General features: G+C 48.0%; 11 protein-coding genes across 16 annotated transcripts; 3 read left to right on the top strand and 8 right to left on the bottom strand.

Moving 5' to 3' along the window:
• Positions 1-4,368: 4,368 nt before the first annotated feature.
• Positions 4,369-25,512, bottom strand: scp2a (sterol carrier protein 2a). Of its 2 annotated transcripts, none has more exons than XM_079751166.1 (16): positions 25,379-25,512; positions 24,637-24,694; positions 24,440-24,511; positions 23,860-23,991; positions 23,671-23,735; positions 22,926-23,052; positions 22,722-22,785; positions 22,442-22,528; positions 21,224-21,374; positions 19,816-19,963; positions 18,668-18,775; positions 12,130-12,286; positions 7,905-8,001; positions 6,510-6,639; positions 5,315-5,394; positions 4,369-4,896 (listed from the first exon to the last, which is right to left on the bottom strand). In XM_079751166.1, exons 1-16 carry the CDS (start codon positions 25,481-25,483, stop codon positions 4,801-4,803), a joined length of 1,677 nt encoding a protein of 558 aa, XP_079607292.1. In that variant the 5' UTR covers positions 25,484-25,512; the 3' UTR covers positions 4,369-4,800. The 2 variants fall into 2 exon arrangements, with proteins under 2 accessions (XP_079607292.1, XP_079607293.1); XM_079751167.1 differs by having other exon boundaries at positions 7,905-7,974.
• A 285-nt stretch (positions 25,513-25,797) lies between these two features.
• On the bottom strand, positions 25,798-29,283 carry czib (CXXC motif containing zinc binding protein). The gene is made up of 7 exons (XM_079751182.1): positions 29,124-29,283; positions 28,785-28,841; positions 28,358-28,439; positions 27,255-27,286; positions 26,863-26,940; positions 26,526-26,591; positions 25,798-26,134 (listed from the first exon to the last, which is right to left on the bottom strand). The coding sequence occupies exons 1-7, from the start codon at positions 29,238-29,240 to the stop codon at positions 26,057-26,059; spliced, it is 510 nt and encodes a 169-aa protein (XP_079607308.1). The 5' UTR covers positions 29,241-29,283; the 3' UTR covers positions 25,798-26,056.
• A 260-nt stretch (positions 29,284-29,543) lies between these two features.
• On the bottom strand, positions 29,544-35,792 carry uck2b (uridine-cytidine kinase 2b). Its single transcript, XM_079751184.1, has 7 exons — positions 35,682-35,792; positions 33,437-33,596; positions 32,316-32,412; positions 31,945-32,087; positions 31,711-31,808; positions 31,546-31,594; positions 29,544-31,007 (listed from the first exon to the last, which is right to left on the bottom strand). Exons 1-7 carry the CDS (start codon positions 35,784-35,786, stop codon positions 30,871-30,873), a joined length of 789 nt encoding a protein of 262 aa, XP_079607310.1. The 5' UTR covers positions 35,787-35,792; the 3' UTR covers positions 29,544-30,870.
• A 274-nt stretch (positions 35,793-36,066) lies between these two features.
• Positions 36,067-44,510, top strand: aldh9a1b (aldehyde dehydrogenase 9 family, member A1b). Its single transcript, XM_079751170.1, has 12 exons — positions 36,067-36,168; positions 36,354-36,541; positions 36,806-36,951; positions 37,312-37,441; positions 38,660-38,794; positions 39,189-39,385; positions 40,330-40,470; positions 41,088-41,276; positions 41,594-41,681; positions 42,053-42,194; positions 43,396-43,508; positions 43,890-44,510. The coding sequence occupies exons 2-12, from the start codon at positions 36,373-36,375 to the stop codon at positions 43,982-43,984; spliced, it is 1,545 nt and encodes a 514-aa protein (XP_079607296.1). The 5' UTR covers positions 36,067-36,168; positions 36,354-36,372; the 3' UTR covers positions 43,985-44,510.
• Positions 44,511-44,769: 259 nt separating this feature from the next.
• zte38 (zebrafish testis-expressed 38) lies at positions 44,770-47,947 on the bottom strand (the record flags this gene model as incomplete). Its single annotated transcript, XM_079750513.1, has 11 exons — positions 44,770-44,846; positions 44,939-44,975; positions 45,234-45,478; positions 46,350-46,498; positions 46,772-46,839; positions 46,961-46,987; positions 47,130-47,150; positions 47,241-47,277; positions 47,402-47,465; positions 47,552-47,696; positions 47,897-47,947. 11 exons carry the CDS (start codon positions 47,945-47,947, stop codon positions 44,770-44,772), a joined length of 921 nt encoding a protein of 306 aa, XP_079606639.1.
• A 443-nt stretch (positions 47,948-48,390) lies between these two features.
• Positions 48,391-53,016, bottom strand: prdx1 (peroxiredoxin 1). The gene is made up of 6 exons (XM_079751180.1): positions 52,973-53,016; positions 52,372-52,488; positions 52,002-52,155; positions 51,372-51,494; positions 50,762-50,892; positions 48,391-49,038 (listed from the first exon to the last, which is right to left on the bottom strand). The coding sequence occupies exons 2-6, from the start codon at positions 52,475-52,477 to the stop codon at positions 48,956-48,958; spliced, it is 597 nt and encodes a 198-aa protein (XP_079607306.1). The 5' UTR covers positions 52,478-52,488; positions 52,973-53,016; the 3' UTR covers positions 48,391-48,955.
• Positions 53,017-55,089: 2,073 nt separating this feature from the next.
• Positions 55,090-60,150, top strand: LOC307086115 (histone-binding protein N1/N2-like). 2 transcript variants are annotated; one of them, XM_079751172.1, is made up of 14 exons: positions 55,090-55,213; positions 55,374-55,482; positions 55,633-55,713; positions 55,970-56,079; positions 56,196-56,522; positions 56,629-56,705; positions 56,793-56,878; positions 56,964-57,037; positions 57,520-57,708; positions 58,286-58,452; positions 59,173-59,247; positions 59,396-59,485; positions 59,594-59,701; positions 60,016-60,150. In XM_079751172.1, exons 2-13 carry the CDS (start codon positions 55,382-55,384, stop codon positions 59,678-59,680), a joined length of 1,464 nt encoding a protein of 487 aa, XP_079607298.1. In that variant the 5' UTR covers positions 55,090-55,213; positions 55,374-55,381; the 3' UTR covers positions 59,681-59,701; positions 60,016-60,150. The 2 variants fall into 2 exon arrangements, with proteins under 2 accessions (XP_079607298.1, XP_079607297.1); XM_079751171.1 differs by having other exon boundaries at positions 59,396-59,497.
• Positions 60,151-60,993: 843 nt separating this feature from the next.
• Positions 60,994-76,001, bottom strand: gpbp1l1 (GC-rich promoter binding protein 1-like 1). 3 transcript variants are annotated; one of them, XM_079751173.1, is made up of 12 exons: positions 75,879-76,001; positions 73,325-74,646; positions 72,734-72,848; positions 69,407-69,521; positions 68,571-68,887; positions 67,550-67,619; positions 67,175-67,371; positions 66,581-66,715; positions 64,581-64,736; positions 62,777-62,904; positions 62,335-62,437; positions 60,994-61,700 (listed from the first exon to the last, which is right to left on the bottom strand). In XM_079751173.1, the coding sequence occupies exons 3-12, from the start codon at positions 72,791-72,793 to the stop codon at positions 61,527-61,529; spliced, it is 1,455 nt and encodes a 484-aa protein (XP_079607299.1). In that variant the 5' UTR covers positions 72,794-72,848; positions 73,325-74,646; positions 75,879-76,001; the 3' UTR covers positions 60,994-61,526. The 3 variants fall into 3 exon arrangements, with proteins under 3 accessions (XP_079607299.1, XP_079607301.1, XP_079607300.1); XM_079751175.1 differs by having other exon boundaries at positions 64,581-64,733; XM_079751174.1 differs by lacking the exon at positions 75,879-76,001 and adding an exon at positions 75,704-75,744.
• A 314-nt stretch (positions 76,002-76,315) lies between these two features.
• On the top strand, positions 76,316-78,611 carry LOC307086120 (transmembrane protein 69-like). The gene is made up of 3 exons (XM_079751179.1): positions 76,316-76,446; positions 76,653-76,698; positions 76,789-78,611. The coding sequence occupies exons 2-3, from the start codon at positions 76,660-76,662 to the stop codon at positions 77,485-77,487; spliced, it is 738 nt and encodes a 245-aa protein (XP_079607305.1). The 5' UTR covers positions 76,316-76,446; positions 76,653-76,659; the 3' UTR covers positions 77,488-78,611.
• A 149-nt stretch (positions 78,612-78,760) lies between these two features.
• Positions 78,761-85,868, bottom strand: ipp (intracisternal A particle-promoted polypeptide). Of its 2 annotated transcripts, none has more exons than XM_079751164.1 (10): positions 85,794-85,868; positions 84,927-85,366; positions 83,721-83,932; positions 83,319-83,538; positions 82,735-82,890; positions 82,261-82,428; positions 82,032-82,169; positions 81,377-81,499; positions 80,460-80,680; positions 78,761-79,454 (listed from the first exon to the last, which is right to left on the bottom strand). In XM_079751164.1, the coding sequence occupies exons 2-10, from the start codon at positions 85,303-85,305 to the stop codon at positions 79,230-79,232; spliced, it is 1,842 nt and encodes a 613-aa protein (XP_079607290.1). In that variant the 5' UTR covers positions 85,306-85,366; positions 85,794-85,868; the 3' UTR covers positions 78,761-79,229. The 2 variants fall into 2 exon arrangements, with proteins under 2 accessions (XP_079607290.1, XP_079607291.1); XM_079751165.1 differs by lacking the exon at positions 85,794-85,868 and having other exon boundaries at positions 84,927-85,013; positions 85,105-85,130.
• A 4,636-nt stretch (positions 85,869-90,504) lies between these two features.
• Positions 90,505-96,405, bottom strand: LOC307086117 (phosphatidylinositol 3-kinase regulatory subunit gamma-like). Its single transcript, XM_079751176.1, has 10 exons — positions 96,086-96,405; positions 94,419-94,530; positions 94,212-94,310; positions 93,900-94,080; positions 93,657-93,782; positions 93,390-93,532; positions 93,087-93,263; positions 92,796-92,870; positions 92,506-92,676; positions 90,505-92,226 (listed from the first exon to the last, which is right to left on the bottom strand). The coding sequence occupies exons 1-10, from the start codon at positions 96,138-96,140 to the stop codon at positions 91,920-91,922; spliced, it is 1,446 nt and encodes a 481-aa protein (XP_079607302.1). The 5' UTR covers positions 96,141-96,405; the 3' UTR covers positions 90,505-91,919.
• Positions 96,406-104,022: the final 7,617 nt, after the last annotated feature.

Below are 104,022 nucleotides of genomic sequence, written 5' to 3'. Positions count from 1 at the left end.
ATTGATGATAAACCTTGATATGACCTTAATTTATTAATTATATTGTACAAGGGATATCTGTAAATAAATTTATTTCACAGGTTACATGGCTGTGTAATTTTAAAAAGCGGAAATTCTGTCTCTGTAATTACAGGAACGTTTACCTCTAGACATTTTAGTCCCTAGTCCCCTTTTCCCTGTAATAAAAAATAATAATTTAACATTGAAAATATACTATATTTATATATAGGACAGTTAGCTGATGCTTTTGTCCAAAGCGACTTACAAGCATTCAGACACACATTAACACACCGATGGCCACCACACAGTCAACCACACACAGCCGACCGCACACAGTCGACCACACACAAACCACACACATTCGACCACACACAAACCACACACAGTCAACCACACACAGCCGACCACACACAGCGCACAGCTGGCCAGGAGCAGTCAGGGTGGGGTCCTTCCCACCTCGAATCAGAATATATATATCCTGCTGGGTCCTACTTTTCAGAAAACAGCCACATAAAGTTCCAAGAGTTTTAATCAAGACCTTTAAGAAAGTAATACAAAAGCTGAGCTGGTGTGCATAACACCTGCATTTCCAGCTTCTGAACACCGTGTTCATGGTCTCGCTCTGTGGTTCCTCCCATAAGCTCCAAGCCAGGGTCGTCATCACCCATATATGGCTTATCATCTCCCCTTGTTTTAGTTATGGGGCCCTATTTTAACGGTCTTTTAACCAATGAGAGTGCCATCTCCCATCCCCTTTAAGAGCCATGAACGCATTTGAATCTGCTTAGTTTATGGCCAATAATATGGCCTAATTCACACATGGAATAGCGTTTTCTTCCACAACTTCAGAAATACTGAGTCCTCAAATAAATTACGGCAAAGAAAACTTAACACACATATAATATGCGGCAACTGTGGTTATATTTAATGATATACGCAATACTGGTAGTAAACATCGTTTCTTACCAGTATTGTATGCATTATCGTTATCGACTTGTGTTCCTAATATGCATGTGTCCCCCCGTTAATATACATTGCCATGGACTGTATTAGAGTTACGTGTTTAGTTTGCGTGTGTTTAAACAGATGGATGCACACAAGCGCGCCCGCATTCATTTACATTTAGGGCATTTAGCAGACGCTTTTATCCGAAGCGACTTACAATAAGTACAGTTGTCATAAGAAGTGAAACAATATAGCGCTGTCAGTACAGTAAAGATGTTCATAGAGCCAAGTGCAAGTACTAACAATCGCTAGGCTAACCCATTCCCTGTGTACAGCAGTGATAGCAGCTATGTTACACAATTAAGTACTATGAATAAATGCGTACAATAAGTGCGTACATTAAGTGCCAGGACTACAACATACAATGGTGGCCGGAAGGGGCTGGGTGGCTATGCAGACTCGAGGTGAACTCTGAACAGGTGAGTTTTGTGTCTTCATTAATTCATTAATTATTTTACACATACACTCGGGCGCCCGCATTCATTCATTCTTTTTAACACTCACTCGCGGTAAAAAATGTTTTCTCACGATCCAATACTCATCAATCCTAAAAGTTAAGGGCTTGTACACGATGACTGCGTCAAGAAAATGTGTTTGCTGTACGGTGTTTGCAGATGCATTGATTTAAAAGTACAACTTATTACCGCTGTATCAGCTGTTCTTTCCCAAATAATTTACCAAGAATGTGTGGCTAGGTAGATGAGAGAAGCAAAGTGTATGCGCGAGGTGCACAAGCAACATTATGCATGCGCCCTTAAAATAGCATCTGAACAACGCGCCACTGACTTTAAACCAGGTAATTCCTGGTTTGTGGCTGAATTGTTTTCTGAAACTGCAAAATAGCACCAGGGAACGTTTGCGCCAGAAGACGCCTCCTCCTTTCGCGATCGTTCCCTAATTTACCGACGCGTGGCGCAGGAGGGAAAAGAAAGCTCTGCGCCAGTAGCAACGATACATGCGTCAGTGTAGAAAGTCAATTGCGCTGGATGCAAGATAGGGCCCATGATGGTCTTCAAGCACAACTTGTTTTCACCCTGTTTCCCTAATCCTCTACCCCAGCATCACTCATTGCGCGGCTCGCAAGCCACATGCGGCTCGCCAAGCCTCTATTTGCGGCTCGCATGGCGGTAAGAATATACAGTGATATGATCATGCAGTGAATACAGATATTTAAAAAAAAAATACAAACAATTATTTAAAAAATAAATCAACAGCGGCATTAAAAGGTGGAAATATAGCCTTGTCTAGAAAATATTTTTAAACTTGCTCGGCTCTACGCTGACAGCGGGGTTGCCAGATTGGCGGTTTTCCTGCATAACAAGAGAGAATGTGCTCTTTGGATGGACTTATTCTTATTAACTTATTCTTCAATAGCTTCCATGTTATGTGACCCAGTGTCTCCACATTATTCCAGAAAATAGCACACAGTCACACAAGTCTTAATTTTCCTCTCAAAGTGCACCAGATTGATGCATTCCAGGTTAAAAGGTACCAAATTTTCTTCCGGGGGAGCATGCCCCCAGACCCTGCTAAGGACCGGGTTCCCTCCACAGTTTCACAAAATTCTGTGGGAAACACTGCTTCAGGGAGGACATATTATTAAGCAGGCATACTTATTTATGACTGGATTTATAGCTTTTGATACTTTGCGGTAAAAATGGCTCTCCTGTTGACGTCATCCTGTCAGTGCGGCTCTCCTGAAAAAAATAGTGAATACCACTGCTCTACCCCCTCCCTTATCCTTTCCCCGTCATCGATATGACCTTAACAGAATAATTATATCGTACATAGAATATCAGTCCAGTCATGTGGCACAGAGCATCAGATTTATTTTCAAGAAACAAGATAGTCTCTTCAGGAGTGTCACCAAATACTTTTTCCACACTTATCTCATTCATATAGCATATAAGGCAAGATAATGATAATACTTATAAGCAGGGGCGTAGGAATGAGTTTAACATTGGGGGGGGACACATATCGGAAACCTGACAGATCCGTTAATGGTTTGAACAGAAATATGTCATAAATTAACTACACTGAAAAAATTCACAAATATATTTTATTGTACTAAAAAGATACATTTGTAAATGTAAAGGAAAACACATTTTGAATGGCAGTAATGAACTGATAAATATCAAATCAATTATTTAATTGCACACTCAATCATCCAGCTTTTTAGAATAAGAAGCGGTGACAAGACGCTGTATTGTGCTTTTAAAATAAAATATTTTTCTCCCCCCGGTATAATTTTTAGGTGGGACAAATGCGCCTGTCTCCAATATTGGAGGGGACACGTCCCCCCCGCCCCTTCGCCCTTGCTTTTAAGGGTAAAGTACAGTTCACCCACAGTGGTAATCCAGACTCTGAACATTGTGGACCTACTGGTAGATATGACATCTCCCAGGGATTTTGATATATTAATAAACAATGCGTAGGATGAAGGCTAATACAAGATTACTTTTTCAAAGGTCTATTACTTTAATTAAAATAATCAAATTTTTCAAATTCAGCTGCTATCTAAAATTGCCAGGCTATTTATAAGTACAAACAGGCAGCACTGGTAACATGAACTGAGCGACCACAGCCCCAACATAATGGAATGGAATTGGTTCTATTAATGCACAAGGTATGGTGCCTAATGGTCCGCCGTGCATTCAGCAAGCATTCAGAAAGACAAGGTGGCTAAGTGAATAAGGTCCATTGAATCTAGGTAACTTCAGAAATGAAAACCTTCATCCAAGTATACAAAATTACTGTTGAAGCAAAACTAACAAGGCACATAACTGGACTAAAAAACTGCACTTCTCATTGCTTGATACAAAACGTACCCATAATATGAGGTTAATGCCTGCTTGTGCCAATCTGGAACACTGTTGAAGAACATCAACTAGCATCACCATGAGCTCTGTGATCAGCATGGCTGACGTGTTCGACTCATCTGCATTCACCACGACCTGCCCATCCCGGAATACGACACCCCACGGATCTAGTCCTGGGACGCACATTCAAGGCAAAGAAACACCGAGATTGATTCACAGAAAATCAATGCAGTGGACAGGGAGAAGCAAGGCAACGTCCACAGGGGTGCATGCGAGACTGCGGGAGACAATGATGTATGTTTGTTATGCTCGAGTGCCTCGAATCCCAGGTTGGTGATTGAAGACAAATCGTATGTTTTGCATCACCAAACCCAACAGGACTCCTATAGAGCAACAGATATCAGCTTGGTACGATGATTGATTTAACAGCCAACATATAAAATGTCACGGATAACAACTTAAACCATAAAAAGGAATAGTTATTTGCGCATTTGTTCATTTTGTGCAATTATCTATTTTGCCAGCAAAAGAAGGAGAAACATGATTCAAAGTATTTTCTTTATTTTGTCACTTGTCGTGGTGCGTTTCCCATTCACAGATTTTCATTCTTCTTTCCATAAAATACAGTGTTCATGATTCCGATTCATACATCAGCTTTTCATCATTTGACGCACAATAAGCTTTTCAAGGTGCATGGCTAGAACATCCTAGTAAGCTCTCTGCCAGACAGAGTGTGCAACAAAGAGGGACTTGAATGGCCAACATCATTAGGGCTGTGGTTGAACATCACTGTTGGCCGTTTTTAAAACAGTGGTCCCTGGATTATTAAAAAGGAGCAACACAACTTTGATTCTTTATAAACCAGTAGGAGAGAAATGCCCCCTTGATGACGAGAGGAAGGTAGAGGATGCGCTGCTGGACTGAGGCCACGGCGACGCTGACAGTCTCCACGACCCCGGAGGTCATGTGACCCGGCTCACAGCTTGGCCTCTCCGGGTTTAATCTGCAGACTCTGGAGCTTCATGGCCATGCCCATGTTCCCGCTGATCTTCAGCTTCTTCTGCATGTAGGCCTGGGAGGGGGAGAGGGAGAGAGGGTCCCTGAATAAGACATGTTTCACATTGGTACGGACTCTGGATTCTGATGTTGATGTCGGACATGGCTGCCCTGGCTGGGAAGGCCGCCAGCGGCTCCGGTTGGGAGGGTTAAAGGGTCCAGGTTCAGGATTAAAGGAGGTTGTGAAACTCGGACATGTGCTGGAACACGGCAGCGAGTCTCCAGGCACGGCAACAGCCTGGAAACCAAGGCGACAGCCTGGTAAACGAGGCAACAGCCTGGAAACCGAGGCAACAGCCTGGAAACCGAGGTAACAGCCTGGTAAACGAGGCAACACCCTGTTAATCGAGGCAACAGCCTGGTACCCAAGGCAACAGCCTGGAGCAAGGCTCCCCTGGAGGAGGGCGATACACCGGCTGTTTAAGGAGCCTTACCGTCTGAGGGTTGAGCTTCCCGGTCATCAGGGCCAGGAGGTCCTCGTCTCCGATGCTGAGGGTGCAGTCAGCCTTCGTTCCTGAGCATACACCACGACAAGACAATAAAGAACACAATGGTTTTCAAGTGAAAATGAGAAGTATAAGGTGTAACATGGCCCACAGGTCAAAGAATATAACATTTGGAAAACTGTTAATTCATTTGAATGAAATAAATGGCTAACGGAAGTATCCTAAAAATAACATCTGACTCTTTATTCATTTAACTTTTTGAAAATAAATATTTAGAGCTGCACTGCTCTAAAAGGCTTAAAAAGCGGTCATTAAACCAAGGCACAAAGTAAGCCACTTGTTTTATTTAAAGCATTATTTGTGTGAGTCGCCGGGAGAAAACAGACAATAAAAACTAAAATCATAAAAAGGCAACTGCAAGCCTGTGATCGATTTTGTCCTTCTTTTAATGAACTAAAGTTCTCTTCCTCGACCGTGGTTTCTGCCCGGTTGGCCTCCGGGGTCATTCCCTCCGGGCTTTTACAACGTTTTCACGCCGTCGTTTGGGGTAAGGGGGTCAGTGTCGGGCCTGTAGAGCCTATGAGACAGTGTATGTGACACGGAGCTGTACAAATACAATGGACTCTGTAACACGGTGGAATAACGAAAAAATAAATGAATTAAAAGTAATGGAGGCCGTTTAGTGTATTCGTGAAGCCGGACTTGGCCACTCTACTGTGACTTCCATAACAAACGGAGTGTCAGGCTACGAGGCCGCCAAACACCCAGCCGCCATGAGGGTTTACGGCCGTAGAAGACATGTCGAGCCAGAGGCCTCTGAATGTAAAGCAGTCTGTGAGGAATACAGCCGGCCAGCCACATCATGTGGAGGCTGTGTATACAATAAATCGACCGCTATTTAAACCACACACTGCCTTATTGATGGAAAACTATTTGACGTAAGGGTGGCATGTGCAATGTCATGGCACTGATCAAGTGCAGACAGTCTGTCACAGTCCAAAACCCATGAGAATCCGTCTCCATCGTGGCACATATTGTCCTTTAAGAGGTGTGTGTGTGTGTGTGTGGTCATGTCACCAATGGCCATGTCATGTGGTCCCATGCATCAATAATCCCCCCTGGTTCAATTCGTTCACTTCCTATTTCAGGTGCAGACCATCCTTCCCCAGAGCGCGGGCCATACCCGGGTCGTTGGTGACCGAGCCGCTGCCGTTCTTCACGTCCACAACCCAGCGGCCGTCCTTCCCCTCGGGCCCGTCGCTCACCTGGAAGGCAAACACTCCTCGGACCTTCTTGACAAGCTCCTCCCCTTTCTACAGACCCACATCACACAGACACACATCACACAGACACACATCACACAGATCACACATGAAACACATCACACATTCAATAGAACACACGACACAGATCCCACAATCAACAGAACACACATGAAACAGAACACAGATGCAGCGGGGGTCAGAGAGAAACGCAATCTAGATTCTGCTGTTTGTCTTGCACATATTTTGGAATTGACAATAACAACATAGAACATGGAATAACATTGAACACATGAAACATGAAATAGAAGACAAATACATTTCAACACGCATACAATAGAACACACATGAAATAAAATGCCCATCAATTACAACACGCATAAACAGCAACAAACATACAATAAATTTGACATCAAATAGAATCCAAATATCAGCCATAAAACTAACAAAACTAAGGCCTCCATCGAAGACGGCCCCTGGCACAAATCTCTCTCATATTTCACATCGACCGAGAACGGCAATCCATCACGATCATTCGACCTCCAGGGTAGAGAGGATCAATCAGAACTGTGACCCCCCTCCCCCCAAGACATCCATCTACTAGATCACTATGAGGACTACACTGGTCCACACACACACACACACACACACACACACACACACACACACACACAAACAATCATATTCACTGTCCATCTGGAAATGGTTGTCCACTTTGAACTGTTGGGCTGCAAGAGAGGATCCACATGTTGAGCGGTCTATCAATCTTACTGACTAATTGACAAAGTATCTTTCCTCGGGAGAGGTGGCGTATGATTGAAGAGCTTCAGTAGAAACATCGGGGCATTTCTCATTACCAGTAAATGCCAATCCAGTGATTACCCACTCAATGCTGCATGATGTGTCGTTTGTGAGATAGGACTACATTTGATTAAATAATATGGAATATCTGGTTTTTTTTAATGCTGTGTTGCTGGGGGCTTACCGGCTATAGCGACGGCCTTATGCTAGTTTGATTTGTTTGGTTGATGGAGACTTCAGTGCCCACCTTAATCCTGAGTTTCTCTGTGTTACTGACAATAAAATACCTGAACTTAAGAACCTCATGAACTTTATCCTCACCACCACCACCACCACCACCTCCACCACCTCCACCTCCACCTCCACCACCACCTCCACCACCACCTCCACCACCACCTCCACCTCCACCTCCACCAACACCTCCACCACCACCAGTCATCACAAAGAACCCACTCAATGATGAAGAAGAGTGAAGATCTGCCATTTTGGCTGTGGACTTTGTTTGTTAGACTTACCTCTTGCAGTTTTTTCTCGATTTCTTGAAAGACGCCATAGGCTTTAAACTCCTCCAGGCCGCTAGCTGCGCTGGTGGGAGCGGCCGCTAGACGAGCTCTGAGACAGAGAGATAGGAGAGAGAGATAGGAGAGAGAGAGAGAGATAGGAGAGAGAGAACGAGAGACAGAGAGAGATAGGAGAGAGAGAACGAGAGACAGAGAGAGACAGAGAGAGAAAGGAGAGAGAGAACGAGAGACACAGAGAGAGATAGGAGAGAGAGAACGAGAGACAGAGAGAGATAGGAGAGAGAGAACGAGAGACAGAGAGAGATAGGAGAGAGAGAACGAGAGGAGAGAGAGATAGGAGAGAGAGAACGAGAGACAGAGAGAGATAGGAGAGAGAGAACGAGAGACAGAGAGAGATAGGAGAGAGAACGAGAGACAGAGAGAGAAAGGATAAAGAACGAGAGACAGAGAGAGATAGGAGAGAGAGAACGAGAGACAGAGAGAGATAGGAGAGAGAGAACGAGAGACACAGAGAGAGAGAGAACGAGAGACAGAGAGAGAGAGAGATAGGAGAGAGAACAAGAGACAGAGAGAGAGAACGAGAGACAGAGAGAGATAGGAGAGACAGAGAGAGATAGGAGAGAGAGAACGAGAGACAGAGAGAGATAGGAGAGACAGAGAGATAGGAGAGAGAGAACGAGAGACAGAGAGAGATAGGAGAGAGAACGAGAGACAGAGAGAGAGAACGAGAGACAGAGAGAGATAGGAGAGAGAACGAGAGACAGAGAGAGAAAGGAGAAAGAACGAGAGACAGAGAGAGAAAGGAGAGAGAGAACGAGAGACAGAGAGAGAAAGGAGACAGAGAGATAGGAGAGAGAGAACGAGAGACAGAGAGAGAGAGAGAGAACGAGAGACAGAGAGAGAGAGAGAGATAGGAGAGAGAACAAGAGACAGAGAGAGAGAACGAGAGACAGAGAGAGATAGGAGAGACAGAGAGAGATAGGAGAGAGAGAACGAGAGACAGAGAGAGATAGGAGAGACAGAGAGAGATAGGAGAGAGAGAACGAGAGACAGAGAGAGATAGGAGAGACAGAGAGATAGGAGAGAGAGAACGAGAGACAGAGAGAGATAGGAGAGAGAACGAGAGACAGAGAGAGAGAACGAGAGACAGAGAGAGATAGGAGAGAGAACGAGAGACAGAGAGAGAAAGGAGAAAGAACGAGAGACAGAGAGAGAAAGGAGAGAGAGAACGAGAGACAGAGAGAGATAGGAGAGAGAGAACGAGAGACAGAGAGAGAAAGGAGAGAGAGAACGAGAGACAGAGAGAGAAAGGAGACAGAGAGATAGGAGAGAGAGAACGAGAGACAGAGAGAGATAGGAGAGAGAGAACGAGAGACAGAGAGAGATAGGAGAGAGAGAACGAGAGACAGAGAGAGATATGAGAGACAGAGAGAGATAGGAGAGAGAGAACGAGAGACAGAGAGAGAGAACGAGAGACAGAGAGAGATAGGAGAGAGAACGAGAGACAGAGAGAGAAAGGAGAAAGAACGAGAGACAGAGAGAGAAAGGAGAGAGAGAACGAGAGACAGAGAGAGATAGGAGAGAGAACGAGAGACAGAGAGAGAAAGGAGAAAGAACGAGAGACAGAGACAGAAAGGAGAGAGAGAACGAGAGACAGAGAGAGAAAGGAGAAAGAACGAGAGACAGAGAGAAAGGAGAGAGAGAACAAGAGACAGAGAGAGAAAGGAGAAAGAACGTGAGACAGAGAGAGAAAGGAGAGAGAGAACGAGAGACAGAGAGATAGGAGAGAGAACGAAAGACAGAGAGAGATAGGAGAGAGAACGAGAGACACAGAGAGAGAGAACGGGAGACAGAGAGAGATAGGAGAGAGAACGAGAGACAGAGAGAGATAGGAGAGAGAACGAGAGACAGAGAGAGAAAGGAGAGAGAACGAGAGACAGAGAGAGAAAGGAGAGAGAACGAGAGACAGAGAGGAGAGAGAACGAGAGACAGAGAGAGAAAGGAGAAAGAACGAGAGACAGAGAGAGAAAGGAGAGAGAGAACGAGAGACAGAGAGAGAAAGGAGAGAGAGAACGAGAGACAGAGAGATAGGAGAGAGAACGAAAGACAGAGAGAGATAGAGAGAGAGAGAGAGAGAGAGAGAACGAGAGACACAGAGAGATAGGAGAGAGAGAACGAGAGACAGAGAGACATAGGAGAGAGAGAACGAGAGACAGAGAGATAGGAGAGAGAGAACGAGAGACAGAGAGAGATAGGAGAGAGAGAACAAGAGACAGAGAGAGAAAGGAGAAAGAACGTGAGACAGAGAGACATAGGAGAGAGAGAACGAGAGACAGAGAGATAGGAGAGAGAGAACGAGAGACAGAGAGAGATAGGAGAGAGAGAGAGAGAGACAGAGAGAGAAAGGAGACAGAGAGATAGGAGAGAGAGAACGAGAGACAGAGAGAGATAGGAGAGAGAGAACGAGAGACAGAGAGAGATATGAGAGACAGAGAGAGATAGGAGAGAGAACGAGAGACAGAGAGAGATAGGAGAGACAGAGAGATAGGAGAGAGAGAACGAGAGACAGAGAGAGATAGGAGAGATAGAACGAGAGACAGAGAGAGATAGGAGAGAGAGAACGAGAGAACAAGAGACAGAGAGAGAGAACGAGAGACAGAGAGAGATAGGAGAGAGAGAACGAGAGACAGAGAGAGATAGGAGAGACAGAGAGATAGGAGAGAGAGAACGAGAGACAGAGAGAGATAGGAGAGAGAACGAGAGACAGAGAGAGAGAACGAGAGACAGAGAGAGATAGGAGAGAGAACGAGAGACAGAGAGAGAAAGGAGAAAGAACGAGAGACAGAGACAGAAAGGAGAGATAGAACGAGAGACAGAGAGAGAAAGGAGAAAGAACGAGAGACAGAGAGAAAGGAGAGAGAGAACAAGAGACAGAGAGAGAAAGGAGAAAGAACGTGAGACAGAGAGAGAAAGGAGAGAGAGAACGAGAGACAGAGAGATAGGAGAGAGAACGAAAGACAGAGAGAGATAGAGAGAGAGAGAGAGAGAGAGAGAATGAGAGACAGAGAGAGAGAAAGAGAGAGAGAGAGAGAGAACGAGAGACAGAGAGACATAGGAGAGAGAGAATGAGAGAGAGAGAGAGAGAGAGAACGAGAGACAGAGAGAGAGAGAGAGATAGGAGAGAGAACAAGAGACAGAGAGAGAGAGAGAGAACGAGAGACAGAGAGAGACAGGGAGAGAGAGAAAGAGAGAGAGAGAGAGAGAACGAGAGACAGAGAAAGAGAGAGAGAACGAGAGACAGAGAGAGAGAGATATAGGAGAGAACAAGAGACAGAGAGAGAGAGAGAGACAGAGAGAGAACGAGAGACAGAGAGAGGAAGGAGAGAGAGAACGAGAGACGCAGAGAGAGAGAGAGAGAACGAGAGAGAGAGAGAGATAGGAGAGAGAACAAGAGACAGAGAGAGAGAGAGAGAGAGAGAGAGAGAGAGAGAGAGAGGAAGGAGAGAGGGGGACGAAAGAACAAGTGTACACACTAGACTTAAGGTTCTTCAACAGGGCCAAGGCCGGACTCAATGCTTCAGCAGTTCTTTTAGAATCCCTGGAGTCTGGAGGCTTTAGTGATGCATCCTGTGTTAGGGAACAAGGTTCTGGAGGTACTAGAACAGGAACCGGCTGTGGTTCTGGAGGTACTAGAACAGGAACCGGCTGTGGTTCTGGAGGCACTAGAACAGGAACCGGCTGTGGTTCTGGAGGTACTAGAAGAGGAACCGGCTGTGGTTCTGGAGGCCAGCCTGTGTTCCGGTACTGGCCTCAGCTCACTCTCAGGGGACAGCGTTGTCATACCAACCGAGTGAGGTTATAAGCTTAAAATAAAGATCCTGAAGGGTGAGGAAAATACTTTATATATTATTAGCATACTGTATATATACAGTACACTAATAATTGTAGATATATACAGCTATGAGTTTAGGGATAGTGTGAAGATCATAATAAATAGCCGATGTGAACAAACAACATCAGAAGTGTTGATCAACGCCTGGAGGTCAGTCGGGGCGCCCCACGCCGCGGCCCGGTACGCAGAGGCTCATCACACCCCGTGGGGGAGGGCCGCGCGCAGGAACTGGACACATTACAGCTCTTATGGTGACAAGGAATACAACAGATGAACACATTAACACACATTACACACAATGCAAACAGGGGGGAGGGAGGGACTCACCCGCTGGCCCCCAGGGGGAACCCCAGCCGGTACAGGGTGACCACCACGGCCCCCCCCAGGCCGATGTTGTGCTGCAGGGCCACTCGGGCCCCCGGGACCTGCCGCCGCCCCGCCGCCCCGCGCAGCTGCCAGCACAGCTCAGCACACTGGGCCAGGCCTGGGGGGGGGAGACAGGTCAGCACACTGGGCCAGGCCTGGGGGGGAGGGGTGAGACAGGTCAGCACACTGGGCCGGGGGGGGGGTGAGACAGGTCAGCACACTGGGCCAGGCCTGGGGGGGGGAGACAGGTCAGCACACTGGGCCGGGGGGGGGGGGAAGACAGGTCAGCACACTGGGCCGGGGGGGGGGTGAGACAGGTCAGCACACTGGGCCGGGGGGGGGATGAGACAGGTCAGCACACTGGGCCAGGCCTGGGGGGGGGTGAGACAGGTCAGCACACTGGGCCGGGGGGGGGGGGGAGACAGGTCAGCACACTGGGCCAGGCCTGGGGGGGTGAGACAGGTCAGCACACTGGGCCGGGGGGGGGTGAGACAGGTCAGCACACTGGGCCAGGCCCCTGGGGGGGGTGAGACAGGTCAGCACACTGGGCCGGGGGGGGGGGAGACAGGTCAGCACACTAGGCCAGGCCTGGGGGGGTGAGACAGGTCAGCACACTGGGCCGGGGGGGGGGTGAGACAGGTCAGCACACTGGGCCGGGGGGGGGGGTGAGACAGGTCAGCACACTGGGCCGGGGGGGGGGGGAGACAGGTCAGCACACTGGGCCAGGCCTGGGGGGGTGAGACAGGTCAGCACACTGGGCCGGGGGGGGGTGAGACAGGTCAGCACACTGGGCCAGGCCCCTGGGGGGGGTGAGACAGGTCAGCACACTGGGCCGGGGGGGGGGGAGACAGGTCAGCACACTAGGCCAGGCCTGGGGGGGTGAGACAGGTCAGCACACTGGGCCGGGGGGGGGGTGAGACAGGTCAGCACACTGGGCCGGGGGGGGGGGTGAGACAGGTCAGCACACTGGGCCGGGGGGGGGGGGGAGACAGGTCAGCACACTGGGCCGGGCCTGGGGGGGGGAGACAGGTCAGCACACTGGGCCAGGCCTGGGGGGGGGAGACAGGTCAGCACACTGGGCCGGGGGGGGGGTGAGACAGGTCAGCACACTGGGCCGGGGGGGGGGGTGAGACAGGTCAGCACACTGGGCCGGGGGGGGGGGGAGACAGGTCAGCACACTGGGCCAGGCCTGGGGGGGTGAGACAGGTCAGCACACTGGGCCGGGGGGGGGTGAGACAGGTCAGCACACTGGGCCAGGCCCCTGGGGGGGGTGAGACAGGTCAGCACACTGGGCCGGGGGGGGGGGAGACAGGTCAGCACACTAGGCCAGGCCTGGGGGGGTGAGACAGGTCAGCACACTGGGCCGGGGGGGGGGTGAGACAGGTCAGCACACTGGGCCGGGGGGGGGGGTGAGACAGGTCAGCACACTGGGCCGGGGGGGGGGGGGAGACAGGTCAGCACACTGGGCCGGGCCTGGGGGGGGGAGACAGGTCAGCACACTGGGCCAGGCCTGGGGGGGGGAGACAGGTCAGCACACTGGGCCGGGGGGGGGGAGACAGGTCAGCACACTGGGCCGGGGGGGGGGGGTTGAGACAGGTCAGCACACTGGGCCAGGCCTGGGGGGGGAGACAGGTCAGCACACTGGGCCGGGGGGGGGTGAGACAGGTCAGCACACTGGGCCAGGCCTGGGGGGGGGGTGAGACAGGTCAGCACACTGGGCCAGGCCTGGGGGGGGGGGTGAGACAGGTCAGCACACTGGGCCAGGCCTGGGGGGGGGGGGGGGGTGAGACAGGTCAGCACACTGGGCCAGGCCTGGGGGGGGGGGGGGGGGTGAGACAGGTCAGCACACTGGGCCAGGCCGGGGCCACAGGGGGTCCGAGAGGGGGGAGGGGTTAGACAAGTCCACTCAAAGAGAGAGGGGGGTTAGACAGGTCCACTCAAAGCGAGGGGGGGTTAGACAGGTCCACTCAAAGAGAGAGGGGGGTTAGACAGGTCCACTCAAAGCGAGGGGGGGTTAGACAGGTCCACTCAAAGAGAGAGGGGGGTTAGACAGGTCCACTCAAAGCGAGGGGGGGTTAGACAGGTCCACTCCAAAGGAGGGGGGGGGGGGGGGGGTGTTAGACAGATCCTCTCCAAGCTCTGAGAGGGAGTGTGTGAGTGAGTGAGTGAGTGAGTGAGTGAGTGAGTGAGTGAGTGAGTGAGTGAGTGATTGAGTGATTGAGTGAATGCGTGCGTGCGTGGCACCTTGGGTATGAACCAATCAGGCTGCAGCGTGTGGGACGGCCCTCACATTGACACCAGGCCATGTTTGTGTGAGGCCAACTGCTCTCCTCACCTGACCGGCTGCTGGCGCTCTGCTAATGTTGTTGCCGTCTGTCGTTCTAGAAAAGCACTTAAGGTTTCTAAAGGCAGTTAGGTAAATTAAGATACACAAACACACTCCTCTTCAGCCATTCCCTGTGTACTAATGACAACACACAAATAGAACAAACAAGACACAAAAATGGTACAAAATGTCCTTTCAAAGAAATGTGTTGGTCAGGTGACTGGCCTGTATTTTTCGGTGTCCTTTCAATGGTTTATTTATCACATTGATAACGCGCGTTCGCCTTGAGGCGAAACAAACCGCAAATGCGCCTTGTTTTGTTCGAGGTGCGGTTGTGGAGGTATTAGTGTGTGTGGTCCCGCGCTCTGTGTGATGAACGTATGCAGATTGTCACCCTGGGCCCTGTGATAAACACTATATTCCATCCCCTTATATATCATTTTTTTATATTGAACCCCGTTGCCGTGATGGCGGGGAATACGAAGGTCATCCTCCCGGCCACCAGGCTTCATGTTAGCATGCACACGCACACACACACACACCGATGTTGCACAAGAATGCAATTTCACTGAAACAAATTGATTACCTTGCCAACTTTCCCGCTATTATGGAAGTGCCAAATCACAGCGCTAGAGTCGCCTAGCTACGCCGCCATAATCCAAATGCTAATCCTCAGACGCCTTGCTAATTCTCGGCCGGCCATTTCTTGGCGCCCAAATGAAGGAGATTTGGTTCTTTACCCTCGACTGGGCGACAGCACGACTCCTAATCTGAGAGCTCCCTCCCCGACGGGGCAAGGGAGCGGCCGCGTGTTAGCGCTGGAGCTAAGCGCTTTAGCCCAGCGGGATAATGGGCTAAAGCGTTTGGCCCATTATCCCAATGAGCCAGAGGACTGACTCTCTCTCTCTCTCCTTCTCTTGCTCAATATGTGGGTGTCTCTCTCCCCCTCTCCCTCTCTCCCTCTTTCTCTCTCTCTCTCAATTCAAAAAAGGCTTTATTGGCATGAGAAATATGCATTTGCATTGCCAAAGCAGGTGAACAATAAAATAAACAGTCAAATCTCTCTCTCTCTACAAGAGGCCAATCGACCGCTCATCATGGCCCAGTGTGATATCTCAAGCACTCTCTCTCTAACACAGAGTCGATGCTTCATTATAACTATAATCACAACGTATAATATTCAACACGGGTAAACGGTGCGCCGGTTATCACAAACAGTTGGAGCCGAGATCTCGTGACGGGATTATAATGAAAGCCATTTCCCATGTCTCCCAACACCTGGGGTCTCTGGGGTCTCTGGGGTCTCTGGGGTCTCTGGGGTGTGCGAGTGTGTGTGTGTGTGCGCGCGTGTCCTCACCACGGAGTTCACGGGGTCAGTTAATCGGCCGTGGAAATCCCTACTCAACCCGATGCCGGGGTCAAAGGTCAGCACCTTAGCGCCTTAGCGCTTAGGCAGTGTGAGCGAGGAGGAGACCGGCAACAGGGACCTGCTGGGCAGCACGCAGCTGGGACGGGAGGAACGGGAAGGAATCAGAGGAGGAGGAGGAGGAGGAGGAGGAGGAGGAGGAGGAGCAGGAGGGGGAGGAGGAGCAGGAGGAGGAGGAGGAGCAGGAGGAGCAGGAGGAGGAGGGGGAGGGGGAGGAGGAGGAGGGGGAGCAGGGGGAGGAGGAGCAGGAGGAGGAGGAGGAGGAGGAGGAGGAGGAGCAGGAGGAAGAGGAAGAGGAGCAGGAGGAGGGGGAGGAGGAGGAGCAGGAGGAAGAGGAAGAGGAGGAGGAGGAGGAGCAGGAGGAGGAGGAGGAGGGGAGGAGGAGGAGGGGGAGCAGGAGGAGGAGCATCAGGGCGATGAAGGGGCTCCTGACAGAGCCGCCCCCAGGAGGAGGCCTCTGTGCAGGGGGCCCTCGGGGGAGGAGGTGGCTGTGTGTTGACATGGAGGAATTCACTGTAATTTGTCGATTTGGGGAGCAGCTGATCCCCTGAAGCCTTACGTTTCCCAGTTTCCTGCTGCACTCGGGAATTCTGTGAGTCAAGATTTCCCCTGAGGCTTGCAAAAAGGTATTAATTTAGGCGAGAAGATTTAAATATTGAGTTGTTGTTATTCTCTGTTGGAGGAATGTACGGAACGGATGGAGCACAGCAAAGGACTGGAGGAGTAGGCAACGATGAGAACCAATCAATCAATCAATCAACAAACACTCGTCCATGACGCTTTGGCTTTCCAATCATCCTCTCACAAATTAGCCTTTGACTCTGTGTGTGTGTGTGTGTGAGTGTTAGTGTGTGAGTGTGTGAGTGTGTGTGTGTGTGTGTGTGTGTGTGTGTGTGTGTGTGTGTGTGTGTGTGTGTGTGTGTGTGTGTGTGTGTGTGTGTGTGTGTGTGAGAGTGAGAGTGAGTGTGAGTGTGTGTGTGAGTGTGTGTGTGTGTGTGAGTGTGTGTGAGTGTGTGTGTGTGTTCCTTTCATCCCTATGCCTGTTGTACTTTGTTTTCCTGGTAAGCTGCGCTGGATATTTCTAATCATCAGGAGTCACAGAACAGGAGGCCTGCTGGGTTTAATACCACCAGGGATTATGACCCAGCCAGCAGCCTACACCGGCCAGGCTGCCTGCTCACACGCAGGCTGAACTACCCTCTGTGGAGGCCTTTAGATGAGACAGTGGCGCCCCCTGGTGGACCGCAGGTGAAACCCTCACTAATAAAGCCACAGCCAAGTCCTAGGGACTTAAAGGGGTGATTTCATGCTTTTTAGGCATTTGTTTGAGAATAATAAGGGGTATTTTTAGCCAACAGGCATTTAACCCTATTCTATTTGTACCCACAAATGCAATTATTAACCCCAAAAAAGCCTGATATGGGATCTTTAAGACCAATAACGGTAGTTCTCTGTTGAGTTTCTCTGTGCTGCTGTGATGAACAGGGCCTTCACCACAGGCTTCGTCTGCAGTGACAGAGACCGCTGGTTTCAGATTCCTCCCCCTCTTTCTCAGCATCTCCTTATGGCCGGTGTATGTCCTCTCCTCCCGTATGTGTCTCAAGTGGTGCTTCACCTTCAGCCACTCAAGACAGTCCTTCTCTTCATGGAAAATTTTCATTCAAACATTTTCATGAACAACTAAGGATGAGTAGGGCACACTCGAATCGCTGCTTCATGCCACGCCATTTTTCAGTCTTTTCTATGTTGTTTGAGGAGACTTTTGAGCAAACTATTTGTTCACCCTCAAGTAATGTGTCACACCGACCCTGGCAGTATATGGCCTTTTATTGACTACTTTTATTGACTACTACTTTTCTCTTGAACGTTCACTACTCTTAGTGAACATTCGTTGCTGGGCCTCTGATGAACACGAGATCCTACTGGGACCTGAGCTCCTTGATGTTCCGGCCCCCCCCCCCTCTGTCTTCAGTGGGTTTCCTGCAGATACCTTTGGTTTGTGTCATACTGGCACATTACATTGATGATGGCCACTAGTGGCTAGCTGCCAGGAGGCTAGTTGTACCTGTGGCTAGCTGCCAGGAGCCTAGTTGTACCTGTGGCTAGCTGTGAGGAGGCTAGTTGTACCTGTGGCTAGCTGCCAGGAGCCTAGTTGTACCTGTGGCTAGCTGTGAGGAGGCTAGTTGTACCTGTGGCTAGCTGTGAGGAGGCTAGTTGTACCTGTGGCTAGCTGTGAGGAGGCTAGTTGTACCTGTGGCTAGCTGTCAGGAGGCTAGTTGTACCTGTGGCTAGCTGTGAGAAGGCTAGTTGTACCTGTGGCTAGCTGCCAGGAGCCTAGTTGTACCTGTGGCTAGCGGTGAGGAGGCTAGTTGTACCTGTGGCTAGCTGTCAGGAGGCTAGTTGTACCTGTGGCTAGCGGTGAGGAGGCTAGTTGTACCTGTGGCTAGCTGTCAGGAGGCTAGTTGTACCTGTGGCTAGCGGAGAGGAGGCTAGTTGTACCTGTGGCTAGCTGTCAGGAGGCTAGGCGTACCTGTGGCTAGCTGCCAGGAGGCTAGTTGTACCTGTGGCTAGCTGTCAGGAGGCTAGGCGTACCTGTGGCTAGTGGTGAGGAGGCTAGGCGTACCTGTGGCTAGCTGTCAGGAGGCTAGTTGTACCTGTGGCTAGTGGTGAGGAGGCTAGGCGTACCTGTGGCTAGCAGTGAGGAGGCTAGGCGTACCTGTGGCTAGCGGTGAGGAGGCTAGGCGTACCTGTGGCTCCCAGGGGGTGTCCCTTGGAGATGAGGCCGCCGCTGGGGTTCACCACATACTTCCCCCCGTAGGTGTTGTCCCCCCGGTCAATCAGCTCCCCCGCTTTACCTGGGGGAATGGGGGGGAGGAAAACAAAGAAGAACCAATAAGGTCAACCAATAAATAAATAGTTAGAAAATGAATCCCCGTAGACCTCCTTGTTGTTCCTGCGGTTCTCCTTCCTCCTACCTCCTTCCTCATTCTGTTGACATAATCAGTTTCATTTTAACTGACTTTTCATTGTTTTTGTGTTCTCTGCTACCTCACAGTCTGTTGATAATTATCAACACACACTATTTATATAAGTGGTACACAAACAAAGCTTTAATTACTTATTTACTATGTATATTGTATAGGCCTTTATGCAAACAGTTAAACCAATACAGTCTATACATAACTATATACATAACAATACATAACTACTGCAGAACTGGAGCCTGGACGGGCCCCGGGCTGAATCTAAAGGCTTAGGGATGGCTCCACCCGACCCAGCGCAAGGGGGCTACGGACCCCTTACGTCCCTGCGGACCCTCCTTGCCTCCAACTCAAGGGCCGGGCGTGCGCCTCCCAGAAATGTTAACCTTGCGTCGAGGCGGCAGCAGCAAGGGCTGTGATTGGTCCGCTCACTAAAACCCGACACAGAACCATAAAGGTTGAGGACGGCGTCGGAGCGACTGGGGGGTCCATAATTAAGCCTCAAGCCTAAACTGACTGTTGGTTGTTATCGTTGCTGTTGTTGAACCTCGGTCGCCAAACAGGACAGTTTGGTTAGGTGAGTGTTTACATTTATTTGCCTATGTTTGTGTGTGTGTAACGATTTGCCTAAGAACACCAGGAGCGTGTTAACACCAGGGGACCGTACACTGAGCAGCCCTGGGCCGTAACCCCCCAGGACGGCCTGCTCCCTCCGGAGAGAGACCCCCAGCTGAGAGGTCCTGGGTCCCAGACCCGGGCCAGCCTTTAGGCCTCCTGCAGCGTCCTGCAGGCCTCCTGACCCCCCCCCCCAACGTCTAAACACTGAATCACTTAAAGTAAGATTAAGCAGCTGATTAACCCAACTCGCTTTGCACTAACGCCATCAGAACACAGGTGCATGCTGGGAGACTGACCCTCTGCGCAGAGCCCCAGGGCCTCGTAGGTGATCAGCTCGTTGGCCGAGAAGCAGTCGTGGAGCTCCACCACGTCCACGTCACCGGGCTCCAGCCCCGCCGCCGCGAAGACCCTCCGCGCGGCCAGGCGGCTCATGTCGTAGCCCACCTGAGGACAGCAGCGGGGCCCAGCGTTAGTGGGAGGGGGGCCCCCCCAGCCATCACAGGGGGTCGGTTAGTGGGAGGGGCCCCACTGAATCAAAGGGGTGCTATTATTGTAGGAATTGCTCTTTCTGTTACCAGTCCCTCCAGAAAAAAGCGGTGTTTTTTTGTGATTGTTGCGGCCAAAAATCCTTGATTATGCGGCACGTTTTCTTAAAAAATGCAATGAAATATGCGGCATATTTATCCAATTTTATGCAATGAAATTGCGGGAACTTGCGAAAAATGCAGCTTTTCGATGACGTTCACGTCGCGTAATTACGTCACTTCATAACGTTCCCATGGCAACAGGGGGAAATGGCTGCTCCTGTGTGAAGTAAACGCAACATTTTTCAACTTTCTGCTAAGATATATGACTGTTTTGCAACAAAAATGCGGGGATTATGAAATCATGCAAGCCCCGCGTATTTTGCGTGGAAATCGGCAATTTATGCTGTGAAAGTGCGGCATATTTGAAAAAATGCGGCCCCCGCATGAATATGCGGACTTTGGCTGATAATGCGTTGAATTATGCGATCGCATAATCACGTTTTTCTGAAGGGACTGTTATACCTATGCCTGCTCTTTTTGATTTGGGAATGGGATGTTTGGAAGAATAATGTACTGATGAAAAATATAGACTGGTGCTTTTGACCCAGGTTGGACCCTGGGTCAAAAGCAGCTCCACAGAGTATGGAACAGGCGGTTCAGTTTGGTTTAACAGTGGATTTGGGACGCAAGTGAAGCAAACTTATTCCTCTGTTTTGCTACAAAGGTAAAAGAGCACCTCATGTATCGGCCATAACCCCAGACCTCAAACTATCTATCTCATCCAATAGGGGTGCAAACTATTACACGATCGTTTAGGGTACACATTTTAGGGTAACATCTAATCAGTTTGCTTATCTCAGTCAAACATTATTCAACGCTGAATACAATAATAAATGTTCTAAGTTAATTTGAGGTTCCAGGATATGAAAATATAATGATAATATATATAATGATTACTTAATAATCAAAAGTAATGATCTAGTTAGTAACATAAATGGGTGTAGAAAGTGTCCGTGCCCCACACTTGAAGACAGACGGACCGACAGACGGACAATAGAGTGTGTGTTCAACGACGAGGCGATCCGGGGGGTCACCAGGCAGGACTCCTATCGACCGCCCTTAAAGGTTGGACCACCGAGGTTGGGTGGAGCTTCGTGCATCCAGCTGTGGCTCTCACCATCTTGATGCAGCTGTTCTCCTGGAAGGTGCTGGCCAGGTCCGTCACCATCTCCTGGGCCACAATCTCCACCGCCTGCTGCTCCAGCCCGTGGCGCCGGACGAAGGCCTCGCTCGCCAGCACCGCCGCCCCGGCGCCATCCGACGTGGGGCTGGGCCAGCGGGGAGGTTAGGGTTAGTCAGGACCGGGGGTTAGTCAGGACCACGGGTTAGTCAGGACCACGGGTTAGTCAGGACCACGGGGGGGGTTAGTCAGGACCACAGGTTAGTCAGGACCGGGGGTTAGTCAGGACCACGGGTTAGTCAGGACCACGGGGGGGGGTTAGTCAGGACCACGGGGGGGGTTAGTCAGGACCACAGGTTAGTCAGGACCGGGGGTTAGTCAGGACCACGGGGGGGGGTTAGTCAGGACCACGGGTTAGTCAGGACCACAGGGGGGGTTAGTCAGGACCACGGGTTAGTCAGGACCACGGGTTAGTCAGGACCGGGGTTAGTCAGGACCATGGGTTAGTCAGGACCGGGGTTAGTCAGGACCACGGGTTAGTCAGGACCACGGGTTAGTCAGGACCACAGGTTAGTCAGGACCACGGGTTAGTCAGGACCACGGGTTAGTCAGGACCACGGGGGGGGTTAGTCAGGACCACGGGTTAGTCCGGACCGGGGGTTAGTCAGGACCACAGGTTAGTCAGGACCACGGGGGGGGTTAGTCAGGACCGCGGGTTAGTCAGGACCACAGGTTAGTCAGGACCGGGGGTTAGTCAGGACCACGGGGGGGGGTTAGTCAATACCGCGGGTTAGTCAGGACCACAGGTTAGTCAGGACCACAGGTTAGTCAGGACCGGGGTTAGTCAGGACCACGGGTTAGTCAGGACCACGGGGGGGGTTAGTCAGGACCGCGGGTTAGTCAGGACCACAGGTTAGTCAGGACCACGGGGGGGGGTTAGTCAATACCGCGGGTTAGTCAGGACCGGGGGGGGGTTAGTCAGGACCGGGGGTTAGTCAGGACCACGGGGGGGGTTAGTCAGGACCACGGGTTAGTCAGGACCGGGGGTTAGTCAGGACCACGGGTTCAGGACCGGGGGTTAGTCCGGACCACGGGGGGGGGTTAGTCAATACCGCGGGTTAGTCAGGACCGGGGGGGGGTTAGTCAGGACCGGGGTTAGTCAGGTTCCTCCCTGTGGTTTTGTAACACTGTGGTGTCGGCCGGTGCGTCACTCACCAGCACTGCAGCAGCGTGAGGAACTCAAACACCTTCCTGCCGTTGATGACCTGATCCAGACTGTACTCATCCTGGAACTGGGAGTAGCTACGCACAGTGCAAGCACACGAACAAGCACAGACACAGACGCACACGCACATGTTTAAATAGATACTAATGCTCCTATGTTGACAACATAGGTGACTGCAGTACTGTATATGGAGCTCCTAACCAAACTGCATGGGAATCATATGAATTTACAACTGCATTGGGGAAGAGAGCTGACTCTTCTGCAACTTACGGGTTGTTGGTTGAATGCTTGTGGTTCTTCCATGCAATTTTGGCAAAGTGCTCTGGTTTTGTACCTTTAAGTAAAAAAAAAAAGAATGTCACATTGACTTACAACTAAAATTGAATAACAAACACAGAACTGCCAACAAAAGCGCTTCTGCTAAAGTCACATCCGTGCGCCTTCATGACTGTTATCAACGGTTATTGAGCTCACCGTATTTCTCCATGTGCTCCCGCCCGGCGTTGCCAAACATCTGCGCGGCGGCGGGCGCGGGCACCATGCCGTAGCGGTTGATCATCACCTCCATGTGGCGGTCCATGGGGTTGGTGCGGTCCATGTACTGGGCGGGCATAGGGGGGTGGGAGTCATGAGCTGCACCGTGGACACTGGCTCAAGGACGCAAGGAGCGCTTTCTGTTCGCTCACCAGAAACCCATTTACAAACAAGTAGAGGAGGTTGACAAGGCCAGTCTGGCGTTTTAGTGGAGCCGTAATGTGTGGTTTGAACCAGCCACAAGCGGTCTTCTCTAGACATGTGCATAAGAGAAGGCATGAACTGAAACATGGAAAACACCATTTTAGTGTAGATGGAAAATGTACGTTGGTTTTATATGTGGTTTTATATTTAGCAGGCGTGGTGTGGATATGGCCACAGCCACAGGTCAAGAGATTGGGGGTAAATTAAGAAGGCCGGCAGGATGATCAGAGGGGGCAAGAGGGTTGGTTTCCCGCTGGGGGCATGCATGCTAAGCATTGATGCACTCAGTGTGTTGTATTGTAAGTGCTTTCGGATAAAATACTATACTACGCTATGCTGATTATTAATGAGTATATGAGTATTCTAATCGGAACCCCACAAAGGGTCCCCAAGCGATGTTCTTTACGCCGTATCAATCATAAAGGCATTGCTAGAACAATAGGTACTCATGTTTGGAAGAAGCAGGTGTTGGGTTAGATACCTTAGACGTCAGAGAGCCCCTCTCCATCTTCTCAAAACCGAGAGCCAGTGCACATTCCACCAGTCCTACGAGAGCGGGGAGTTTGATTCATGTTTGGAGTCCAAGCGCCGATAAACAATGAACAACCAACACACTAAAACCCCCGTTGTGGCTCTAAGTACAGAACTAGACGGCGGCGGCGGCGCTTGCCTCCCTGCACCAGCTGGCGGGCCATGAAGAGCGCCGTGGAGCCCGTGGAGCAGTTGTTGTTCACGTTCATGATGGGGATGCCTGACAGGCCCAGGCCGTGGTAGATGGCCCTCTGACCGCAGGTTGAGTCCCCTGGGGGAGGGGGGGGGCGCTGAGTTAGACCAAAGAGCCACCTTGGGGGGTTTGAAACGGGGAGCTGGGCAGAGTCAGAGGCTCAAGAACGAAGACCAGGGGGAGAATAGGAGGGGGCACTTATTTGTTTCTAGATTTAACGTTTATTTCCAACACACGTCCATGGTTGCAGCAATTATTTGTGATATATAAAAGTAAGATATGTGAAAAAATTAAATGTAAATACAGTTATACAGAATAAGAAAAGGTCCCATTGTGTTTTGAAGTTATGTGAATAATAGTGATGGAATATTAATAAGCAGTGTCGTAAGTTAACACCTGCAAACAGCAAATGGGAGAACGATTTGACCATTTTGCAGGTATAAATAATTCAGGGTAACATATTAATGGAGTTTAGATATATGAATAATGATATCACACCACATTCCAGTCAGTTGTAGAGGCTTACCATAGACGTAGCCTACACAGGCCTGCTCAATGGCAGAATATGGAACCCCAGCATCTGCCAGGGCCTTTTGTCCTGGTTAGAGCGACATAAATACTTCAGTTTGCACATCTACTGTCATATGTACTTGTATGGACTGTATAAAAAGGCATATTCATTTCTAAACGAATTGTGTGTGAATTTAGTGTGGCAAAGGGCACCTGCTTCCTTGGCCATTTCAGGGTAGTCAAAGTCCTCTCTGGATCCCGGCTTCTCGAACTACAAGTTACACATATAATTATTCCCATCGTGTTGTCGTATCAGACTGTTTTGTCCTGCGGTCATTGTGTCAATGGTAATAAGCTCATCTTCATCTACGGCTACATAACACAATAATTAAACAAACGAAAAAAACATGCTTTTCAAATAAGAAAATTGTAATGGAAGGAAGATTTGAATCTGTTTTATACTAATTGAAAGATTCTTCGAACTCCCTGGTTTTGACATGCTTAGTTAGTTATTAACTTTCATTAAGAGGTGAGAACACCTCGTATTTGTGATTTTCAAAGCTTAACCACAGGTGAACCTAAAATAAAATAGTGTGTCTTCAGTCGAAGGACGTGTTGTCGTTAAGTAGCTGTAACTGTAACTATAACTGCTTAGTAATAAGTAAATTGGGTGATGGTGACCCTTCACACAGTTCAGATACGCGTTTACAATCAGCCTTGGACTTAGAAACCTTGCGAGTCCATATCACTCACAAGTCCACTTTTGTGGTATGCATATATAATTCGTCTGCAATACCGACATAAAAAGTTAAAAAACAACAGTAATATCAATTGAAAAACAATTGCAAGAAAAAAGTGCCAGTGTAGGACTGTACAAGATGTAAAACAGACAACTTTTTCTCGATTATGTTGAGCTACACTTTAGTAACTACACAGATCAACACATTACCCATACCTTTGTCATTCCTACGCCAATGACGAAAACTCTGTTCTTCTTTTGCTGAGCCATGATTCCTCTTCGGATGATGTGATATGTAGGTAGCGAAGAGAGGCGCAACATCGGCAGTGTGGTGACAGATCGCAGCCCTCCAGATACCTTTGCTCACAGATATCCCACAATGCACTGCCCTTCCATGTAAACAAATGGCGAACTGCGCAGTATTAGTGCGCAGGCAGACCTCCACGATTATTACATGCAATATGAGTGAATACTAGCTTGATATCAATCCTGAATTTATATTTCATTTCACTTCATAATTCATCCTGAATTGCTGAACATTTTTCAAAAGTAGTCATGGTTTCAGTTATTAACTTAATACAATAAAAATATAAAAACATATTAAAAGTCAAAACAAGTTTTGTTTTTTATTTGTTTGTATTTATTCAAACTTGGATTCCCATTCATGCTGCTTAGTTGTTGTTTTTTACTGTCAAATTTGATTGAACCAGTGAAAGCCCAGTCCATTCTGTTGAATCCACGATATCCAATCCAATTGTGTCGCAAACCTCAAGATACCATCTCCGAACGAGAGTCCCGGTTGACAGAAAGCCGGTGTGTGAATATCTAGCTTCACTGATCAGCCTCGCCATCGCGGTCCTCTTGTCACTTGATCTGGTTGTTTTGTTTGGTTTTTCAACGCTTGGTGAACTGATGTGTAACCTCGTAAACGCCCACCGACTCAGCCACTTCCTCATCGTAGTCCGTCCAATCCTGAAAGGTTTGATAACGTCATGACTATACCAACAACAAGGAGCTCAACTTCAGCACGTTTGAATAGGCCTGCACATCAATTTGAAGGTCTGTAAACTATGTACATTAAAGTAGTCCTACACATTGTTTTGAAGATCTGTAAACTTTGTACATTCAAATATATTCCTACACATTGATTGAATATATGTAAACTACATACATTAAGTATTCCTACATATTGATTGAATATGTGTTTATGATGCATACTCAACTACACCTAATCATCCATATGAAGATATGTAAACCATGTTAACTAAAGTATACCTACCTATCAATTAGAATGAATCGCCCTTAAAATCAATACAATGTCTCTTTATCTGCAAAAAAATAGCTTCCACAAAACAGCATTTACCTTCTCTTGTAGATTAATCTCAGGAAACTTGGTGCCAGACTCTGCTCCTTCTGCAGCAAAACCAGCCTAGGAGGGGATTACAGTCCAGCAGAACATCATTACAACGGCCCTCTGTGGGAGGCTGGGAGCGTCAGCTGATCTCTGGTTAAACCACCAACCTTGGTGTTAAGAATATTGCATGTAGATAACTGCAATAGCATAACGTCACTTTGATATATGAATTTATCTTAATTCATTAACAGATTTGAGGGTTTATAATATACAGGACCTCTGAAGGCCCATGGTTAAAACAACAGAACTTGTTTTTTCTTAACATAACTCCAGCGGTCGGTCTCACTTGTGGTTGGAAGTCCACCGGCTCCAGCCCTCGACACTCGAACTGCACCATGGTCTTAAAGGCCTCGCTGTCCTCTATCTTCACATCACACACGGAGACGAGAGGAGGAAGACAACAGGCTACAAAGCAGCATTCTGAGACGTCAAACTCATTACTGGAAAGCATGATTTGGTTTTGTTTACCAAAATATGTGTGTGTGTGTGTGTGTGTGTGTGTGTGTGTGTGTGTGTGTGTGTGTGTGTGTGTGTGTGTGTGTGTGTGTGTGTGTGTGTGTGTGTGAACATTGCTTATGTGTGCCAACTGTTTTCCATTTTAAACTCTTTAAAATGCTCTCATGGCGTTAAAATAATAAAAAGGTGAGGGACGTGCAAAAGGGGGTAACTTGGACTCACATTGTAAGGAGTGATCGTATCCCCGAGAATATCTGTGAACACGAATGGTGATAGGACTATAAAAGATGAGGCCGATATTACATAATGCATCATATATTTAGAACAGCTACCCAACCACAGCAGGAGGTGGTAATAGGCCTACCGATAGAGGGGTGGTAATAGGCCTACCTATGGAGGGGGGGTAATAGGCCTACCTATAGAGGGGGTAATAGGCCTACCTATAGAGGGGTGGTAATATGCCTACCTATGGAGAGGTGGTAATAGGCCTACTGATAGAGGGGTGGTAATAGGCCTACCTATGGAGGGGTGGTAATAGGCCTACCTATAGAGGGGGTAATAGGCCTACCTATAGAGGGGTGGTAATAGGCCTACCTATAGAGGGGGTAATAGGCCTACCTATAGAGGGGTGGTAATAAGCCTACCTATGGAGGGGGGGTAATAGGTCTACCTATAGAGGGGTGGTAATAGGCCTACCTATAGAGGGGTGGTAATAGGCCTACCTATAGAGGGGTGGTAATAGGACTACCTATAGAGGGGTGGTAATAGGCCTACCTATAGAGGGGGTAATAGGCCTACCTATAGAGGGGTGGTAATAGGCCTACCTATAGAGGGGGGGTAATAGGCCTACCTATAGAGGGGGGTAATAGGCCTACCTATAGAGGGGTGGTAATAGGCCTACCTATGGAGGGGTGGTAATAGGCCTACCGATAGAGGGGTGGTAATAGGCCTACCTATAGAGGGGGTAATAGGTCTACCTATAGAGGGGTGGTAATAGATCTACCTATAGAGGGGGGGTAATAGGCCTACCTATAGAGGGGGTAATAGGCCTACCTATGGAGGGGGTAATAGACCTACCTATAGAGGGGTGGTAATAGGCCTACCTATAGAGGGGGTAATAGGCCTACCTATAGAGGTGGGGTAATAGGCCTACCTATAGAGGGGGTAATAGGCCTACCTATGGAGGGGGTAATAGAACTACCTATAGAGGGGTAGTAATAGGCCTACCTATAGAGGGGGGGTAATAGGCCTACCTATAGAGGGGATAATAGGCCTACCTATAGAGGGGGCAATAGGCCTACCTATGGAGGGGGTAATAGACCTACCTATAGAGTTCTCCCTGGAGCAGAGTTTACACTTTTGAACCATACTGGCACTGCCCCTTCCTCCCTTTAGGGGCGTACTTTCCTATACAAACAAATGCATCCATTATTATTATTATTATTATTATTATTATTATTATCAGTCATTCTCAGTTACATCAGGCATGTTCATGTTTCAATGGCTTACTATTTAATAATATTTAGCCCCAGTTGTGACAGCTTTTTGTTCACTAAATGTTTCTATCAGTACATGAAGGCATTGCTTATTGCTGGAATATTGGTAAATAGATATTGGAATTATTTTTGGTTCGTGACTTAACGAATAATGACACGTGTGTCCTGAGACTAGAACAGTTAATTACAGGGTAAACCTATGCTAAATGTTACATCATCCAATGTATATTATAGAAACCAATATGATAAGACTTACCATAAGGCTTATGTACTGCCATTTATCTGGAATTTCTCCGCAGCTTCCACATTTGAGCTATATGGATATCAAGTCATTATCAAGGGCATGGGGGTGAAAAAACATAACTATTACCATTAAGTAAGTAGAAGGAGTTCAGTATGTACTGAGGAAGTGTAATGTAAAGACATTGTAAGCATGCGGCTAGTTGCAGGTCATGGCTAACATCAAAGCCTTGGTGATGTGTTACTCATTGTTTAATCAAGCATCGTTGAAGTCCGAAAGGAGGCATGATATACATAATATACATTTCTGGAAAGTTAATGAAAAAATGCGAATCAGCACGCCATCCTGCCCTACCTTCAGAAACCATCGGAAGTCCTCTCCCACTGGCCTTACGTTGGTGACATTCTCCAACGTAGCTTTGAACTGCAATCCAAATTTCTGAAAAAAATCAAAACAAGACTCGTTTTCCATTCATTTATTCAAAACCATGTTTCTGATTCCATAAGCGCAGACTGTCAACATACATACCACCATTTTGAAACCTTCCTTGAGAAGCGTACGTATGTGCATTGGTGAATAGGCTTTTTCCGCAGTCAATAGCGCCCTGCGGTGGCCATAATTGGAACAATAAATTGAGAGAAATGGCTAGTAGATAATATGCTCTATGATCAAAACCTCGACCGTTTAAATATCATGAAAGCAATTTCACAAAAAAATGGTTTGCATCAGTTTATTGACCATTAAGCAATACACAAGAGCATCCTTTGTTGTAAATCACGGCTCCTCCATATCTTTAAAGTCATTCCCTACAAATCCTTCAAGTAGAAATACTCATTCACTCCGCAATTGTATTATAAATACAGTACACGGCATATAAAACAAAAACAGAAGTGTATCTGTTGTGGACACGTACATGCAAACCTGAGGCAAATAAAGCAGCTATGCTCCGTTATAGTATTTTATGGGCAATAGCCCAAAGTTTTGTGTAATTGGTATTGCTTCAACAGTGTCCTCACCTGGCCAGCATAACCTTCTCTGCATTTAAACTGGCAGTGTGGTCCTGAGCGTTGGTGTCAACTGTATCAGAGCTAAGAGTTTAATCACAGTAAAAAAAACAATGTTGGGAATATTACAAAGCACCAATGTATAAATAATTGTAATCCTTTTTCTCTCAATGACCCTGTCGACGTTAGGCGGGATGTGCGGATACCACACACGCACGCACACACACACACATAGGAATACCGGCATGGCGAGAACAGGTAACACACCCCACACATGTCATTCAACTACAGAATGAAACACACTCCACTGCAATTTATAATACTCATGTTGGAATTGTCTGATAGCGGCGGTTTAAGCCGGAAAGGTATGATAATTGTCCATGTGGAAAGCTTTTAATTACCATGCAGTGTGTGCGTGTATGCTGGCTGTTTTATGCACTTTAGAAAGATCACACCCTGTGGCAAAGACTTGGCGTCAGAGTACATCAAAAACAACAGACCGTGAAGTCAAAAAACACTAGACAGGAATACACCAAAAACGGAGATTGTCCAATAAAAAAAAAACATGAAATAATTTAAGCGCAGTGAAATTCATCGGCCTAGACCCATCCTCCCAGAGACCGTTTAAATGCAATAGCGTTTCTCCTCCACCAGGGGGAGCTTCAAGTTTCACCAGACATAATGGGATGAAAGTGTTACCCTGGTTTTATTTGTCATCTGAATAATAATTTCATAGAGCAGCAGGGTACACTGAAAACAAAAGGCAGGACGGCAGGGGCGGATCCTACTTATAAACAAATGGTCTCTTCGCAAAACAGAAAACAAATGACGGCAAAGAGACAAAACATCGATCCCAATATTCTGAATTGAATCAAACAATTACAACAACACCAATGAGTAGTCGTCATCCTCATTATAATAAAGGCAATTCTTGCAATTATGTTTGCATTTCTTTTGTTCCGTTTTCCTCTCTCTCACGCTCCTTCTTAAATACATTGATGTGGATAAGTATTATTTACAGAAGTGGCCCCTACCCACACAAAAACTCTCACGGGCACACACGCACGCCCCTCTCCGGGGAGAGGGGCGTGGCTCCGTCAATGTGGGCGGCTGCTCGACTCCGATGTCCGTCGTTGCCGTGGCGGCGCGTGGCCGTTGGTGCAGCCGTTGTGGCGCTTGGTCAGACCGCCGTTCAGAATGTCTTGGATGTGCTGGACGATCAGGTTGATGGCCACTGAGGGGGGGGAGAGAGGAAGAAGCATTTACCAACGGTTACCGATGACTTTGGTCCACGATCGGTTCAAGCAGAAACAGAAACGATTCGTCGTTAGGTCGGCTATGCGGTTAATGATGTCGGTGAAAAGGACAGCACCGGTTTGATTCTGACGTTCTTGTTGTTGACATCCCAAATTTAAAAAAGGTTGAAAACAATACTGTCAGGTGGTTGCTCAGCATTGGTCAACATTATCACAAGCAAAAATTCTATTTTTACTAGAGATTACGCTATCCGTTGCACAAGGCCAGCAATGGCTAATCTGATTCAGGCGTTGCTGACAACACGAATGAAGCCGTCCCAAACAAGCCCAACGATACCGGCTGCTTCTTTAAGTTCAACTCAGGTTCGGGCCGGAAGGGACGGGTGGGAATCAATGAGAACAATTAAAACGTTCCCCAACACCATAATAATATGTATATTATGGTATTATATGTATATGTATAGAATAATAAGTACACAATGTTTTTTTATAATGTGAATTTAACTGTGGCCTTACCAAGGTTGTCCGCTCCTCGTGGGATTATCACATCTGCGTACTTCTTGGTCTTAAGAAAGAAAAAGAAAAAAAAACACGAAGCCTTAAATACCCAAGTAAAAGTGCTTCCCTACCACGGTATGAGGAACAGGAAGGACTAAAGAGAAAACAATCAACACAACTCACTGGCAGACAGAATTCTTCGAAGGCCGGTTTTACGAAGGTTATGTACTGGGACAGCACTTGCTCTAGGTCCCTGCCTCGTTCGGTGATGTCCCTCAACACTGCAGGACAAGGCCACGTACAGGACAGAGGTTAACACCAACAACACCACGCCAACGTCTGACCTCCTCTGTTTCACACCGTCGGGGACTTCCCCCGCGGCCCAAATAACAAACGCATCCGAAATAAAATGTCCACCTCTCCGCGACAGCCTGGTGTCGGCGTCCGTGTCGACGAACAGCTTCATCTGGAACAGGTCGCGGATCTCCTGGGAGTAGAACATCAGAATGCCCTCAAACAGAACCACGTCGGCTGGGTACACCGTGATGAACTCCTCCTTCCTGCAAAACGCCCACAAGGAAAACCAACCTTGAGAGACAGCCCGTACATGGGTTTGTGGCTTTTAGAAATCTCCCACATTACATAAGGCTAAATTAATCTTGAGCTCATCCCTGGTTCTGGGAACAGGAACCTGTCAGACAGGGCATTGGCAGCCATAACTACATAAGCTGTGGTGAAGGAGTTAGGCGGCGCCGCTCAGACCTAGAGCTACCGTGCTAGCTGCTCACCTGGAATGTTGGACAAAGTCGTAGACGGGGATCTGGACCGTCTTCCCCTGCAGGATCAGCTTCAGCGTGGTCATCACCAGCTCATTGTCAAAGGCATCTGGGGACCAGGGGATGGACCAGTGGTTAGTGGGACACCTTCGGTGACCGGGATGTGGCATTCAGAAAGACGGCGGCTCTACCGTCCTAACTGCCGTATGACTGCAGGGCACACGCGGGTCGGCTGCACGGCCTGAAACACGCGGCAGGTTCACGCGCACGCCCGCGTCCCACAAGGCCACATACGGGTAATTGAGGAATCCCTGGCGCAAGTGACAGCTGGTGGGTTCGGTTTCCCGACCTGAAGGGAGTAGCTGCCACTGCCAAAGGCCTGCTGACTCAGAGCGGCTGGGAACGGGAGCAGGAGGGAGGCGGGGCAAAGAACCACGCCAAACATGGAGCGGGGGGCCTCAGGCCAGAGCCTGCAGGCTGAGCGGGTGTATTGACAGCGGGCAGCCCGGGACTATTCAGGAGGGGGACTCAATACCACTTCCAAATAAGGCATGGCCTAGCTCAATAGACACAGCCTTTAAGATTCACTTATTGAAACTGTTAATCTGCTCCCAGCCATTCCCTTTGGGCAATGGTGCAATTCCCCTTAGTGTTAATACAGCCCGGCTGCAGCAGAGACATTGGCCTCATGAGTTCATTCCCAACTGGCCCAAATTCCTCTCTAAAGTAGGACTGTTGGGAAGCTCGTCCCATTGTGTCCCGTGGTGTCCCTCCGACTGGGATGGATTTCATCGGGAAAACCGTTCCTAGATTTGGGGTAAAGCTTAGACCCGTCTTGGCTGGGCATGTCCCCCCTGCACCACTAGGTAGCGTCCCTTCCTTCTATACAGCTGCAACCTTTGAGAAGTTGAAAACACTAAATGAGGTCAAGCTGTGATGTTGAGATAGGAGCGAGAGGCCCATTGAGCATCTACTGCTGCAGATTTAGACCGTTGGAGCTGCAAACCCCGGACGTGCTCGGCTAACCTTATCCGAAACAAGGCGGTGGTGCAGAGAGAGAGCGCAGCCGCCCAACCCAAACCCTTCGGGGGGGTTGAGTCGGGGGCCTCACAGGCTGCTGGAGGAGGGGCTACCTGGGTGGTCGAAGTTGAACTGCCCTTTCAGAGCCTTGGCCTTCTGCTCGGGGGTGAGGACGCGGTAGAAGCTGTCCTGGCTGAGGATGGCCACCTGCCGCTGGTGGTGGTCGATCTTGTCCTGGCCCAGAAGCTCCATGATCTTCTCACACACCGACGACTGCAGACCACACGGCAGAAACAGACGTTAGAGAAGCCCGCTCGTTGATATAGGAGCATTCAGAAACCTTTACATAGGCCGGAAGGCCGCGTTCAAACTAAATGTACGTTTACCAGAGACGGAGAGATTAATGATATTGTATTATGCACTAGAGATCTGACACAAGACAAATCCATGATATTTATTTTGGCCCACAGTCAAGCTAAGCGCAACGTGTCATTTCTCCTCTTCTTCAACCCCCTGTGTAAATGCACATTTGATTTAAATGTATAAATGAAGGAGGACCTGAAGCTCCACAGGTAAGGTGTGGCGGGGCAGTGTGGTCGGCCCGGCGGGGAGCAGATCGTGTCCCCGGTGACCCCCCCCCCCACCCAGCCCAGCCAGTGCTGACAGCACACTCTCCAGGAGAGCCTCTATGGAGCTTTTGTGTTCATGAACTGAGCCTCATCGACACCCTGTCTGGGCCGGGGGGAGGGTGCAGCTGGAGGCGCGCTGTCAGCAGCACCCCTGGCTCACACCAGGACTGAATCTAAGATCTAAGATACCGTAGATACCGCAGACTACGGTATCTTAGAAGTAGATGTTGCACATGAGGTGAGCCAAGGCCCCAGGATCATTACTTTACTCAAACATAATTTTGTCTTTTAAAAGCTTATCAAAGAGATGTTTAACACTGACACTATAGCTAGACCGCCCCACTATCAATTCACAATGGATTTAAGTCAACATGGTTTTCTTTGTCAAATGTTGCTGTGTGGCCATCCTACTGGACACGCTGATGTGATCACCACGGCCTGCTCACTACCCCTCTTCCTGGTGACCTCTCTTTTCTCTGAGCTACATGTTAAACGATGCCTCTTCATACAAACTACATCGTTACATCGGATGCCCTGGGTTAAACAAACCGCTGACCAACACACCGCCTTCATAACGGATAGGACCGTGGGGGCCCTTCTATGGGTCTTTCATTGACAACATTGGCCGTGCGCCACGGGCTAGGGGGAAATCTGGGTGAAAGTTTCGGGACGACAATAATAACACAGATGGGAAACAAGGGCTATGAATCTTTCGACCCAGACGTATTGGGTGACGGTCAAGTTTAAGCGATGACGCGCCGTTCGGCAAAGTGTTCGGTAAAAGCGTGAGTCATAAACCTACAATACACGCACGTATTTTTTTGGAAAAGACCGCCCGACCTATCGACGCCTGTTTGTGTACGTCATGGGATGGAGGCGAGCGGTAGGAAGTGACTAGGTGCGGGGGGGGTAGATTCCTTCCTGTTAGTCCACCTCCCATCCGTTAATTTTCAGATATAAATATGTATTTTATCTTTGTATTTTCATAAAGAAATGGGAAATGGATTGTGAGATAATAACCGACGTGTTGCCTAAATAGATGTCAGAATAACAGAATTGAAACGTGTCGTTCGGCCAGGTGCGCGGTGTTAACAAAAGACCGCTGAGATTCATCACAACTCGACAGCCACCGGGATCCCGGTCCGGCCGGTCACCTCGGATGACCTCGTGGACCGCACGTTTTCAGAGGGGCAGAACCCCGATGTACATATTAAAATTATATATTTTTATAAAATTATATCAGCTATTCTTGAGGGTCGCCACGGACAAAGGGGTTGCTTGCAAACAAAGTGCAGTGCAGCACAGCGAGCTAACCGGCTAACGGCAGCGGCGGACGGACTGTCTTTGTCTCGGCATAGCAGCACCACGGATGATCGGTGTGATGGAATCTCAAGTGATTAAAAAAAATTTAGAAGATCCGATTGGGACGGTCCGAAAATAGAGTAACCCCTTACCAAATGATCACAGGAAGCCAAGACAAAACGAGTACATCAATATTGGCGAAATGCTTAAAAAGGATTTGACCAAAGATGAGTAGTAGGGTAGTTGTGCTGTGGTCGTTGGTCGGTGGGTCGCGCTGTTGAGCAGACCTCCTCACTGCGTTAACGTGGAGGGTCGGAGCCACGCGGTCCATGAGCTCACCGCTAGTCGCCCGTCTCAGTCCCTTCAAACTCCACACACACAATGACAGTTGGTAATCATTAACAAAAGAGAGGGAGATGGTCCCAACCTTGCCGCTGGCAGTGCCTCCAGACACACCGATGAGGAACGGTTGGCGAGCCACATTATTGTTCTCGCCTCGGTCCCTCAGCTGTGTTTCACTGTCCCCGGCCATTCTTGCAATGTGCTCGCTGTCGCGTGGGGTCGGGAATCAGTATTCCCAGGCTCCTCCCATTCCACCTACATTCATGTTTTAACGTGCATAATTTTTAATTTGTTAGTTTTTTTTTGCTATCCTTTTTGTTTTATGTTGATAAATAAATCGCACCCGCATTGATGGTTTGTGGAATGAACGTTTTGTGTATTTACTATTTTTACCTCAACGATGAATCGACCAATCAGTGCCGCGTTCCGCCCGCTGCTCCACGCCGTTCACTCATGTCACTCCCACAACGTAACAGTTCTGAACAGTTGCATTAACATCTTAAACAATAGCCCTAAAACTCAGGGTTAAAAAAAGTATTTCATGACAACTTTGGTTTAAAGTACAGACAAAAGTGAGTATTGAAATAGATGCATACTGCAAAGTGATATGAATGCGTGCGATGTCTATTGCTTCATAGGTGGCCAATATTGTTGTCGAGTTGATCGCCACCATATCTTATTGATCTACCTAAAGGGGCTTTGACCACCATAACCACCTTGGACAACATTTCGAATTACGATCCAAACTGTGTTGCAGACCCTGAAGTGTTCTCGAAATGCTTGCTTTCGCCCTACGATCGCGGCCTACCACTGGACTGTACGGGGTTATACGCTACGCCTCTTCGGGGTCTGTGGACGTCCAGGCACCGCTAAACTTCTGGGGGGGCGTAAGAAGGAAAATACAACCGCAGCTCGACAATGAGCCCGTTTACGAGCCTTCAACAGGTACAGTTCATTCATGGTTGCTGAGTTTGACTGTTTTGGTCGTACAGCTTCTATCATATGTGTGGCTGGCTGGCAGTTCAAAAGTTGGAGTTTGACCTTTTCTATGTAAAGCCTTATCATATAGAAACCCTAAGTATAATTGTAGTGATACTGACGCTTAGTGAAACAGAGATAAGAAAGACAGCTGCCATCAAATGTCTGATTAGTACCGAAACTACTGATATTGAAACTGAATGTACCGGTATGTATGTTTCCTCACCTCAGGTCGTGTCTTGTGTCAGCTGGAAGCAGCCGGTGCTTCGGAGGTGGAGCAGGCGGTACAGGACGCCCAGTCTGCCTTCATCCTCTGGAGCAAGATGACCGGGATGGAGCGGTCCCGCATCATGAGGGAGGCGGCGCTCATCATTCAGGTGTGTGTGTGTGTGTGTGTGTGTGTGTGTGTGTGTGTGTGTGTGTCGGGGTACCATGCCACAGGGTTCTGCCCCAGCCCTGAACTTTGCATCCTTCCTCTCCGTCGTGGACCTCCTGCTAGGTCAGCCCAAACCCAGGATTCTCTGTCAAACTCACCCCAACCACTAGGCTATCAGGTTATTAGATCGACCCATGGCTCAATAATCACAGGGATCCTTTTCCTCCCCAAATCGTTTCGGTCCGTGAGGAAAAAGTCATGTGAAAAAAGAGATCAGGCAACCGCAGGCAGAAGGTCACCCAGATACTGAAGCGCCCGGCGTTCGTCCTGTGGTTCTGACGTTCTCCTGTTCCCCGTGTAGCGACGGCGGGAGGAGATAGCAGAGATGGAGGTGGTCAACAACGGGAAGTCCATCACTGAAGCCCGCTGGGACGTGGACTCGGCCCGGCTCTGTATCGAGTACTACGCCGGCCTGGCCTGCACGCTGGCAGGTGGGTACAGAGAGGCTCCAGCTGGGGCTTTGAGTCTGAACACTTGGGTTTGTTCACGCAGTGTTGGCTCAGGGCAGGAGTCACAAGGGCCTCCTCCTCTTTCTGCTGCCTTAACTACGGTCTGTGTTCTTAATTATCAAAAGGGAGAAGAATGGGATTTGGACTTGAGGCAGGTTGGATTGTCATTGGTAATTGAGGAAAACAATAAAAGGACGAAGAAACAATAAGAGGCATTGCTGAGTGGTTTTCTAAAGACTGTATGATATTTCAACACACTATTGCCTCCTACTTGTGGTTCATTTCAAACATGTATTTTTACAAACTTTTGTTGCGTGCGCTAGGGCTGGGATGACATGAAAAGTCTGAATACGAGTGGGATTGATGGTTCATACAGTGTCTGGTTGATGGTTCATACAGTGTCTGGTTGATGGTTCATACAGTGTCTGGTTGATGGTTCATACAGTGTCTGGTTGATGGTTCATACAGTGTCTGATTGATGGTTCATACAGTGTCTGGTTGATGGTTCATACAGTGTCTGGTTGATGGTTCATACAGTGTCTGGTTGATGGTTCATACAGTGTCTGGTTGATGGTTCATACAGTGTCTGGTTGATGGTTCATACAGTGTCTGATTGATGGTTCATACAGTGTCTGATTGATGGTTCCCTGGTCCTCCCCAATCATGGGCTTCGGTATATTTTCGTTGCTGAGTCACATTCATATTTGGCAAAGGCTGATGCATATGCAAACGAGAGGAGGGACATACTTTGTGTGGGAGGGGGGAGAGTGGGCCGTGTTGGTGTTATGCAATCAAACCATTTTTTATCTCCTGATGTACAGATTCATTTTGTGGTCAGGTTTTCACGCAACTATGACAAACAGGTGAGCTAGCTGTCACCGCACGCTGAATGTGAATCTGAGGTCATGGATGTAACCGGGCTGTGGTGGTGAAGACAGCACAGAGAATAGTTCTGTAGTTTCATAACACGGTTCAAGATGCACGATACAGAAGTGAGCTGAAGATATACATTGGAACAACATTTCGGTTCCTCTTTGGAACAGAAGGTTCATTCTGTTCCAAAGAGTTCCTTATGTTATTCAACTTTCCTTTTGTGGTCATTCTTTGAGGTCAGCATAACCTAGTGAAGGATAGCTGATGGAATAAAAAAAAGTGTTACTTTTCATTATTCTTTATAACTTCCCCCTGACCTTTTTCTAGGTCAGCACGTCCAGCTGGGGGGGGGTTCCTTCGCCTACACGCGACGGGAAGCCCTGGGGGTCTGTGTGGGCATCGGGGCCTGGAACTACCCCTTCCAGATAGCAGCCTGGAAGTCTGCTCCGGCCCTGGCCTGTGGTACGGCGTCACCTGCTCGACGTCATTAGCGGTCCCTTCTCTCAAGAGGGCCGTCCCGGGCCCTTCCGGCTGAGCCTCCTGACACCGTGTCATATCCTCACTCAAGCTGAAGCGTGACTTGGCTCAATGATGTTTCCAAGGATAATGGGTTCACTGTACTCCACACATTCCACCTTATCTTGTTGCCGTTGTACTTTTTGTTCTTAGCTGGTTGTTTTTCAAATATCGTATGTTGAAGTCACACAAACGCCAAAGCTATTAGAGCTGTGCTGTGTCTTTATCTGTTATTCCTCTGATGTCAGCCCCCTGTCAATCACTCCGTTGGACGGACAATAAAGAGTTCTAATCCCATCTGACGTTCCCTCTGTTCCCCTCGGCGGTCCGGTCTCCCCAGGGAACTCCATGGTGTTCAAGCCGTCCCCGGTGACCCCCGTGACGGCGGTGCTGCTGGCGGAGGTGTACGCCCAGGCCGGGGCCCCCCGGGGGCTGTTCAACGTGCTGCAGGGGGGCCAGGAGACAGGGGGCCTGCTGGTACAGCACCCCCTGGTGGCCAAGGTGTCCTTCACCGGGAGCGTGCCCACGGGGAAGAAGGTGAGCTGGGGGGGGTCCTGGGACTGGGCGGGGATTGGACCGTTCCCACCCAAAGGTACCCATTAAAGGTACCGTACCGACCCAAAGGTACCCATTAAAGGTACCGTACCGACCCAAAGGTACCATTAAAGGTACCGTACCGACCCAAAGGTACCCATTAAAGGTACCGTACCGACCCAAAGGTACCCATTAAAGGTACCGTACCGACCCAAAGGTACCCATTAAAGGTACCGTACCGACCCAAAGGTACCCATTAAAGGTACCGTACCGACCCAAAGGTACCATTAAAGGTACCGTACCGACCCAAAGGTACCCATTAAAGGTACCCAGTACCGACCCAAAGGTACCCATTAAAGGTACCCAGTACCGACCCAAAGGTACCCATTAAAGGTACCGTACCGACCCAAAGGTACCATTAAAGGTACCAGTACCAACCAAAAGGTACCCAGTACAGACCGAAACGTACCCAGTACACCACAATGACGTGTCAAGTCAAGAATTGTAAGTAAGTCATTGTGAGTATACGTTTCAATTTAGGGCTATAGTATAGTATAGTATATAGTATAGTATATAGTTTAGCTCTTAGTCAGAGTTCAAGTCTCAGGGCTTCACAGGCCCAGATTATATGACACCCCCTAACCCTAAGCCCTCTGAAGGGCAAGGGGAAAGTACCCCCCCAACCCAGAGGGAAGGAACCTTGAGAAGGAACCCAGGGGAGGGATCCCTCCATACGGGGGGGTCGGAGTAGAGAAAGAGTTACGAGTGACAGAGTTAAGAGTAAGAGTTAGAGTTAGGGAGACCTTACCCAGTTACTGTGTACAACCAAGACGACCTTCCTCCTTGTGGTGTAAGCTTGTTCATTTTTGTTTGCACTGTTACACTGTTTGTTCATAATAGTACTAATAATAACGATCTTTATCTTATCCCATCGTCCTCGGCGACAGATAATGGAGATGGCGTCCAAGGGGGTGAAACCAGTGACTCTGGAGCTGGGGGGGAAGTCTCCCTTGCTGGTCTTTGAGGACAGTGATCTGGAGAACGCGGTGAAGGGGGCGCTCATGGCCAACTTCCTCTCCCAGGGCCAGGTGAGTGTCGGCTTACCTGGCGAGTCGTCTCCTGTTGTTAGAGCCACCGTGGCGTTACATTCTGCCATCATGAGGGAGGATCAGGGGACTGTTTGTGCCCAGGGATTATGAGGCATGACTTGGAACGGAACAGGAAATGGGAAACTATTTTCTTACAAAATAACTAAACAGTTATTGGGGGTTAATAATTTCATACGATTGTATCTAAGGACAGGAGGGATATGCGAAAGTCAAACAATTGAAATTTGAGCTACAGCCAAGTTTTGTCCACATGGCTGGCTTACTTTCAACCTAACAAATGCCAACACGTTTCCGTTGGACTCTTTTGGAACTAGAATCATAAGATGATAGACAAGTTATAAGCTTGTATGAGTGACTTATTCGGTGGGCTCTGTTGACTGAACCCCTATAGATGGACTGTCTCTTATCTAACCGTAGGCATGCATTGATTAAAATTCCTTACCCCAACTTGCTCCTTCATGGCATGTATCTAAAAACAATCGTTGCTTTGATCCAAATCAACTAAATGACCAAATCGACTATATTGACTATGAATCCTTTAATAGGACCAGTGCATCTCAGTGCTTGTCTCTAAACCGTCTCAACATGTGGGCCAGGTGTGCAGCAACGGCACCAGGGTGTTCGTCCAGAAGCAGATCCTCGCTGAGTTCCTGGAGGAGGTGGTCAGGAGGACACGAGCCATCCAGATTGGGGACCCGCTCCACGAAAGCACCCGGATGGGAGCGCTGGTCAGCCAGCCGCACCTAAACAGAGTCCTGGGCTTCGTGGAGCAGGCCAAGAAAGAGGTATTTCATTATATTACCATTGATCTGTGACGATTTGTCATGCTGTTTTAATGAAAACATTTTGATATATTTTGTATTCAACTGCATGGCTACAGGATAGTGTAGTGGATAGGGGGTTCGATCCCCAATGTCCACAAACTACCTGTGGAGATCCTTGAGAAAGATAACCTCTACCTGCTACTTAATGACATGTATCTTGACTCACTGTAAGCCTCATTGGATGAACACGAGCTAAACAGTAATAAGCATTAGGCTACCGTCCATACTCCAATGGTCCAGCCTTGTGAGTGACCCGTCTGATGCCTGTCCCGCCGCAGGGCGCTGCCGTGCTGACTGGAGGCCAACGGTACAGGCCGTCCGACCCGCGGCTCCAGGGTGGATACTACATGACGCCGTGTGTTCTCGGTGAGACCCGGAGGAACCAAAAACGTTTATTAAAAAATAAATACCAAAAAATCTATAGTAAGATCTTAAGATAAAGTCAGATGGTTTCCCCATATTGGACAATCTATGTCACAGTAGAAAGTATAGAACTTTAATAGAAATGTGAATAGCAATACAAAAAAGAGAAATTAAAAAATGACTATATGTAAAAAGTACTGGAAAAATGAATATATGTATATATATATACGAAAATATACATCTATTAAAATTTGTGTTGTAGCAATGTGGACATTAATGCAAAAAACAAATGTCAGCTCATTGTAAACATGCAAATTCCTAAAGCCACCCATCGGGCGAGCCTGTTATGACGGCCCCTTCACCCGCCCCAACAGGGGCCTGCACTGACGCCATGACCTGCGTGAGGGAGGAGATCTTCGGCCCCGTCATGTCCGTGCTCTCCTTCGACACGGAGGAGGAGGTTCTGAGGAGGGCCAACGACAGCGTCCTGGGACTGGCTGCTGGCGTTTTCACCAGGTACGCACGAACACCCACATACCTGCACACTCTAGGGCTGGAGACGAAGACGTATGCGGTATTTGGCAAAGCATAAATTTTTGATTATTCAGAATATTCATTTCATAAAAATGTCAAAGGCGAATAACAAAAATAGAGTTTTGATTACGGTAAATTGAATATGCCAACATGAACTAAAGTTATTTAAATAAACAAGTGCACACAATTACTTTTGGAGAATTAACCAAAAATAATAGCACTAGTACATAACTATATGTACCTGCCACCTCCACACATTACTACAACTGCTTCCACAAACTACTACATGGGGGCAAATGATTGAGAATGCGACTTATAATAGATTCACTGTAGGGCTGCTTGATTCTTGATCGAAGAAGAATCTTAGAGAATCATATAATTTGAGACCACGATTCTCTCAAGATTTGTTTACAATAAAAATATTTTTTCACTCATTTACTTGAAATGGAAATGCAACCAAATCTATGATGATACCTGATATAGGACAGGCACATCAACATTGCACAACAGAAAGGGAACACTCAATCTTCTCAGCTTAAATGCAACAGATTCTTGAATCAGACACTGAACATAAAAACAATCAATTTCATCCTCTTCTCCTCTGTCTCGCACAACCTTTGAGTATTTTTTTTTGAGTAAGAGGAAAGAGTAGGTAGGAAGGAAGGGGGGAGATGGAGACATGTTACAAAGTTTTCCCCTGAACTCAACACCTGGGGCACTGAAGGGGCACTTGTAGCAGGAATAGAGGTGATCCCTTGTGCAGCATTCTCCTACGCCTTGCGATGCCGGTGTCCACGACAATGAAAGGTTATTTGCACAGACAGTTCTCTTCATGAAATGGGCGCAACGTAGAAGAGAGAAACTGAAACTGGTATCGACCCTATTGACGCGAGAATCAATCTTCAAGAACTAGACATTTATCTGTAGTATCGTTATTTTTGCATTTAAGTTCAGTTACTGTGTAGTGTTTTCTTATGCAGGGCAGGAAGCACATTCTTACGTTACGATACTGAGATACTTACTACTAACTACTTTATTCAGATACGTAAACACATAAAAAACATTTATTATTCAGTTCCATTCACCCGTAATTTTTCACCACCAGATTTCTGGGTATGAAAGATAACACATTGAGGAGGGAGAAAGCAGGATGCTCTGTGACGCCTTACGTGTGTTGATCCAGGGACGTTCAGAGGGCCCATCGGGTGGTGGAGAGGCTGCAGGCCGGGAGCTGCTTCATCAACAACTACAACGTCACCCCTGTGGAGCTGCCCTTCGGCGGCTACAAGATGTCAGGTAGGAACCCAGACCCCGTTCAATATAATGAAGTATATGTTCGTCTTTTGAGTGAATTTCATACTTACTATGTCATACTATTCACTTATCAGAGTAAGTATAATGTCCAATTTGGACGTTGTGATATATTGGTAGTTTTACATACAAATGGGGGCAGGTTCATGTAGTGGTCAGGGTTCCAACAGATCCCGTTCTGATCCCCAACGCCCTACTTTACAACGCCCCGTCACACGATCCTCTTCATCTAGTCTAAAGCCCACCCCTTACGCCATGCCCCCCGGCTGTACAGAAGGACCATGTTGTACAAAGTGCTGTATGGTTGTGTCTTTATTGACGGTGTGGATTCGGGTGGGGTCTGCACCCCGCTGTGTTCTCCATCAGGCATTGGGCGGGAGAACGGCCAGGGGACTGTGGAGTACTACAGCCAGCTGAAGACCGTGTACGTGGAGATGGGGGATGTGGACAGTCTTTTTTAAGACAGGTTCGAGTTCAACAACTCAAGGGAACGATGGAGACATTTGGCCAGAGACCGGACACAAACATTCTGCTTTTGAACGAATCTTGGAGTGATTTATTGAATGATTGTATATGACTGTTAATAATTGTGTAAAGTCACCCAAGAGTATTAGAAGGAAGGCCCAATGGAGTCCGTCATCCCTGCAGGGCTTTCCTTACACCACATGAAGGAATATTTAATGTGTGGACGGTCTCCAATCTAGGAGTGATTGTTAAGATTGAGTGTTTACAAGTCTGATTTGAATGACTTGTATATGTCCACCTCTGTCTTCTGGTACTAAAGATGCACGATGATTCTGCATTATGATTGTAGTCTTGCACATATCAGATTGTTTTAATGTTTACAACAAAGAATGTTACAATTACAGATTTGTCATGTTATATTTTCATTGTATTAAATATAGATGTGAAGTTTGAAACAATCCTTAAATACCAGCTTGTGAGCTAATGAATTCTTAATTCATACAACCATTAACTTACTTCTTAATCTCATAACACTTTTTAAGTGTAAAATAAAAGATGCAAATCAAACATAGAATTGCAGTCAATTCCTTATTTCCTCTTCCCTTTCGTCGACTGACCTTCAAACTAAATTCTCCTCTTCTTGGCCAAGCTCCTGATTGCACCCTTCCTCTAATAGCAGAGAAATGGAAATCCAATGTGACAGAAATCCAATCTGCAGCCCAGCTTGTAAACACAAAGCTCAACACACAGCGAGGACAAAGGGTGTCTCTGTGGCTGTGACTCAGCCTCCTCCCAGGGTGGCCTGGGAGGACCTTACCTTTGGCAGAGGCCTCTGCGGCTTCTTGAACTGCGCCGATTCTGTGAAGAGGGAAGTTCAGTCAGAAGTGAATCTTATTGACTCAGTGTTGACCAGTTTCTATACGATGCTTTACTCTCCTGGCGGGACTTACCATCCTCAGAGGGGAGGTCCTGGTCTCCGTCCAGATCCTAAAGGTCCAGAACATTAGTACGACAAATATAACAACCAATCTACAGTCTACTATTGTCTACATGAGGTTGTAAGGCCCTTTGTTTCTGTGATGGATAATGCCCAAGTCCTTCACAAGGTAAACCGGACGCGAGGCGTGATCAAATAGGAAGGATATAAGGATATAAATGGTATACTCTAGAGTAAAGGGTTGGGGGTTAACAGGGCTTAGGCTGTCCCTGTCTCTACGTCCTGATCCACGTAAGTACGGGGGTCACCTGGCCTCCCCCCGGCTGTGGTAGCAGAGGGCGGGGGGGCACTCCGCTGGAAGGCCTGCTGTCCCTGATGTGGTTCCCCTCCTGGAGCTTCTCCATCCGGCTGAGCTCGGCGGCCACGCGCAGGTTCAGGGAGTGGTGGGCCGTCTGCACCTCGCCCACCCGGAAGTGCACAGCCTTGCCCTCGAACCACAGGGCGTCACACACGCCCTCCTGGAAGCCCGGAGGCTGGTAGTCTGCCGGGGTGACTGAAGGAGAGGAGGAGAGAGGCTCCGGTGATCCCGGGGTGTGGCGGCCATCGTTCCCATGAGCTCACAGCATTACAGCGTGGACCAGGTTACGTTAGGTCATCCTACAGAATGTGCTTTGAGGGTTCCTCCACTGTGTCTTTAGACCTCTGAGTGTGTACGGCTGGTTTAAGCAGCCTCACACTGGGGGTCACACTGATAAGACTGAACTCCTGTTGTGTACTGAGCACTATATGCACACAGGATAAACGATCCATTACCATAGGCTAGAGAGAGCGGCGCTCTGACATGCCAGAACTGAACACCTGCGCCGACTCTTAGGATTCTACCAACTGGGTTAAACATCGACAACCTGTGTCAAGGTCATCGAGTGGAAATACTGCAACAACATGCTGTTTGAATACAATGGTTTTCCCTGGTTCTGATGCGGTCACCTTGTGTCAATAAGAAATTAGCTTGTGTGCAAGTCCTGTTTAACTCATCACAGTAGTAGAGTTTGTGTGTCTTGCCTTCATCATAATGTGTATGTACTCTTACTGCGATCATAGCGGCAGAGTTTGTGTGTAGGCCTTGTTTGACTCCCATCATAATGTTCTGTATTGTAGTGGTAGAGTTTGTGTCCTTCATAATTGTCATCGTAGGCAAGTCCTGTCCAACCCTTATCCCAGAGGGTACATCTTACTGTCATCGTAGTGGTAGAGTTTGTGTGTCTTACCATCATTGTAATGTGTATGTACTCTTACTGCGGTCGTAGTGGTAGAGTTTGTGTGTCTTACCATCATTGTAATGTGCATGTACTCTTACTGCGGTCATAGTGGTGGAGTTTGTGTGTAAGTCCGGTCCAACCCTGATCCCAGAGGGTACATCTTACTGTCATCGTAGTAATAGAGCTTCATGGTGAGGTTGATGTCGCTGGGCAGAGCTCCCAGGTTCTGTATGAGCAGGAAGAGCTTTCTGATGAGCAGCACTGAGGCCTTCTTGGTGTCGTTCAGGGTCATCTGCATTTCTACATTCTGGTTCCTGTTGGAGTGGGGGGAATGTAGTCCAAAGCTCAGCTTACACGCTAGCATGTGCCATGGTAGACCATAAACAGATATTAATATTATATTTCCAGTATATAAATATATAAAATCTTTATGAGGTCGCCACCCTCATGTTTGGAAACAAGGTAAAATATTGTCTATATTTTATTTGTCAAGCATTGGCTTATTCAAACATAAACTTTGTAGTGGGCCGACAACAACTCAACCTTAACCTTCTATTGAGAGATTATCCGCTGTGTGAGGCATTTACCGGAGTACGTCCATCTGCGGTCCTTTATCCGTGTACTTGAACCTGAATTGGTAGGCCTCGATGAAGCACTGCTAGGAGAGAGGAGAGATATTAATGTGATCTGATGGGTTGGTGGGAAACTCATTCATTTATAATCACAATAAAAGATTTTAGTCATTTTGTATGTCAATTAGTACGTGTTCTGCTTACATTACGGTTATCTGGGTCGGTGTGCACCTTTAATGCAAGGACACAAACATTTTTGTAAATAAAGGATTGAATACAATGAAGACATTGAAAGTATCCACAAGCTCAATCTGCAAATGTAGGTCAAAATGCGGTTAATATCTTCTTTTTTATCGTTGAAGTTGATACTCACCCCAATGAAAACCATTTGAAGCTGTGTTAAAAAAAATAGATATAACAAATGATCAAGAGGTCCACGAATACAATTTTTTGTGATCCCATAGAATATGCTTCTTTGACTTACATATCGCTTCTCTAGCGCATCAAAACAGCCCATCATCCTACAAAAACGAACGACAAATGATTTAACATTTAGCAATGACATAGTTTATAATAATTCCAGTACTTTGTTTATTACTGCCTTTTTTTAAGAGCATGACTGGATACAATCTAAACAACATTTACCATTTGACCACTTTGGAGGCGCCTGGAGTTCTGCAATCCTCCCGTAATACTTTGATGCATAAATCTGCGTAAAAGAAAAGACAATGTTTGCATGCGCTCTTTTATTCCAGCACCCAGTCAAAGCACCGCGGAGTCTTAAGGCCAGCACACCTTCCAGGTACCGGGACCTGTAGGCGTCCTCGGGGAAGATGCCTCTCAGATAGGTGATGGACGACACGGCCACGGCCATCATCCTCTTGACGTACAGCAGGGACTGCTGCTCTGTTCTCAGCTCGTTCTCGAATAGGCCGATCCACTGAAAATGCTGTTTCAATAGATAGATAACTATTTCAGAAATCATATATAACAAAAACCGTGTTTGTTGCTAATAAATTAGCCATGACACACGAAAACCACACGGTGGCGCAATTTAGCTTGAAACATCTGGGCTGGCCACAAAGGTTAAGAAAGATTAATTTACTTATACAAAAATGTAATATTAAACTACATTCATACCTCCATTGTTTCCCCTTTTTTCTTCCTCATACACATTGGACCGGCTGCCATTTCCTTTTCTCATAAAGTGCTGGGCTAACTTTGACGATAACTTGCCGCACCTGCTATCGTCGACCTATGATAATGTTATTTTACCCTAAAATAGTACAAGTATAAATGTTAACTAATATCGGCAAAACGATAACCAACATATGTCCTTAAGATAATTATGTAAATCGATATATGGGACGGCTGCTTCAATATTAATTCACATTAGACTGAGTCAATATTTAAAAGCTGTTACTTTGCTAATGTTGTCAGCGACACTTTGGCGCCAAACGAAGCATAAACTCGTATGACGTCATCAATGGCGTCCTTCACCCGTGCCACAGAAGTCTTGCATTATTTTCATTTCAACATTTTTTATGTTTGTGAGAAATAACTTTTGCCCAGTTAGTTAACAAATGCTGGGCATACATAATACAGCAATTACATGTCTAAAACCTGCCAAAAAACCTTACTAGAACAGTGCTGTAAAAATATCCAATAATCATGAAATATCTTAATTTCACTCCTATTTTGGAGCTCATCTGATAAAATACACATTGTTATTTTTTTTTATCGTTTGTTCAGTGATATGCATAAAAGGAACAATAACCAACACCAATCAATACCACAATATTAAAAGATGCATTGTTTTTTCTTGCGTCATGACAGGTCAATATTTATTTAAGGAACGTTTAAATATTCAACTGTTAAAAACTAAAATCAATATTGACTTCTGAGCTTTCAATACAGGTGGAGCCGGCACTTTTTAATGTACAACAAACTAGTACAGTCAGCCACACCTAGATATACAAAACAGAACTAAACACAGACAGGTCCACTTTGCTTACAATAGCATCTGTTCTACACCACAGAGAGGGACCATTCTTCAAAACTGGTCTTCCAGCTTCAGCCCACTTCCTCTTCTCCCTCCAGGCACAGTGGTGGATTGGACTACAGGCCATTTCCATAAATAATCTCATTATCTCCTACAGTAGACTACACAGTCTGGTGATGCCCGGGGTGTCGTGACCATCAGTGTTTGGAGAAGAAGTCTTTGCTCTTCTCGACGTCGGGCTTGATGGTGTCACTTCCTGGTTTCCATCCGGCGGGGCACACTGAAAAGACACACCTGTTAGCATGTAGCTTTATTTAATGGAGGTGGTACTATATTATACTATATACTATATATAAACCTGTTAGCATAAAGCTTTATTTAATGGAGGTGGTACTATATTATGCTATATACTATATATAAACCTGTTAGCATGTAGCTTTATTTAATGGAGGTGGTACTATATTATACTATATACTATATATAAACCTGTTAGCGTATAGCTTTATTTAATGGAGGTGGTACTATATTATGCTATATACTATATATAAACCTGTTAGCATATAGCTTTATTTAATGGAGGTGGTACTATATTATACTATATTCTATATATAAACCTGTTAGCATGTAGCTTTATTTAATGGAGGTGGTACTATATTATACTATATACTATATATAAACCTGTTAGCATATAGCTTTATTTAATGGAGGTGGTACTATATTATACTATATACTATATATAAACCTGTTAGCATGTAGCTTTATTTAGTGGGGGTGGTACTATATTATACTATATACTATATATAAACCTGTTAGCATGTAGCTTTATTTAATGGAGGTGGTACTATATTATACTATATACTATATATAAACCTGTTAGCATGCAGATTTATTTAGTGGGGGTGGTACTATATTATACTATATACTATATATAAACCTGTTAGCGTGTAGCTTTATTTAATGGAGGTGGTACTATATTATACTATATACTATATATAAACCTGTTAGCATGCAGATTTATTTAGTGGGGGTGGTACTATATTATACTATATACTATATATAAACCTGTTAGCATGTTGCTTTATTTAATGGAGGTGGTACTATATTATACTATATACTATATATAAACCTGTTAGCATGTAGCTTTATTTAGTGGGGGTGGTACTATATTATACTATATACTATATATAAACCTGTTAGCATGTAGCTTTATTTAATGGAGGTGGTACTATATTATACTATATACTATATATAAACCTGTTAGCATATAGCTTTATTTAATGGAGGTGGTACTATATTATACTATATACTATATATAAACCTGTTAGCATATAGCTTTATTTAATGGAGGTGGTACTATATTTGCTTAGGGTTTCAAAGAAACCCTAAAAGAGTGTTATAAAGAAACTTTTCAGAGAGGATAATGAAATTACTGTTTGTGTTTCTTATTTTGATCATTAAAATGTTCCACCGCCTAGTGTGAAACAACACGTGAATTTTAGGTGTTACGATTAGTCTTTGTTGGCGTTGGACAGTTGGACTGCAGATATAAAAGAGTTTGCTCTGTCCTCTAAGAACGTTGTATCCTTTGAACCCGAAGCGGTGGGTAGGATATGACCTTTCCTTTGACAGATATCAGACATCAGTCATCAGAACCTGCTTATCATGATCGCGGTAGCAACGGTGTCAAAGCAAGGCTCTTAATATAACCCCTTTATAATTATTAAGTAAAAACAGGTCATGTAGATAGTACAGCACATCCTGATTAGAAGAGTTTGTGATCAGGACATTTTTATACTAATGACAAATTACAAAAGCTATTTAGACAAATAAAGTCTGTAATATTTTTGATGTGATGAATCAGGGTTGAATTCTGTTGGATTAAGTCACCAAAGCAACACTGTAAAAAAAAAGTGTTGTTATAAACAACCCAGTTGGTGAAAAGCAAACCTTGGGCTTGGTCTGCTGACACAACAGCAAGGCATCATGGGAGAATGGCGGCCTACCTTCCCCGTATTTGTCGGTGAACTGGAAGGCCTGGACGAGGCGCAGGGTCTCCTCCACTGAGCGGCCGACCGGCAGGTCGTTGATGGTGATCTGACGAAGGACGCCTTTCCCATCGATGATGAAGAGCCCTCTGAGAAAACAAGCAGGAAGTTACAAACAGGAAGTTACAAACAGGAGCGCTCGACCTGGTAGAAACCCCAGGTAAGAGGATCCATGAGCTGCCTGCGACTAAAGATACTTCATCCATTTGTTGAGTCTCCTTCCCTGCTGTCTTATTGTTTAACACGTTCATTTCACAACTCTTTGAAAACCGGAAAAGGCAAGCAAGTATTTGTATTTCTTTGGAAATAAGCAGCAGGTTTTCTACATTATTCCCATCACAAATAACCCCAAAAAACTCAAAACGATTCAAATCGACAATCAATAATCTCTCGTTGAAGTTAGCGGTATGTCGAAAGGTCGCTTCAGCACTGGAGAACCGTTGTAGTAAACTCCAACTGTTGAACCCAGAGGCAGCTCTAGTATCGGCCCGTCAGCGGCCCCAGCAGCGAGCCCAGCCACGGAGAGGTGTTCTCCGTCAGTACCTCGGCCCGGTGCCGAGGCTCTCACCTGAAAGCACAGCCGTCATCCTCCTTCAGGACTCCGTAGTCCGTGGCGATGGTGCGGCGCGAGTCGGCCACCAGGGGGATGTTCATGGGGCCCAGACCGCCCTGCTTACGAGGCATGTTGACCCTACACACACACACACACACACACACGCACACGCACGCACACACGCACACACACACGCGCACACACACACGTGCACACACACGCACGCACACACACAAGCACACGTATGAGGTTGTTTATACCGCAGACGGTATGCATGGTGACCTAATGACAGTGGTATAAGCGATATAATGACAGGCTGATACTGTTGTTATAATAATAGGCTGCAGGATAGTTTAGTGGTTAGGGTAGTAGGCCTAGCAGCCAACGAAAGGTTTTGGGTTCGAAATCCAAATAATGAAGCACAACCTGATAATTATTATATAGTGGTAATGAGGCTGTGTGTGTGTAGGCCTACCAGGTAATGAAATCATCCGCTCAAAGACTAAGTTGGCTAGTAACTGAGTAAAGAATATTGACACGGCTCTGCTTGTTAATCATATGATGAAAGCGTCTGCAAAAGGACTGAGTTGGCTAGCACCTGACTAAAGAGTATGATATAGTGGTGATGAGGTTACACGTTTGTACCATGCGAAGTGGGAGAAATGCGAGTCGACTGATGCGCCGATGACCTCACAGCCGATCTTCCTGAAGTCTTCAGCTGCTTCGCTGAATGCGATGATCTCCGTCGGGCACACAAAGGTGAAGTCCAGAGGATAGAAGAAGAACACCACGTACTTCCCTGCATCAAAAAGAACCAATAATCAAAACGAAATAATGAATTAATTGGAGCAGCCTAGTCCCTGATCCCCCGGGACGAGAGCAGCCTGATGATTACAGGGGGGCTACCAAAGTTCTTGTGTAGTGCAAATGAGGGTGGGGATTTCAATGCGTCCTGGGACTCTGAATTGATTGGTTTTAATTCCATTGAAGAGAGGCCGATCAAAGTACCTCCTACCTCTATAGTCGGAAAGCGTGAGGTCCTGAAACTGAAGATCCGGCATCACTGCTTTGGCTGTGAAGTCTGGAGCCAGTTTTCCAATCTGGGCATTTCCCGCCGACATCGTGAGTCCGACTGGTTTTCAGGAAGGGAAAAAGGTCGAATTTTGTGAAAGTCATGCGTCAGCTATAGAGGGAAAATTCTATTCAATTTCACTTCTTCTTTGCAGAAAACGAACAGAAAATGAATAAACAGGTGTTTCCGAAACGGGGGGTTATTTTAAACACTATTTCAAAAGCTGTAGTTAATGACTGTATTCTGTTTTTAAAGTCATGTGCTGGTTTGCACGACTAAACTAATATGAGACTAGGCTAACAATATAAACTGCTTTAAATGTAGCTATAGTACTAGATCTTTTTAATCACTTCAATAGACAGTAAGAGGATGGCTTTGACCATGGTGGAAGTGTCCTGAAGTTTATGACACATGCGTTTACAAATAAAATGTTCAAAAACAACAAACAACAAAATAAACAAATGGCACTAATTGTAGGAAAGAGTTAGTCACATTTAATGAATTGAACTTTGCAAGCTTACAATAAAGCGCCCATATTACATACCTTTGCTTTGATCCGTCCACGCCAGTGATGAAAAGAGTGTTCTGAAGGAGGCTTTGGTTTGAGGCTATATACACGGTCTCAGATCTCGCGATGAAACGGTACTACGTGTCGTGGCCAGCCCAGTTCCCTTGGGTGATGATAGTTGCTCTACAAATACGGCGTGACTTTGCACATTTTCTTCTCCACTTCCATGGAGCTCATCCCGCTTGAAACGTGACCTCCTGAGTAAGGATGATAAGGCACAAATTGTCATATAAAATCTACCATTTTATTCAAAATACACAGGGATTACGAGTTTAATCGCCTATATAACACGTAGCTACAATGGGCAATATCCTAAAATACAGCTTTTTAAAACCCAAGTGGTGATTACAGAAAACAATTTCCAGTATCCAGTCTTGAAGGCTCTCTCCTCATCCGTAACTAGCAGGCGTGCTCGTCTGACAGAGTCGTGTGGTTTTGTCAGCAGACTAGCCTCCAGGAATCAGGCTCTGATGAATACAGAATTAAAGCAATCACTATAAAACCAACAAGGGTGTGCTTTACGTGCATTTCTTATCCCTTAATTCAGACACAATAGTAGGCTGTGATCAAATATTGACCAAATAGTGGAACTGTCTAATGTTCCATTTTATTTGTTTGATATGATATGGTATTTTTAAAACCATATCCAAATGTCCTTGTTTGTCAGTCCGTTGCAAGAGCGGGAACACAAGGCGTGGAAAGGATTTCCGAAAATGATTTCAAGGCACTCTTACTTCCTCCTATATAAACTATGATTGCTGTTTTAGTTGCACAATAATAGGGTAGTGTCTTTATTTTATTGAAGGGTGGAAAGTAATACCAAAATGTAAAGCGACTTTTGTTTAAACGTTGCACTGAAGATCCTTCCTCAAGTATTAATGCATGTCATTTATCGTCATTTTATATTTTACATTTTTCTATATTTTTAATCAGTCACTTTCCCAAAGCTGTCGGCAGAATCAATGTCCAATGAAAGCCTTATAATAATGGTATTGTGTCTCAGTTAATTGATTAAATAATTGTATTTGTCCGCGAGACTGTTATGCCTCGCTGACATCCCGAATGCATATACGGCATCCGAAGGCCAATAACAACGTTGGCCCCAACCTTGCAGCGCCTCGCTATCTCGGCTCAATCCATTGTCATTCACCCGCTCTTGTCGTTGCCATGGGGACCGCATCGCATCAAGGGCGCGTGTTCACTGCTGACACAACAGCTAAAATTAATAACAACACGTCCTTCATCAACGATTCATCCCAACCCTCTCTCCCGTAGACCCTCATGTCCAGTGAAACAGGTTGTAGGCCTGCTTGTCCTTTAAAGAAATGTAAATACATTTCCCATCTAGGCCTATAGCTCAAAGGAAAGATAATTGTGTTTGTGTGTGTGCCTGTGACTGTGTGTGAGAGTGAGTGAGTGAGAGATTGATTGAGTGAGTGAGTGAGTGAGTGAGTGAGTGAGTGAGTGAGTGAGTGAGAGAGAGATTAAGTGAGTGAGTGAGAGATTGAGTGAGTGAGTGAGTGAGTGAGTGAGTGAGTGAGTGAGCGAGAGAGAGATAATACTAATTTATGAGGCATTAATAAGGCGTCTTGCTATTTGGGGAGGCTTTTGCCTCCGTGGGCGCTTGAATTGATGGGGTGCCAAGTACAGACTTGCCCTTGACAGGGAAGCAAAGGGTCCCCCGGCCGGAGGAGGCGGGGCCCCAGGGTGGAACGATAGTCCCCGCACAGCAGGAAATGGCAGCGTTCCCCTCAGTCCGCCGCTGAACAACACACAAACACAGATAACACAGATAAACACATGCAGCGATATTAGTAATGTCAATGGCAAAGATATATGAGCATCGAAAACATTTAAATATTATAAGTATATGTTAGTTAATGTGTAGATTAAGAAGTATACAAATGTTAAGTAAATGTGTAAATTACACTAATGTGTAATATATCAACCAATATTTATATATTGTTCACGTTATTATCAATAATGGTTATTTTTGCCCTAATTAATCCTAGTCACTGACAAAAGGTCCTGGTTCAGATATTAAAATGCTGCGCCTTTAAGATTAACTCCCGCGCTGGGTCACACCCCCGGATATTGAACGTGAAATATACCAAGTTTCGCGCCAAATCCAAAACTTAGAAATCCGTCCAAGTCTAGACCGAAGAACAGAACCTGATTTTGATTAATCTCTCTTCGGCTTATACCTTTCCGTCCAAGGTATGTATCAAAATAACGTATTTGTATTTGCCTTACAACTTCTCAGTAGTCGCTTTTGTACTAGTGGCACTCGCTCATCGGTAACACTCTGGAGTGTAACTTGCATGTATGGTTTAAGACCGAGGTGTTCAATTCAATTACCACCTGTCTCGACATCCAGAACCCGACATGGAAGAGGCCAACAAGTTAATCGGAGCCGGCAAGAAGCACCTGGCTATGGGCAACGCGGTGGAGGCGGCCAGCGTTCTGCAAGAGGCCTGCGGCATGCTGTGAGTGGACAAAGAAAACTATCAACGCATTAGCCATCTGCCACAATGGATCAGTATTACAGGAAACTGATGTTACTGGTTCTATATGAAGTGGTTCCGACAACTGTAAACTCAAGTAGTAATAGTTCCACACGATGTTTGGTTCCCCAGAGCTAAAACATTTGGAGATACGGCCGATGAATGTGGCGAGGCTTTCTTCTGGTGTGGAAGAGCGCTATTGGACCTGGCACGGTAAGAACATTGTCTAAAGAGTTGTCATCCACACACATGTCGCCTCATCATCCGGACTCTTAGTCCTGTTACAGCGCAACTTGATCAGGCCGTGGACCGGGACACGGCGTTGAGGCTGTAGCCTCCTAGAGGAGGACGCCAAACCCCGCCTGTTATTAATGAATATTCATCTAAAATTCAATGCAAGTGGCTTTGGATAAATGTCGGCAAAATGACCCGGGAAGTGACGGGAGGTTGTTCGGCCGTGTGACGGCAGAATGGAGAACACCGTTCTTGGGGACGCTCTGGAAGGAGTGCCTGAGGAGGAAACCGAGGAGGGAGAGAAAAACAAAGACTCCAACGTCGAGAGCACAGAAAATGTAGACGGTGAGGAAACGTTTGTTTATTTATGTTTTTAAATGATGTTGGACCTCGTTGAAGTGAAATGTTGTGGTTGGTCGTTGACAGCCTTGCTAACCTTTTGTGTCCATGTGGCCGAACAGAGAAGACGAGGGATGAGCTTCGGGCCAAGGTGTACGATGCCATGTCGGAGGAGAAGATAAACGGGGAGAAACAGAAGGATGGTAAGAAGGCAGAAGACAAGGAGGGGGAGAAGAAAGCAGAAGGAGAGAAAGGGGAGGAGGGAGAGAAGAAAGTGGAGGAGGGAGTAGAGGAGGAGGGAGAGAAGAAAGGGAACAACGAACAAAAGAGCACCCCTAAAAGAGAGGGAGACGGTGGGGTGAAGGGAGCCGGCCCCTCCGACGGAGAGAGCAAGGAGAATATCGAGAAGATGAAGGGAGAAACGGCAGAGAAAATGGAGGAGGGAGACTGTAAGTGCGCCTCTCTATCTCTATGGTAACACTGGGATAATGCACAGTTCACCACCAGCTGGGTGTAAAATGGCCTAACGACCCCCCCCCCTTGCTTTGGTCTCAGCTGAGGAAGAGGAAGAGGCAGATGATGATAATGACGACGATGCAGAAGAAGCCAAAGGGGATGGCGACGAGGCCAAGGTACTTGACCAATCACACTGAAGCGCTGCACTGGACTTGCATCACTGGGGGTTGTCATGGAGATCCTAAACCCGCCTTCTCTTCCAGGGGAGCGGTGACGAAGGCGACGAAGAGGTGGGAAACCTTCAGCTCGCCTGGGAGATGCTGGAGGTGGCGAAGGTCATCTACAAACGGTAGGACCCCCAGGGGAGGCGGTGGGCGGGGCACCGGGTCGAGGTCATGTGAACATCATCCTCTAACGGTCTTTCCTCTTTGAAGGACGGACACGAAGGAAGCCCACCTGTGGGCCGCACAAGTTCACCTGAAGCTGGGAGAAGTGTCGTCCGAGTCGGGTAAGGACATCTCGAGGTGCCCCCATCGAACGAGATCCGCCCCGTAGACGGTTACAGCGGGGGCGGCGCTTTGTGGTGGACCCCGATGTCAATGCACTCTGGACAGTCCCATTCCTAGGTTCTGGAGGACGAACGTGTCCAAGCTCTTCATTAAAGCATGTGATGAAGGTCTTCATTAAAGCATGTGATGAAGGTCTTCATTAAAGCATGTGATGAAGGTCTTCATTAAAGCATGTGATGAAGGTCTTCATTAAAGCATGTGATGAAGGTCTTCATTAAAGCATGTGATGAAGGTCTTCATTAAAGCATGTGATGAAGGTCTTCATTAAAGCATGTGATGAAGCTCTTCATTAAAGCATGTGATGAAGCTCTTCATTAAAGCATGTGATGAAGCTCTTCATTAAAGCATGTGATGAAGCTCTTCATTAAAGCATGTGATGAAGGTCTTCATTAAAGCTCACCGTGGATGTCTCGCCCCCCAGGGAACTACAGCCAGGCCCTGGAGGACCTCCAGGAGTGCCTGAGGCTGCAGCAGATGCACCTGGAGCCCGACAGCCGGCTGCTGGCCGAGACCCACTACCAGCTGGGCCTCACCCACACCCTGCACTGCCAGTACGGCCTGGCCATCCCGCAGCTACAGCACGCCGCCTCCGCCATCACCACCAGGCTAGGTGTGTACTGTGGTGCACTGACCATCAGCTGTCGACCCGGCGGATTGGGTTGTACCACAGCTAACCTTCCTGGAGTTGGTCCTGTAGCTTCAGTGGTACAGAATGGCACATGGGTTAAGAATGTATTCAGTCACCGTATTGGAACAACTTTTGGAGCGAACCCATCCATTTAAAATGGCCGGGCATATATTTGTTTTACGTATTCAATTCATAGACGATGGCAGTAGTTTTGTTTTGTCTCTTCGTCACAGAAACCATGAATAGAAATTGGTTGAGCTCTTCTATCGACCCCAACGAACACTGCACTGCACAATAGAGCATTAAGATCATTGAAACCTCTGTAGCACCCTTTAAATAACTGAACTGGAACAAACTAAAAGTAATGAAGAGCAACGGATCAATCGAGGCAAACCTTCCTAGGAGGACAAATGGAGGGAGGGCATCAGTATCAATAAATACAAATAAAAGGCATGCTGAAATATAAAATGTGTATTACACGAGATAAAAGCAAGCCTACAAATGAAAAGACTACAAAAGTATGCATGGCGCATGTTTATAGTCCTTTCCAATGTTGCAGACAACCTGCAGAAGATCCTGGACAAGGCGGGGGACTCGGAGGAGGTGTCTGAGGAGAGGACGGAGCTGGAGGAACTGGTGGTGCTGCTCCCCGAGCTGAAGGAGAAGGTGGAGGACGCCCAGGAGGGCCTGAAGGCGGCCCTCACCGCACCGCTGAACCAGGAGCTGGTGAGCAGGGTCTGGGGGTATAACGAGGGCCTGAACCAGGAGCTGGTGAGCAGGGTCTGGGGGTATAACGAGGGCCCCTGAACCAGGAGCTGGTGAGCAGGGTCTGGGGGTATAACGAGGGCCCCTGAACCAGGAGCTGGTGAGCAGGGTCTGGGGGTATAACGAGGGCCTGAACCAGGAGCTGGTGAGCAGGGTCTGGGGGTATAACGAGGGCCCCTGAACCAGGAGCTGGTGAGCAGGGTCTGGGGGTATAACGAGGGCCCCTGAACCAGGAGCTGGTGAGCAGGGTCTGGGGGTATAACGAGGGCCTGAACCAGGAGCTGGTGAGCAGGGTCTGGGGGTATAACGAGGGCCTGAACCAGGAGCTGGTGAGCAGGGTCTGGGGGTATAACCAGGGCCCCTGAACCAGGAGCTGGTGAGCAGGGTCTGGGGGTATAACGAGGGCCCCTGAACCAGGAGCTGGTGAGCAGGGTCTGGGGGTATAACGAGGGCCCCTGAACCAGGAGCTGGTGAGTGGGGGACAGAGGAAAGGCCCTCGGTTCGATCCTCAATGTCTGCCATGTAACCTGGAGGCATCCTTGTGGGGGGGGGGGGGGGGGGGGTGCTTTGGATGACGTCATCTGGTGGCTCTCTAAATGGCCATCCCTCAGATGTAGGGCATGTTTGACTGCTTTTTTTGTATTTTAATTGAGTTTTTTATTTGTTATCCAATTTTTCCAGAATGGTGGTTCCACCTCCTCAGCCTTCTCTGCTCCCAGTGTACCAAACGGTGACGCGGCGTCCAGCGCTCACACGGTGAGCTGGGTTATTCAGACACAAGGCCCCCAGAACTTAGCTCTTCAAGTACCGTGTCTCCTCTTTAACGATTCAAATGCAGGAAGTTGGCGACGTGAGCTGTAATATCCAATGTTGATCATTCACCAGCTTCTTCTTTGTCGTCCAGATTACAGCCAAGCCAACCAATGGGGTCAGTTCTACCAATGGCCACGCCTCCAAGGCGCCAGTCTCTGACATCTCCCACCTGGTCAGGAAGGTGAGGAAGGAGGTGGGCAGTCATGTTGGCTCATCGTCACTAATCAGTGACCTGTCCAGACAAGTTGTTCTGGTTTAGATATCTTGACCAACCATCTGACCTTTGCAGAGGAAACCAGAGAGTCCGCTGAAGGAGGGCTCGACCAAGAGGCTGAAGCCGGAGGAGGTGGCATGCACCAACGGGGACGAGGCTTAGGCCAACCACATGGAGATGGAGGTAACTCAAAACCAAGCCGTGTTTCCATGGAGATCCAAATGGGTGCATCCCTTCCTGTGGAAATATGGTGTCAATTAGTTTGTCCCTGCTGGGATCTGACCACAAGAAGCCCCTGACGAATAACGTGCAGATGTTTTTAATTGCCTTGTCATTTGGCCAACTACATGAACTATCTATATACCCCCCCCCCCCCCCCCCCAAACATTGACATGGATCAGTGTGTCCTCTATCCTTGCTGTTCAAAGTATTGGGTACTTATTTGTTGACTTCAAGTTTGAGGTTCAAATGTGTGATTTGTTCCTTCCGATTTTCAGGCAGTGACGTGGATTTGCTGTTCTGGGTCGATTGTGGACCCATAGCTGTTGGTTGATTTCACTTTTGTAAATATGTGTATCCTGTTTGTCACTGAACCAATGTAAAAATTCAATAAAGACTTAACGTTGCCTTAACTTAACTTGTGTTGCCGTTAATGTTGAATCTGCAGTTGGCATTATGCCAACATTGGTACATGATTGATGGAGCTTAATCAGCAGGCCCCTCCTTAAAAGCAGTTTTGTAAGAGGCCAGACAAATGTACACAAGTTATAAAAATGAGTCTGATGATTGGAGGCAAGCATGCAGATTCAGTGATTGAATTGTTTAAAGGTTAAATATTAAACTTGAACTTTGGACTCTTGACAAACATGAATAAACCATAACATTGATAGAAACTCTTCCATCTCAGGATATGATGCAACACTGGAACAACATTTCAGTGAGGACGGTCTTGGCCACAAACATGAACTAGCTTGTGAAACTGAATTCTGGTTGTGTCACGGTTTCATCCCAGTTTAAACATTCTGGCAATACCACAGGATGATCTACACAGCCCTTTTGAGCATGCAATCATAAATGTATATGCTACGCTGCATTTGTATCTGGCCGAGTCAAAACCTGCTCCTACACTTTCACCAGCTTCTCCATTAAGCCCATTCTTAAAGATTAGCCGTTATCAGAAGTGGGCGTGTCCAAATAGATGTGACTGATAGATGAGCAACGTTTGGTACGGTCCACTGGGTGGGCTGGTACTCATCTATCCAGCACACATCTGGTTGGACACCATTAGTGATGCTGGAAGATGCAGATATTCAAAAGGGCTTTCATAGCTAATGGCACTCACCTGGTGGTGTATAACATGTCAACTTTAAGCAGGATTTGGACTATAGCATCTCCCACAAATACTCTTACAGTTGGAGGCGCACACAACACAGCAACCAGATTCACGTGGAAAACGTTTCAACTTTTCAGGAACCAATTTTTATTAATATCATTAATGTGTCATCAGCATCATCAATGAAATGAGTTAGTCTGTTTAAAGCAGAATTGTGTGCATTCCTTGCCCTTCGTTTTTTCTCCAACACTTCAGTTCCACAAAGCGAGAGAGAAAAAAAAGGAAGAGTGAAGGGAGGATGGGTGGGGGGGGGGGGGGGGGGCTGCAGTGAAGGAGAAAACGCAGGGAAAAGACGTCTGACGGAGCAGGAATCTCCCCCTTCACTGGGATATGATTGGTTTTTCCCTTGTGCAAGAAACGACAACAAAAAGTCAAAATGGTGATCTAGAAAATAAGAACAAAAAACCAAGAAAATAAAACAATGAAAACATGAGCAGTAGGAGGGGGGGCAGGTGTGGGGCGTTGCTTGCTGGGCTGTTTGGCTGTTTTGTTTGTCGTTGTTTTTTCTTGTTTCCTTTGTTGTATTCGGTGGTGATGTGGTGGTTTATGTTTTTTTTAAATCTTTTTCATCGTTTAGTTCCGTGGGGCGTTGCCAGGGGCCTGACCCCGCCCACTTCAGGGCCTGACTCCGCCCTCGTCGTCGGAGGTCTGGCTGCTGCTACTGGTCTCGGAGCCTTCGTCCTCGTCCTCCTCCTCCACGTGCGGCTCACTCCTCCAGGGGGTGAAGTGGAGGGTGACTCCCCGCGGCCTCGGCAGCACCCCGTTCCTCTGGAGCCCGTTCCTCTTCAGCTGTCAATCAACCAGAGGGGACCCGGTTAGCCCCGCATAGCGTTAGAATGGGGGACACCAACCCCACGACCATCTATTCAAACAACTTTATTAACCCCACTGGGGGCAGTGAGTAACAGCAGCTTGTAGACAGAACCACCGGAACATACGACCGCATTGATAACCGATAGCAGCCGTTTGTTAATCACTGCCTTCCCTAATGTAATTACTGTTCCACTTTCTGAAGTGTTACCAATTAGATTTAGAAATTGCATTTCATTAATCTGAAGGGGCTTTACATCATGGTTGGGGGGGGCACTAGGAGGCCTACAGTGAATAACGACTCCTTCATGGTTGGGGGGGCACTAGGAGGCCTACAGTGAACACAAGGCTGTGTCGGACGGACGCTCAATAATCAATATCCATCGTCATGTCGGATATGGAAAAACAATCCAGCCATGTTAGAGCAGCGCTCCGGGCAAAGAAGCATACAATCTGTTTGTTTGTTGTTCTGGGAACGACTCTGGGAACGACTCTGGGAACGACTCTGGGAACGACTCTGGGAACGAGTGGGAGACCAGGAGATAGGGAGGCGTCTCCGTGCTTCATTTCCTATGATATCAAAAAGGGATGTGTTGTTCCCGGCCGCGGCCACCTGCTCAGTTTTCGTCTGGAACTCTCGGAGCTCGTCCTCGGTCAGAGGCAGGAAGTTGTCATCGTTCTCGGGACATTCCTGCCAGCCCATGGACTTCAGCAACCTATCAGGGGACAGAGTTCTGAGCTCAGGGTCGTCATGCTGTGAGCCATCTGGGGACCCAGCGAAGGTGGTCCAACAGGAAAACCAGACACTCATCACCACGTCGGAAAATGGGATCAACATTTCTCCATAATTAGGCATCAATATACTACAGTCTTTGACTTTTGATTTTCTTTCATGCTTTAGCCAGCCATTTTCAATTTATAAAAAGGGCATTTAATTTAAGAAAGCTCCCAGGTCTGTTGGAGGCCACGGAGGTCTCCACCGGCCCCCCGCTGTGACCCTCAGGGGACGGGACCGTTTGAAGGATGGATGAGTAAGCTGTGATATCGGTCCTCACCTGTGCTCTGCCTCCAGGGAGCTGGACAGGTGCTCCGTGTCCGAGTCGCTGAGGGAGTAGGCCAGGCCGTTCTCGTGGGTTGCCCCCTCCTCGCTGTAGGCCTTGGGCTCCGGCGTGCCGCCGTCTCCCTGGACGCGGTTCAGTCAGACAGAACACGAGTTAAGGAGACATCCGTCAGATCCAGACACCCTGTCCAGGGCAGTGCAGACGCAGCGCCTCACGTCGACGTTGGACGCCTTTCACCCGGCAGCATTAACAATTTATGGCTGCTCCGATAGCTGTCTGCGCCGCTGCCATAACCCGTAGTTAATCATGGTTTATGGAGCCTCGTCTAATAGCCGTCCTCCTGAACAATGAAACCACGCTCAGCAAAGTACAGCAACACTTTAACAGAGCTTCTCTACCAGCTCCTCAACCCCAGCGCCTCTCCAGGTCAAGAAGCTTCACAACACATTGGAGTCAACTCCCTGCAGGCTTGGAAGAGACGCAATCAAATAATCCTTTATGAATCCTACAGTGGAGACCTTCGCAGTCTTACAGCAGCTAAACGCACCAGTAAAAAAAAACAAGATATGTTAAATAAAAAGCAGATTATCAGTAAGGTACGATAAGTTAACAGTCTAAACGGTTGAGCTCCCAGTACTGCCTGTTGGGAACGAGGTTGTATAGCTTCACAGATCCCACCCAGTGAACCACAGTGGGCCCTTAAAACCTCTCAAGTCCTAAGATAAGGGTTAGGGGTGGGGGCCTTACTGGTTATCAACCAGTGGTCGGTGGGAGCCTTACTGGTTATGAACCAGTGGGCCGTGGGCGGTGGGAGCCTTACTGGTTATGAACCAGTGGGCCGTGGTTGGGCGGCGTCGCCTTACTGGTTATGAACCAGTGGGCCGTGGGCGGTGGGAGCCTTACTGGTTATGAACCAGTGGGCCGTGGGCGGGGGGAGCCTTACTGGTTATGAACCAGTGGGCCGTGGGCGGTGGGAGCCTTACTGGTTATGATCCAGTGGGCCGTGGTTGGGCGGCGTCGCCTTGCTGGTTATGAACCAGTGGGCCGTGGGCGGTGGGAGCCTTACTGGTTATGAACCAGTGGGCCGTGGGCGGTGGGAGCCTTACTGGTTATGAACCAGTGGGCCGTGGGCGGTGGGAGCCTTACTGGTTATGAACCAGTGGGCGGTGGGCGGCGGTGCCTTACTGGTTATGAACCAGTGGGCCGTGGGCGGCGGTGCCTTACTGGTTATGAACCAGTGGGCCGTGGGCGGCGGTGCCTTACTGGTTATGAACCAGTGGGCCGTGGGCGGTGGGAGCCTTACTGGTTATGAACCAGTGGGCCGTGGGCGGCGGTGCCTTACTGGTTATGAACCAGTGGGCCGTGGGCGGTGGGAGCCTTACTGGTTATGAACCAGTGGGCCGTGGGCGGCGGTGCCTTACTGGTTATGAACCAGTGGGCCGTGGGCGGTGGGAGCCTTACTGGTTATGAACCAGTGGGCGGTGGGAGCCTTACTGGTTATGAACCAGTGGGCCGTGGGCGGCGGTGCCTTACTGGTTATGAACCAGTGGGCCGTGGGCGGCGGTGCCTTACTGGTTATGAACCAGTGGGCCGTGGGCGGCGGTGCCTTACTGGTTATGAACCAGTGGGCCGTGGGCGGCGGTGCCTTACTGGTTATGAACCAGTGGGCCGTGGGCGGCGGTGCCTTACTGGTTATGAACCAGTGGGCCGTGGGCGGCGGTGCCTTACTGGTTATGAACCAGTGGGCCGTGGGCGACGGTGCCTTACTGGTTATGAACCAGTGGGCCGTGGGACCCACCTCTCCTGAAGTGCCGGGGCTGCTGCTGGTGTTGTCTCCGGGCCCCTCGTCCTTCAGCGCCCGCAGGAACTCGCTCTTGCGGTCCGGCCCGCGCCGCATCAGCTTCAGTCGGGACGGCCCGATGTCGATGGGGGGGGTGACGCTTGAGGGAAGCTGCTGGGGAGGGAGAGAGACGGAGTCAGGGGCCCCGTATCCATGGAGACACAAGGGGGGGTCAGTAGGGTCAGTATCCATGGAGACGGAGTCAGGGGCCCCGTATCCATGGAGACACAAGGGGGGGTCAGTAGGGTCAGTATCCATGGAGACGGAGTCAGGGGCCCCGTATCCATGGAGACACAAGGGGGGGTCAGTAGGGTCAGTATCCATGGAGACGGAGTCAGGGGCCCCGTATCCATGGAGACACAAGGGGGGGTCAGTAGGGTCAGTATCCATGGAGACGGGGTCAGGGGCCCCGTATCCATGGAGACACAAGGGGGGGTTAGTAGGGTCAGTATCCATGGAGACAGAGAGGCAGGGGTTGATTTCCATGGAGACAGGGGCTTGAGTATCTATGGATACAGGAGTGGGGGGGGCAGTATCTATGGACAGGGTCAGGGGGCGAGTATCCATGGCGACAGAGGAAGAGAGTCAGGGTGACCTTATCCATGGAGACAGAGAGAGACGGGGAGTCAGTATCCATAGAGACAGAATCGATGAAGACAAAGGGGGCGTCAGGGGTATCCATGGAGACAGATCTGAACCGCGGCCAGACATGTTCTGGATTAATATTTAACCTACCCCCGCCTCAAGATGTCTTGGTTTCAAATGTGTAATAGATGCGTGTGCACGGCTCACGACAAACAGTTCACTGTATTGGGGGCCAGCGGGGGGCTCCACTTGGATCCGACGCACCAATTTAGAATTCAATTCGTTTTGAATATGAAACCAACATCACTGGAGTGGACCCCACATGAGGCTACTGTCTGTCCCCCTCCTGCCCTTTGGGTCAGCCAGGTGGCAGTATACAGGGGGGGTCCTCACCTCTTTGGGGGTGTTCTGGGGGGGTGTTGGAGGGGGGTCCTCACCTCTTTGGGGGTGTTCTGGGGGGTTGGAGGGGGGTCCTCACCTCTTTGGGGGTGTTCTGGGGGGGTGTTGGAGGGGGGTCCTCACCTCTTTGGGGGTGTTCTGGGGGGTTGGAGGGGGGTCCTCACCAGTGATGCCTCGAACGGCCTCAAACCACTTTTCAGTAACGAGTAATCTAACACGTTTCTATTTCCAAACCAGTAATCAGATTAAAGTTACTCAAAGTCACTGTGCGTTACTATTTTTTACCCGGATCACCGATTGGCGTTGAGAGCGATGGAGTGGTGTGTGTGTGTGTGTGTGTGTCTGCCTGTTTGTGTGAGAGTGCGTGTGCAGCGTAAGTCTCCAAAGACTTCAATCTATCAGAGGCGAGTGTCGACCTTGACTCTCCAGAGTCCGCGCCACCCGTTATTAGCGGCGTGTGCGTGCGTGCGTGCAGCGTGCCTGCGTGCGTGTGTGCGTGCGTGCGTGCGTGCGTGCGTGCGTGCGTGCGTGCGTGCGTGCGTGCGTGCGTGCGTGCGTGCGTGCGTGTTGGAGCGACGGCAGCAGAGAGGGCGTGGGAGCCTCTACGTTATCGCCAGAGAACTAAACCCACGGGGAGGTCTGAGCAGCTCCAGCGCTAGAAGGCGCTGTTCACGTCACGCACGTGGAGATGCGTCCGGTGAACGCCCCGTAAAGCGCACGGTGATATTTTGTCTACGCATTAAAAGTTGGCGGAAGCGGTTGAAAGCCGTGTCTGCACCCAGGGCCGTAGCACCAAATGCTGGGCCCTGTATACAAGAGGTACTGATGGGCCCCCCCGAATTAACTTGTAACCTAAATTAGTTACTTTTAAAACCAAGTAATCTGTAAAGTAACTAAGTTACTATTTTAAGGAGTAACTAGTAATCAGTAATCGGATTACTTTTCAAGGTAACTGTGGCAACACTGGTTCTCACCTCTTTGGGGGTGTTGTGGGGGGCCGTGCTGGGGGGCGGTTTGGAGGCGGACACAGGGCTGGTGAACAGGGAGTCCCGGCCCGTCAGGTGGAGGCCAGGTTTGCTGCCCTCCCTCCCGCCCGCCTTCCACTGAGTCTGGAACACAGAGAGCAGACGGCCCCGTCACCGGGGTCCGCAGCACTGAGGCCCTTAGGGGCCCAGGGGGGTGCATCGGGACAGGCTACACCGTGCTTCACCGTGACGTGGGGGAACACGTGCATGTTTAACATCGCGTCATGGTTAACAAGTATTCAACCAATTATTCAAAAGAGGTCCGCAAAAATAAATAAAATGACCTTTTGGTTTCTTGTTTTACTTCTATAAAGGTCCAATATGTTCCATTATCATTTCTACAGTCTATTCTTACTGTACTTAATGACATGATACGGCACAATGAGCCACCGGCCGCCATTCACACGACTCTCCCCAGTGAGGTCCCTCTGGGGTGGCTCGCAGTGCAGCGCCCCTAGAGACCCTCAGAGGAACTACACATTGGTCTGTTCCTCTGGGCCCCACTCGGACAGCCGTCGCTGTTGAGGCCCTCCGGAGCCTCACCTTGGTGGGGGCCACTGCGGGCTTGGGCAGCAGGTTCTTGTACACGCTGGAGCCCAGCATGGGGCTCTTGCTGCCGTTGGTGGAGAGGGCCCCGGCCACCGCGAAGCCGGCCAGGAAGGCCGTGCTGGGGTCCTCCTTGGAGATCTTCTTGATCACCAGCATCTTGGAGACCATCTGCTTCCCACTCGGGGGGTTTTCTGAGGGGGAGACAGCAGGGGTGAGCAGGAGAACTGGGCTGGAGGAGCAGGTCACATACCTCACACGCTCATGAGGACCATGTACTGAAGGTGAACGCCATCGGGTCTTAGTCCTCATCATACCAGATAAAGCTAATCTTAAACTGTTATCAAAGTGTGCTTTCAATGTTCTTCTCACCCCAGACTCCAGCGTGGGGGGCCACGGCCTGGGGTCCAGGTTTTCCAGTTGTTTCAGGGTTGAGGGAGGGCTGGGGACAGAGGCATGATGTTCAAACACAAGCCCATGGTACATCACAGTTCAGGGGTGCAAACGGGTGGTAAAAAGGGGACTGGGTGATGCACAGTGCCCAGGCCCCTCCCTGGGACTCAAACTGCCTTCTTCTAAACAAACTGTTTAAGTGACACATCAAAGCCCGCCACTGAGTTCAGACCTACTGTACGAAGCAGTGTAACAATAACAAAACTTGTGCCTTCGCCTCTGCCGGAACCAGGGATTTTCTTTCATCTATTGAAGCATTGTGCCTCACTTTGGGACTTCAGTCCTTCTGCTTTGCTATATTTCAAAGATATAAATTCAAATTGATTCATATTTTAAGAGTAGCAAGAGCAATGTTTATGACATTGAAGTTAACTATTTAAAACTCCCTAATATCTCACTGTTAACAATCTAAAATGTCCTTCAATTGAAGGAAGGGGGCGTTCTTCAGTGACTTGAGGGAGGCGTGCGTAGCCTTGGCGTCCGAGAGGACATTATAGTCCAACAGCATGGTGTCCCTGGACGGGGAGTGATGTTTAGGCTCCCATCGTACAGCCCTGTGGTGCGTCAACTCATTATGACGACGGCACAAGAAAAGCATCACGCGGTTTTCATGGGTCGTAACCATGGGGATAACACGCCCCCCTCTTTCCGAGAACTCAACCCAAAACACTTTCTTTTTTTTTACCTCAGAGTTCGAATCCCACCTAAACAGTCGACTCAATGGCTCTTGAAGTTCAAAGCTAACCCCATCAGCCACATAGTTACCGCTATAATATATAAAACAGGCTGGAGGTGGAGCCAGCAGGCAGGGGGCGGAGTCAGGACCCGCTCTACTCCTCCTCTCATTGGCTCGTACTACATCTACACCATTTTCATAGATGCGCGATGTGAGTTGAAGCTGCGAGGGGTTTCCCCCTGACTGTTGGGGGGGTCTACTCACGAAGTCCTCCTCCAGGAACTTCAGCTTGTCCTTGCGTTCCTCGCTGGGGAACTTGTCCTGGAACGGGGTCCCCTTGCGGGGGTGGAAGTTGCCGTTGCGCTGCCGGTGCCCGCCCTGCCTGTCCCGGTCCCCCCCCCCCCTCTTGGGGTGCCGTCCCGGGGGGTGGTGGGCGTCCTGGCCCCCCCGGGGGGCTCCGTGCCAGCTGGGCGCCTCCTTCCAGCACGACCCCCCCGCCAGCCCGCCGTGCCCGCCCTTGGCCACCCCCGAGTCCACCGAGTCATGCCTCAGGAGCAGGGAGGGGGGCTGCCAGCCGTCGCCTTCACCACCACAACAACAACAACAACAACAACAGGGGGCCGGTTAACAACACAACACAGGAGCAGGGAGGGGGGCCGCCAGCCGTGCCCTTCACACCCCCACCACAACAACACATCAGGGTTTAATCAGTGAACATACAGGGGGTCCCCGAGAGGGGAGGAGGGGGTCAACGTTCACGCCCCACATCGCTCCACTGCCGCCATGGCAACGATGGAGCGGCAGCATCACTGCTGATGCAGCGGGAACCAAACTAACCCCTCCACCGACCCGACCGGTCCTACAGCACACGGGAGGTGGGGTGCTGGGGGCGGGGCCTCATAGTGGGGGGGTGGAGGTGCTGATGGGTGGTGCTGATGGGTGGTGCTGGTGGGGTGGTGCTGATGGGTGGTGCTGATGGGTGGTGCTGATGGGGTGGTGCTGATGGGTGGTGCTGATGGGGTGGAGCTGATGGGTGGTGCTGATGGGTGGTGCTGATGGGTGGAGCTGATGGGTGGTGCTGATGGGGTGATGGTGGGTACCTGCAGGCGCCCTCAGCGGCCCGTTGTTGAAGAAGCCGTCAGAGGAGTTGTGTCGGCGGCGGCTGGCGGGCGCCCGGGCGTCGCGGTGCGGGGGCGGCTCACCGTGGCTGGAGGACTGAGGAGGGGGCCGGTTAGTGTCTGCTGCCTGGGGACCCACGGGGGTCCTGTTAGATCTAGATCAGGGGGGTGTTTCTACTGGTGGATCACCTCAGGGGACCAGGCAGCCACCATCAAAATAATCTAATTGTACGACCGTTTCAATTAGTGGTTGAAGACCCAAAACAGGAGGGATACTTTACAACAAAATACATCAAGGTGCTCCTCGCCCTCCTTTTGAGGTGGTAACGCCAACATTTGGTTGTACACCATATTTGGTGGGTCAATCGGGAACCAACAGCACGTGGGTCACAGCGTGAAAATGTTTGGAACCCCCGATTCAGGTCCAACTGACATCAGCTTGACAATATAGCAGTACGCCACGCACACAGGGCTGACCACACAGACTGGGGTCACTATTGATTCATTCATAACGGGTTTGGATGATGAATCATTTAGGATGTTAAATGTCAGGGCAACTGCCAGTCCCAAGAACACAAAGCGCTGACCGGAGGCCGAGAAGAAGAAGAAGAAGAAGAAGAAGAAGAAGAAGAAGAAGAAGAAGAAGAAGAAGAAGAAGAAGAAGAAGAAGAAGAAGAAGAAGAAGAAGAAGAAGAAGAAGAAGAAGAAGAAGAAGAAGAAGAAGAAGAAGAAGAAGAAGAAGAAGAAGAAGAAGAAGAAGAAGAAGAAGAAGAAGAAGAAGAAGAAGAAGAAGAAGAAGAAGAAGAAGCAATTCCCTAATTACCTCAGAGACAAGACACAGGCAAACCAAAGACACCAAATAATCCCATATGTCAAACTAGAAGCTTGCTGAACTTGATGATTGTCAAAATTATAATTCATTTCAGCACGAGATATATATACATATATATATATATACACACATATATATATATATATATATACACATACATACATACATACATACATACATATATATATATATACATACACACACACACACAGTATATCTCTCGTGCTGAAGTATACTGAATAACCAAGGTATACGTGTTGGTATTGTACATCAGTAGAGAGTTGTAGTTAGTTAGTGTAGTGTAGTTATTAGTCAGAAAAGTAATACGATACTTCATAACAAAGACCATTACACACATACTGACCAGTGGGTATAAAAACATAAAACCGGTTGGTTCAAGGGTGCATCACGAGACCAGGATGAATCTCTTATTAGTGCCAACATATTGCCTTTACATCATGCTCAAACATCTGGATGCCTATAAAGTTTCACCTGCTCATTTATAAGGAGGTCACTAAACATCAATGAACTATACTAAATGCATATGCAGGGCAACAATATAAAAATAAAAAAGGTAGGATTATTTGCTTTGCACACACCAACATGAAGCATATCTTTAATAACTATACATGATTTTTCCCATCAGCTGATGAGTGCCTTCCCGCCGAGGCCGTGTGCGGGGCCATCCGGTTGGGATGGGATCAGTGACTCCAGCGAGTCCTCTGATGTGGTCAATCCACAAGAAACGCTTCTACTAGAAAGAACAGGAACAACGAACCTTCGGGCACGCTTTATGAGAGAGACAGATTTTGGATTTTGTTGAGGTTAGCACTAAATCTGTTTGTTAGTCTGTAATCTGGGGACTATGACTTTCGTCTGGGGTTCATAATACTGTGGCTTTTGTTCTATGCAATCAAAAAGGCAGAACTACTTTCTATGAGGACGTCTCTTGTTCCGTTGCTCCAGCTCTTCATGCTTCCTACATTTAGTCGAAAGCCTTTCATGAATTAATACTACCTAGTTTCATCAATGTGTTTTTTTATTATTCTACAGCAGAACACTATTGGGCTGTTTTTCCACAGTATTTCTCCCAGGATAACCCAGTGAGGGCTGCAGCAGGGGGCACTATGATGCATAATATATAGCATTTAGGGCAACCATACTAATTTGTTGATGTGAGATGTTTTGTTAGTTTTGTTTTTTGGGCCCTGCTGACTGCAGTGGCACTCGTAATCCACCGGGGGCGCTGCTCCACTGCGTGCTGCATGTATGGGAAACACTGATAAGAGTCCCAGTGAGGAAGTGAATGGCGTGTCGGCATCTCCATCTCAAACCCATGACTCGGCTCTCTGACCGGTCATGGTTCAGACCGGTAGGAATACACCGAGCACCTGCACAAGGTCAGACAATGACCGACGGATTCATTAATCACTTAGCGGGTCAATCAAGCCAAGCCTGCATGCATTGGCCCCTTGAAGGTAAACGTCTGAACCAATAGGTCCTCATCAGAAGGGTTAGAGCCCTTCTCCTGCAGCCACAGAGTGACCTCCAACAACACATGCAGAGAATGAGATGACCTCCAACAAATCCACTAAAGTCAGGCCAGACCAACTCCGGATCACTCGGGGGGAAACTCGGGAAAAACTTTCCAAAGAGAAACAAAGTGGTGTGCATGTGAGGTTGTGTGTCCACTGCTCACAAAACTCTGAAAGCATGGCACTCCTCCCTGACACACACCCATAGTCCTTCCTGACACACACACCCATAGTATTATCTATCCATCATACACACACACCTATGTGGACACTCCCACTTGTGAGGTCACTAGTCCCAGGGCAGGTATGGAAATGGCTGCAATAGGAATGCAAAATGGCATTTTTGTCATTCAAACTTTTAAAGTGAAATGTCTTGTACTCTGATGTATGCATCCTTACTGTAATTATATCAATTTCTACTCGCCATCTATCCTCTGTTTCTTTTAATACCAGCCATGCAAAGTGTTGCACGATGCATGCAAAATGCTTATTGTAAAAAGGTTGCCTTGGAACCAAAGAGGAGAATAAGGGGAACTCAAGTCAAACCAAACACGACCATCCACACCTGTCAACCCAACCAACAGGTTTATGCCTTAAGGATAGATTGTCTTCGCTTCACATACACCAACATATGGCCGTTGCCGTGTTAAATATGTCCCCTTAATTGCTATACATTTTATAGAAAGTACTTGTAGTACTATTGCCATGTTCATTGGAGGATTTCGAAGTACTGGTTTCTTGTATTTATAGTTTAACTATCGATGTCTTTCAATAAGTTCTGCTATGCTTACAGTTAATTACTAGCAGTTATTTGCATGAATTGCCATGGACTGAATTCATGACACAGCATGCATGAACCGACATATGCACCAAACAGACACACGGTTTCTTCATCTTGATTTTGTAAACCACACAAACACGGAACGGAGCGCAGCCACGTACCTTGGCAGGCTGGGGCGTGGAGAAGTTAAGCCAGGCAGGGACAAAGTCATGCTGCGCCATTGAGGTCCAGTGTTTCCGGTCAGTGGATGGAGGCGTCAAACCTCATGGCCAGGATCTGAGAGAGTGGATAGACCACCGTCATTCAACAGAAAGCCTCAACACGGGAAGAGATCGGACCGCTCACTCCCCCCTGAGTTTCTCTTTATTGGGATTCACCGCTTTTTGTCTTCCAGAAACAGAAAGGCCTTCCTTTGGACTTGGGCGTCTATTGTTAGAGATCAATAATAACCTCAGGCCTGTGTGGTGGACCACTTGCTGACAGCATGCAAAGTGTCTGGCCTTTGATAATAAAAATATTACTCTGACAGAACCAAAGCAGTCCCCGAGATGCAGTGGTGCCTGTTGTCTGGTCCTGTGTGTGTTTCAGATCGGCTGCTATGTTTGGGCCTCTCTGTACATTAGTGCATTTCATTCAAGCAGCCGTTCCGTTCTACCGATATCTTTCTATGGCCGTTATATGTCTTTATGGAGGGGAGAGAGAGTGGGCAGCCCGGGGGCTAGGTGGACCCCCCTACCCACGCTCATCCTTACCCCAGAGTCTGTGGCTCTGAAGTCCTCTGCCCGCCCCCGGCGCTGCTGCTGCGGCGGGGCTTGCTTCCCGAGGGCCGCGGCCGACTCCTCTCAGAGCGCGTGCGCCGACAGACGAGGAACACCCGACCTCCGACTCCCGACTCCTCCAGGACAACACAGCCCCTTCCCCAAGAGGCAGACCCCAACGTCCAGGGTGGAACTCCTGGAGTCTGGTCGGGAAGGCTCCGCGGGAATGATCTGGAACGGGGATCCAGAGGAAGTGGGCCTGTGGGGGGGGGGGCTCAAAGAGCAGAGATGTCCAACGGTTCTGGAAGTGCCTGATTGCAAGTTTGTTCTTTTTCTTCTGATTGATGTTTCCAAAGGTGATTTGTTTCTTTTTGGTGTGGTGGCGAGGTTGTCCCGGTGGGAAGGAGCCCTAACTCATGTCAGCCAGTCACTGGCTGCTCCTTCAGGCCTTTGCTGATTTGGGTTGTGTTGAAATGGACTGGAGACTGCTTACACCAGAACAGAGCCCTGCACGGGGGCTTTGCTATGGCCACCAGCCAGGGAGAGGGGGGGGGGGGGGGGCAGGGGAGAGTCTTCTCCTGCCACAAAGCGTGCCAGACTCCGTTCACGCCCACTCTCCTAACGAGGCATTGGGAGATCCAGCCAGACACAAAAAGGAAGAAAAAAAAAAGGGGGAGACAGGTTGGAGGACAGTCTTTCCGTTACGATGGAGATCACCGATGGACGACCACGGCTCACCTCATTGGCTGATTGAAAAGGGGAGGCCCCGGGGATAAAGAAAAGAAAGCTCCGGGTCTTGCGGTCACATGACAGGAGAGGTAGCCAGAGCCGCCGTTACATCGCCGTCATCTTGCGTCTGGGGTTAGTGGAACTGGTTTCCTGTGGGCCGATACATTATAATGCCTCGTCTGACGTGAGGCGCTTTACTTTCACATCTGTTAAACGCTCGCTCGACGGCCCTGTGGTATCCGGTCCACCCAGAAGAGTGCAGCAGTTCAGATTTCATAGATCAGACAAGCTGGAGCTGCAGAACGGTCAGGTCCCTCGCAAGTCGGCAGGGATCATAGAACACATGTGATGCCTATGTTTAATGGTTAAGACCAACGCAGCCAGGTAACTTGCAGAATAAGATCAAAACCTGCGGTTTCTCTTCTAGAAAAAGGCAAACCGGGGGAAAACCAAGCATGGGCGCCTATATCTGATCCTCCCTTAGGGAACCAGTGTTGGTGTGTGTGGCCGGGGGTCAATCCTCGCTGGAGCCGAGGGCAATTATTCTCTTGATCTTGTTGAACTTTCAGTACAGGAACAAACCATACCTGCAAAAGGAATAAAACAAACATGAATGTTTTGCACTTGACACAAGTTAACACATCAAATTCTAGATATCAAAAGGGGTAAACAATAGTCAAGACATAAATAAGAATACACTGATTGTATTAAGACTTAGACTCCATGTGAGAGAAACCTACAATGACTAAAGGGTTGAGGACTGGTGCATGGTACATATCCTACTTTCAGAGGCGATTCTAGGACTTTTAAATCAAATATTCATTGCAGTTTAAAAATATCCTCCACACACAAACACTTTCTTCACAACATCTCTAACGTCACTGTCACGCATGTTAAGACAGGCTCCGGTGCCCACAACGCTGCACAAAACCAGAGAACACAACCCAGTCCCAAAACGTATAAAAAAATACCTGAGCCTTCCAATAAATCCTATGGTTATTAGTCAGAATACGGTTTCCCCTACAGCGAAAGCTTACTAAAGGGCTCCACTCAAACAATTACATAACGACAGTACGTTCGACGTAGCCAATGGCTGAATAGACGCACTGCTCATATGTTATCAAACCGTACATTTAAAAGTGATTTAATCAATTGCATATACAATATATAATCACATTCATGGAAATGCATCGGCAACAACACAATATCATGTCGTGTGAGTAACGTTTGAACACCCAGATGTGCGCGTCGTTGGCAACGCACGTATTCACTACTAAAACACAGCACAACGCAGGCTTTAGGTTAAATGGCATATATGCAAAGCAGAGCCGTTACATGCGGATAGAAAATGCAATAGCTGGCGCTCCTAGTCCACGATAGAAGGGCCAGGGCGCGTTAACGAGACCCTCTCTACTCCGCGTTGTTGCTAGCTCTGGCTGCTTAGTTCAGGTTAGCCGATAGCTAGCGATGGTTAGCCGATAGCCAGCGTTATATGGGTCAGTAGCCCGTGCAACTGGTGGATGTGTGAAGTTAATGAACCTCGCATGACACCTTATCCATATAAAAACGCATCGCTAACGTCTACAGCCAAGTACACCGACGCTAGAAGCGGTGGTCGCACATAAACAACAGGGGTAAACAGACCTGCTCTGGTTGGAACAACACAGTTTCAAAATGGCTACCCTAGCAGCACACATCCATCAGCCCGCTAACGCGTCCAGCTAACTGGCTAGCGTGTGTAATTCGTGACGATGCTACCAACGGCGTCTGGGGGAAACGGTTACAATCAAGTGTGACTGAAAGGTACGAAATGACTTACTCCGGTCACGGAGAGGTATCACTCTATTCAAACTTCGTCGGCTGTGAGAGTCGCTGTGGACGTTTGTTTGGGTTTAGAAGCGCTTACCGCTGGCGCTGGCACTGAACGATTCGAATAGCAAAGTAGAGGTGCGTTCAGGGGCGCTTACGATTATGCAACATAGATGAGACTACGACGGGATTCGAAGGATATCAACGCAAAATAGCATCTGGAAATGGCAATTCATGCGAGTAAAACAAAATAGTTTACTTGTGAGCTGTTGCATGGACTTATTTGGATAAATGTCCCTCGTTATTTCCAAGAGCACGTTTGTCTGATCACACAAGTTCCTTTTGAGATCTTGAATACTACTCATTGCCCTTCCCCGCCATTGCCAGCCATGCCAGTCGATTTCAGAACCAATTGTGTTCATGGATAAGAGCGGGGCGAAAGTAAATCAATAACCCATCGAATAGATTCGCGTTGACAGGACGACCTTTCTAGTTCAGTTTGGTAGCGACGGCCTTAATTCATGATCATAGATGTAACTTATTGGCCCCGCTAGAGAAACGACACGTGTAATTAAAGGGTAACGTTAACTCTTGTTCTTGTGTCACTCATTACGTGTTTCATTGTATTGTAGCTACAATTGTGACTATCATGCTTTCATTTGACGCTAGCCACATGCATTATAGTAGCTTAATTATATCTATCTATTATATTGTGTCTTAATGCAATGCTTCTAATCAACTTCATATTCAGTAACATCGACATATGTGAATTCTTTCTCCGCAGATTTAAAATGATGCCATCTACAATGATAAGACACATAACCCAGGGGGTAATGAAGGGAAATTGTTATTTTCGTCAACATTTCTAAACAGTAAGTTGCAGAAATGATTGATTAACAATACATAATTGTATTTAATAGGGTCTTCAATGGAGAAGTCTTCAACAAATCCTAAGACGTTCAAGCGCTCTACGAGAAACACGGACGCTTCTTCTTCGGTCACCACCAACATTGATCTGCAGACAGTCCTCAACTGACAGGTTCCTAAACGCCCGGCCAATCACCTGTCTCCCCTCACGCCTCTGTCATGGCAACCGACCTGGTGTCCCCCATGCTAAGGACGAAGCCTTCAGCATGAAGGCTCTCTCTCAGGCCCCGAAACCCGCCCTCTACCTCGGCCTCTCCGGCCTGCTGCCCTTCGTCTCAGCGCCCCTCTTCATGGCGGCCACAGGCTCCTTCTGTCCCCAGGCGGCGCACGCACAGGTGGTCTACGGGGCCACCATCGTCTCCTTCCTGGGAGGGGCCCGCTGGGGCTTCGCCATCCCTGAGGGGAGCCCGGCCCGGCCCGACTGGATGAACCTGGGCAACAGCGTGGTCCCATCGCTCATCGCCTGCCTGGCGCTGCTGTGCAGGGACAACGTCACGGAGGGGTCCCTGCTGGTGCTGATGGGGTTGGGTCTGTCGCTGCACTACGACCTGACGCTGCTGCCCGGGTACCCGGCCTGGTTCAAGGCCATGCGCACCCTGCTCACGCTGGTGGCCACCTTCTCGCTGGTGGCCACGCTGGCGCTTAAGAGGTTCAGGCACAAGGAGGAGGCTGTCACAGAGCCTCAGAGCTGACCGGTTGAGTTCTGATTGTTTTCATTGTGATTGTCAAGTCTATTTTTGTGTTCCCAAAACAAGTTGTACAAATCACCTTGCTACAAGGGATGGGGAAAATATGTGCAGAAGCAAAACATACAAAATGCTGGTGGAAACACTACACATCAGGCAGGCACAATGCAGCCATCCTCAGCTCTGTAAGGACATGTTTGTTACATAACACAAGTGAATGGATCTACAAGAAGGCACGCCCATTGTCTCGGTTGAAATCTTTCATTCATGAAACTTTACTGTCAAACTGAGACTGTGAAATAAAAAAAATAGACATGTAACATTTCTGCGGGAACTTATGTTTGGCTTTTAAGTTAACTTGTCACTGAGCAGAGAAACTACGCTTCATAACATTAATTTAATTTCCCAATTCACCCTTTGCTTCAACTTGGCAACAGAATGTGTTCATAAAGTGAGAGCAGCTCAGGTTTCACCGTGGTCAGGTTAATTAATAAACCAAATACCACTTTTATGTGTAATTCTAAATAGACATGGAAGCTGTTCAAGGACTTAGTGGTTGATCAAATGACAGGGGGCCAATACATCCTGCTAATAATTAATGAGAACAGACCTCTAGTGAAATATACTGCACACTTTCTCCAGTGTAAGAAAACAATACACTGCAAGATTGTTCAGGTCAGGTGAGGTGGTGCTGGAGATTGAAATGAAGAAACCCACACATTAAGTTAGGATAGAAGTGTTAAAAAATAACTTACACTCATTTACAGTATGGGATTAATTATACATACAATAGAATAGAAAGAAAGGTGGTGAACCATTGCATTTAAATGTTTACAGGTAATATGGATTGCCAAAAGGCCCAAAGCAACACTAGCAGGTTCTGCTGTCAAGTATTATTTTGATGGCCTTTTGGGTCATTTCAAGTTTCCTCCTTAAGACAACGTGATATATAGCTAATGTCATGCACATACAAGACTGCTCTGCCTGTGTGTGTGTGTGTGTGTGTGTGTGTGTGTGTGTGTGTGTGTGTGTGTGTGTCTCAAAAGTGGTCCTCCAGTGTGCAAAAGTAACCAATTTATTCATCCTTTCAGTCATTCATTATTCTAATCATCCTTTCATGCATTCATTCATCGAACCACAATATTATCAATCGAATTGAGCACAAGCACTTCAGCCCTGGTCCTAGTAAAGTACTAGTACTTTACTAGTACTTTAGTTTGGCCCTGGTCCTAGTAAAGTACTAGTACTTTAGTGCTGGTCGTAGTAAGGGACTAGTACTTTAGTGCTGGTCGTAGTAAAGTACTAGTACTTTAGTGCTGGAGCTAGTGGTGTCTTCAGTGTGTGTACAGCTGTGTATGTGTCCTAAGAGTTTGGGATAGATTGCAGTGCGCCTCAGCATTATCCCGTTTTCCAGTTTCAGCTCGTTTCAACATCACAGTTTAGCCGAATCAAAGTTGGAAGTTATGAACGGGGTCAGAGAAAATAAAAACACAGAACCAAACAACCCATACCATAAAAACTGAAATGTTTGTAGGATCATCAAAAGCTCTCGCAGGCGGGTGGTTTCCAGTCCGGGCGACTACACTAATCTCCTGCACGGTGTCTAGATTAGATAAGGAGGAGGGCAGCGATTCAACACCCAACGTTACTTCCTCGTAGTGAGTTAAGGAATCCCAATGCAGTCATCAGTCCGATCACACGGGAGCGTTCCCTCTACCTTCCCCTAAAGGCGTCTGAGTGGGGGGGGGTCATAGCACAGCCAGCCCCCCGTCACAGCGGCTGGCGATCATGTTGCCCACCTCCGTCCAGGTGTCCAGGTGGGGGTCGTAGATCTCCACAGAGTCCACCGTCACGGGGGCCGAAAAGTCCCGGCTGGTGGCGCGCCCCCCCACCGCGTACAGCAGCCCGTTGACCGCCGCCACCGAGACCCCCGCCCGCGCCGTGGACATGGACGCCACCTCCACCCACTTCTCCTGCAGAGAGGGCATGTATGTACACCGTCACATGCTCAGTGGACAGGGCGGAGGAGAACAGCAGCTGGGGAACTCCCCATCACTAACGAGATCACATCAGGAGATTGATTCTCTTGACATTATTTCATCACCGCTTTCAGCCAAAGTGACTCACAATGATCCAGATACAGGTCATTGATGAGAGGGTTAGGGTTAAAGGGTGAATCCAGATACAGGTCATTGATGAGAGGGTTAGGGTTAAAGGGTGAATCCAGATACAGGTCATTGATGAGAGGGTCAGGGTTAAAGGGTGAATCCAGATACAGGTCATTGATGAGAGGGTTAGGGTTAAAGGGTGAATCCAGATACAGGTCATTGATGAGAGGGTTAGGGTTAAAGGGTGAATCCAGATACAGGTCATTGATGAGAGGGTTAGGGTTAAAGGGTGAATCCAGATACAGGTCATTGATGAGAGGGTTAGGGTTAAAGGGTGAATCCAGATACAGGTCATTGATGAGAGGGTTAGGGTTAAAGGGTGAATCCAGATACAGGTCATTGATGAGAGGGTTAGGGTTAAAGGGTGAATCCAGATACAGGTCATTGATGAGAGGGTTAGGGTTAAAGGGTGAATCCAGATACAGGTCATTGATGAGAGGGTTAGGGTTAAAGGGTGAATCCAGATACAGGTCATTGATGAGAGGGTTAGGGTTAAAGGGTGAATCCAGATACAGGTCATTGATGAGAGGGTTAGGGTTAAAGGGTGAATCCAGATACAGGTCATTGATGAGAGGGTTAGGGTTAAAGGGTGAATCCAGATACAGGTCATTGATGAGAGGGTTAGGGTTAAAGGGTGAATCCAGATACAGGTCATTGATGAGAGGGTTAGGGTTAAAGGGTGATAGCGGGTATGCTGCAGACATTAGGGGATCAAACCCGGTACCGCTACACTATCCGGCCTCCCCTTATATATAAACAGCAGAATGCTAAATGAATGGGGAACAGGTGGACAGAGACAGCGCCCCCTACCTCCTCGGGGCAGTACTTCTCCACCGTCTCCAGCGAGCCCAGGGCCTCGTTCCACCCCCCCACGGCGTAGATGCAGTTGTTGAGGGCGGCGACGCCCACGTAGGCTCGCCGCGTGGCCATGGTGGTCAGCGGGCGCCAGCGGTGGGAGAGCGGGTCGAACACCTCCGCCGAACACAGCTCCAGGCCCTCATCGCTGATCCCCCCCACCACATACATCATACCTGGGGAGGGAGGGAGGGAGAGGGAGAGGGAGAGAGAGAGAGAGAGAGAGAGAGAGAGAGAGAGAGAGAGAGAGAGAGAGAGAGAGAGACAGAGAGAGAGAGACAGAGAGAGAGAGACAGAGAGAGAGAGAGAGAGACAGAGAGAGAGAGAGAAAGAAAGAAAGAAAGAGAGAGAGAGAGACAGAGAGAGAGAGAGAGAGAGACAGAGAGAGAGAGGGAGAGAGAGAGAGAGAGAGACAGAGAGGGGGAGAGAGAGACAGAGAGAGACAGAGACAGAGACAAAGACAGAGAGAGAGAGAGACAGCGACAGAGAGAGAGAGGGTGAGTAAGGAACATTTCCAGTATGTATAGTTTAGTAACTCTTTCCAGGGGGTTTCAGAAACCTCCTGGCCTTGATCTTGGATAGGCGATATTTGTTCTAGTTATAGATCTAGGTTTAGAGTTTAGATTCTTTAATATCTGACCATCATGAAAATTACTCAAATAGTCTGGTATATTCTACCAAAAAAGTGGCAGATGATGTAATGAACTGTCCATGAATGGGAGTTTTAGTAGTAGTTTAAAGAGGAAGTTTTAGTTTAAAGAGAGAGTTGTAGTTTAAAGAGGAAGATCTAGTTTAAAGAAATATGTGTACTCTTAAAAAGGGAGTATTAGTAGTTTAAAAAGGCAGTTAAAGTGTAAAGAGAGTTTCAGCACCTTGAAGCTCACAGCAGCCACAGTAGTAGCGAGGAACGGCCATGCTACCGACCACCTCCCACTTGTTCTCCTCGGGATCGTACCGCTCCACCGTCTTCCCAATCTCTGAACCGATCCAACCCCCTGAAGACAACAAGCAACCACATGAAACACACCATCCAACCACATGAAACACACCATCCAACCCCCTGAAGACAACAAGCAACCACATGAAACACACCATCCAACCACATGAAACACACCATCCAACCCCCTGAAGACAACAAGCAACCACATGAAACACACCATTCAACCACATGAAACACACCATCCAACCACATGAAGACAACAAGCAACCACATGAAACACACCATCCAACCACATGAAACACACCATCCAACCACATGAAGACAACAAGCAACCACATGAAACACACCATCCAACCACATGAAGACAACAAGCAACCACATGAAACACACCATCCAACCACATGAAACACACCATCCAACCACATGAAACACACCATCCAACCACATGAAACACACCATCCAACCACATGTCATCTCAGGTGGGTCAGGTGGGGTCAGGTGGGTCAGGTGGGTCAGGTGGGGTCAGGTGGGGTCAGGTGGGGTCAGGTGGGGTCAGGTGGGGTCAGGTGGGTCAGGTGGGGGGGTACCGAAGGCGTAGAGCGCTCCGTGGCAGGGACACACGCTGACGCCGCAGCGCGGGAAGGTGAGCGAGGCCACGGCTGCCCACTGCTTGGTCACCGGGTCGTAGCGCTCCGTGCAGTCGAAGATCATGGAGTCCTTCTCCCCTGGTCGGGGACGAACACAAACAGGAAGCAGGTTCATGAGGAGAGTCTGGCCAAGACGCTTGATGGTGTTTGTCTCCTCCCCCCCCCTCACCTCCCACCACGTAGATCATGCCGTCCAGCACGGCCACGCCCAGCCCGCTGCGGGCCTGGTGCAGCGATGACACCGTGGTCCAGTACTGGTTGAAGGAGTCGAAGCGCTCCACACAGCTCAGCGCCCGGCTGTCACTCCAGCGGCCGCCCTGCAGCCGTGTGTAGCCCCCTGGGGGGGGGAGAGTTAGGAGGACCAGGCACTATTGAAGCAAGTTAACAAGGTTAGAACATGTTGAGACGCTGTGTGCATTATTTCATTTTAATTTGAGTACAAAGAATGATTTTTTTAATAACAAATAATTGTATCAATGTTTATCACTTTTTAATGCTACAACATTTTCCTTTTTCTTATTCTGGGCTTTTTCTGAAAAGGCGTTAAGTACAACCAATAGCCACCAGAGTTCGCTGGAGAGCAGTGTAGGGGTTACGATATAAACAACATCCAGGTGTCAAAAATAAGTTTGTAGGCACCTACCTATACTGTAGAGATATTTCCTAGCTTTCCGTCTGGGCCTCATCCTGGAAGGTTCCCCCAGACAGTAAGTCTTATTTTCCTTCGGTGATTTAGTGACCTCCATGTACTCCTTCAACAGCGTCTGCAGCGCCACCCGCAGGCTGAAATCGGCAACACCTTTTGTTGCGGGTACAAAACGACGTCGTTTTTTATCAACACCTTCATATTTTTATTACAGAACCATGTATTAAAGAAGTGCTGTTCAAAGTGTGGGTTGTGACCCATAAGGGAGTGCAAATGGGCTGGGACTAAGTGGGTCACAGGAACCCCCCGGGGAACCGCCTGGGGGCCTGGGGAACCTCCTGGGGAACCACCTGGGGAACCACCTGGGGAACCTCATGGGGAACCGCCTGGGGAACCACCTGGGGAACCTCCTGGGGAACCGCCTGGGGAACCGCCTGGGGAACCTCCTGGGGAACCTCCTGGGGAACCTCCTGGGGAACCGCCTGGGGGCCTGGGGAACCTCCTGGGGAACCTCCTGGGGAACCTCCTGGGGAACCGCCTGGGGAACCACCTGGGGAACCACCTGGGGAACCGGGCCTCACCTTCGATGTACTTGAGCAGCCTCTGGGGGGACAGCAGGGGGAACCGGACGGGCCCCAGCACCTCCACGGCGTGCTTGCGCCTTGGGGCCACGTCCTGCAGCAGCCAGGCCATGGCAGCGCTGAACACCTGGTACTCCTCCTCGATGCGCAGCTCCTCGCTGCCGAGGACCCGCACCAGCTGGTCCTTAGACAGGCCCCAGAACTCATCGGCCGCACACACCTGGGGGCCGGGGGGAGAGGGGGTCATGTGGGTGGTGGATGAAGCAGTAATCCTACTGATGTGTGTATGCAACATTCTGGGTACAACTCCTATCTGACGTGTGTGGAGAAGTATACCGCTACACGTGCACGTGGGCTTGGCTTGGGAGCCCATTGCAGCTGTTTAACAGGGCGCTCCAGTACCTCGAGGAAGTGCACGTGGATGTAGTTCTCAGTGAACTCCAGCATGTCCATGCAGGCGATCTGCTCCAGGAACTGGAAGATACCAACACAGTTGGAGGGGTCCATGTGGCCTTTGAGGAACTCCCCACAGATGGAGACCACCTCCCCCAGCTGTAACATGTCCGCCGCCACCATCAGCTCCTGAACGTTCTCCACGCTCACGTTGATCCCCCCTGGAAGAAATCATCTTACTGTTAAAGCGCCAATGTTTCCTAGAAACTGCATACAGAAACAGTATCAAATACATGCATATGTTTATATCTCTTTGTCTTGGGAACATAGCCCAGATATCTGACCGCGGTTTAATGTGACAGCAGGCGTGGGTAACACCACCCCCCACATGGTTTAATGTGACAGCAGGCGTGGGTAACACCACCCCCCACATGGTTTAATGTGACAGCAGGCGTGGGTAACACCACCCCTCACATGGTTTAATGTGACAGCAGGCGTGGGTAACACCACCTCCCACATGGTTTAATGTGACAGCAGGCGTGGGTAACACCACCCCCCACATGGTTTAATGTGACAGCAGGCGTGGGTAACACCACCCCTCACATGGTTTAATGTGACAGCAGGCGTGGGTAACACCACCCCTCACATGGTTTAATGTGACAGCAGGCGTGGGTAACACCACCTCCCACATGGTTTAATGTGACAGCAGGCGTGGGTAACACCACCCCCCACATGGTTTAATGTGACAGCAGGCGTGGGTAACACCACCCCTCACATGGTTTAATGTGACAGCAGGCGTGGGTAACACCACCTCCCACATGGTTTAATGTGACAGCAGGCGTGGGTAACACCACCTCCCACATGGTTTAATGTGACAGCAGGCGTGGGTAACACCACCTCCCACATGGTTTAATGTGACAGCAGGCGTGGGTAACACCACATCCCACATGGTTAGCGCCACGCATCGACCAAATCAACCAGATGTCTGTTTGGATTAGGTGATTGATTGTGAGTCTAAGGCGATAAAGGTGATAAATCACTCAATTATAATAGGCCATTCACAAATAAACATTGTAAATTGTGTCTCATTTATCTATTTGCATCATTTGGATAAATGCTGCACACTACTTCACACACAGGAGGGGAAGCATAGAGTGAGTATTGGCAATACACGTGATGCTCATTTAGTTTACACATTAGACAACCAGCAAGCACCTGTGTAAATAAAGTCCAGCAGGACCTCGAATATCCCAGCATCCACTCCCAGGATCTGCACCTCGTCCTTGTCGGCCTCCTTCATCCCTACGGAGAACAGGGCACAGAAGTAGGGGCTGCTGGCGGCCAGCACGAGCCTGTGAACCCTGAAAACCCGCTCGCCGACCCTCAGCCGCACATCACAGAAGTCCGCGCGGAGCCGCATCCGGTTCATCTGGGCCAGGATGATTCTCGCGTAGCGGTCAGAGGCGAAGGAAACCTGCTCGGGTGCCACTGTTGCCATGGCAGCTCCGACGTCCCCGCAGGAAACACCTGACGTGGTAGTCGTCGAAGCGGAGGTGAGGCCGGCAGGGGACAGTCGATCGCCCAGGGCGGACATTGCGGGCAGCGGCTATGTCTCCTATATGTGGTTTTTATTTCGTTCAGCCACAGCTGCTCCTCTATAAAACATTCCCAAAAGACAGGTGGTCAACTAATTAACTGCCGCTTCACAGCGGCGTGTTGGTCACTGACACAACAAGAACACACATTAAAGTTAGTTTACACTATTTATGCTGCGTGATTTATCTTAATGCTTAGCTTCCCTTTTTGTGTAGATGTAGATTGCATGGACTTATTACACAATGTGTTATAAACGCAATGAAGTTCATATAATACATTGTATGGTTATCTGCCTCTAAAATGACATTGTAGCTCGTTGATGATCATAGTTTACGGAACAGTACTCGCTGTAGCGGGCTAACAGCTAGCCAGCAGCACAGTTGTCTCATATGGTTTTCGGAATCAGATGTCAACTCATAGACCTGCACTATAGAAATTTGAATTATAGTCTTGCAAACAACCCCTGTTATATAGTTAATTACTTACCCATAAGTTTACTGATAACTTCCGACCATCGCTACTCTGCTTATCGATGTTCCTGACTTGATTACCTGTACTAAACCTAGGCTAAGCTAAGCGATCATTGAATGCATCGATTAACTCACCCAGAGAAGGAAGAAATTAACATTGTTACTACATTTTTATTTATACCAATGATTCATTTTGTATTTTTTGTAATCGTTACAATTCATTAAGAAAAGGTTGCCTTTACAGTCCGACCACGTTTTGTTTTGTCACGTTTGACATTGAACGCTTGATGGCAGTATAACCTCGAAACACAATTTATAAACATTCATCCTAAATGCTTCAACCTATTCTCCAAACGATTTTGCGTTCCCTATATTAGAAGGAAACAATATATTCAAATCACCTCCTCGTTCCACATGGAGAATTGGCAGGATTGCAGAATCGAATGCATCCCTATAGTTTTGCAGTGACGTCACAGACTAGCCGCCCAATATGTTGCTAAGTAACACTGTGTGGTTTGCCCACATCTTCCCTAAATGTATGCTGGGGAACCAATCACGACGCGTCAATTACACCATTGGCTGCGCTTCAAACGATCTGTAAGCCAATGGAAAGCTAATCACACAGGAGGATCTTAAGTAGGCCAAAAGGTAAAAACAATATCACTCATTAAATTGATACTTTCAAGTATGGTCGTTTGTGGTTTCAACTTGTAGGTTATCACATGTAGTATGGCATAGAAATTCATAGTATAGGTTTGTAATTTGTGAATAAATGTAAATACAATATGTAGCTAAACAGACGACATGCCTTCTAGCGCGTTGCCTAAACTAAAGTCGCTCAACATGGTGCCAGGCCTAATGCCGTCAAGATGGAGCCTCAAGCACTCCTGTAGCCTCGTTTGTCTTGACATTTTCTGGGACATATTTTGTCTTCTCATTCCATTCTTTTGTCTCGAAAAAAGTGCTGGAAAAAAAGATGAATCTGTCACAGTGTAACCAAACAGTTATTACCATCTTGTGATCCCATAACCATCAATAGACCCATACAATACTAAATGCACATACAGGAGCTATTCATTCCAGCAAAAATACATATGTTAGCTATGTATAGCTTCAAAGCATTTCATAAAGAATACATGTCTGGTGTTAAAGCTATAGGCAGGTCCATTAATTCAGAAATTGGATGCTAATCATGTTATTGTAAAATTAGATCTTGCCTGCATAGAATACGTCTGTGGGTCCACACACAGATTGATAACCCATAATCTCGTCCATTTTCATTTGTGGACTTCTAGCTTTGTTTAGGCCGTGTTGTTTGAGGTTTGAGGCCTACATTAACTTTTTTTGCCATCTTGTCATTTCTCATTGTGCAGCTGTCTGTCCGGACAAGCATCTCTTGAGAAACAGGTTTAAATGAGAAGGAGGCGGCCAAGAGCGAAAGGAGAAGAGACGGTTAATACGTTCTGAACTAGATAGACGTATAGATCTTTTTTAAATAGCTCCTGTTTTGTTGTCTGGTATTCTTTGGCGTCATTGTGACGCTTAATCAGCAGTGTTCGCTAAGCTAGAGACGATTGTGATTGCTAGAAAAGCGGGCGTTTCACTCCTCTCCAAAAGCTCGTCCTTTATTATCGTGACTGTAGGCATTAATTATCACTCTGCTCATAGCATACTCATTGTGTCTTCGTCGTGACGGTGGCAACTGCCCTGCTGTTGCTTTCCGACCTCTTGAACTTCGCATTACTCTCACCATAATGACAGAACAAGCCGTTCCACAGTGCGACATGATTCAGATTTATGAGTTTTAAATTGGAGGGTTGATATTTTCAGGAAATTAAGGAAGGATTATTTTTTTGGACCTGTGTTTTAGATTGTTGTCTTTCTTTTCCCTTCCTCAATCTTTGCCTTTGTTGTTCTTTTCAATAAGAGAAACATTGAAGTTTCATGTATGGCCTCTAAAAAGAACAACCTCTGATTGGTCGGAGACGAACGAATCTTCACCTTGGAAGATAGATAGCATTCTTCACCCCATCTTCTCTTGGCCAGACCCCCTTTCAACATATTTCTTCTCCAGTTGTAATAGCTTTTTGATTATTCCCTGAAGCCATACACTCAATAAATCCTGTACTACAATATTTTATTGGCATGGAGCAGAGCATTGTGGTTTTATTTTATTTTAATGTTTGTAGGCTCCTGCATATGGCACGTCCCCAGGCCCAGAGGGGGGCCGGAGTGTCTCGCTAAACCTCCACATAAATCATTACCTCATGATTAAAGTCATCCCGGGAGATTGAAGACATTATTATTCAGCGCATGGCGTCCCAGCGCCGTGGTTTTGGCGTGTTTAAAGCTTGGCGGCCTATGCGTTGGCGGTATGAGGTACCTCAACTTCAACATCTCTCCGGTCGCGGTTTACAGACACGGCCGGGCTTTATGTCGCCACGAGCGCTGAAACCACGGCGATCCTATAGGGGCGAGACATCTCTCTCTCTCTCTCTCTCTCTCTCTCTCTCTCTCTCTCTCTCTCTCTCTCTCTCTCTCTCTCTCTCTCTCTCTCTCTCTCTCTCTCTCTCTCTCTCTCTCTCTCTCTCTCTCTCTCTCTCTCTCTCTCCCAAGTTGACGCTGCCAATTCAGCGCTTCCCATGGCATTAGTTTTATTCGGTTAATCTGTGTGAGGGGATAGTCTGGCAAGGTAGTGTGAGCCAAGTAAACTTTCCAAGTTTCATGCATGTCGAGAAAAATATGATCGCTTGTGTTTTACAAAAGCTATCATAGTTACGATGGTACTGTGACAACATAAGGTAATCAAGAATGTTGTATACTTAATGGAAGTTGCTATGTTGCTACAGGCTAAATCAAACATTGCCACATCATAAAAAAAATTGTATAAGCTACACATAAGGTCATCACGCTTCAGGCAGTATAAAGCCTTGGATAAAGCCTTTATATTTAAGTCTTGATAAACTCGATTTCAAGTCCTATAGGACAAACGAGTTCCAACATCTAAGCAAGACCTTCAACTAGGCAGAAAACGCAAGTAGTATCAGATAAGTGTGAGGCCGCCGAATTCTTACGGTTTAACAATAGCCTACAACGAAATTATGTTGCTTGGAAGGAGAGCGACTTTGCAAGCCTTCCGACGCATAACCCCATCTCGAATATGAGCTTGTAAAAACAGAAAAAAATTCTTCGCATAGAGTCTGCCCCTCTCATAGCAACTCGATTGTGATTGGTTAACAGTGGACACGAGCGCGTTCTTCTATTGGTCGAGCTGCCAGCATGAATACAGTAAAAGCAGGCAGAGACAGAATTTGAGCATTGCGATTGGCTGTTGGAAAATAAATGAAAGCGATAACCTTTTTCCTGTGTGTTGGAGACAGTTGATGGTGCGTTTTAGGCGTGTCTCTTAAAGTAATAAATTAATCTTACTGTCGCCAGCCAGGCGGTATTTAATTTGGAGAGAGAAAATAAGAGAAACGTCTATGAATATAAATGAGTGAGTTCTATGACTAAGATGTGCTGACAGATGAAAAGACGCTGGGGGTGGGGAGAGGAAAAGCGAAATTTGTATGGGCCCTCGAGAAGGTGAGGTGTGCGTGTGCACGCGCGCGTGCTTGCGTCCGTGCGAAGGTTAAACAGATTGGCTGGCAACTAAGGAAGCCAGTTGTAATTTTGAAACTTGTTGAGGAAGTTGAGGAAAATATCGTTGGTCCAAAGGCTAGGCTGAAGTAATTTGTAATGCATTCATTGGCTCACAAGCACACATACACGCACACACACACGCACAAAGCACGCACACACACACACAAACCACACACACACACACACACACACACACACACACACACACACACACACACACACACACACACACACACACACACACACACACACACACAGGGCCTGAGTGCAAGTCCTGCAATACATACAACATCTAGTATCGACACACACATTCTCTCTGTCTCTCTTCAGCAGTTCGTCCCTGTCCTCCGAGCACCTCATTAATCCCACGGTGTGTGTGTGTGGCAGTGTGTGTGTGTGTTTGTGTGTGTCAGTGTGTGTTTGTGTGTGTCAGTGTGTGTGTGTGTGTGTGTGTCAGTGTATGTGGGTGTCAGTGTGTGTGTCAGTGTGTGTCAGTGTCATGTATCCCTCATATATTTAATGTCATTACTATGATAAAGTTATGGGTGATGAAAGCTTAAATACTCCAGTGTTGTCACTGCTTCAGTGAGCCGTCTCCTCCACAGTTGGGATAATACTTTTTGGGCGGGTTTGAGGTGTTTAGCTGTGTGACATACATTTAACTGTGACATTTTTAATACAACTGGCACTGGCCCCCATATCAATGTAAGAAAAAAGCAAGACCAAAACAAGGCAACCAGCAAATAAATCTGCTAAATTTGTCGTCAGCTTTCTCTTCCATCAGCTCGTCTGTCCCCAGGTGCCTCTGGTTAGCTAGTGGAGCCGGCTATTAGCAGTACAATGGCTCGCAGATGGTCGATCTGGGATAACCAATCATTATCTGAACTGTATAAATAGTCCCTGCTACGTCACAAACAGACCCCCTGACGCCATCAAACTAGGACTGAACCATACCAAATGGTTGGGGTTGGAAAACTTAAAATACAAAAATCACTCTTACGGTGGATTATGATAATGAGATATGCACTTGGTGGTAGCTAAATAAATGCTTGATGAGATCTTAAAGAATGAGACAACACAGTGAGTTAAGTTGACAAAACCCCTGTCAGTTTATTGTCTTCAGCGAGAAAAGGGTCAGAACCACGTGTCGCTCAGCTTCTCCCCACGAGGACTTCTCAATGCTCCAGTCGAGAGATTCGTTTTTTTTTCTTCTTTCTTCACCGCGAGGCTACATCCTCTATCGAGAGACGAGCTTTCCAAAAAAACAAGTCTAACAGTTTCTTCTCACAGGCAAGCTTTTGTCCTCCAACTGGAAAAATGTCCCAAGTTCACCATGGATTCCGTTCCCCTTAAGCTATGTGGGCTGCACGTCATGAAAACACATTCATAGATCCTTGCAATGCCACAGTTCAAGTAATGGAGGCGGGATCGTGTCCGCACCTCTGTCCAATTACACAAGCCACCAGGAGGTCAAATCACACCGATTGCCACCGAAAGAGAGAGTGCATTTTTTTTTTGTGGCAAATGCTAGCCTCTCATGAACAGCTTTACCTTCACCATCATCATCGTCATCATTACACTGCAACAATAGAAATACTGTTGGATTGCACTTTAGTCAAGCTTTTTATCTTCTGTGGCGTGTATAGAAAATATAGATATAGAATACAAAAAGCTTATACTTCTTTGAGTAACAGAATATAACATACAGTACTTCAGATTATGATTTGTTCAGCACATCAGCAGGTGTACTCAAATTGCCCCTCCCTAAACTAATGTCACTCTTTAACAGGGATGTAGGTTGCTCACTAATAAGTGCTTTGGTCAATGGATATAACATTGAGTAGATGCTTTTACAATGGTATAGTACAGGATATTAATGCTACATAACTATCCATCGTTCGAAAAAAGAAAATTCAAATGAAAGAAAATTCAAGATGCACCATAATTATATATTCACGTGTGGCTTTTACCCAAAAACAATTTGGTCCAATTGACCTATGTGACAATAATCACCCTTAATACAGCACCATTTTAAAACTATAACAAACCCACAAAGTAGCAACTTAATATGTCAATTGTACACTGTTCTTATTCACCCAGTTCAAAAAGGGCATGGTATTTTCACCACATCTGTTTTTTGTAAAAATTTTAAGCCATCAGAAGGTCTAGCAACTCATCCTTAACAACCCAATCTCAAAGATGTCCGAACAGTAATATACAAAACGAAAAAAAAACATTATAAAAAAAAAATAAAGAAAAATAAACTGGTTAGAAAAAAAGAAAACGGAAAAACCAAAACGTTTTTTAAAACTGACATTCAAGTTCCGGTCCCACTTCAATCTGTGAACAGCCAATCACCAATCCCGCTGTCATCGCTCTAGTGCAAATCTCACTTCCTTCCTCTCAGCGAACAATGCACCTGGTCTCCCCGGGATACAGTAAACATGTCCTTTAGTATAATCGTCACCGTCGTCCATCTCCTCCCCCCGGCGCCGGGTCGCTACATCTCGGGCGCGGCGAGCGGCAGTGCCAGCGTGTGTTTGGGAGTCTGTAAGAGTTTGTGTGACTCCTCTGTGTTCGCGTGATCGTCCACCGCCATCGTCACGGTGGTCGGGGCGGCGGGCGGCGAGGAGGCGTGCACCGGGTGCGTCAGCCGAACATCCAGGGCGTCGTTGTGTTGTGCGAGCGAGTTGAGGCGGTAGTGCAGGACGACGTCCTTCAGCGAGCAGTGCACGTCGTAGGGCTCGGCGAAGCCGTAGCCGTGGGGCGTACTGTAGATCATGCAGTGCTTCACCTCCTCGTTCACACTGGAGGAAGGGAGGGAGGGAGATGAGCGGCTTGGACGAGGAAACGTTAAGCTTTCCCTTTCAAGGGTTCTACGTGAGCATGTGATAGCGCTGTTGTAAAACATCGGATATTCTTTTTCTCTAACGCAGCTGGGGCTCGAACTGGCAACCCAAGGATTGGAAGACGAGCACTGTAACAGTCGAGCCGACTTAATGCAGCCCGTTTGGTTGGATGGTTATAGCGGGTCCCGCTACATATATTATCATGAAATTGGGATATTTTAGGAGTGAGATACTCACACAACAGAGCAGGCGTAGCATCCCTGTTTGCTGCTCTCGCGGATCAGGAATGTTCCGGAAGCCTTGCCTTGGAGCATCTCCTCTGCCTGCGTTCTGCTCATCTCGCCAACAAACCAGCTGGTCTCGTCCTGGTGAGGCAAGGACTCCTCGTCCCCCTTTAACACGTACGTACTGGGAGGAGAGAGAAGACATAACCAACGAGGCATGGTGGAAACTTCCGGCGGAAAACTTTTATTTGGACGTTTATAGCCTAATGTCCTGGTACCGGATTTCTGGAGAGGTTCACTTACTCGTCAAGGCTGTTGCTCTGTATCCCCAACCAGTTATTAATCCTTTTCTGGCGGACTCCTTTGTGATTCAACCAACTGTCAAAAAATAGAGGTAAGATAAGGTCAGTGGAAAAAAGGGTCATTTTATTAGAAAGACTCGAGAAACAATCTCCAAAGGAGCCCTTTCTCTTGATCATGTTTTTTGAACGCGCTCCGTTCAATTACCATGAGTGCTAGAAGCAGGCGGCGGCGTCAGACCATGTTCCCAACCGCCGCCGTGACTTCCTGAGGCACCAGAGATTTACTACTCACTTGAGATATTGGTCTCTGATGTTGCGGAGCTGGATGAGGTCTGGCCTCAGGCCGTTGATCCTCCTGTCGGTCTCCCTGTAGTCCTCTACCTGGGTCCTCAGGTCGTCCTCCAGGTGCACCTTGCTGTCGTAGATCTCCACCAATCGGTGCTTGAGCTTCTCGTAGTTGATCAGGAAGCTAATCGCAAAGGATGAGGAAAGTAAACACCGTGAGGATCGGGGCCAGCATTTATCCATTGACTACAGTAGATCGCTAATAAAATATATATAACAATCACAGAAGCTGCTATTTCTTTTTTTTTACCTCTCCAGGTCCTTCTCGTCTCCTTCCAACTGGCTGTTGCGTTCAAACTCCTCGCCGTAACGTTCCTGTTCCCGACACTGCTCCTCGAAGATCATCATGGTCTCGTTGAAGGCCTCGATCGCTGTTCTCTTCATCTGGATCTCCTGCAACGGGTCACACCGTTCGTCAACCAAATGGGCACATTTTGGAGAGCTCTCAGCCATTGACCTTTTATGCTGGCAGAAATAGCTGAATAGTGAAGCGCTATACCACAATCTTCTTATGTACCTGTGAGGTCTTGGTGAACGCTTCATAGAGACGGTCAAACTCTTTAGATTTCTCTTGGTACTGGCAGTGATACTCCTTGAGTTTCCTTCCGGCTACGTCAACGCTGTCCTCCTTTGCTAGCTGGTCCTTAGAAGATAGGAATAGTAACGATGAATACATTGAAAAGGAATGATTCAAACCACAACAACAACAGGACTGGTTCTGAGAGGTTGCTGGCGCGGCGGCCGGCGGTCAGCAGCTGACCTGCTGGTAGCGGGACACGGGGTGCGTGAGCATCAGGTCCAGCATGGCGTTGTACTCCACCAGCGGGTGATGCTGGTGGTGCCAGATGAGCTCCACCACCGAGCCAAAGGTCAGCGGGTCGGAGAACCCGTACTTCCCATCGCGGTGGTGGATCTTTATCAGCTTGTTGTGGCCGTCTTTCCTGGGAAACGGCGAGTCATAAGATAGCAGAAATAGAATCAATGCAAACACAGAGTGCGTACAGGCTATACCACAGGTGTGTGTGTGTGTGTGTGTGTGGCAGTGTATATTTTATTTTAAAGTTGGGCTCACCTCAGGGTTAGTGTGAATTCTCCTTGAACCTTTGTTGAGGCATCCCGGACCATAAAGGAGCCATCGGCGCTGTCGCGTAGCATCTCGTTCACCTCGTCCCTGAGAGGAAGAGAACGACGATCACCATCCAATCAACCGAGCCGAGAGGTTAGGAAGAGCCGGTCGGCGCATGAACGAGTCTAAACCGGTCGGGTTGGTCAGACTAACCTGGTGATGTCACCCCAGTACCACTCGGCGTCGGCCAGGGGGTACTCCGGGGGGGGCGGTCCGTTGTTGTTCATGGTGGAGGACGCAGGCTTGGTGGACCTGGGGGGAAGAGCTGAGGAGCCAGGAGGAAGAGAGGAAGGAACGGGAAAGATTTAGATGACAGTCTCGGCGAAAGCGTTCCGAAATTTGAAATGCATTGATCCGTTTGCATGAGTTAGATTATGCAAACATGACCCCTGCCATTGTGTGGATGCTCTGCGGATACAAAAGCAGGTGTGTGTGTGTGTGTGTGTGTGTGTCCGTGTTTGCCCGTTGTGGATTACACTATTTGCTTTCCTTACCACCCTGCTGATTGTAGCAAGCAGTTTGACAAGACATGTCACAATCTCTAGACATGCCCAGGCATGTTTCCAACAGGAATTACTGCCCACAAAATGTCAATTAAGCGTCTGTATCATTGTAAAGGATAATAACTTACTAAATACTGTGTAATTGACTATTATGTTCCATTTAGGCTCTTCCTCGCCATTTCACATTTAAAACGCCAAATGTGCATTTTCAGCACACCACACAAGTGCTTGGAAGTCTTTTTTTTCTCTGTTAACTCTAAAAGAGCAATATTTTTCCTCCAACAGGCTGACCGTTTTCCAGAAAATGAAAGGACAAACCGCATCAAGGAGGTGAACGGCGATATATTTCACTGCAGGACAAAAGTGCCTTTCATAAAGCAGCCCGAGAACCACCGGAGAGAAGAAAATGTGGGTTTCTCGCTCCATCCGCTCTATGCTTTTTATGACCCTTAAAATAAACAAAAGGCAGGTGCAACAGCACGAAGGAGGTCGGTACTAAACTAACGCCAGAGTCCTCCACTCAGCAGAATTCCTTCTGCTCTCCTACCCCCCATCCCCCTCCGAAAATTAAAGTCTCAGAAAATCCACAAAGAAAAAAACTCAAGCATTATTCAATATCGAGAAGTTATCTGCTAGGCGAAAATAGCAAATTCCATTAATGTGAAATTAATATCGCCTGTCCAATCGACAGTTGACAATCCCCATTGTGATTGTCACAACGAAGGCTATAAAAAAAATCTCTGGGATCGTTTTTCGCGATCCATCTACTATGTGTTTTGTCTTCACACAAGGGAAATGTTACAATATGCTAAATGTCACAGTAAGTCATGAGACAAGCTGTCTAGTCTAGTTGCCAGTAGCCTACTTTCAAAGCGCATTCAAATTATCCACGGTCGGCTGCAGCAGAGAACAAAGCACTCGTTTCATGCGGCATTTATTAATGCACCTTCCACAGCTTGGTCCACATAAAGCAACTAGTAGATGACTAGGAATGTTTGAAGAGGCTTCATAAAAAAAGGCAGAAATGTTATACGATTGCCACAAGTTTTTCAGATCCGACGGGACAAAGAAAGAGCCAGCGCTGCGCCTGACGAAAGGGTATTACGTAATCGGCCAGTGAGTTGCTCTCTGCATGCCCGGGCAATGCCACTAGGGAACGCAGCGATGAGTACCAGCTTTATAACGTTTTGAACCTATTACTGCATATTAGTTCACTGACAGCTTTGTCACATTAATAACATGATAGCCAAAGGGCATTTGCACAGAAAGAAATATGTGTCCTATTTGAGCTATTGTAAAAAACAGGCATAACCTTACCTGGAGGTGCTTGATCCATTTCGATGTAGAATACACCTCCAAGAGAAATAACCATTCCGTTATCAGAGATTATTCCGCGTTGTTTTCACGTTTCGCAAAAAAATGTATTTTGTCGAACGACCAAGTCAGGGTACTTTTGTAAAAATCGTAGACGCCACGAACTTGGGAGCCATACGCATCGTCAGCAAGAAGGTACGTCGTTCCAAATCCAAACCCCACACGGATTCTTTAAACATTTAAACTATTGTTCAGAACGAGTTGCAGAAGAAATTATACATTTCGTGCCGTGTCTTCTGGTGCTACGTGCGGCACTGCTCGCTTCTACCTCATCTCAGAACTGAAGTGACTTTAAAGGGCTGTACCAACGTCGTCTTGGGATGGTCCATAATACCTGCTCTAGAGGGGGGTTACATTTGCGTATTTTAGTTTAGTTATAAACTATTGCCATACATATCAATGAATGGTCCAACATATGATTGTATAAACATTAATAAGTAGTGTTTTTTAATAATGTACACGATATAAAGAGATAATAAACGATTTAGATACAAATATAACATGCACCTCTACTAGAATGCAATGGTACGTTCACTGTCGTTTCATTCAACTCCGCTCAGCAGCTATGTAACTGCTGAACTATTTCATTTGCATGAATGAAAAAATCGGGGCCCAAATAATGATACGTTACAACATCAACAGCAACAATACGAAGAATAGTAATAATAATTATAAGAATAGTAATAATTCTACTAATAATAATTATAACAATATCCTGTCCCCTAATGAATTTACTATCAATATGTGCCCTGTGTTGTTAAATACAGATTCTGGCTTTGTGCTGAGAATCACTCTGCTAATCTATCACTTTTCTTTTGATTTTTCTTTGGTTATGAATAGGTTACAATAAAATGACGTCATGCAGTTCGGCATGGTCTGAGGTGAAGGGCTCGTGCTCCGCTGTGTGACAGGGAAGCATCTCGCCGAGCTTGTTCAACATGTTCCGCAGCAACAACGCCGCCCGGGTCGTCCCTTCCTCGGATGATTTACAGCTGTATGGTCGTCTGACTGTCACACCGTGTGGGTCAATAGCAGGTGCTGTAGTACGTAGGGCGTACAACGTTATGTTTTTTTTCTGTGTAGAGGTGACACACCAAAAAATAAATGGAATCATTAAGGAGTCGTTTGAGCCTACGGTTGTTTCTTAGGTACGTGCGTTGTTGTTTGTTCTGCGTATAGTGACATCCTCGATGTATTAACGTTACTCGAAATCGCTATTCGCAGATTGGTGTTTGTTCGCTCGGCATGCCAGAGCGACGTTATGCTGTCATGTCACCAGCCCGATTCCACACCAGCCTGAGTTTAGGGGAGGAGAGAGTGAAACGAGGCCTTTATGTCAACCGCCGATCTCCCTTTGTGGATGACCAGACGAAACCTCTCTGACCCGGAGAGGAAGGCCCCTAGACACCGGCCTCGGCTATGTTGCCCTACTGTTTCAGTGAAGACGACGCGTTCCTGCCACCTGTTTGCCGCCATGAAACTATTGAAACGACAAGCACGACTTGAATATGGCGCTTATTATTACATGCGTGGGCCTACAGTGACACGGTCTGCTTTATAACACTTGGATACAGTCATACACACTCACAAGAATGGACCTTCATAATATCATCATTAACACTCATACGATATCTTGGAACAAATCTCATAGTGTTTGGAAGTATGTATATACGCTAGAACTTGGACAAAGAGATCGGTATATAATCTTTCTATTTATCTCCACAAGAATATGTGCCTCATTATTATCTTTATTTATACAAAAGCATCAATCTTCCGACAACACAAATTTATATTGTAATAGTGACTGAGACATAACTAGTTAGGTTAAAGTTTCAGTTACACGGAGAGAACAATACTACATAACGTTCGTTATGTAGTATTAAATATAATATTGAATTATATTAAATTGCTACTTATAAATCACATTTTACTACCACATTGACACTAATTGGATTAGCCTATTTATAAACCTATGATGGGACTGCTAATTATAATCCCTGTAAAGTAAAAAATAGACTACTAAATTGCATTACCCCATGCCCAATCATATCTATCAATCAGAATCCACATGCACAGTTGATTCTATTTACTATTCAGGCCTTTCAGGTGACACTTCACCCAGAGCCCCTTGAGGACACATGTCAACACTCCGGGGTTGGAACCCGCAACCCTTTGGCTGAAACCCCACCCTGCACCAACAGATGACCTGTTGGTGCAGGGCGTCCGTGGGCCGTGAGGGGGTGGGCATGTTGGCCCGGCCCAGGCGCCCCCCCGTGCTACGGCTCTTTGCTCTGCATCGCAGTATGCTGCTTGTGTGTGTATGTGTGTGTGCGTGCGTGCGTGCGTGTGTGAGTGTGTGCCTGCATGCTTGAATGTGTGCGTGCGTGTGTGTGTGTGTACGTGCGTGCGTGAATGTGTGCGTGCGTGTGTGTGTGTACGATGCCATGCCTGCACCCCTCCTCTCTCTGGTTGCTACACGTCTGGGCATGTCCCCCCGACCCACCGTGTCAGAATGTCCCCTCTTGACTTCTGGGTATATGACCCTGTGACCCCTTGCGACACTGTTACCAGCCCCCCTCCCTGCCCTCAGCCAGCAGACGGTGGTGGGGGGGTGAAGGGTTGGGGGGTTCGGAGGACTGTCTTGGGTGCGGGGGTTTGGAGGGACAGGCTGGGGCACGGTGAGGCCCCATGTGGCCGTCTCTGGTTCGGCGTGGCGGAGGTATGCTGTCTGGAGCATTCCGACTATTCAAGTCCCAGCATTTGTGTCTGTGTGTTTGTGGTTCAGAGTGTGTTTGTGTGTCAGTCTGTTTGTGTGTCAGTCTGTGTGTGTGTGTGTGTGTGTGTGTATGTTTGTGTGTGTTTATACTATATTGCTATATGTGTGTGTGTTTGTGTGCCTATCTTTATGTATGTATGTGTGCTTGGGAGTTTGTTTATGTGTGTGTGTGTGTGTGTGTGTGTGTGTGTGTGTGTGTGCTAATGTTTTGCGTGCATGCATTTGTGTTAATGTTCTTATGAGTGTGTGCATGTGTGTGTGTTTGTGTGTGTGCTCGATGAACATGTTTGAGTGCCATGTACCCGGGCGTGTGTCGTAGCCAGCAGTGTGACTGGGTCAACCTACTGGGTCAACCTACTGGGTCAACCTACTGGGTCAACCTGCTGGGTCAACCTACTGGGTCAACCTGCTGGGTCAACCTACTGGGTCAACCTACTGGGTCAACCTACTGGGTCAACCTGCTGGGTCAACCTACTGGGTCAACCTGCTGGGTCAACCTACTGGGTCAACCTACTGGGTCAACCTGCTGGGTCAACCTGCTGGGTCAACCTGCTGGGTCAACCTGCTGGGTCAACCTACTGGGTCAACCTACTGGGTCAACCTGCTGGGTCAACCTACTGGGTCAACCTACTGGGTCAACCTACTGGGTCAACCTGCTGGGTCAACCTACTGGGTCAACCTGCTGGGTCAACCTACTGGGTCAACCTGCTGGGTCAACCTACTGGGTCAACCTGCTGGGTCAACCTACTGGGTCAACCTGCTGGGTCAACCTACTGGGTCAACCTACTGGGTCAACCTGCTGGGTCAACCTACTGGGTCAACCTGCTGGGTCAACCTACTGGGTCAACCTGCTGGGTCAACCTACTGGGTCAACCTGCTGGGTCAACCTGCTGGGTCAACCTACTGGGTCAACCTGCTGGGTCAACCTACTGGGTCAACCTGCTGGGTCAACCTACTGGGTCAACCTGCTGGGTCAACCTGCTGGGTCAACCTACTGGGTCAACCTGCTGGGTCAACCTACTGGGTCAACCTGCTGGGTCAACCTGCTGGGTCAACCTACTGGGTCAACCTACTGGGTCAACCTGCTGGGTCAACCTACTGGGTCAACCTACTGGGTCAACCTACTGGGTCAACCTGCTGGGTCAACCTACTGGGTCAACCTGCTGGGTCAACCTACTGGGTCAACCTACTGGGTCAACCTGCTGGGTCAACCTGCTGGGTCAACCTGCTGGGTCAACCTACTGGGTCAACCTGCTGGGTCAACCTACTGGGTCAACCTGCTGGGTCAACCTACTGGGTCAACCTGCTGGGTCAACCTACTGGGTCAACCTACTGGGTCAACCTGCTGGGTCAACCTACTGGGTCAACCTGCTGGGTCAACCTACTGGGTCAACCTGCTGGGTCAACCTGCTGGGTCAACCTACTGGGTCAACCTACTGGGTCAACCTGCAGAGAGCAGGCAGCCCAGATAGGATCATGGGGGCTAATCAGGGGATTAGCAGGGGTGATATCGCCCGGCCCACGAGCTGCGTGCGAGCTGCTCTACACCAGGGCGGGGGGGCTTTCAGACACGCTCAGATGTTCCCTCGGCGCTAAATGCAGAGCATATTCTGACTGTGTTCCTTCACACAGATACGGTTTCAGGCTTTAGCCAATGGTTTAATCAAAGTGGGCATTCCACCCAGCTACAGATCGTTGGAACTGTCAAACCAGTGCGGAAAATCACAGCGGACAACTTATCAAAGACTTATGACCTAAGCACAATAGTCACTTTCAAGCTGTAGTAGTAACATATACAACTAACGTCATAAGGTTAGTTGTTTGAAATAACGTTTTCTAACTATTTTAGTTACTTCTAAAACTACTCTGGCAACTTTCAAACTAGGGTAGTTACATATCCAACTACCGTAGCATCTATTCACACCACCTTAGTAACCTCTCAAGCGACTGTATTCACTTTCAAACTACTCTTAACTTATTTGGTTACTACAGTAGCAACCACACCAGGAATAAATCATCCTTCATTATGAATAAATAAATACACAACATCTATGTGCATTTTCTATAACTTTGTTCCACTTCTTAGTTTCATGATACCCAACTATCAACATTTCACCCCTTGAAGGAGCAATCTCTGGCCTGTTGAAAGTAAATAGATGGAGGCGGTCTCTTCCAATTGTGTCCAGGAAAAAGAGCTTCATTAGCTGTGTTCATATTTCATGTTAAAGAACATACTGTGTGTATATATATATATATATATATATATATATATATATATATATATATATATATATATATATATATATATATATATATACATTTATTATTAAAGGAAATCTGTGTTCTTTTGGTTTATCCTTCAGTCCAAGACTCAACAAAGAAGCCGTGGTGTTGGGAACAAGTTGACTTCTCCAAAGTGTCTGAGGTTCATGGCCTGAATGTTAATGCAATGTGAGGAGGAGGAGGGGGGAGGGGGGATGAGGAGACGGAGAAGGAGGAGGAGGAGGTGAAGGGGGGGGGAGGAGGAGGAGAAGTATGAGGAAGAGGAGAAAGAAGAGGGAATATAAGGAGGAGAGGAGAAGAAGAAAAGGTAGAAGAGGAGGCTTAGGGGAGGTATTGGAGGCTGAGATGAAGAACGAGGAGGAGGAGGAAGACAGGGAGGAGGAGGTAGAAGAGAGGGAGAGAGAGAGAGGGAGAGAGGGAGAAAGAGAAAGAGAGGGAGAGAGAGAGAGAGAAGGGGGGGGCTCTGGGGTTTCCCAGGGTGCCGTTCAGCCCATAAAGCCGCCCCCGCCCGCTGCCAGAGGCGGCTGGACCGCGGCCGGGGTGCAGCATGGCCGCCGGACCGGCCCATTGTGGAAATGTAAGTGGGGAGGGGAGGGGAGGGGGGGTTTGGGCTGCTTGCGCTGGAACAGAAAAATGTTGGATGACCAAAACTATGAGCTTCAAATAGCAGGGCCCTGGGAAACATGGCCTGCTCCTTCGAGGAGGTCAGAGAAAAGCCAAGGAAAAGAGGAAAAAAACACAGGAGGGGAAAAAGGAAAACACGGGAAAAAAGAGAAAGGTCTTTCTGTAACTCTAGACGTCAGCAGAAGTGACACAGAGTTTATCCACACTTTTTCCCCTCTCTTTAGATTCCGTTTCTCTGTGTTTTCTTCATCTTTTTTTCTGTTTCCGCATTAGTCCGATGCCGCTGGTGTCGTGTCTCATCTTGTCGTGAGTTTATTCCTTTTTCTTTCTTTCTGTTCCTTTCTCCGGCGGCCGAACGACCGGAGGCTTCAGCTGTCCCTCACCCTGACCCGGCTCTCCGAGGTGACGGGGCCCAGCCTTCACTTAGCTCACTGTCTGAGCTCTGCTGGGTGGGGGGATTAAGATGAGCTCCTACTGGTGTCCATGCCCCAACCCCCCATTACCTGTCCAATAGTAGTACAGTACAAGCGGAGGCTTAAACCTTTTCAATGCGTTGAACGTCTGCAGAGCAACAAATAAATGCATCATTTAATGTTCTTCTGGGAAACAGGACTTAGTAGCTATGAGTTAAGTCTTTCACGCACGTACGACTACATCAAGCATGCTGCGTTTCTCCCTTTCTGCTGTTTAAGCTTCTTTATCGTTTGTTTCATGTTTAACGACCGGATTAGCAGGAGTGAACCGAACCTCCGCCTGACGGGGTCCCAGGCCGCCGCCGTGCCGACCTGGGGCACGGCGGCCAGGTGGATAAGCCCCCCCTTATCCACCTGGGGGGGGTCAGCTGACTGCGTGGGGCGTGTCTTATTAAATGAGTCATGGGTGTCACACGGCAGCAGATTGGTGACTCTCAGCAAAGTGACGTTACCCCACACACATGCACTCTGACATGCACACGCACACAGCTTCACACAAACACAGATACACTCACGTACACACTCACAGGCATAAACATGCACACACACATACAGACTCACATGCACACACACTCAAAACTGGTTTACGCTAACACACACACAGACACACACAGACACACACTCTCTCTCCCCCCCCCGGTCCTCTCCTCTGTAACTCCATTAGGCCGGCCCCCGGCCCCCGGCCCCCGCCCGCGGGCCACAATGGAGGCATTGTCAGCGGGGAGGGCGGCCATTGTGACCCCCCTGCTACAGGATTTATATCCCATTCTCTCGCCCCCGACCCGCACTGGCTTCTCCTCAAATGCTACACACATGCACACACACACACACACATACACACACACAAAGTCACACGTGTGCACGTCTTGAATCTCTCTCTCTCTCTCTCTCTCTCTCTCTCTCTCTCTCTCTCTCTCTCTCTCTCTCTCTCTCTCTCTCTCTCTCTCTCTCTCTCTCTCTCTCTCTCTCTCTCTCTAACTCTCTCTCTCTCTCTAACTCTCTCTCTCTAACTCTCTCTCTCTAACTCTCTCTCTCTCTCTTACTCTCTCTCTCTCTCTTTCTCTCTCTAACTCTCTCTCTCTTACTCTCTCTAACTCTCTCTCTCTCTCTCTTACTCTCTCTCTCTCTCTTTCTCTCTCTCTCTGTCTCTCTCTCTCTCTCTAACTCTCTCTCTCTCTAACTCTCTCTCTCTCTTACTCTCTCTCTCTCTCTTTCTCTCTCTCTCTCTGTCTCTCTCTCTCTAACTCTCTCTCTCTCTCTCGCTCTCTCTAACTCTCTCTCTTTCTAACTCTCTCTCTCGCTCTCTCTACCTCTCTCTTTCTCTCTCTCTTTCTCTCTCTCTCTCTCTCTCTCTCTAACTCTCTCTCTCTCTGTCTCTCTCTCTCTCTCTCTCTCTCTCTCTCTCTCTCTCTCTCTCTCTCTCTCTCTGTATCTGTATTGCTATCTGTCTCTCCCCCCCCCCCAATGCGAGCCCCTGGGGGATGACTCAGGCCGGCTTCCAGGGGGAGGAGGAGGAGGAGGATGAAGAGGAGGAGGGTGGGGGGGGTAAGAGAGCAGGGGGGCTGCCTAATACCCCCCCCCCCCCCACCCTCCTCCTCTATCCTGATCTTTCTGGTTTGTGAGTGTGAGAGAATGTGCCGGGTCGGAGTGTAAGCCCCCCCTCTTTATCGCACACACAAACACACACACACACACACACACGCACGACACACAGATAATTAAGC

The sequence above is a fragment of the Pollachius pollachius genome, assembly GCF_949987615.1.
Source record: "Pollachius pollachius genome assembly, chromosome: 14".
NCBI lineage: Eukaryota > Metazoa > Chordata > Actinopteri > Gadiformes > Gadidae > Pollachius > Pollachius pollachius.
Note: the sequence above shows the minus strand (reverse complement) of the source record. Positions and strands in the feature narration are given on the sequence as shown.

Bases quoted from the DNA above. Each gene is read 5' to 3' on its own strand.
- scp2a (XM_079751166.1), bottom strand. From the start codon at position 25,483: ATGTTGCGCCTCTCTTCGCTACCTACATATCACATCATCCGAAGAGGA. The intron at 24,512-24,636 runs GTGCCCTTTGCC...CGCTCTAACCAG, and splicing joins TGAAATGGCCAAGGAAGCAG to GACAAAAGGCCCTGGCAGAT. The intron at 6,640-7,904 runs GTAAGTCTAACA...GTGGGTCTGTAG, and splicing joins TCGAGAAAAAACTGCAAGAG to AAAGGGGAGGAGCTTGTCAA.
- czib (XM_079751182.1), bottom strand. From the start codon at position 29,240: ATGGAAAACGAGTCTTGTTTTGATTTTTTTCAGAAATTTGGATTGCAG. The intron at 27,287-28,357 runs GTAGGTCTATTA...TCGTGTTCACAG, and splicing joins CTCCAGGGAGAACTCTATAG to ATATTCTCGGGGATACGATC. The intron at 26,135-26,525 runs GTAAATGCTGTT...CAAACCTTTCAG, and splicing joins AGATTAATCTACAAGAGAAG to GATTGGACGGACTACGATGA.
- uck2b (XM_079751184.1), bottom strand. From the start codon at position 35,786: ATGGCCGGGGACAGTGAAACACAGCTGAGGGACCGAGGCGAGAACAAT. The intron at 33,597-35,681 runs GTTGGGACCATC...TGTGGTCTGCAG, and splicing joins GAGGCACTGCCAGCGGCAAG to TCGTCGGTGTGTGAGAAGAT. The intron at 31,595-31,710 runs GTGAGTTGTGTT...TTCTTTCTTAAG, and splicing joins TCGAAGAATTCTGTCTGCCA to ACCAAGAAGTACGCAGATGT.
- aldh9a1b (XM_079751170.1), top strand. From the start codon at position 36,373: ATGCTTGCTTTCGCCCTACGATCGCGGCCTACCACTGGACTGTACGGG. The intron at 36,952-37,311 runs GTGTGTGTGTGT...TTCCCCGTGTAG, and splicing joins AGGCGGCGCTCATCATTCAG to CGACGGCGGGAGGAGATAGC. The intron at 41,682-42,052 runs GTGAGACCCGGA...CCGCCCCAACAG, and splicing joins CATGACGCCGTGTGTTCTCG to GGGCCTGCACTGACGCCATG.
- prdx1 (XM_079751180.1), bottom strand. From the start codon at position 52,477: ATGTCGGCGGGAAATGCCCAGATTGGAAAACTGGCTCCAGACTTCACA. The intron at 52,156-52,371 runs GTAGGAGGTACT...TTTTTGATGCAG, and splicing joins CACGCTTTCCGACTATAGAG to GGAAGTACGTGGTGTTCTTC. The intron at 49,039-50,761 runs GTAGGCCGCCAT...GTGTCTTTTCAG, and splicing joins CACCGACAAATACGGGGAAG to TGTGCCCCGCCGGATGGAAA.
- LOC307086115 (XM_079751171.1), top strand. From the start codon at position 55,382: ATGGAAGAGGCCAACAAGTTAATCGGAGCCGGCAAGAAGCACCTGGCT. The intron at 55,483-55,632 runs GTGAGTGGACAA...TTGGTTCCCCAG, and splicing joins CAAGAGGCCTGCGGCATGCT to AGCTAAAACATTTGGAGATA. The intron at 58,453-59,172 runs GTGAGCAGGGTC...CAATTTTTCCAG, and splicing joins CACCGCTGAACCAGGAGCTG to AATGGTGGTTCCACCTCCTC.
- gpbp1l1 (XM_079751173.1), bottom strand. From the start codon at position 72,793: ATGGCGCAGCATGACTTTGTCCCTGCCTGGCTTAACTTCTCCACGCCC. The intron at 62,905-64,580 runs GTGGGTCCCACG...AACCGCGTCCAG, and splicing joins GCCCCGGCACTTCAGGAGAG to GGAGACGGCGGCACGCCGGA. The intron at 62,438-62,776 runs GTGAGGACCGAT...GTCCCCTGATAG, and splicing joins TCCCTGGAGGCAGAGCACAG to GTTGCTGAAGTCCATGGGCT.
- LOC307086120 (XM_079751179.1), top strand. From the start codon at position 76,660: ATGATGCCATCTACAATGATAAGACACATAACCCAGGGG. The intron at 76,699-76,788 runs GTAATGAAGGGA...TGTATTTAATAG, and splicing joins TAAGACACATAACCCAGGGG to GGTCTTCAATGGAGAAGTCT.
- ipp (XM_079751164.1), bottom strand. From the start codon at position 85,305: ATGTCCGCCCTGGGCGATCGACTGTCCCCTGCCGGCCTCACCTCCGCT. The intron at 81,500-82,031 runs GTACCCCCCCAC...TGTTGTCTTCAG, and splicing joins CGGAGCGCTCTACGCCTTCG to GGGGTTGGATCGGTTCAGAG. The intron at 80,681-81,376 runs GTGCTGAAACTC...CTCCCTCCCCAG, and splicing joins TGGCTGCTGTGAGCTTCAAG to GTATGATGTATGTGGTGGGG.
- LOC307086117 (XM_079751176.1), bottom strand. From the start codon at position 96,140: ATGGTTATTTCTCTTGGAGGTGTATTCTACATCGAAATGGATCAAGCA. The intron at 94,081-94,211 runs GTGAGCCCAACT...GCCGTTTCCCAG, and splicing joins GAATTCACACTAACCCTGAG to GAAAGACGGCCACAACAAGC. The intron at 92,677-92,795 runs GTAAGTGAACCT...CTCTCCTCCCAG, and splicing joins CAGAGCAACAGCCTTGACGA to TACGTACGTGTTAAAGGGGG.